The 115576-nt window shown below is 45.5% G+C and overlaps 2 protein-coding genes and 1 non-coding gene across 7 annotated transcripts; 1 reads left to right on the top strand and 2 right to left on the bottom strand.

The window, feature by feature from the left end:
- Positions 1 to 12223: 12223 nt before the first annotated feature.
- Positions 12224 to 69187, top strand: HLTF (helicase like transcription factor). Of its 4 annotated transcripts, none has more exons than XM_040974761.1 (25): positions 12224 to 12418; positions 14437 to 14644; positions 25237 to 25403; positions 27088 to 27221; positions 27855 to 27952; positions 30403 to 30477; positions 30620 to 30811; positions 31255 to 31350; positions 36436 to 36508; positions 37183 to 37273; positions 39840 to 39919; positions 39999 to 40040; positions 41196 to 41285; positions 44114 to 44211; positions 48003 to 48146; positions 48964 to 49102; positions 50405 to 50540; positions 52841 to 53020; positions 57979 to 58103; positions 59103 to 59293; positions 60491 to 60616; positions 60951 to 61063; positions 61911 to 62091; positions 64282 to 64362; positions 67080 to 69187. In XM_040974761.1, exons 1-25 carry the CDS (start codon positions 12399 to 12401, stop codon positions 67227 to 67229), a joined length of 3030 nt encoding a protein of 1009 aa, XP_040830695.1. In that variant the 5' UTR covers positions 12224 to 12398; the 3' UTR covers positions 67230 to 69187. The 4 variants fall into 4 exon arrangements, with proteins under 4 accessions (XP_040830695.1, XP_040830698.1, XP_040830696.1 ...); XM_040974764.1 differs by having other exon boundaries at positions 12241 to 12418; positions 41199 to 41285; positions 59115 to 59293; XM_040974762.1 differs by having other exon boundaries at positions 12241 to 12418; positions 41199 to 41285.
- Positions 18031 to 18137, bottom strand: LOC121152773. Its single transcript, XR_005883307.1, has one exon. It is a non-coding gene; the product is annotated as a U6 spliceosomal RNA (small nuclear RNA).
- Positions 69188 to 72078: 2891 nt separating the features above from the next.
- Positions 72079 to 104330, bottom strand: GYG1 (glycogenin 1). 2 transcript variants are annotated; one of them, XM_040974766.1, is made up of 8 exons: positions 104230 to 104330; positions 101722 to 101857; positions 99893 to 100067; positions 99491 to 99653; positions 87139 to 87265; positions 76021 to 76240; positions 74155 to 74205; positions 72079 to 73873 (listed from the first exon to the last, which is right to left on the bottom strand). In XM_040974766.1, exons 1-8 carry the CDS (start codon positions 104234 to 104236, stop codon positions 73700 to 73702), a joined length of 1053 nt encoding a protein of 350 aa, XP_040830700.1. In that variant the 5' UTR covers positions 104237 to 104330; the 3' UTR covers positions 72079 to 73699. The 2 variants fall into 2 exon arrangements, with proteins under 2 accessions (XP_040830700.1, XP_040830701.1); XM_040974767.1 differs by lacking the exon at positions 74155 to 74205 and having other exon boundaries at positions 104230 to 104320.
- Between the last annotated feature and the right edge of the window lie 11246 nt (positions 104331 to 115576).

Here is a 115576-nt window from a genome sequence, read left to right as displayed (position 1 = left end):
GCGGGCAGGCTGGGCAGGGCTAGGCTGCAGTACCCAATGGTGAGAAGCTGGGGTGGGTGGGCCAGACCAGGCTGTAACATCCGTACATTGAAGATCTGGGTCTAGCAGCGGGTCTGGTAGGGGAGCTAAGGGGATGCACTGGCTGAGTTGAGCTCCCACTGGCGAGCACAAGAGCCTTGGATGGGTATGACAAACTGGGCTGAACATGGCTGTAGCATCCCTCAGCATATGTGTGGGCTGGGTTTGGGGGTGTGCCAAACTGGGCTGGGCTCCAAATCCACTGGCACTCACAAGAACCAGAGTGGGTATGGGACAGGCTGAGCTACATCACAGCACACACTGATCCACATGAGAGCCAGGTCTGGGGGTGAATCAGGCAAGACTGGGCTGTAGCACCCACCTGTGAGAGCTGGAAATGGCATGGGCTGGTCTGGCAAGGCCATAGTCCTTGCTGGTCAATGTCAGGACTGGAGGTGGACCACGTTAGGCTGAGCCAAACTCCCACCTGTGTGGTGTGTGTGTGACTGGGAGCTGATCTAATAGAGGAGCTCGGGAACTCCCCTGTTAAGACACAGCCCAGACTGGTAAGCACAAAAAATGAGGCTGGGCACAGTCCAGGCCAGGCTGGACTACAGTACCCATTGACATGCATGTGATTCAAGTTTGGGGGCGAGGTAGGCTGGATTAGTCTGCAACACCTGCTGGCAGGTGCTAGAGTCAGGACAGGGTGTAGGCGTGGTTAGGTTGAAATGAAACATCTACCAAGTTCATCATTAGGGCTGGGACTGGGAGCTGGCTGGGCTGGGAAGGGCTGAATCACCTCCCAGCATGAGCTGGGTCTGGGGGCAAACCAGGCTGGGCAGGCCTGCATGTGAGCTAGGTTTTGCATTTACTAGCATATGCCAGACCCAGGATAAGTGCTACCTGGCAAGTGCTGGCTCCAGGGTACAAGTTGCGTCAGATTGGACCATGATACTCCCTGGGAAGTGAAAGATCTGGGAATGGACTTGGTGGGAAAACTATAGGCACTCATCCGCTGGGCTGCAACTCCCACTGGTGTGCATGAGAGCTAGGGCTGGGGGCGGGCCAGGCTGGACGAGCGGCAGCATCCCTGAATGTACACGCGGCTGGTGGAGTGGGCTGAGCTAAGCTGTGGGGCGGAGTGGGCTGAGCTAAACTGTGGGGCGGAGTGGGCTGAGCTAAGCTGTGGGGCGGAGTGGGCTGAGCTAAGTTGTGGAGTGGGCTGAGCCAAGCTGTGGGGCGGAGTGGGCTGAGCTAAGCTGTGGGGTGGAGTGGGCTGAGCTAAGCTGTGGAGTGGGCTGAGCTAAGCTGTGGAGTGGAGTGGGCTGAGCTAAGCTGTGGGGCGGAGTGGGCTGAGCTAAGCTGTGGAGTGGAGTGGGCTGAGCTAAGCTGTGGAGTGGAGTGGGCTGAGCTAAACTGTGGGGTGGAGTGGGCTGAGCTAAGCTGTGGGGCGGAGTGGGCTGAGCTAAGCTGTGGGGTGGAGTGGGCTGAGCTAAGCTGTGGAGTGGGCTGAGCTAAGCTGTGGGGTGGAGTGGGCTGAGCCAAGCTGTGGGGTGGAGTGGGCTGAGCTAAGCTGTGGGGCGGAGTGGGCTGAGCTAAGCTGTGGGGTGGAGTGGGCTGAGCTAAGCTGTGGAGTGGGCTGAGCCAAGCTGTGGGGTGGAGTGGGCTGAGCTAAGCTGTGGGGCGGAGTGGGCTGAGCTAAGCTGTGGGGCGGAGTGGGCTGAGCTAAGCTGTGGAGTGGGCTGAGCTAAGCTGTGGGGTGGAGTGGGCTGAGCCAAGCTGTGGGGTGGAGTGGGCTGAGCTAAGCTGTGGGGTGGAGTGGGCTGAGCCAAGCTGTGGGGTGGAGTGGGCTGAGCTAAGCTGTGGGGTGGAGTGGGCTGAGCCAAGCTGTGGGGTGGAGTGGGCTGAGCTAAGCTGTGGGGTGGAGTGGGCTGAGCTAAGCTGTGGGGCGGAGTGGGCTGAGCTAAGCTGTGGAGTGGGCTGAGCTAAGCTGTGGGGCGGAGTGGGCTGAGCTAAGCTGTGGGGCGGAGTGGGCTGAGCTAAGCTGTGGAGTGGGCTGAGCTAAGCTGTGGAGTGGGCTGAGCTAAGCTGTGGGGCGGAGTGGGCTGAGCTAAGCTGTGGGGTGGAGTGGGCTGAGCTAAGCTGTGGGGCGGAGTGGGCTGAGCTAAGCTGCAGCACTCATAAGTGTATATGAGAACCCGACTGGGATGTGGCACAGATCAGATCTGTCTGCTGCTCATGGTGGCACATGCAGGAACTGGGGCTGGGAACGGGCCTGGTGGGGGTTATTGCAAGTGGCTCCCAACTATGCAGTCCCTGCTGGTGTGTGTGACAGCCCAGTCTGTGGTAGGATGGGTTGGGCTGAGCCACAGCACTGGTCGGTTTGCATAGGACATGGGGCTGGGAACAGAATTGACTAGGCAACTATGATTATTGCGGTGTGTGCATAGACTGATGTGAGTGATGGACTAAACGGGACCCTGTACTGGCTGGCACAGGCAACAGTCAGATCTGGGGCTCCCCAACTGGACCACTGGACTCAAAACTCCAGCCACAGGGAAAATCATAGGATTTGTGGCCAAGTGGACATCTTCCTCCCCCAGATACTGATGCGGTTTGGCAGCTGGGAGCAGGATGGCACCTCATTCTCTCCACCTACCCCAACCCCTAGAAACATAAAAAAGGGGGGAAAAAAAGGAAAATTAGAATCATTTGTCTCATCCACCTTCCCCTATACCTTGACCCTTCCCACCCTAATCAGTGGTCCTCATGTGTGTGTGTCCTTGTCAGCTATGTAAACAACATCAAAAATAAAATTATTTAAAATAAAGAAAAAAAATGACTAATTTTGCTACACATTAGAGTCACTGGGAAATTTTTTTCTTTAAGTTTATTTTACAGAGAGAAAGAGAGACAGAGAGAAAGGTTTTTCATCCACTGGTTCACTACCCAAGCAGCCACAACAGCTGGAGCTGAGCTGATCTAAAGCCAGGAGCCTCTTCCGGGTCTCCCACGTGGGTGCAGGGTCCCAAAGCCTTGGGCCGTCCTCGACTGCTTTCCCAGGCCACAGGCAGGGAGCTGGATGGGAAGTGGAGCAGCTGGGACACAAACTGGCAGCTACATGGGATCCTGGCATGTGCAAGGCGAGGTTTTAGACACTGAGCCTTCATAACAGGCCCAGAATTACTGCAGAGTTTGAAAATATCAACACCGTGATTAGGGTACTTACTAAATCTAGCCCTTATACTGAGGTATTTTTATTTTTCTAAGTAATGTGTACAGTATTCTGAAAGTGTATTGGCCAAGTTAACAAAATTGGTCTTCATAGGCAATAGTGAGCTCTAGTGACCTCTAGTGGTGCGATGAGAACTTTAAAAAGAGGCCACGGATTCTTCTGGCTGACTGCTACACTCCCTGAGGTACACCGCTGATGAGAGCTCTTCGCGCCAATCAGTCACTGACAGCTGTGAAACTGGGACGCGGCTGGTCCACCCACATCTTTCTCTCAGGGGGACTTAGCCTTGAGTGGCCTCACGATCACAGGTTGCCAGTATGCTCAACTCCCAGATCACATTTAAGAGTCTCCATGACCTTTTTCCCAGGTACCAAGTTGCTTTCTGCAACTGTGAAAAACCACCACAGAATGAATGGGGGCCAGAAGTCTCAGCGCGTGGTGATCCCACCCCTCGCCCCTCCTCTCGGTAAGGCAGAAAGTAAATGTTGTACTACGAATGAGGGAAGTCTGATGGACTGAGCGCCGCCCCCAACATCTATGGGGCCACTCTCCCGGTTAACGGTTACTGACCCCACGGTTAACAAATGTGTTTCCATAGATTGTCCACAGATGACAAATAATTCTAGAATCAAATGCTCTGTTTATCTGCTCCTCTGTTAAAGCAACAAGGTTTTTGAGATGCATTTGTTAGTAAACATTTGAAAATATTCCTGCTTTTTATTTTGCAATCTGTTTACGAAACCGTAGCCTCTCCTTTGGAACAGTTTTTGTCTAAAATTGTTCAACTACAGGGTGATTTCTCAGTACCGTTATCTTAAGGCATTTTTTTTCTGTTGAGATAATTGTGGTCTCTGTCTCAATACGTTCTCATTGTTTAAAGAGAGCTGAATTACAAAAGCTGTTGCTTGTTTATGTAGGTATCTGAAAAGTATTTGCTCACTTTACGTCAGTGACTGAATCTGAGCCGTATTGTGTCCTGTAAAGGAGTTCAATGTCAGATATTTTGAGTCTTCCCTTGACAGGCAGTGAACATTCAAGGGTTCCACATTTTTGGACTCTAGTGTCTCCAGGAGGCCCCCCCGATGATAGAGCTTGCACCATCCCTCGTGATGCGCTCCTTCTGTCTAGAATCCAACAGATCTCACATCAAGTGGCACAGGTCAGGGCCGAGCACAGAGCTCTTCCTGCTGTAATGGAACCCTGGAAGCGTGGCATTCTGCACGCGAGGTCACAAAGCATGAGGCCCAAATCTAGAGAAAGGGCAAGGATTCTGGGGTCCGGAAGGAAGGAGGGGGCCGAATCCATGAACCTACATAGTCGGAGCTGAGTCCCTGAGACAGCGATTGAGTGGAATTTGAGAAGTGAATCTTAGGAGCTAGAGATCAGGGAAGCCTGAGGACGTCGGGGTGGTTTCCCTGGAGCCCGGCAGTCAGACAGCCCCTAACTCAACTTGTACTGAAAACACCTCACGTCCCTCGGCACGGCGCCCAAGCACTGGGGACCCTAGTGACCAAGAGACTTTCCAATGTGAGTAGGAGAAACCTGGGGCTGTGGACCAGCCCATCGAAGGAAGGGGAGGCGCTAAAGTGGCTACCCTGGCTATTCCCTCGTTTCACTCCTTGCACAGTCCTCACCTCGTAATTATGAATGACATCATGAACTGGCAAATTATGACACGCCTGAAAGTGAGCAATACCGGGATTGCCTGTGTCCCCACCGCCAAAGGAAAGGATACCAGTTAACCCTGCCCTCTATTCTGAACAAACGCCATGGTCGCTCTGCGGAGCTTTCTGGGAAGTGTAGTTCTGGATGAGGCGGGAGCATCCTGGGAATAGTAGTTCTGGTCCTTGGAGGCGCACGCGGAGCTCTGGGCGCTCCGCTGGAACCTGGAGCTTCATCTTCCAACGGATCGGCTCGTGCCCTGTCCCCGGAGGCCAGGTCTGGCGCCACCGGGGAGCTTGGCGAGGCGGTTGCTCCTCCCTTTGCTTCTTGGTGAGATTTTGTGGGGCCTCATTGTTCCGGCTTCCTACACGTGGAAAGTGATAATCCCACTTGTGTTACACTAGTGGGCTTGAATGGAAAATACTGAGTGGGAAGGTTTCCCCGGAGGGCCTGAGGCTTGGGCGGAAATCTGCTAGACCAACAGGCCGGAAGCTGATGAGAAGTTCAGCCAGGGAAGAGCCGAGTAGTGAAAGAACAAGATTGACTCCGTGAGGGTGCAGTGAGGGAGACGGGAGCCATGTAAGAAGTAAGTGACAAAATGGTCTAGAGGAGAAAGGGTAGGATGGCAATGGGAGATGTTTCAGGAGATAATCTGGAAGCAATGGCCACCCTGGGGTGTGGTGATGCCCGTCGCTGGTCAGGAAAGCCAGTACATGCCGGTCCAATATTTTTTTTCATTTTTTCACCTTTTCTTTATCTTCTTCCTGGTGGCAAGGTGGGGGGAGGATACAATGGTTGAGACCATGCCCAGCCATCCCAGTACTCAATGCCATCCCAGGGTCCGTTGTGGAGCATGTTCTGAGGGTCCCATTCAAGTGATTTTGCTAGTTCTGAGATGCTCTTCATATCACCACCCCAAGGATGAGGAAATCCTTCCAAAGTCTATTGGTTGACATAGTCCACCTCAGAGTCTCCATTCACTCAGAAGTTTGCTGTCAAGTTTCACCGGGGGTAGTTGATCAATTTGTTCTGCCCTCCTTCCTTTGCAAACTAATGGGTGCTGTGACCCAGCCCAGCACTGCCCACCATATGCTCACGTATGGCAGAGAGAGTTGCAGCCCGGAGCGACCCCTAGTAACCTTCACTCGACTGGCCCCCCCGGCTCTGGTGCCCATGTCTGCCAGCATGTGCAGTACATTGGTCTGGCCTGTCCAACATCCCATTCAGCTCTCATACACATCATTGGATGTTGAAGCCTAACTCAACCGACTCCACCCTCTAGCCCACATTTGTGCCAGTGGCTACTGTTGTGCTTTATTTTGATATCCCCAGAAAATAAGTCTGTAATCAGTGCTGAGGCATAAAGGTGGTTATTCAGGTTAGCCTAGGACTCCCAGCCACCTCCCCCAGCCCAGCAGGGCTTGGCAGGGGAGGGGCAGCCGCAGCCGAGGCTGCTGCAGGATCCGCAGTGAGGGCAAAAGAGGAGAGAGAGGCAGAGAGCCAGTCCGAGCCAGCCCCACCCCCGGTTGAACAGCCCAGCTATTAATTATACAGTCATGATTTAGCAGGCTTCTATTGGTGGGTTTGAAGCAAGCAACTTTCAAAATGTATAAATCGATAAGCTATAGGGGGGTGGATCTTATCAAACACCAGGTACTTCCTTCCTGAGGAGTCCTCTGCCTACGTGACCTGCCAGGTGTCCTGCCGGGTTTCACGTAGACTATCAGGCCTGGAGTTCACACAGCCCCCAGCCAAGCCATAAAGGCAGGAATTACAAAAGGCAGAAAACATCTAGGTTCTTCAGTACCACTGCCTGTTCATCCAGGCCCATCCCAGTCCTAGTGGGAGCTATAGCTTGTTAGATTCGCTGCTGACCAAAAGGGAAGGAATAACTTGGCCAAATATATGAAAAGAATTTAGATGGCCTTTATTTCAGGGAACCACGGTCGCGGGCTTCCCTTCCCTGTGCAGCAGAAAGACACACCTGAAGGAGTGGGCTGCAGAGGAAGAAGAGCATGGAAGAGATGGGAAGGGGCTTTTTAAACTCTCAACACGGAAGCCCAGATGGGGTCACCTCGGCCCTTATTGGTGGGGGTATATGGGTCTGTGCCCCTTATTGGTGCAATGGTGGTTTCGCAGCCTGAGGGGCCCACCAGAATTTTGCCATCTGTTCCAGGTCTGGTTGGAAGCAAACTCTGCCCTTCTCCGGTTACCATGGTAGCCATCGTAGCTCGCTAGTAGGGGCTGTAGTCCATCAGAGAGGTGCCCACAGCCTCCTCAGTGGACCCACTCCCTGCCCCGGATGTTGCACTCTCTAGGTAGTTCTGCAGTCTAGCTGAATAGGACTTGCTCTTAGTTCTAGCACTTGCCTGCTGATGCTATAGCAGAGCCCAACCCGCCTGCCCTTACTAGCTTCCCACTAACCCATTTCACGTTTGGGCCAACAGGTGTTGTAACCCTTCCCAGCCTGATCTGCCTTCAGTCCCGGCTCTCACGCTCACCAGCAATAGCAGTGGCTCAGCCGGGGACTCCCCATTACTCCCCTACCAGGATCACACACCTCCCTCCATCTTGCATCAACTTGTGGGTGCTGCAGCCCAGTCTGGCATGGCCTGTCTCACCTCGGCATTGGCCAGCAGGTACTGTCACCTGGCCTGGCCTGGCCTGGTCTGTCCCCAGTTCCAGCTCACATTGACCTGGAACAGTCAGCCCCAGTCCCACTTCTAATGTGAATTGACTGGTGATGTGGCCAGATCCAGCCTCTTCTGCACCCCATCCTGGTTCTCAGATCTGCCAGGGAGTGTTATGAATTGGTGCAGCCTGGCCTGCTCCCAGACCTGAGCCACGTGTACCCCTGGAAAGTACTGTAACCTGGTTTACTCTGGGATGCTCCTTGTCTTGGATCTTGCTCTCACCTGCAGGGGTTGCACACTGACAAAAGAGTTCCCCAAGCTCCTTATTGGGTCTCCTCCCAGTGGCTGATCTCTCACACACTGCTGGGTGCTTGGGCCCGGACTGACTTAGTCCACCTCCTGTCCTGGCAGGGACAGTAGGCTTGCACAACTGGCTCTTACCCAATCCAGTTCTTACTGTTGGTGTTATAGTTCACCCACACCTAATCCATACTCTGACATAGCTCTCACACGGCCCAGTGGGAGCCAAAACCTAGCCTAGCCCATTCTATACCCACTCTGGCTCTCATGAGCACCAATGGGTGCTGGAGTCTAGCTCAGCCTTGCACATCCCAGTCCCAGTCCACACCCATGCCAAAGGACACTGCAGTCATGTCCAGTTCAGACCAACACCCACATTCTGGCCCTTGCATTCACCAGTGGGAACCATAACCCAGCCAGGGCATCTTCCTAACTCCTCAACCAGGCCCATTCCCAGCCAAGGTCTCACGTGTGCCAATGGTTACTCTGACCTATCCCGGCATAGCTCATCCCCTGTCTTGACCTTTGCCCTTGGATGCTGCAGCCTGGACTGATCCAACCCACCCTCAGTCCCAACGCCTGCTGGCGAGTGCTGGAACCTGGCCCTGCCCAATCTGCTCCCATCCCTGGCTCATGCAAACTGGTAGGTGTGATAGCCTAGCCGGGCATGCCCCGCATTCCAGCCTGGCTCCTGCATTTGCCATTGAGCTTAGGTTCAGCCCAATCATTCTTAAGCTGGCTGCCATTATTACTGTCTTGTTGAACCCATCCTGACAGGGCAAGGAGAAGCGGAAGGAAGGGTTGGAATAAGCACATCTTCTGGGCTTGGTTTACCTCCTGTGTGGGGGTTCCATGTACTCTTGGAATGATGATTTAGTCAGATGTAGATTATGGCAGAGTAATTAACTAGTCCTCATAATCTTGTTGAAATGCAGACACTCTTACTAAGTATTGTCTATTGCTGTTTCCGTGTAGCTGGTTCACTACCCAAGTGTTATATTGTAGCCACTGAAGCCAGGAGCCAGGAGTTCCTTCTGGGTCTCCCACGCAGGTACAGGGTCCCAAGGCTTTGGGCTGTCCTCCACTGCTTTCCCAGGCTACAAGCAGGGAGCTGGACAGGAAGTGGAACAGCAGGGACACAAACCAGTGCCCATTTGGGATTTGGTGCATGCAAGGTCCTCACTTTAGGCACTAGACTACCATGCTGGTCTCGGTGTTTCAGTATTTTTGCTTTTAAATATTTATTATTTTGAAAGAGTTACAGAGAGGGAGAGTGAGAGTAAGAGCGTTCGTTCTCCAGACAGTTGCAATGGCCAGCGCTAGGCCATGCTGAAGGCAGGAGCTGACACTTACACTGGATCTCCCACAAAGGAGGCAGGAGCCTGACCCCATGGGTCCTCCACTGCCCTTCCAGATCATCAACAGGGAACTGGATCAGAAGTGGAGCAGTGGGAGCATGAACTGGCCCTCATACGGGATGCCAGTGTTGCAGCCAACAGCTTTACCCACTATGCCACAATGCTCGTCCCCGTGTTTTGGTTTTCTATGTATAAAGGAGGCAGAGAAGTTTCACCAAACTTTGTAGAGTCCACTAAAACAGCTACCATAAAAACTTTAAATCATGCCTTAGTTCTCACTAGGAGAGTGGTGCTTTCCTAAAGCTAGGGCAACGTCCCCGGACAGGAAGCTGTCGGCAGGGCAGATCCCAGGCAAGTCGGTGCCTCTGCGACCCTGTATTTGGGCCACAGAAGTCTCTGATGAGCCAAGGTCTCAAGGAGGACACAGTTATCTCCTGGGAAAGGGCCGCGTGCTGCAATAGCACACATTTCTCTGGGTGGGAGATGACACTGCTGTATCTTCTGGTCCTCATGAAACAATTTAGTCTGGTTCAAGGACATGGACCTGTGAAAATGACAAGCTTCTAGAAACAAGTGCTGTTTTGTGTTCAAGACAATCTCCATGAGGAAGTAGGCTTCCTTCAACCATTTTTCTCATTAGACAACTCTTCTTATAGTAGTAATGGGGATGATAATAGCATTTAGGATGTGCTTATGTCAGGGTAAGAACTCGATATTTGTTATATTCATTAAAAAGAATTTAATTGGCACTATTTTTTACATTACTTGTGCCCTGTCAGCTGTGATTTTGCCTAGATCGCCCCAGAATCAATAAGTGTAATTTAGTGTAAGAGCATTCAGTCGTAAGAAAGATTTCTTATTTCTTTTTAAAGTTTATTTTTTAAATTCTTTAATTTCATGATGCGGTTCCTTAGGCTCAGGGATTGCTTTTATTAGCCATTATTTTCTCAACATCAGGCTTCTTTGCTAGTTGAAAAAAAACCAAACCCACAGTTCAGCAATAGTGATGCTCAGCAGTGCCAACATTCATCTTCAGGTGTTGATCACTGTGGGGAGGGGTCTGCCTATGTGATATTAAAACAAATGAGGTAAGGACTGGAAGGAACCATTTATGCCACTTTTGCAAGTGTAAGTTCAAAATTAGTTTCATAAGTTGAAATGGATCCTGTGATTTTTAAAAAATACTTACTTTTATTCGTCATGCAGACTTACAGACAGGAAAGACAGATCTTCCTTGCATAGGTACACTCCCCAACAGGCCACAGTAGCCAGTGCTGGGCCAAGCCAGGGCCAAGAGCCAGAAGCTTCTTCTAAGTCTCCCATGTGGGTACAAGGGTCCAAAAATTTGAGCCATCCCCCACTGCCTTCCCAGGCCACAAGCAGGAAGCTGGATGGGAAGTGAAGCAGCCAGGACAGTAACCAGTGCCCATATGGGATGCTAGTGCTTGCAGGTGAAGGGTTAGCCTGTTGAGCCTCCATGGCAGCTCCAGGAACCTGCAATTTCTTTTCTATAATTTGTGTCTTGCTTTCTTACGGCCAAAAAAAAAAAAAAAAAAGACACATGTTAAATATGAACAGGCTTTCCATACAGATATACAGAAAAGGAAATGGGAAATCCCTAATTTAATGAGAGGGCCTGCTTTAATTATCACTAGGTTCCTGACAAAAAAAGAGCCACGGGTGCCATTCGTGACTCATGCTCACAACGCTAACGGGATAGTGACGAGGCCGAGGTCCATGAAGGGTAGGGGACAGATGAGTGTGACCGCGATGGGCAGCTAGGAACCGCAGGATTTCTGGATTCCTTCCCTTTTTGTCACTAGCCACGCTTAAGCTAGCAATTCCTTTGAGCTTTCTCAGCTACTCGTCCCAAGCCACCACTGTATCTTCCCTGGACACGATAGTTCTCCATCAGTGGCTACTGTTCTAACCTCCCACCTATAATCTCTTCTCCACAGACCTGCCATACTCCATTTTTAAAATCTAAATTGTCATTGTCTTAAAAAAAAGAAAATCCCGTGGCTTTCCATCAGAAGACTTCACTGAGATTTTATTGGATTTTAAAACCTGGCCCTTATTATTCCGGATGACCCTCACTTCCTGTTGTCCTCCTCCTCAGCTCAACCACCACACAAGCGACCTACAGTTCTGGTTCTGATTGCACTTTTTTTTTTTTTTTAAATTCCAGGAAACCTTTATCTACTTTGCTAGTCCAGGATTTGTAATTGTTTCATCTCCAAATCAGTACAAACTGCACTGGGTTCTTAAAAGAAATACAATGGGTTGAGTTCCCAGCTCTGCTAATAATGGCCTTTTGAAGAGCCTCCTGTCTCGCAAATAAGTACAAACCAAAGCAAAAAGGCGTCCTTCGTGGGCAGCCGGAGGGGGACCACAGGCGCACTGGCCCGTGGCCGCTTCTCCTCCCAGGGGAGCCGGTGCTGCCCTGTGCGCAAGTCGCCAAGTCCTTGTACCGTCGTATCCTCTGGCCTCCCAACGTTAGGAAACGACCATAGATTATGTCGGTGAGGCTTAAAATGGGGGGAGGAAGAAACGCTCACATCTCCAGGGTTGAAACATCGTCATTTCACACAGACGCTGAGCTCTTTCAGGACCAACTTGTTAGAAGAAAAAGACAAAATGAGAGGCCGGGTGTCACAGGGAAAGGGGCTGACTGTTAGAACGTGCCGGGGAGGGACGGGGAAACGGAAAGCAGAGGCGTCTCCCTCCGGAGCCGGAGATCAACCGAAGAAAAACGCAGCGAGGCGTCCACGGCGTTCGCAGCCTCCGGCCGCGTGGCTTTCCCGCGCGCCGTCCTGGGGGGCGGGGAAGGACCCGGATGCAGCAGCCCTCGGCAGCCGGGACCCCCCCACCGCCTTTGAATCGCAGCGCGGGGCGGAGTTGCCCTCCCTTCCGTGTCCTGATTGGCTCTTCTCTTCAGGCTGCTTCTCGCCATTGGATGGTCCTCGCGTCAGTCGGAGCGTCACGCGTCTCTTGCATTGTTGCTGCAGGGAGACGGCGTCGACGTCGGGCTCGGCTCGCGGCGTTCTCCCCTGGAGTTGTGCGCCCGCGGTCCGGAGCTCGGAACCTGCCCGCGGCTTTCCCGGCTGCGGGGCGAGGAAGGGGGCGACTCCGGCGGCTGGAGGACGACCCGGGGCGCGCGGCGTTTCCCTCGTCATCCCACACAGCGCCATGTCCTGGATGTTTAAGAGGTGCCGGGGGTGCGCAGGGGGTGGGGCAGCGGGGCTGGCGGCCTGGCGGCGTCCCGCAATGAACCTGACCTTCCCCGGCATGTGTTCGTCCTCCTCGTGGCTTGCGGGGCAGGGGAGGCCTGCCTGTTCGGTTGTCTTCTTGGCTGGAGCGGACGGGCTCTAGGCAGAGCCCTGGAAATGCGTGTCACCGACTGTGGCAGGCCCGGGGCTGCCTCCAGGCTTGCTAAAGCCCTTGCTGCATGCAAGGCAACATCCATTGGACCTGGGTGCTCGGAATGGAGGGTCCTGCATGCAGCCCTGTCCGCGAGAGGCCGTGTGTGTGTGTGTGTGTGTGTGTGTGTGTTTGCACAGACGCGCGAGCGCTTGCAGAGAAGCTAAAGGAGGTGTGCGTGGTGCGGAAGGAAGGCGAAGGGCGAACAGCGACTGCCTCTTCCTGACAGAAGGGATGCTTTTCTGGAAGCCTCCACCAGACCCCTCTTCTGTGCCTAAGTTGGTTTTCATGTCTGTGCCCCAAACCGTTATTTATTTATAAAGGGCTTTCCCTTTGATAGGAACAGTCTGACTGACTATAAGTACTTCACATTTACATTGCTCCAGCAAAACATGACCATAAATAAAAATGGAGCTTTGGGAAATATGGGTTGGAGTACTATTAATAATCTTAATTGTATCCTCAATATTGTTATAGTTTTATCAGAAATTGATGATCCAGAAATAGCTGTAATAATAGACCTCCTTTGCAAGTTATGCTGTGACTTAGTAATGGATATAGTGTGTATGTTAGAGTCTTTTAACAAAGGTGACTCCATCCTCCTAAACTACTGGTGAAATGGGGCCTCCTCTCCTACCGCTCCTGTCAAGAGACTCCTAGGCGCACAAGCCCTCCCCTTATCACCTTTGTCAAGAAGCCACAATGTACGTAAGCATGTCATGGTAGGAATGATAAAGAAGAAATAATTGTATATTAATGAATATGTATGTTTTGAGAATGAATATGCATGTTTTCTTATAACTGAGAGAAAGCAAGTGTTACTGATAGATAACATGTAATAACCAATCAAAACATTGTAAACACCTGCCTGCCTTGCCCCTGGATTTGTATATAAACCCATGCATTTGTCCCAGTCACTGAAGCCAGCAGGCTCCCACTAAACCGGAGCCAAAAGCCCCTGGGCTTCCACTCGAACTTGCAGGCTCCCACGAGGCCGGAGCCAGAGAAGCCAGCAGGCTCCCACGAGACCGGAGCCAAGGTTTTGGGCTTCCACTCGAACTTGCAGGCTCCCACGAGGCCGGCGCCAAAGGCCCAGCAGACTTCCACGAGACTGAAGTCAAGAGGCACTCTCGGTGGCTTCCCCCGTCCTGTTTGGTGTGTGCTTGCCTGAATAAATGCTTGAATGCTTGATTGCAAAGCACCCACTCTCGACTCTGGTGACCGGGCTCGGTGTTCGCGACACCCTTAAACCAGCGAAGGAGGGAGGGGAGGGGTGCGGGGGGATGGCATGGTTTGAGAATACCTATATTAAAATGTGTTGTATCTCTAGGGAATTTAAGTAGTGGGTGCTGGATATATCATCCGAAAAGATGCAGACAACTTCATGCGTGCATGTATAAAAAGTAGTTCCGCGTTTACAAGTCTCTAGGTGAAGTCTTCATGGAAATTTCGACATAAAACTGAAACGGCATCGCACGTGTTTTAATTTAAAGAAATGATTTTTTTTTTTTTACTGGGGAAGAGATTTCGTGATAGTTCATTGTGTGTGTGTGTGTGCGTGCGCGTTGAATGGGGGGGTTGAAGCCCCCTAGAGGATCAGAGTTTGAGAACCTGGCGTGGGGGGCTTCCGGCTCTAACGGGGCGACTTCATTTGCCTACGGTGATTTTCATTTCAGCTTTTTCTTTCTTCCTTTTTTTCTTTTTTGACTAACGTCTGAGAAAACTGTTGTCATATACATGCTGATAAGTCTTTGAGAAGTACTTGTGTAAGTATTTTTTGTGCCCTCCCCCTTTTTGTCTTCATTAGGGATCCAGTTTGGAAGTATTTGCAGACTGTTCAGTATGGAGTCCATGGAAATTTTGCACGCCTCTCCTATCCAACGTTTTTCCCACGTTTTGAATTCCAAGATATTATCCCTCCAGACGACTTCCTAACTAGTGATGAAGAGCTGGATTCGGTTTTATTTGGAACGTTGAGAGGTCACGTGGTCGGACTACGCTACTATACTGGAGTCGTGAGTATATCAATTAATACGGGGTTAAATAGTGATTCATATTTTTGGAGTTCACCTAGAAAGTAAGAAATTGGGAAGATGACATAGGCAGCTGTTATAAATTATTGTGATATACTTAGGCAAGAGACACAAAACACCCAAACCGCTTTAATATTTTACTCTTATGTTACAATATGTGCCAGAGGTGGGACTTTATTGCCCCATCCCTGTAGCCCTGGAAGATCAGCAGGGGCCGAGAGTGAGAAATGCCCTGTGTGCTTGGGGAAGTGTGTGGAAGAAGTGATCACGAGCCAGCGAGGGCTGCGCGCTTCTCAGAGCCGGACGACTGTTCTGGTTGTGGTTTCGGTCCTGCTGATGTGCTGGGAGGCGGCAGGTGGCCCTGTGGGAGACCCGGAGGGAGAACCTGTGAGTGGAAGAGCTCTGTCTCTTTCCAGTAGTTAAACATTTAACACATTTTTATGTGGAAAAGTGGAATTTAAAATTATTTTGTTACAGAAAATCTTGGAATTGCATTTTCATAATATTTGTTTCTCTTTTTTTTTTTTAAAGATTTATTTTTATTAGTTTTTTATTGGAAAGGCGGATATACAGAGAGGAGAGACAGAGAGGAAGATCTTCCGTCCGATGATTCACTCCCCAAGTGAGCGCAACGGGCCGATACTATGCCGATCCAAAGCCAGGAGCCTCTTCTGGGTCTCCCACGTGGGTGCAGGGTCCCAAAGCTTTGGTTCGTCCTCGACTGCCTTCCCAGGCCACAGGCAGGGAGCTGGAAGGGAAGCGGGGCTGCTGGGATAGAACCGGCACCCATATGGGATCTCGGGCGTGCAAGGCAAGGACCTTTAACCACTTGTGCCACCGCACCGGGCCCAATATTTGTTTCTCGTAAACATTTTTTTGAAGATTTATTCTTTTTATTGCAAAGTCAGATATATACGGAGAGGAGGAGAGATAGAGAGGAAGATCTTCCGTCCCCAGTCACCGCTGATCCAAAGCTGAGAGCCCAGATCCTCTTCCGTCCTCGACTGCTTTCCCAGGCCACAAGCAGGGAGCTGGATGGGAAGTGGAGCTGCTGGGATTAGAACTGGTGCCCATATGGGATCTGGTTGCGTTCAAGGCGAGGACTTTAGCCACTAGAGCACGGCATGGGGCCCTTTCATAAACTTTTTAAAAGATCCTTTTTATGCATAGATTTCAGAATTTTTACATAGAAAGGAACTTCTTATTCTGTTTTTTTGTGAACTTTTTCAAGTACTGCTATGGTAAATTTCCAGTCCATTATTGTCTTTGGCCTCTTAGCACATTTCTGTACTTTAATGCTTTTAATTCAGCAAGATCTTCTCTTCACTTGATCTTAGCCAAAAGGCCGAGAAGCGATAGGAAGATTTCTTACTAGAAAAGGAAATTGTTTAATTTTATGCACTTGTTTTATAATGAGGTTTCGAAAAATATATGTTTATTTATTTTGGAGGATTACAGAGAGAGAGAGGGAGGAGAGGGGAGAGACGGAACTACCATATGCCAGTGCACTCCCCAGGTAGCTACAATGGCTGGAACTAGGCTGGGGCAAAGCCAGGAGCCAGGGGCTTCCTCTGCGTCTCCAGTGTGGGTGTCAGGGATCCGGCTGAGGCAAAGCCAGGAGCCAGGGGCTTCCTCTGGGTCTCCAGCGTGGGTGTCAGGGATCCGGCTGGGGCATAGCCAGGAGCCAGGGGCTTCCTCTGCATCTCCAATGTGGGTTCAGGGATCCCAACCCTTGGGCCCTCCTGCCTTTTCTGGGGAGCTGGGTTGACAGTGGAGCAGCTGGGATATGAAACCTGGACCCATATCAGATGCTGGTGTCATAGTTGTGCCTTTAGTTACTGTGCCGCAACACTGGCCCTTGGAGTGACATTTTCTTCCTGTGTCTGTCGTTCTAAATTGTGTGTGTATGTGTGTGTCTAGAAAAAAAAGGGACAGATTAAATATGACTTTATAAGCGTCGTCTTCGCTGTAGGCATCTGGTATGCCTGTGTGATATTTGGATAGTAAACTTGTAGTTTTACTAAAAGTGTTTTAATATTAAACTTTCAAAAACGAATACTTATTTTAATTAATAAAATCGATAAAATTTTCAAACATGTAGAAAAATATGAAACAGTACAGTAAACTTGGTATACCCGGAGTCCAGATTCAACAGGTTTTTCCACATTTGCTTCGTGTCTTTTTTTTGTCCTTTTGTGCAGAAGTACATCCCAAATGTGCCATTTTGTGTTAATATCACATATTTCTAAAACATTTTTTCTTGCATGTAATTTTCATAATCGGCAAAATCAAGGTCAGTGTTGTGGCCCGGGGATTAGGCTGCCGCCTGCAGTAGCATCCCGTGTTGGAGTTGTGATTGTGCTTGTGGCTGGCATCCTGCCTACGTGCCTGGGAGAGCAGCAGATGACCCAGCCAGCTCCTGACCCCCCGGGGATGGAGCCCTCAACTCCTGGCTGTGGCCTGGACCGTCCCTTGGAGTTGCAGCCACTTGGGGAGTGAACAGGAGGTTGGAAGACCTCTTTTTCTTTCAGTGAGGGATTGACTGAGTGTATGAATGAATGAGTAAGTAAGTAAAATTTAAAAGAGTTCTTTCCAATTTGTGCATGGTTGTTTCGGAGTATGCATTTTTCCATAAACTTTAACAATTCCTATTAAACATGTATTTAAATATTTTTGGGGCCCAGTGTGTTGACTCAGTTGGCTGATCTGCCTTCTTCAAGTGCCAGGATCCCATGTGGCGCTGGTTCGTGTCCCGGATGCTGCACTTGTTTGTGGCCTGGAAGATCAGTGGAGGACGGCCCAAAGCCTTGGGAGCCTGCACCCACGTGGGACACCTGCAGGAGGCTCCTTGGTTCGGATCAGCTCAGCTCCGGCCGCTGTGGCCATTTGGGGCGTGGACCAGCGGATGGAAGATTTTTCTGTCTCTCCTCCCTGTAGCTCTGCCTTTCCATTGAAAACAAATCTTTAAAAATTATGCAAATATTTCTGTGGAACCTGTGCTTACCTTTTCGTAACGCTATCCATGAACTTTTTGAAGTGTGGCTCTATGTGTTGATGAATTTTCTTTCACCATTTTTGGGAGCTTTTGGTCACTATTTTGTCAGTTATTATTTTTTTCCCTTTCCTGGTACTTTCTGTTGAGCTGGGCTGTCTTCTGTAAGCCCACAGATCTCTGAGATACTGAGGTTTTTAAATATTTGTTTTCTTTCTGTTACTTAGATTGTGGAAGGCTGCTTTTTAAATTTTTCTTATTCTTCTGTATACTCACACCTGTTGGATTTTTAGTGAATTTTTCACTTTAATTATTCTTTTTTTTTAATCTGCAGAATTCGTGTTTGGTCAGGCTTTGTTCTTTTTTTTTTTTTTTTTTAAATATGGAACGCTTCACGAATTTGCGTGTCATCCTTGCGCAGGGGCCATGCTAATCTTCTCTGTATTGTTCCAATTTTAGTATATGTGCTGCTGAAGCGAGCACCAGGCTTTGTTCTTATGCTTTTGGACATACTCATGTCTAAAGGAATTAATTGCTTTAGGTTTTTGAACATTTTAATTTATTTTTAAAGATTTATTATTTATTTATTTATGTATTTAAAGATTTACTTATTTTTATTGGAAAGCCAGATATACGGAGTAGGAGTCAGAGAGGAAGATCCTCTGTCTGCTGATTCACTCCCCAAGTGGGCACAATGGCCAGAGCTGAACTGATCTGAAGCCAGGAGCCAGGAGCCTCTTCCAGGTTTCCCACATGTGGTCACAGGGTCCCAAGGCATTGGACTGTCCTTGACTGCTTTCCAAGGCCACGAGCAGGGAGCCAAATGGGAAGCAGGACCACTGGGACATGAACCAATGCCCATATGGGATCCTGGTGTGTGCAAGGTGAGGACTTTAGCCACTAGGCTGCTGCACTGGGCCCAGATTTTAAACGTTTTAAAGAGGCTAACTCTTTTCCTAGTTTGCCAGTTATCCGTGTTTCTGTAGGACCAGTTGATACTTATTGTTTCCATGAAAGTAGATACATTTTTTTGTTTTATTTTGTGTTTTGTGCTTGTGCCTTTGACATTTCAGTGATTTATTCCATTTTGGTCGTACATGGGTGACAAGAACCCAAGACCTTGGGCTGTTTATCCACTGACTTCCCAGGCACATTAACAGGAAGCTGACTCGGAAGTGAAGTGCTGGGACTGCAGCCAGCACTCCGGTGTGGGACTTAACCTGCTGCCGCACAACGCCTGTCCCCATTTTATTTTTTCACATTGTGTATAGTTATGAGGATGTTTTATTGCATAGATGTATTGTGCACTATCCAATCAGGGCCGATGTATTTATCCTCTCAGACATTTAGCGTTTCTCTTGAAGTACATGGGAATCCCATGTTTTCCATTGTCTGCAGTCACCCTTCCTTGTCCCGTCTAGCTGTGACTTGGTACCCTGCGGCAGGCGTCCCCTCATCTTGTCCCCCCTGTTTTTGTCAGCAGCCTCTGCTAGTCATTCTGACCTTACGTAAGATGAGCTGTTCTTTAGACTCCGCATGGGAGGGAGGTCATGCGCTGGTCAGCTACCACATTTCTTTATCCACTCCTGCGTGGACGGACACTTGGGTTGTTGCTGGTTTTTGTGAGTTGGTGCTGTGCTGAGTGGGAGTGCACACGTCCCACTGACAGGCGGAGCACGTGCCTCTGGGATGTATTCCCTGGAGGGAGATTGCCGCGTCATGAGGTGGTGCTGTCTGGTTGTTTGAGGAGTCTCCATGCTGTTTGCCACCATGGTTGTGACCATTTACGTTCCTTCACTTCCCCGCCAACAGGCTTTTGTTCTGTTTTCTTTAGGTTTGTGTATTTGATTGACATTGAGGCGGGCAGGGAGAGCAAGCAAGCCTAGATCCTCCACGTGCTTTTTCACTCTGCAGACAGCTGCAGAAGCCCAAGGCCAGGAACCTCTGAAGGCCTCCCACGCGGGTGGCAGGGTCTGGATACTCCGGCATCCACCATTGCCTGTCCCGGGCCATCAGCAGGAAGTTGAACCGGGGCATGACCTGTGCCCACATGGGCTGCCTGCGTCGCAGCGGCAGCTTTGGCGTGTGTGCCACAGTGTTGGCTGTGCTCTTATGTTCTTGCTCTAGAGTTACCATGAGGTTTATAATATTATTTTGGCTATAAAAATGTTTCTTAAACTAATATCAGCTTAACATTGATTATTAAGATAGAGAAAAAGAAAAGAAATTCTTTTTTTTATAAGATTTATATATTTTTATTGCAAAGTCAGATATACAGAGAGGAGGAGAGACAGAGGAAGATCTTCCATCTGATGATTCACTCCCCAAGTCACCGCAACACCCGATGCTGAGCCAATCTGAAGATAAGAGCCTGGAGGCTCTTCCAGGTCTCCTGCGCGGGTGCAGGGTCCCAAGGCTTTGGGCCATTCTCGACTGCTTTCCCATGCCACAAGCAGGGAGCTGGATGGGAAGCGGGGCTGCTGGGATTAGAACCAGCATTCATATGGGATCCCGGTGCGTACAAGGCATGGACTTTAGCTACTAGGCCACCATGCTTGGTCCTATTAGGGTATTCTCAATTTGGCCAGTGAGTTTTCTTCATTCTGTTATTTTTCCAAAAGATTTATTCATTTATTTTGCAGAATTACAGAGGGAAGAGGAGAGGGATCTTCTATCTGCTGGTCACTCCCCAAACTGGCCGCAGTGGCTGGGCAGGAGCCAGGAGCTGCTTCTGGGTCTTTTATGGGGTGCAGGCACTCACAGCCTTGGGGCACCTTTTGCTGTTCTCCCAGGCGGTGGCACAGAGTTGGAACCAAATTAGAATAGCCAAGACTCCAACAGGTGTCCGTTTGGGAAGTTGGTGGTTCAGTTACAAGATTAGCCTGCTGTGCCAATGTGCCGTCCCCCTCTTGATTCTTTTTACTTCTCCAGCCACGTATGTATGCTCATGGGATTTTTCTGCTTGATCTATTTTTTGGAAATATTTATCTATTTATTTATTTATTTGAAAGGCAGAGTTATAGTGTGAGGGGCGAGACAGAGAGGTTTTCCTGTCTCATTATTTACTACCCAAGTGGTTGCAGTAGCCTGGCAGGGCAGAGCCGGGAGTCTGGAATTCCATCTGGGTCTCCCACCTGTGTGCAGGTGCCTGAGTACTTGAGTCATCTGCTGCCGTGTTTCCAGGTACCTTAGCAGGGGGCTGGTTTGAAAACGGAGTGACAGAGACCTGAGCTGGCACTCTGTCTGGTCTATTCTATTGATGCTTGATACCTTATCTTATTTTCAATTTTACCAGTAGTTTTTAGTTGATGGATTTTTTTCCTTGATTTTAATTGCTTCCATCATTTCTCTGGTAGAATATTGAATTGTTTGCATTCTCCCTTTAAATTCCGTTGAGTTTACTTAGGATAGCTTTTTTTAAAGATTATTTATTTGAATGGCATATGTATGTGTGTATATAATATGTTTATATATGTGTGTATATATATATGCACATACACACACAGAGAGCAAGCCTGAGAGATAGAGCGCTTCCATCGGCTGGTTTACTCTCCAAATGTCTGCAAGAGCCATGGCTGAGACACGATGAAACTAGGGGCCTGGAACTCCATCCGGGCTTCCCAGGTGGGCACAAGGGCCCAAGTGCCCGGGCCGTCTTGCAGTGCTTGCTTGGACACGGTTGCAGGAACTGGACTGGAAGCAGAACAGCTGTAGTTCAAGCTGCTGCCTTATGGGTGGCTGGTGTTGCTAGCAGTGGCTTGACCTGCCGTGTCAGCTGCAGGACAGTTCTTTTGAAATCTTGATGTTAGCATCTGGGAACTTCCCAGCTGGTTGTTGCTTAGACTTTATCCTGCTCTTTGAGGTCGTCATTCCCCGGATGTTCTTGAAGGATTAGTTACAGTGCTCTGACTTGCTGTATGGCTTACCGAAATTCTAAGTAGTTTACAATCTCTGAGCCTGTGGATACGTGTGCTGCTTCAGAATTACAGAGCGCCCTGAGTCACTGGTTGCCCGAGTCTGCTGTTGATGTTTTTACTGATGGTCTTAAAACACTCCCCAAATGCACATTTGTAATGAGTCTGCAGTTGTGGCATTGAGCATGTGCTGAAAAGGGATAGTCCGCGTCCACCAGCCTCTTCTGGTGCCTGTGGTGAGCTCAGACTTCTTGTCTGTGTAGCACTTAATCCTCAAACAGCGCTGTAATTCCTGTCTGCCCATCGTTGTGGGAGGCATGCCAGCTGCAGCCCCTCAGCTATTGAGGTAGGTCTTCAGAGGGCCCCGCCATGGTCTCATGGCCACCAGATGTTGGGGTTGCACACCTGGTCTGCAAGAAGCTGGCGATAATAACCAAACAAGTCTGTTAAACCACTGAGCATATCTCCCCCGCACAGCAACTGTCCACAGACATTTGCCTTGGATGGAAATCAGTGTTAGGTGTTATCAGTGCCCACTGGGGCCCAGTGTCCCTGGCTCTGTGCCCAGGGTTGGAGGTGATTGGGAGAGGCAGCCTTCTGGCTTACCGGACTAGCCCCACTTGCTATAGCTGGTTCCCGCAGTTACAGGTTCCCAAAGTCCCTGAAGGTCTGCAAGGTCCACCTGAGGGCGTTGGTGACACCTCCAAAAGGAGTGTACCCCCATCAACTGACCCTGGACGATGGAGAGGCTCAGTCTGTAAGCACGGGACTGGGACTAGAGGCCTGTGGGTTTGGGTGTGGTAGGCTTCACTCTGGGCCAGGGTGCAGTCCTAAGCAGTTGAGAGAGGGCTGGCAGAAGCCTCTTGGCTGTCGAAGCTGCAGATATTCACTCTACAAGTTAAGGCCTAGGTTCTGGCAAGGAAGCTTAGTCAGCTCTTTAAAAAATTTTTTTTTGTAGTGGGTTTTCTATTGGAATTCACTTTGCTGTCTCTCTCCCCAGTGGGAGATGTTTGGAGCTGAGGGAGGATGAGGTGGGTAACTCTGGCCTCTTGCTTGCTCCAGTAAGCCTTGTAGCAGGGTGAGACGCTGCTGTGTCACGTGGCGTCGGCTCCTGTGACGGTGAATGGGTCTGTGTGAGGCTGTTTACCTCGATGTCTCTGCGGGGAGGAGACTGCAGGAACCTCGAGTTCATCAGCCATCTGCTTCCAGCCCTTGGACTTTTTAAACAGGGTGGTTTTTCTGCAAACTCTCCCTCCCCAGAGTTTGTTTTCTTTTTTCTGTAAGACAGAGCGACAGAACTCCCATGTGCCAGTTTGTTCCCTAAATCCTTTTAAGGACCCTGGTTGTGCTGGGACGAGAGCCAGGAGCTGAGAACTCAAACCAGGCTCATGTGAGGTCTGTAGGAATGGCACCTTGAGCCAGCACTGCTCCCTGCACGGGTGTGTGCTGGCGGGGAGCTGGGGCCGTGAGCTGGAGCTGCACCGGGACTGGGATCAGGCACTCAGGGTGGGGCATGGGCAGCTTCAGTGCTGGGCTGACTGCTCTCCGCTGGTGTCTGTCCGTGACTTTGCTGAGTTGTGCATTTATTGTGTCAGTATAGCAATCAGCTAATGACTATGCCAAAACCAGTAAGTCTTCCAGATTTTGCTGAGAGACTCCACATATTGGGACAGTCTGTTAGGATTCTGAGGCAGTAAACAATGGTCTCGGCCTTTACTTAGTAAGTACCCCAGCTTCAGTCAGAGGTGAGAGCTTAGTGCTTTCCCGTGAATGTGTGCGGCCTGATCATACGGCCTTCTGCACTTCCAGAACTACGTGGGAACTTGGCAAAGTTTACAGTGACACCTCCTTCAACTGTTCCTTTAAGCTTTTCAGTTATTTTTCTTCCCAGGTGTTTTCCACTGCCTAAGCAGTAATGAACTTAAAATACTTGCTTGTAACATTGTTTTTGACAGGCATCTGCCCATGGGAGAGGTTTCTTTTATTTATTTATTTTTTACTGGCTAAGCAGTAAAAGCCAATACAACCTGACTTGCAAGTAAGATTTTTCTAGAGACTGACCAGATCAAATACTGATAGTTCTTTGGGAGTGAGTGTCTTTGTATCAGCCAGGTTGTGCTCTTGTCTGGCAACTGGCATGCTACACCAGAGTCCCAGCAGGCTGGCACATTTGGAGGGAACCGTGAGCTGATGCGAGAGCTGGGTGTAGGAATGGGGTATTGATACTCAGACCTGTTTCCTTGAGTAAATGCTCCCTGAATTTCCTTTGATTGTTTTCTAGACTTTTGAAACATTGAAAATAACGGGGGTTATTTTCCCCATAAAACTGCATATTTCATCTACTTGAAAGAGAGAGAGAGACAGAGAGAGAGAGAGAGACAGAGTGTGTGTGTGTGTGTGTGTGTGCGCACGTGCGTGCGTGTGGAGTAGAGGTAGATAGATGTGGATGGAAAGGAGATGGAGATAAATACCTTTCCTGCACTGATTCAGTCCTCCCTTGGCTCAGCATGCAGGGGTGTTCCAAGGTCTGCAGCCTGGGCGCCCCACCTAGAATTCTCAAGTGGAGAACAGGGTTTGGAGTCCTGGAGCTGTCACCGGCTGCCTCCCAGGGTGCATGATCAGCAGGAAACTGGGTTGAAAGTAGAGTAGTGAGGACTCAAACCGGTAGTCTTGACCTGGGATGTGGCCGCCACAAGCGGCAGGCCCACCTGTGCTGCAGTGCCTGCCCTTGATTGTGACAGGTTTTGTTGGGCTTTCTAATGTTTCCGATGACAGTTTCTGGAAGTCCTTATTCTGCCATTTCTGATAATAGACATCACCCTGACTTATCAGTCAGGAAGAATCAGAGAAGTGTATGAGTTGAAGTCTTGTATTTTTCTTTTTTAAACAAATTTATTTTTATTGGAAAGGCAGGTTTACAGGGAGAAGAATCTTTCATCTGCTGGTTCACTCCCCAAATGACTGCAGCTGGAGCTGAGCTGATCTGAAAGCAGGAGCCAGAAGCTACTTCCAGGTCTCCCATGTGTGTGCAGGGAGCCAAGGACTTGAGTCATCCTTCATTGCTTCCCCAGGCCGTAGGCATGGCTGGACGGAAGTGGGGCAGCTGGGACGGGAACTAGCAGCCGCATGATGCTACTGCTTCCAGGCAGAGAATTAGCCAGCTGAGCCATTGCACTTGCCCTGTTTGTATTTTTCCTGTTTCAGTTCCATTTTGACAAATGCCTTTTTCTTCCTTTTAGACTCTAGAGAATTCAGGCTCAGAGCTAACCTGCCTACTTCTTAATTTATAACTTTTTGGCTTGAGCAAATCAACCTGACTCTTTGGAGCTTCAGTTTCTTCAGTGATGAAATGGGAAGAGTGGTGGTACCTGTCAGTGGGTTGGTTAGGTTGTACTCAGTCAGTCTGTACAGCCTAATCTGCTGTTTTAGATTTGACCATTGTCTGATAAATATCAGGGATCTGCTAAGTCCTGAAATGAGTATAAATTATAAGATAAAAAATAGTTAACAAAAAATGCATTCTTTAATATTGCTTGTTTAAGAAAATGTTTTTGTTTGCTGTGTTTAGAAATTTTATTAATTGAAATGGAAATTCAGATAAAGGATGGTAATGTGAAATTGTTTTTGCCTTCATTATTTACAGTTTATCTGTTCACTATTTTTATTAGGTTAATAATAATGAGATGGTTGCGTTACAACGAGAGCCTAATAACGCCTATGACAAGAATGCGATTAAAGTAAATAATGTGAATGGAAATCAGGTTGGCTATTTAAAGAAGGAGCTTGCCGCTGCTTTGGCCCATATCATGGACAACAAATTGGCACAAATAGAAGGGTAATGTACTGGCAGCATTTAGTTTGAATAGTTGTGAGCTGTGGTGATCTTTGAACTTGTTAGGTCTTCTAACTAGAGCGTGTAAGTGCGTGTTGGCAACCTGTATCATATGTGTTCCCTGAATGTGTCGGTTCTCTTCTTGCATGCTTCCACTACACTCACCATTCAACAACTGTCTGCCCATTTTCCTACTGAATTATTACCACTTGCGTTCAAATTTCAGGAAGTACACTCTGTCTCCAAGTGTGTCGGTGCTGGGTTTAAGAGTTTAGAAGTGTTAGAGCAGAGGTTGTAAGTTGGTCGGCTGTAGGTGAATTTCGTTTTGCATACCCAGTGTTTTAGAAGTTTTTTTTTGTTTATTTCCAATAACCAACTATCTAGATACTGTATATTTTCTATGTTTTTTTTTTTCTTAAGTGTGAAGCTTAGTAAGATACCTCACAGTTTTGGGCTCTTATTTCCACATGGTATCAGCTGACCGGAAGTGAGTAGTACTTTTTTAAGAAAAATTGGTTTATTTGACAGGCAGAGGTGGAAAGACACAGAAAGATTCTATCTGCAGGTTCACTCCCCAAATGGCCTCATCAGCCAGGGCTGAGCCAGGCTAAACCCAGGAGGCAGGAGCGTCTTCTGGGTCTCCCCTGTGCACCATCTTCCGCTGTTTTCCCAGGGTTGGAAGTGGAGCAGGTTGGACTTGGCAGTTTAATCTGCAGGACAGGGCTGGCCAGTAGCTATACCTTTAGGTAGGGCACAGTCTCTCCCAGTTGTGCCGTATCTTTTTTCTTTCCTTTTTGTTTTTGTTTTTAAGATTTATTTATGATTGTTGGGAAGGTAGATCTACAGAGAGAAAGATCTTCCATCTGCTGGTTCACTCCCCAAATGGCTGCAAAGGCCGAAGCTGGGCTGATCCAGAGCCAGGAGCCAGGAGCTTCTTCTGGGTCTGTCACAAGGGTGCAGGGTCCCAAGACTTTGGGCCGTCCTCGACTGCTTTCCCAGGCCACAAGCAGGGAGCTGGATGGGAACTGGAGCTGCTGGGATTAGAACCAGTGCTCCTATGGGATCCTGGCTGCTTATAAGGGGAGGATTAATTAATTGAGCCATCGCACAGGGCCCCCTTTTATTTTTTTGAACCCTCAATCTCTTCTCAATTGCCTCTTCTTTTTTAGGCATTTGTGTTTGTGATCTCAGTTTAAGTGTTTGGAATGTTTAGGAGATTCATATCCTAATCTTAGGTGAGTTTGGAAGATAAAAGAAATGTCCAGCAGTATCTCACTGTGTTTTGTCCCTTTTCAATTTCTCAAGTTTTTCCAGACACTTGTAGTGAATCCTATATTTGAAATAATTCTTGGAAATTGTTCTCAGTTCTATCAGAAAAATAAGTTACTATTTCTAGTGGTCCTGTTAAGCAAAGTTCTAACCCTCTGAATGGAACCATTTCATGTATCTTGTTTACAAGCTATCTTTGTGTTTTAAAGCTGCAATATCCTTTGGTGTTTGTTTCTAAAAATAACTCTTTTCTATTGATTGTTCTTGATTCTATTCCCTTTTTCCAACTAGTAGTTCCTTATTTTATTCCCATGCAAAGAATTTGAAATGCATGCTTAGAATAGAATATCACATATCTAATGGTGGTAAAAACAACACTTCTAATTTGTTATTTCTCCCTCTCTCTTAAATGTAATAGGGTCGTCCCCTTTGGTGCAAACAATGCTTTTACCATGCCTCTGCAAATGACTTTTTGGGGAAAAGAAGAAAACAGAAAAACGGTTTTAGATCAGTTGAAGAAGCATGGCTTTAAATTGGGTCCTGCACCAAAAAGTAAGTTTAGGGTTTAACTACTCTGTTGATACTGCAAAGACACAGGTATTCTAAGACAATGAATTTCTGGGAGTTTGGGTGACTAACGTGTACAGGCAACTTCCAGTTGCAGCTTTTTTTTTCTGGAATCTGTTTTTAGCTCTGTATTGTGAAGCACAGTGGCTGTCACTTGGTAAAATAGGTGTGTTTTAAAAAATTTATCCTTGGGTAGTTTGTTTTTGAGCATCATTGGGCATAATTGTACAGATTAAGGTGGCTGTGAGGTACCACGTGCTTCAGTCTCCTGGGACCACTGCTGTATTTGTTACTCATTGTTATTCTAAACGTTGACGTATGACGCAGGACTGGAACTCTAGATTGACACTCATATCCCCCTGTGCTCTGCATTCCCTCATGGTAACCTCTGGAAATCCCTGATTTTAGGACTTATTTTTGGTAAATTTTAGGAAAAAGATCCTCCTAATAGGAAATGCTATGTGATTTTTTTTTTAACTAGAAGTTTATTCAAGTATTGTGGATATAAATAAAGTCACTTAAGAATGACTTAGGATTTAGCTTTCAAAATTCAAGAACTACTACTTATTAACAGATAAATGCTTGCTTTGTTTATTTAAGAATTTTTGTGTGTTATAGCATTAGGATTCAGTTTGGAAGGTGGCTGGGGCTCTGGGAGAGCTGGACCAAGCTATAGTATGCCGGTTCATGCTGCTGTACAGATGACAACTGAACAGGTATGCTTCTCGATTTCCTTTTTATTCATTATTTGAGAAGCAGAGAGAGCGAGCATATGATTGAGAGCAGACACGAAAGCAGGCTTCCATCTACTGGTTTACTCCCCAAATGCTTGCAAACCAAGCCTCAGCATCAAGCCTCTCCCTTGAGGTGCCAAGTGCCCAAGCGCTGAGCCTTCACCGCTGGGGCCTCCGTGGTGTGCACGCAGGAGGCTGGACTTGGAAGTGGACCCAGGATGTTAACTAAGGCGATAGCTTCATCAATGGGCAGCTCAGCTGTTAAGCCAACATCCTGCCCTTGCTTCTCTTTTTCTTCCCATGTGATCTGAAAGTGAATTTTAAATGTTGAGGTTACTGTTTGAAATAGGATAAATGTATTGGTGTATTGATGATGTTCAGGTGCGTTGGTAAGTTACATTGAAATTTATATTGTGGAATAAATGGAGTATGCATTTGTTTGCAAGCATTTAACAATGGTGAGAAGTACGGTCCTTTCATATCTGCAGTTGATGGGGTCCAGGGTCTCTTCCGTTTCTTATTCGTATAAAGTGCTGTGGTATTTGCATATAACCTGTGCGGATCCTCCTGTTTGCTGTAAATCATCTAGATTACTCATGCTACCTGATACGCTGTTTACGGAATATTTACAAGGAAAAAGTCTATGGTGTTCAGTAGAGACTAAACCATTTAGGCTGCTGTTGGTTTCATCTGAAGTATGGAAGGCCGGCTGCGTAGCCATACATAAACACATAAAACATGTGCATGATTGTATTTGCTCAGGTTATTCTTTTATTTGAATTTTTTAAATTGTCCAAATAGTAATTTTAAAAAATATAACCTTGGGGGCCGGCATGATAGCGTAGTGGTTAAAGTCCTCACCTTGAACGCGCCGGGATCCCATATGGGTACCAGTTCTAATCCTGGTGACTCTGCTTCCCATCCTGCTCCCTGCCTGTGGCCTGGGAAAGCAGTCAAGAACGGGCCAAAGCCTTGGAACCCTGTACCCATGTAGGAGACCTGGAGAAAGCTCATGGCTCCTGGCTTCGGATTGGCTCAGCTCCAGCCGTTGTGGCCTCTTGGGAAGTGAACCTTCAGACGGAAGATCTTTGTCTCTCCTCCTCTCTGTACATCCACCTTTCCAATAAAAATAAATAAAATCTTTAAAAAAAATACACCCTTGAGATTCCGTTGAGGGAGATTGCAACTGTAGTGCTAATTAGCATTACTCTGTTTTCTGTGTAATTTGTAATATAGGATAATGTTAGGCTCAGTTAGTTTAAATAATTTTTTTTTTTAAAAAAAGCCTTACTTTGTTTTCAATGGAAAGTCAGACTTACAGAGAGGAGATACAGAGAGAAAGATCTTCCATCCGCTGGTTCACTCTCCAAGTGGCCACAGTGGCTAGAGCTGAGCTGATCTGTAGCCAGGAGCCAGCAGCTTCTTCTGGGCCTCCCACGTGGGTGCAGGTTCCACGGCTTTGGGCCGTCCTTGACTGCTTTCCCAGGCCACCGGCAGGGAGCTGAGTGGGAAGTGGAGCAGCTGGGACATAAAGCAGCATCCATATGGGATCCTGGCACTTGCATTGGGAGGATTAGCCAATGTAAGCCATCATTCCAGGCCCAGTTTGAAAAAGTTTTATAAAATTAAAAAATGAAAATCAATTTAAAAATAACAAACTTGTTTTAATGTCTCTAGCAATTTGGTTGTACCTTTTAGCTTCCAATTGTGAGATACCAAGCTTTCCCTGACTGTTGTTTGAGGGCTTAGACCTGCTGCCTGGTGAGCAGCCCTCGGGTTACCTCACCTAGTTATCGAGATTTGAGCTGATGTTTTTCTGGACTACAGTAACTATGTATTCATTTATCAATTTGCAAAAATAATTGTAGCATATATATGTTTTTGTTAAATCGGAGTAGGTTTAAATAGCCAATTAGATTATCATAATAGTAAAACCATTGTAATATTGTGTAAAGTACACCAGGTTCCTTATTGCTGCCATAATAAATGTCATTGATTTGAAAAAGGCAAATACACGGGGTAGGTCGGCCAGAATTTTCTGAATAAAGATGATAAAATCATAGAATTCCAGTGGCAGAGAGGACTTGAGAGATAATGTAAATTTAGTTTATTCCTTTTGGTTCGTAGAAATAAGATTACAGAATTGAAATGCCTTGAATTAAAAAATTGAAACGCCTTGCCTAAACTTACGTGTAGTTTTTTTCCCCCAGTGGGAGAACCACGTCCAGAGCCAAGACTTAATAATGTGTTTTTACCGCTTAACTCCGAGGACATCTTTCCAGTCTACTTTCATGGAGCAGTACAGTATTCCAGGGAATTCTAATGAGCCTTCTGGCATTTGATTCTTTTAATTATATGATTTAAATTTTTGGATTAAGAACAGTTAGCATTTTGGTTGTTTTGCTTCATGGAGTTTCTTGTTGCTGTTACAGCTTAAAACAGAATTTGACAAGTTGTTTGAAGATTTGAAAGAAGATGACAAAACTCATGAAATGGAGCCAGCTGAGGCAAGGAGCCAGTATTTTCTATGAAAAACTACTCAGGATGTGACAATTTGTTTCTCAGTTTTTTAATCACAAGATTAACTTTAGATTCTGAGTGTGGAAAACGGGGCTTACCGTGTTTCTCTCTGTGACCCTTCATCGATAGGCTGTGGAAACGCCGTTGCTTCCACATCAGAAGCAAGCTCTCGCCTGGATGGTGGCACGGGAAAACAGCACGGAACTTCCGCCGTTCTGGGAACAGCGCAACGACTTATACTACAACACGATAACCAACTTTTCCGAGAAAGATCGACCAGAAAATGTCCACGGAGGAATTCTGGCTGATGATATGGGTTTGGTAGTTACAGTTTTTTTTTTTTCTCTTGTGGTTAATAAGATCTTATAATTATGGTTTTGAAGTATAAAGATAGGAATATGTTGCTATCTGAGAACAGATTTTATTTTTAATGTGGAAACAGAGCTTTTTATATGTTCACTTATAATGTTAAAATTTTTGTTTGGCTGATGTGGAAGCAGCTTCTGAGGTTATAACATAATAGCATTCAGGGCAGTATAGACGTAGACAGTCATTTAGTAATTTGCAGTGCAGTGGCAAAACACCTTTCCTGTCTAAATGAAACTTTGATTTTTAACGTGTTGAATCATTTATTTAACACTATACTTGTGTGGCCTTGAATGGGAATTTTTATTTGATTACTTGATTTTGAAATCAGTTTTTGAATGTTTCCTAGTCAGCTTGATTTCAGAATCTGATCTTTTTTTTTCTTTGACATTTTAAAGGGTAAAACTCTTACAGCGATTGCAGTGATTCTTACCAATTTCTATGATGGTAAACCTCTTCCTGTGGAAAGAATGAAAAAGAATCAGCCTAAGAAGGTAGGGGATTAGCAGGAGTGCTCTCTGACAAGTCGGAGAAGCATCCTTGCTGGGGACGGTGTTTAGCACGTTGGTTCAAGACTGCCCAGGCGCCTGTCCTCAATCTGGCTGTGCTCAGATTCCAACTTTCTCCTGAAACACACTGTGGAGGTGGCTCAGGCTGGCACCACCATGCGGGGTACCTGAGTCCTGCCTTGGCCTGGCCCGGTCCAGCCCTGCTCAAGTGAACCAGCAGATTTAAAAAAAAAAAAAAAATCTCTGTCTCTGCGCCTCCATGTTGCAAATGAAAGTAACTAAGTGAGTGTAAAATTTAAAAGTAATTGCCAAAAATTGATTAACAGGGTCCTTGAAATGTGATTCATCAACTCTCTTTGCTGAAACATTGAGAAATCACAATCTTTTTATTTATTTATTTATTTTAACTTAAAAGAGGTAGAAACAGATCTTCTATCTCAAATCCCCACACAGCTGAACCTGAGCCAGGCTGAAGCTGGGAGCCTAGAATTCAAGTGGATCTCCCACATGTGTGTCAGCAGCCTGAGCATTTGAGCCATTGGCTGCTGTCTGCTGTCACTTACGGCATGCAGCAGCTGGATTGTAAGCAGAGTCCGAAGTGGGATGTAGGTGTCTCAAGTGGCCTTATAACTGCTGTGCCCCTGGTATCACATTCTTTCTTATTTGTTTAACTTATTCATATAAGATTGATTTATTTGGAGCCCAGCACAGTAGCCCAGCAGCTCAAGTTCTTACCTTGCATGTGCTGGGATCCCATATGGGTGATTGTTTGTATCCTGGTGGCCCCGCTTCCCATCCAGCTCCCTGCTTGTGGCCTGGGAAAGCATGAGGATGGCCCAAAGCCTTGGGACCCGGTGCCCACGTGGGAGACCTGGAAGAGGCTCCAGGCTCCTGGCTCTGGATCAGCTGAGCTCTGGCCATTGTGGCTGCTTGGGGAGTGAATCGTTGAACAGAAAATATTCCTCTCTTTCTTTAAAAAAACAAAAAAAGATTGACCCTTTGGAAGGCGGAGTTGCAGCAGGAGTGGGAGATGAGGTGGGAGAGGGGGAGGGGTGAGCTCTCTGCCTTCTGGCGGTTAATTCCCTGTATGGCCACATCACCCTGGGAGCCTGGCTGAAGCCGGTGGCCTCAGCTCCGCCCAGCTGTACCTGGGAAGCAGGGGTCCAAGGACTTGGGCCATCTTGTGCTGCCTTCCCATGTGCAGTAGTAGAGACCTGGTGTAGAAGACGGCGGATGCTGGCGTTGCCGAGGGGCGCTTACCCCCTTGCATCACAGGTTAACCCCAGCATCCCATTCTTGAGATAGTCAGTGGCACATAGTAAGAGTCTCTGAGTTAGTCATTTATCTAAGGAAGTTAACAGAAATCTGCTTTTCTCAAAGACAGTTTTTGTTTCGTTATTTTTTTTTTAAGATTATGTATTTGAAAATCAACACTATTGAGAGGGAAAGAGACAAAAACTTCTCCCGCTGATTCATTTCTGTTAGCTGCAACAGCCTGGGCTTGACTGATCTGGAATCAGGAGCCAGAAGTTTCAGCTGAATTTCATACTTGGCACATGGACCCAAATGTTTGGGCTGCCTTCTCCTTTACCAGGCTGTTAACAAGGGGCTGGACTGGAAATGGCACACTGGGGAGTCGAACCAGCACCCCATGAGGTGCTGCTGCTGTAAGGTGATGGCTTTGCCTGTTAAGTCACAATGTGGTCCCCTTAAGTAAGAAAAATTGAAATATCTTTCAGTAAGGGAATAATTGAATTATGAAATGGCCATAAGACTTGCGTAGTGCAGCCACAAGAACCTTACTGAAGAATACCAATTTTCATGATGCTTCTTAGTGAAAAAATTGGGTTTGAATCCTTGTTTAGTAAATGCACTGTGTGTGTGTTCTAAGTGTATTCACGCACCAGAGTGGTATGAGAACATTAATGACAATTTGTATCCTAATGATATAGAAATATCACTTTTTAAATCTATATGTTTATGTATATTCTGGATAATTACATTCAGTTTCTAATAAAGGTCACTTGAGTAGTGGGGCAGGCATTGGGTGGCTCAGGTCCTGTCTCAGGCCTGCAGCCCTCGGCAGAGTCCTGGCTTCAAGTCCCTGCTTGGCTCTGCTTGCGGGAGAGGTGGGTGCGGTTTCTGGCTACAGGCTGTGGGGACCCCAGCCCTGATCATTGAGGCTTTTGGGGTGTGAATTGTTGAGTAGGATCTCTCTCTCTCCCTCATTCTGTGTTTTTCCAATAAATAAATAAAAGTTTCACAGTTTAATGACAAATTATTGGAAAGGAATACCTGAAGTAGAAATAGCAGGATATGTGCAAAGTATCCTCTGTAGGGTTTTCTGAACTGCTGTTCCTGGTGGCTTCCAGAGGGGCTACCCATCAGCTTCCTGTCACCTGCTTATTGAAGCTGTATTTTGCTAATGTCTGCAGTTAGTTTCATTTCCTTGTTGTCTACCTTGATTGAAAGTTTGGCCTTTTGCAGTCTCAGACTCCATTTTCAGCCTGGAATAGTCTTTAAAGTTCTCTGTCTTGTTCTTTCTGTATTTGTATATGAAAGCCAATGTTCTAGGCTTACCAAAATTGGATAGAAGTTTGTTTGACTGCTTGCCGCTTTCAACTGGATAATTAGTTATCAGTAATATTTATTTAAGATGTGTATAGTCGAAAGGTTGTAGGCTGTTTAGTTTACTAAGTTAGTTGAAATGGAAGCCTAAGACGTGGTTTGCAGCCAAGAATTCATTTTTTATTTGGTTTTCAAGCTGAAAAAAAATCTCTTTTTTGATCAATATCAAACATGGCTGACTCAATTTGTCCATCTCCTCAAAAGGCATTACATTTGGGGTAGGACATTCACTGGACTTTTTCTCTCCTCCAGTTGCTGACTTGATACCTTTCCGTAAGCAGCACCAGAGTGGAGGAAACCTGGTGTAGAAGATTCCAGACTCCAGAGGGAAAAGGGGAAGGAGGAGTGGTTCCTTTAGGACGGGCAGTGGAGAAGGAAGTGCAGCCAAAGCCCAGTTTGGCTTCATCGGACCCACGCTGCTGTTAGTGTCTCCCCAACCCTGAGTGCCAAATGCCTGTGACCGAGGCAGAGGGTCCTGGCTGCTGCCACCACCTCTGAGAAAGGAGGGGTTGGCCACGTTGGGATAGAATGATGTACTTCAGCTAGGTGAGCAGAGGCCCGTTTCTCCCTTACGGGCTTAGAGCCAGGGCTACTGAGGGCTTCTGTCCCTCCTTGAGGGCAGGGTAGGATGAACATGCTATTGAAGGGTTGGGGAAAGAAGGTTCCAGAGGAAAATGGACACACCCCAATCCTAGTCAGTGCCTGCCCAACTAGGACAGAAATCCAAAACAACAGCAAAAACACTGATAACCAAGGCTGCTTGCATCCTTCAGCACTCACTAAGCAATGAACCCTCTCCCCACGCATGCCAGCTCATGGAGGACTGTTAGTGCTCTCAGGAGAGGTGTGAGGTCTCGTGGGATGGAGACATTGTGTGCAGTAGGAGGACAGGCTGGAGTTCTGGAGAATCAAGAGAGCTAGGGGACTGTGGGATAGCTGTGGCCGCCAGTGCTCCCCTCCTTATGGCATGCTTCTCCAACTCTGGTTACTCTGGGCGGAAAGGAGAGTTCACAAAAAAAGTGTCTCCTTGATTTGAAGCTCTGAACTGTTGAACATGGACTACATAGCTCCCCACTCCCTCACCCCTGTCCGGGCCCCAGGTTGCCCATTTTATGGGATTGGGGAGGGAATAGTCAAGAATGTATTGTAAGAAAAACTTTATTATTTCAGATAGACTTAGATAATTCCGTAGTTAAACTAAGATGTTTTAAATTCCTTCAGAGGGGCTGGTTTTGTGGTGTGGCAGGTAAAGCCACCAGGTAGTATTTCATGTTAGAAAGTTTCAGCATCTTTGTTGGTGAGCTTCAGGATTTTTTTTTTGTATGTTGTTTAGTATTAATAGTCGTATTAATTGAAGACTTTTGGTAGGTTTGATGAAATATCCTATGCATTATTTCCTGGAGCTTGAAAGTACATGAAATAGCTGCGTTAACTTTCTCTAAAATTGATGTGACATTTTAAAAATTATCTGGACTGGTGCTATTTGAAGGGAATGAATCTCTTTTTTAAAAAATATTTTTAAAAGATACATTTATTTGAAAGTCAGGATTAGAGAGGGGGAGACAGAGAGATACCTCCCATCTCCTGTTCACCTCCCATGTGGCTGCAGTGGCTAGAGCTGGGTCAGTCTGAAGCCCAGAGCCAGGAGTTTGTTCTGGCTCTCCCGTGTGGGTGCTGGGCCATCTTGGGCTATCTTTTGCTGATTTCAGCTGCATTAGCAAGGAGCTGGATGGGAAGTAGAGCAGCTGGCATCCAAACTGGCACCCAAATGGGATGTTAGCATAATGGGCAGTAACTTTTATGCACTGTCACACAGAGCTGGTCCCAGAATGGATCTTCTGAAGCATAGTTTTAGTAGAGCTTTAATGGTATTTTATAGAGTGCTTTGGATTTTTTGACTCATGTGTGGATTGATGCATTTTGGAACAAAGAGATACACATGAAGAGACAAAGGAGAAGTCCTCGGTAGGTTCAGAGAGGGCCTGCCTTCATCTGGACTGCTGGGTCCCATCCGCCTTGGGAACCTGAGAGAAACAGAAAGAGAATAGAGGAATGACAGTCTTATTAAATATATTATCACATACTGAATAGATAATCATGGTTTAGAAAGTTTGTATGCTAATTGGAATGCTTTCTAAAGTAGATTCCTTATTACGAATTTGTCTCAGAGTAAATAATATGCTGCTTATAATACAGGGTTGACTTTACAAAAATTCTGTTTAAAGGTAAAGGTTATTTTTTTTTTGAGAAACTTTGAACACATTTTTAATCAGTTTATGTGTTGGTCTCTTTGCTTTTAGCATACCCCCCTGACATTCCCTCCTCAGTGCATTGCGCCAGAATTGGGCTGCAGTCCAAGTATTTATGATAGAAGATTTATTTTAAATTTGTGTAAGGTTGATGGTAGTACTGTTTAAGAACTGTTTTTTTTTTTTCACCCAGGAATGCAATAGCAGTGAATCTGTGAAATCTAGAAAAATTGATACCAGCAAAAAAAGAGATGAATTAAACGAAGGTAACATTAATTTTAACTATGAATCTATGTTTGGTTGATATTTTTCTCAACTTAATCATCTAAATGCAGTTTTGGTTTCATGCTTTACAAAAATTTTAAATCTCATTATCTAAGAATTTCATGGAGATTGTTAGGACTGTTCAGGAGATGGTTATAGTATACCTGTCAGAAAAAAACTGAGGGCACGCATTTGGTTGATAAAAAAAATCATCTGTGAAAGGATAGTTAAGAAACAGTGCATGTTTTATTATGGTAGCTTTGTATGTTTTATATTACTTATTATGCAATGCACATGGAAAACAGAGATAAAATAGGGAGGGTAAGTTAGAGCCAAATTCTAAAGTTAAAAGATAAATGGAAAGAGATGTATGATATAACCCTAACAAAATTGATTGCTGAAGGTAAGTTAGAGTGGCAAGCCTGGAAATATTTTAAAATCAGATTAAAGATTTGGACATAATTTGTGTGTGCTATTTATTCATTCTGTGAAGTTTGGTGTCGGAGTGGGAATAGAAAAATAGTTGGAGAGGGAGGCAGTGTTGAGGGTGGCTGGAAGGAGTGTGTGTGTTCAGAAAGCTGAAGGGCGATAACTGGAAAACCACGGATCGAAGAGGGGTAGTGCTGGTCAGATCATTTACTAATACTGTGAATATCTGATTTTTAATTTGAAATAGAAGCATCTAGGTGTAATGACGAACCCAGTATTTCAGATGTTAAGAAGAGTGAGTGTCCCACGTCAGAATTGTCAGGCTCTTGCCCCAAGAGGTAAGCTCTGGTTTGGTTTGATTCCATGTAATCTGTTTAAACTTTTTATCTAAGAGGACTGTTACATGGTTTTTTCTCTAAGATGACTCATTTATGTGGTTCTTTCTAAATACATTGTTTTCTTTCAAATTATGAAAGTCACTATGATTTATGCAAGTATTATGTTTTTAATTTTTTTTAAGATTTATTGGAAAGGCAGATTTACAGAGAGAAGGATAGACAGGTCTTCTGTCCACTGGTTCAGTCCACAAAGTGGCCACAGTGGCCAGAGCTGAGCTGATCGAAGACAGAAACCAGGAGCATCTTCCAGGTCACCCACGTGGGTGCAGGGTCCCAAGGCTTTTTGGCCGTGCTCTGCTGCTTTCCCAGGCCACAGGCAGGGAGCTGGATGGGAAGTGGAATAGCTGGGATATGAACTAGTGCCCATATGGAATCCTGCTGTGTGTAAGGTGAGGACTTCAGCTACTAGGCTACCGTGCTGGGTCCTAGAATGCTCTCATTTTATGGATGAAGTAATACTTACAAAAATTAGAATGATAATTTTAAAAATATATGTTATTTATTTGAAAGACACATGACAGACTGAGAAGAAGAGACCGAAAAGGAGAAAGAACAGAGTGGATGTCTCTGTCCACTGGTTTACTACCCAAATGAGCAAGTGGCTACAGCAGCCAGGACGGGTCAGGCTGAGGCCAGGAGCAAGGAACTCTCTCCTGGCTTCCCATTGGGGTGGCAAGGTCCAGGGCCTGGGCAATGCCCTGGAAGCCAGGATACGGATGCCAGTGTGTCAGGTGACTGCCTAAAGCAGTGCATCAGTGCTGGCCCCGTAAACTGGTGATATGAAATTAACACTGTTTTCAACCTTTTTGTAATTTGAGAGAGAACTAGTGAGAGAGCTCCCGTGCTCTGTTTTTGTCCGCACCACCCCAGGCACGGAGCAAAGAGCCATAAATGAAGGCCGCGTCTCCCTCACAGGCGCAGGAGTCTGACCACTGAGCCATCACCATGGTTTCCGGGTCAGCACGAGCAGGAAGCTGGTGGAGTTGAGCCAGTGTCACATCCAGGCCTCGCTGGGATTCAGATACGTGGACCAGAGCATCTCAACAACTGGGCCAAATGCCAGCCCCTGTTCCTGTTGTATTCACCTAAAAACTGAGTCCTGTCCCCTGGTTTGGGGATTCTTTTTCATTTCATCTGTGGTAGAAATGAGACATATTTTTCCTAAACAAGTATTAAGTATATAGAAAATGTTAATTATATTAATGAACTAGAGGGAAAAATTGAGTAAAACTGGTTTCCCTGTGATCTCTGAGTTTTTTTACTTGCAAACTTTGTTTACTCTTTGGAGTAGTTCTGAGTTCTGAGTTTTGATTACTTTGTATCGTCTACCATCATGTGGACAGATAGAACTTCTTATCAGGATATGAGCCAGCCACCCACCCATAGAGACATCAAGCTTTTGGCTTTGTGAGTTGTTGTGTCATTTATGCTTGTCTGAACATACAACTGACCATCATTCATCAGTTTTCTTCTTACCTAAATCTCAAGTCTTAGAGTTCTAAAGTGACATAAACCTGGGTCACAGTGCACTTAGGCAATAGCACGGGAAAAACCAACAGGAGCAGCCACCACCCGGCGATGCCGTAGCTAACCCGGATGGTGTGGCTTTGCCTAAGGTAGTATTTTAAAGGGTTTTGCATATAGCAGTATCGTATTCTATGAAGTATATTGCATTTTTACTTAGACTTTCCAAATGAAGGAGTGAGTGGGTGACTTGCCTGAAGTCGCATAGCAAATTAATGGCGGAATGATGATTCGAATCTAGGCGGTCCGACCCCAGTGTCTAGTATTAGCCACTTAACTATGTGTTACACTGCTTATACACAAGATGTTAAGTTTTCATTGTGAAAGGAACATTTCATTTTTTTGCTTTTGTCTGCTTAATTCATTTACTTTATGTTTTTTCTTTGATAAAAGCTACTAATTTTATGTAAATGTTTATTTAAATCACTCTTAGAATGACTTAATTTTTGACATTTAACAGTAGTGGTACTATATTTTGGTACATGGAACTTGTTCTGAAACAGAAAACCTACAACAAATATGACTTAAAATATCAACTAAAAATGTTTGCCTCAAAAATGTTCAAAAGATAGAGCCTGTCACAGTAGCCTAGCGGCTAAGGTCTTCACCTTACATGTGCCAGGATCCCATAGGGACACCGGTTCTAATCCCGGCAGTCCTGCTTCCCATCCTGCTTGTGGCCTGGGCGGCAGTCAAGGATGGTCCAAAGCCTTGGGAGATCCTGAGGAGGCTCTGAACTCCTGCCTTTGGATGGGTTCAGCTCTGGCCATTGCAGTTGCCTGGGGAGTGAATCCACGGATAGATCTTTCTTTCTATCTCTCCTCCTCTTTGTATATCTGAGTTTCCAATAAAAAAATAAAATTAAAAAAAATCTTCAAAAGATACACAAGGGAGAACAAAAAAAATTTGTATTGTGTTTGTTAACCATGATTTGACCACTTTGTTTTGGATTGATAAAAAATTTCTTTATGTTTAATTGTAGACGGAAAATTTCTGTCCAGTACATTGAAAGCAGTGAGTCAGAGGAAGTTGAGATAAACGAATTGCCCCAGAAAGTGAAAGGTAATGCACCGTAGAGTTGATGGTGTTTTGATTTCTCATTGTTGCACCCATTTTATGTTTGTTTTGTGTTTGTTTTTAGGAAAACTGAAAAATACACAATCAGAAACTAAAAGGGTAAGAGGTAGGTCTGTATTTTTATCTTCTCAACACCCATATTGCCACGTAAGGTTATTAAAGCTGCGTGGGTTTGTGCCTCTGGTTGGAGCTCTGTAGTAATAGTTCTTAAACTTTGCTGCTGTTTGTATCTGAGTGCCTCATAGAATTTACCATGGGTGTTAATTAACAACCTGAATAAATACTTTGAGGTAAAATTTAAGGTATAATATTTAAAGCAATTTTAAACAAGACATTACTCTACTACTTGTTAAATGACTGATAAAACCTTTTGCTGTTTTGCAACTAGTCATTCCAGGCTTAGTTTGGATGGCCTTTTTAGCATTACATGGTTAATTCACATGATTATACTGATAAAATCAGTAAGTATATATTTTTTTTCCTTAAAATATGCTTTTTGGGCATGGCATGGTGGTGCAGTGGTTAAGGTCCTTGCCTTGCATGCCCCAGGATTCCATATGGTTGCCAGTTCTAATCCCGGCGGCCCTGCTTCCCATCCAGCTCCCTGCTTGTGGACTGGGAAAGCAGTTAAAGACGGCCCTCATGTTTGGAACCCTGCACCTGTGTGGGAGACCTGGAAGAGCTCCTGGCTCCTGGCTTTGGATTGGCTCAGCTCCAGCCGTTGCGCTCACTTGGGGAGTGAACCATCCATCAGAAGGAAGATCTTCCTCTCTGTTTCTCCTCCTCTCTGTATATCCGCCTTTCCAATAAAAATAAGTAAATTTAAAAAAAAATATGCTTGCATTTTCTTTCCAATTCAGATCACATTGTATTGTAAATTAGTTGGGGAATCATGTTAAATTTGAATTGGAACTTGTCATCATCTGACAGTTTTGAAAATTTAGCAAACTTACCATTAGGTATGTAACAGTTATTGCCTTGGGTAAAAAACTGCTTATGCCAGAGGGTTGAACCATCTTGCCTGTGACTGGTCGTACTCTGGCTTCTCGGCATCCTGCTGTTAATGATCACGTCTCTTAGCTAGACAATGGGTGCTTAGTGTCAGAGGAGACATTTGTGATCAACTGCTGCTTTTTAAATAACAGGCTCTTAAGGCAGTATGAAGGTGTTGTTACATTTTCTGTCTTCAGGTAGTACCTGTATATAGGAATGTGGAAGAATTAATTTGAAAGTATTTTAATTATGTTTTTTTTTTTTCCAGCAGGGACTTCTAAGGTTAAAGAAGATGCAGCATTCGCAAGTGCCCTTGGTGTATCTACTCCTACACTGAAGAGAAAAATGTTGAAGAAAGGTTAGCACAGCTACTGGTTTCCTTTTTTCCTTCCTCAAGATTCATTTATTTACTTAGAAAGTCATTATTCCAAAGAGGTGGGAGACAGAGACAGACAGACCTTCCACCTGTTAGATCTGTCCCCAAATGGCTACAACACCATGCTGGACTAGGCCAAAGCCAGGAGCTTCATCTGGACCTCCCCACGTGGGTGGCAGATACCCAAGCAGGAGACTCACCTTGTGCTGCTTTTTCTGGTCATTCGCAGGGAGCATAGTTGGAAGTAGAACCAGCAATAAAAGATGGTTGCGGGCCCAGCCACAGTAGCCTAGCGGCTAAAGGCCTCACCTTTCACACACTGGGATCCTGAATGGGTGCCAGTTCTAATCCCAGCAGCCCCGCTTCCCATCCAGCTCTCCGCTTGTGACCTGGGAAAGCAGTCACGAACGGCCTAAAGCCTTGGGACCCTGCACCCCTGCATAGGAGACCTGGAAGAAGCTCTAGGCTCCAGGCTTCGGATTGGATCAGCTCCAGCTATTGTGGCCACTTGGGGAGTGAATCATCGGACTGAAGATCTTTCTCTCTCTCTCTCCTCTCTGTTTATCTGCTTTTTCGATAAAAATAAATAAATCTTAAAAAAAAAAAAAAGATGGTGGCTTACCAGGCTTTATACACTATACCACAACACCAGCCCCAATCTGCTACTTTTTGTTTTAATTTTTGTTTTAGTAAAAAAATAATTGAATTAAATATTATAAAATTACACTGCAAGAGATTTAGAAAGTAAGGAGTGCTATATCTTGTCTTCCTTCTGCTGTGTTGTTCTGTTGTATTTGTTATATTAAGCCAGAATATGGCAGGAAGATGATGTGTCCTTACTCTAAAAAAAGTAAGAGGTACACAGAACACAGCATTTTGGCTTTTTTAAAGCTTAATTTGATTTAGATTAATTGTAACAAAGATTAGTATAATAATTTGTAATTAAGATTTCATAGGTTTTGGGATAGTTTTTTAGTTAAGAATGTTAGTGATCTTTATTACAGTTTTATCTTTTGTAATTCGTAGGATCACAACCCTGCATAAAAATTAAATGTTTTTGCTGGAAGATTTCACTAAAGTTAAGGGGGTCTAGGATAAGTTGTATCTCTGCATATTGGTTTCCTGCTTCAGATGTTGGACATACAGCCCAAGAATCCACTTTGTGGAACTTGCAATTTAATGATGTGGGAAATGCAGAATAAGTTATTGCATGCTTTTAAGTGATGATGTTATGAAGAGAAAAAACAATAATGAACTAACGCAGGGTCGTGGGGGAGTGTCAGCTGTTTCTGTAGAGGTCAGTTAGGAGTGGCACAGAGCTGGGTCCCCGGCAGAGCAGCTGAGACTGACAGCCACACTGCAGTGTGGAACAGGTGCTGAGAGCCGTGGCCTAGCCTGTGTCGCCACAGTGCCCTGCTTGCATCTGTTTGTTGGGAGCCTGCTATGTCTGACTTCCTCTCGATGTATATTTGATTAATTCCATCTTTAACTCTATTTACACTTTTGATTAGTTATCACAAAAGAGAGGTAGTATGTTTGATATTAATTTCATTTATTTTTTAAAAAGTCTGGCCCAGAGGTCAATAGTTCCCTGATTTTAACAAGAACGCAGTTAGGGTATTTTGGGGGACCAGCATTTTGGTGCAGCCTGTTAAGCTGTGTTCCTGGAAAGGCAGTAGAAGATAACAAAGATTTGTTTTATTTAAAAGGCAGATTTAAGAGAGAAGGAGAGAGGGGAACATTGTTCATCCACTGGTTCACTCCCCGAGTGGGCCCAGTGGCTGAAGCTGAGCTGATCCGAAGCCAGGGCCAGGAGCTTCTTTCGGGTCTCCCACACAGGTGCAGGGTCCCAGGGCTTTGGGCCATCCTCCACTGCTTTCCCAGGCCACAGAGAGCTGGATGGAAAGTGAAGCAGCCAGGACACAAGCCGGTGCCCATGTGGGATCCTGGTGCTTTGAAAGTGGAGGATTAGGCAATTGAGCCATCTGCCAGGCCCAAATAAACCTTAAAAAATTAATCAGATTATTACTTGAATACTGTATTCTACCGAAAGTCTTTTCCAAAAATACCGAAAAAACAAAATATATTATTAACATGTGGCTTTACTGGCTTAGTAGTCTAAGAGGTTTCTGCCAAGCTGTCCTTCAGGACTACAGTCATGGGGGAAATCCTGTTCCAAGTTGCTCTCATGGTTTTCATCGGACCGGATTCCTGTTTGTTACTTAGTCCTCAGTTCTTACCGTGTTGTTCCCCTTGAGCTGCCCAAGTGTCCTCATAGGGTAGCATCTGACCCCCCTGAGATCCAGGGAACAGACATGTGCGAGTTTCATTTTTGTAACCGAATTTCAGAAAATGTTTCCCATCAGCTTTACTGCATACTGTTGCTCGTACACACCACTGCTGGCAGAGTGGACACAGGACTGCACAAGCTTGAATCAGGAGATAGATTCATTGTGAATGATGATTGTACGTGCCACAGTATGTATAATAGAGGTTCAGAAAACAATTTTTGAAAAGGTTTACCTTAATGAGTGACTGAATATCAGGAGATATTTTAGACTTCTTTGTGCCTCTCCCCAGTCAGTCCTTTGCCTTGCCCCATAAATAATTACTATCTGGATTTTTCACTTTTTTAAAGTGACAAGGTAAAAATCTGTCTTCCTTTACTTCATCATGCCTGGGTGTATTAATTCATCTGCTTCCCACCGTGTCTTCTCACGGAGGCACATTTTGGTTGTCTGCTTGATGATATGTACATTCAGAAAGAAAAACAAACAGCTGAAAGCTGTGCCAATGATTTGTTCTTTTAGCATCATCGGTGGTGGAGGGTTCAAAGAAATCTGATGTTGAGGAGAGAGCAAGAACCACGCTGATCATCTGTCCACTTTCGGTGCTGAGCAACTGGATTGTAAGTCTTTAATGCCCTTTGAGAATGTTATAAGACGTATATTTGTTTAGTAAGATTAAAAATGTTTTGCTTGGTCATTATGCTTAAGTTAAATTAATTGTTATTACGAATTGAGATCTATTTACTGAATTTCTTAATTTAATGGTTTATAGTGGAAAAGCAATAATAATTTGAAGTTATGTGAACTTTAAAAAGAAGTCTTGATACATTCTTGCCTTTTGGGGCCTCTGCAGAACTGTAAAGGAGTGATGGACAGCTGGGTACCTAGTGTTTTATATTTAAGGACTACAATTTAAAAGTATCTTAACACGATAGTTACTCTTTCTTCCAGATAAATGACCTCACATTCTAAAAGTTGGGCTGGAACTAGTTAATCTTCCCTTTTTGGTCTTCAAGGAAGGGAAAGAATCCGGTTAAAGGGGTGAGGGCAAAATACCAATCCAAGTCCACCATTTGCTGGTTTTGAATATTTTAGACAAGTTATTTATGCTCTCATGAAATCACGCCATTTCCATTTGAGAGAAAATACATTCGAGTTTACAGAAAATAGAGTTTAGAAGATAATCTTATTTTGGTGCAAAACAAATTGAAGGCACGTGAAGTATCTTCAAAAAGCTCATAGATAGAGTCTTATGGAAAAACTGCATGGAGTTCAAGTTTTTAAAAATCAGAATATGCTTAATTTTTAATTCCATTTTTCTGTGAGCGTTTTGAAGTGTCCTTGTGTATAGTGTAGAATAATATCTAGAAATTTAGTCCCTAGGTGGTTTTCCTCTTTCTTCAGAAAAGTTGATTTTCTTCGCAGTGTAATCCTTACTCCTTCCACAGATCCACAAATAGGCTTTTTCTTTCAAGACTGCTCACCTATTTAGATTTGTCATTGTATCTCTTTTAGTTTTATTTAAAAGGCACACTTATAAAGGAAGAAGAAAAGACAGTTCCTCGGCTAGTTCAGTCCCCAGATAGCTGTGACAGTGAACTCTGGGCCAGGCCAAAGAGCCGGGCCGAGGAGCTCTGTGTGGTCCCCAGGTGGGTGGCTGGAGCTCCAGAGGCGTGGGCTGTCTAGAGCTGCTCTTGCAGGTAACTGACAGGAAGCTGGATCGGAAGCAGAGCAGCCAGGACTTGAGCCATCCTCTGAGATCTGACGCTGCAGGTGGCACATGAGCCAGCTGTGCCACAGACGCCTGCTCTGAATCCTTTGTCCTACTGGATTCTGTCATCTTTCGTGCAAAATAACTTTCACTATTGCATTTAAAGGATCTTCCCTTCTCTGTAGCTTTGCTGGTACTATTTCGTGTTGAATTCTCTTTGCAATTCACAGAAAATCCGTTTTTCTTCCACTCATTTCAGAAATCTCTGTGTGGGACCTCCAGCGATTTTATTATTGCTGAGGGTAATTTGTTCTGCCCTCCCTTGTTTTGTAAGCCATCTCCAAACCTTTTATTTCTTTTTGTGAAGAGGAATGAGCATAGATGGTAAATTAAAACCAGACTCTTTCTTCATGAAAATGTGATATTCTTTGCTTTCCTACCAGCGTGGGCCGCTATTTCTCTGCCTTTGTTCTGGTTCATTTTAAATTTACCTTTTCTTTTTGTTTTTCCTTAACTTATGACGTTAAAAAATTTACACAGGTGGGAGTTTGGGGGAATCCCAGCCTATATGAAATTGTACCACATAATTCAAAATTCAAAATAAAAATATATTTAAAAAATGACACAAACGCTGGTAAGATGTTCATTTCCTCCTGTAGATTCAAGATTTACCAAAATCTTTCAAATTTACTTTACTTTGTCACTAAAATATTGTAAATTACATGCCAGACATAATATAATTTTTCCTAATTAAAGTTCCTTAAATGTTGGTTTACTAAAGCAGACTCTCTTACCGCGTTTTTTCCTCATTCTAACTAGTGCACGCACTTGTTTAGGAAGGCACATTCATTCCTGTGGCTTCACCTTCTGCTGTCTGCTCAGTCTTTACTTTCACCTCTCACTTGTACCTCCAAGTTAGTATGTACATTTTCTTCATATAATTCTCCAGACGGAGGCATTCTGTAAGGACTAAAAAATGATAAATGTCTAAAATACTCATTATCTCTTCCTCATCTTTGCTTTCTTCTTCCTTTTTTAAACTTTCTATTTTTTTTTAAAGATTTGTTTACTTTCTTGTGCAAAGGCAGATATATAGAGAGGAAGAGAGACAGGAAGATCTTCCATCCAATTGTTCACTCCCCAAGTGACCACAACTACTGGATCCATTCTGAAGCCAGGAGCCTGGCGCCTCTTCCAGGTCTCCCACACGTGTGCAGGGTCCCAAGACTTTGGGCTGTCCTCTGTCTGCTTTCCCAGGCCACAAGCAGGGAGCTGGATGGGAAGTGGGGCCTCTGGGATTAGAACCTGTGACCATATGGGATCCCAGCACATTCAAGGCAAGGACTTTATCCTCTAAGCCACGGTGCCAGGCCCTAAATTTTCTATTTCTTTAACGCAGAGCACTAGGCAATCATTTGAAGTATGAGTACATCCTTTCTTTTCCTGTTTCTATATATTTCGTGTTTAATTAGTGTTAGCTTCGCTGACCACCAGGGAAGGAATACATCAGCGAGTATAGAAAAGAATTTAGATGGCCTTTGTTCCAGGGGACCTTGGTCACGGGCTTCCCTTTCCCGTGCAGCAGACAGACGGGGAGGAGAGAGAGGGCTGCAGAGGAAGCGCCTGGAAGAGACGGGGAAGGGAGCTTTAAACCCCCCTTGACATGCAAGTTGAAGCAGGGGTTGCTTTGGCCCTTCTTTGGTGGGGAATATTGGCTGGTGGCCATCATTGCCTGGGGTTGTGGGGGCGGGGCGCCAGAATTCCACTGTCTCTTCAAGGGGATCCCAGCAGGCTCCGCTGTCCTCTGTTAACCCTGGCAACCATCAGTTAGTGTCCTGTCAGTCTGTCTTAATGTCTCTTTTTCACACTTACTGTTTCTGTATTTTTTTCTACTTGTGCCATTCAGGTTTAGAATGTATTTCCTTAGTATCCTTGTTCTCCAAGCAATTCAGGCATGGTTTTATTTCTACTCAGAATCTTCCAGAACTAGAGCTTTATGCTCAATGAACTGCTCATGCCCTCGAGTCTGATGCCTGGCACCTATAGTGAGTGAATGAAAGAGTGCTGCACTTCAGTCTCTCGCTGCATCCTTAGAAGTACTGGCCGCTGCCCTTTTCTCTTTTAGTCTTGAGATATATATATTTTGCAATTTAACTGTTTGAAAGGAAAGAGAGAAAGAGAGAACTCCAGTCCACTGCTCCGTTCCCCAGATGCCGTGCTCACAGTGGCCATTGCGGTCTCCTGCCTGGTGGCCAGGACACAGCTGCCTGACCGTCCTCGAGTGGAGCTGGGCTGAAAGTTAATGGGTCACATGCCCAGGCTTGATTGTGAGATTATTAAATCTGTTAATTGGGAGTATTGTATTATAGAGCCCTTTGTTAAAATACCAAGGTTTTAAAAATAGTATTATTTTAGAAAAACTTGAGTTTTCTTTTGATTTTTGATTTTTTTTCTTCCTAAAGAAATGAAGTAACTGGTTAGGTTAAGCACAATTTATATGATGTTTTATGATTTTGTGTATGTAACGCTTTTCCTGACAATACAATAATAATGTTGTTATTTGATTTAGTTGTCAGAAGCTTGGTTTCATATAGTTGTAGTATTTGATGTGCGATACTATTACTATGACAGTTACTTTGATAGACACATAAAACTTGGTGTTAATCTGCTTATTATTAAAAGTGTCTAATTTTCTTTTAGGACCAGTTTGGACAACATATAAAATCAGATGTGCACTTGAATTTCTATGTTTATTATGGCCCTGATCGTATCAGAGATCCAGCCTTGCTTTCAAAACAGGATATTGTTTTGACTACATACAATATCTTAACTCATGACTATGGCGTGAGTATGTTGAAACTTAACAAAGGTTGAAGCTAACTATGCTTGGCGTTCCTGATGTGTTCTAAAAGTTTCATCTACTTTTTTTTTTTATTTCCAGATACTAAAAATACGTAGAAAATAAATAAGATTTTAAAAACCAATTTATTTGAAAGAATTGCAGAGAGAGAGTCATAGATTTCCTTTCACTGGTTTAACTCCCCAAATTGCCGCAGTGGTAGGCGGGGCCACAGTCTCCCTTGTGGGTGGCAGGGGCCTGTCTGTACCTGCCTTCACAGGTGTATTTGCAGGGAGCTGAACAGCCAGCACTCAAACCTGTGGCTATCTGGCATGCTACTGTTGCAGGCAGTAACTTAACCTGCTGAACCACAATTCTCCAAAAACAGGAAATATTCCTGAAATTGTCTCATTGAAATTTTAATTTTCTATAAATGTTAGATTTCATGTAAAAGAAAGCAATGTTGACATGTTTAAGTGACATTTTGTGTCACCAGTATGTTTTAACCTGTGGCGGAATAGTCCTTGGTGTTGATCAGTCATTCATCAGAGTGTTAGAGCAGGGTGTGAGTGCTGACGCCGTTTTGTGGAGCTGGTACTGTGGAGTGCATACTTGAAACCTTGAGCTGTGATTCTCGCACATGTTCGTTACCAGTGATGCTTGGGAAGTTTTATCCTGTAACTTAATGGATGCAGAACTTGAAGCAGTGCTTGGCACGTACTGTTGATATTAAAGAATAGTAACACCTATTATGTAGCAAGTTATACCCGGTACTATTTTGTTTACCAGTGTCTTTTAATTCTTATGAAACATTTATTTCAGACTAAAGGTGATAGTCCATTACATAGCATAAGGTGGCTGAGAGTGATCTTGGACGAAGGACATGCCATTCGAAATCCAAATGCCCAGCAAACCAAAGCTGTGCTTGATTTAGAAGCAGAAAGAAAATGGGTGTTGACAGGTAATCATAGTACTCAACTTTATTTTGTAAATTTTTTTTAGAGATTGGTTTATTTTTATTGGAAAGGCAAATTTAGAGAGAGAGAGACAGAGAAAAAGATCTTCCGTCCACTGGTTCACTCCCCAGGTGGTCACAACTGCCAGAGCTGAGCTGGTCTCAAGCCAGGAGCTTCTTTCGAAATCCCCCATGCAGGTACAGGGTCCCAAGGCTTTGGACCATGCTATACTTCTTTCCCAAGCCACAAGCAGGGAGCTGGATGGGACGTGAAGCATCTGGGAAAGGTACTTGTGCCTACATGGGATCCCAGCCTGTGCAAAGTGAGGATTCAGCTATTGAGCCATCACGCCAGCCCAATATTAAACATTTTAAAAAGCGAATTCTTCAGGGCCCTGCGCAATAGCCTGGTGGCTAAAGTCCTTGCCTTGAATGCACTGGGATCCCATATGGGCGCCGGTTCTAATCCCAGCAGCCCCACTTGCCATCCAGCTCCCTGCTTGTGGCCTAGGAAAACAGATGAGGATGGTCCAAAGCCTTGGGACCCTGCCCCCATGTGGGAGACCTGGAAGAAGCTCCAGGTTCTTGGCTTAGGATTGGCTCAGCTCCATCTGTTGCGCTCACTTGGGGTTTGAATCAGTGGACGGAGGATCTTCTTCTCTGTCTCTCCTTCTCTCTGTGTATCTGACTTTCCAGTAAAAATAAATCTTTAAAAAAAGTTATTTCTTCGGTGTATTTTTAAATGAATTAATGAGTTTATAAACTTTGTGGATATTACTCCCACAGAAATATAGTTATTACTTAATGCAATGTTTTGACTTATTTTTCATAATGCTCACTGTGTTATAGTGAATTATCGTTGACTTATGGAATAGTCGCTGGATTTACTCGAATTCCAGGGATAGAGTAGATCCTCCGATCCCACAGTCAGAACCGTGATTGTTTTCACTGCCCGTTTCGAGCTCGTGTGCTGCATGTGCTGCGTTCAGTGGAGAAGGGAGTATAAGCCCCAGTCCGCTGCCTTTTCCTTCTCGGTGATGCTGCTGATTTAGAAACTAATCAAGCAAATGTCAAATGTACATAAGGAGAATGTTGAATTGGTTGGGTCTGGTTGTTTTACTAGTGCTGCCTGTGAGAGCCAAGAGTGACACTGTGTTGTGAGTGGTGTATCTGTCGTAAGAGTTAGTCACACCTGGCAGGGGAATGGCTGGTGTAAGAATGCCCCTTTTCAGCTGTTCCCTTCTATGATGGGACAGACGGATATTCCTGCTGGATGGGATTAAAGCCTTTTTCTGGCTATTTTTTTAGGTACTCCGATCCAGAATTCTTTAAAGGACTTGTGGTCTCTTCTTTCTTTTTTAAAACTGAAACCATTTGTGGATAGAGAATGGTGGCACAGAACAATCCAGCGTCCTGTCACGATGGGAGACGAAGGAGGACTCAGGTAATTCTGTGACAGCTGATGGCTGCTGCTAGCGACAGACCGCTTAAGGACTCGGACCCATTGCCACTTGCATTGTCATTTTGGCTTGCCTGTTAATTTTTGTCTCCATGAAGTGTTTATAGCTCTGTGCCACTGACTCTCAGGACCGAGTGATTCTTGTTGAGGGAGAGGGAGATTTCCACTAACTACCTTTCTCCCAGTGTTAACCGGTCTGAAAGAAAAGGCACAGCTTCATGGTCTTCAAAGCCGTCATGAACAGTTTCAGTAGTAACAGGGAAAATGTTAACCAGTGGTGATTGATGTGGTATATAGTGGAGATTTTACATGATTGCATCTGGTGGATACATAAAAATTGAGAATATAAATTGAAACTTAAGTTGGTAATAGCTATTTTCTACGATCTATGCTAATGTGCAAGTTTTTCTATCTAGAGCAGGTTTCCCCGCCTCCCATTAAGAAGTTCTGGTTATTGAGAAGTAGACAGAGAGGTTGCATCTCTGACCCCTTCCCCACATGGCTCCAGGGACTAGAACCTTCACCAGACTCCAGGGACTCAAGCCAGCTCTCCTGTGTAGCTGACTGTAACCCGCTAACTGTGCCATTATCGCTGCTTCTCAGTGTCTGCATGAACAGGAAGTGCCAGAGCAGCAGGGTGTTGAAACTGGGTACTCCAGAGGGAGGCGAGGGCGTGTGACCTGGTGTCTTAACCCATGGGCCAGAAACCCAGTCCAGCAGTGGCTTTGAAACTGCATATACTGGGTCCTTTGGTGGGTTGTGAAATGATTGAAACGACAGTAGTTACACTAAAGAGAAGATGAAATAGAATAAATGAAATAAAATATCAGAGTGTTGAGTAGTAAGTATTGTTTTATAAAATGTTTATTTCTGTTTATGTGTCTGTGATTACATATGTTAGCTCGATGGAATCTCTTACTATGATTTTAGTGGACACATTTCAAAGCTGCTGCCTGGCTGTTAGTGTTGTCTGATTGATTTCCTCAAAACCAGTTACTGTTAAGTTGTTAAGTTGTATTTTGATTTCACTATTAGTAAAAGCATTTTCTTTTCTTTTTTAAAGATTTATTTCTTTTCACAGGAAAGGCAAATTTACAGAGAGAAGGAGAGAGAGAGAAGGATCTTCTATCCATTTGTTCACTCTCCAAGTGGCCACAGTGGCCAAAGTTTTGCTGATAGAAAGCCAGGAGCCTGGAGTTTCCTCCGGGTCTTCTACACAGGTGCAGGTCCCAAGGCCCTGGCCGTCCTTGGCCGCCTTCTCAGGCCGCAGGCAGGGAGCTGGATGGGAAGTGGAGCATCTACGACATGAACCAGCGCCCATATGGGATTCTGGTGCATGCAAGATGAGAACTTCAGCCACTGGGCTACCATACCAAGCCCAGTAAAGCATTTTCTTAAAAATCTCATATGCGCCCCTCTGCTCTGGTACGGAGACGGAGTTGTAAAGATGTTGGAGCTAGGAAGGCATTTCTCCTTCTTCTGAATTTATTAGCATATTTCCAAGTTTTTGGCACCTGTTCCTTTAAAATAACTTACTCCTGTACCCTTGATTTTCAAATTACAGAAAGAAAGATTGTACTTATACATTATCTTTATAACATTTAGTGCCGCCTGAAACCCAGTAGGTGCTTAGTAAGAATTTTAATGTTAACTTTAAGCAATGTAGTTGACAAGGTGATTGAAGAACAAATGACTTAATGATTAGAGCAAAGTGGAGAGAAGAGCTTAAGGACAGGATATGAGAAGGATGTGTCACACTGAGTTAGAAGGCAATGTCAGTCCATTTATTGCTGTCATTTTCTGTGTGTACAATAATTATATGGTTATCATAATGGGTAACGTCAAATCAGGAATTTTTAAAGAACTTTAGTGGCCAGCACTGTGGTGTGGTGAGTAAAGCTGTGGCCTGTAATGCTGATAGCCCATAAGGGTGCCAGTTGAGACCCAGCTGCTTCACTTGTGACCAAGCGCCATGCTGTCACCTGGGAAAGCAGTGGGAGATGGCCCAAGGGGTTGGGTCATTTGGAGAACTGGAAGAAGCTCCTGAATTCAGCCTGGCTCTGCCCTGGCCATTGGAGACATTTGAGGAGAGAACCAGCAGTTGGAAACTCACTGTCTCTCTGCCTCTCTTTCTAGCTGCAATTCTACCTCTCAGAAAAATAAACCAGCAGTTCTTTACTAAATGTGTGTGTGTGTATAAAGTTTACTCAACAGCAGTAATGTATACTTATTTTTTTTCTATTGTGCCAGTGTTTATAGACATAAAGTGTTATTTTTTCCCCCAGGCGTTTACAGTCCTTAATTAAAAATATTACACTTAGAAGAACAAAGACAAGCAAAATTAAAGGAAAACCTGTTTTGGAGTTACCAGAACGTAAAGTATTTATTCAGCATATTACACTTTCAGATGAAGAAAGAAAGATTTATCAGTCTGTGAAAAATGAAGGCAAAGCTACTATTGGAAGGTATGGAATAAAAAAGCTTTATTAGAAAATTTCTGTGTTCCCATTAACATAATTGCAGTTTTCAGACCTGTTGACAATAAATTCTGAAGAGTATGGAAGATATTTTGATGATTTAAATTTTTTTAACAGATGAATAGTTGATGTGAATGAAATAATAGTGCAATTCACCAGATAAATATTTCCATAAATTACAAAAATGTTTAAAAGGTGTTGATTGTTAGATGCAAGACTTTATTTTTGTTTTTGACCTGTACCATGTAAGTAGATGCAAAATATTGAAAATAGATATTTTTTTATGTAACTGTAGGAGATGGAGGTATCTTACTCAGGATCCAAAACATGAGAATAGGGCCTGGTTGCGGTAGCCTAGTGGTTCAAGTCCTTCCCTTGCGTGCACTGGGATCCCATATGGGCAATGGTTCTAATCCTGGCAGCTCGCTTCCCATCCAGCTTCCTGCCTGTGGCCTGGGAAGGCAGTCGAGGACAGCCCAAAGATGGGGACCCTGAAGCCTTGGAACCCTGCACCCATGTGGCTCCTGGCTCCTGGCTTTGAATCGGCTCAACTCTGGCCGTCATGTCTGCTTGGGGAGTGACTTAGGGGACAGAAACTCTTCCTCTCTGTCTCTCCTCTTGGTATACCTGACTTTTTTTCTGCACGTATCTCACAGTAAGACTCAAGAGTTGGCTCAACACTGCTAAAAATATTGCACTCATCAGAAAAGTTGGCATAACAGAAATCAAGATTTGATTTTTAAAAGCAATCTATTTTTTCCTTATACAACCAGTGAATAGAAAATAAAAATAAGTAGTATTTTTAAGAAAATATATCATGTATAGAGTGAGTGATAATTGCTATGGAGAGAAATAGTCGAGGGAGAAGTGATCATGAGCCCTGTGCTGAAGGGTGGGAGCAGGAATCCATCTGAATGTAGAATGGTATCAGGAAAGACTTCACTGACATGGTGATCTTGAGCAAAGATTTCAAGTTTTAAGAGTGAGCTATAGGGCCCTGCGCTATAGCCTCGTGCCTAAAACCTTCACCTTGTAAATATTGGTGTCCCTTGAGGGCACTAGTTTGTGTCCTGGCTGCTCCACTTCCAGCTCCCTGCTTGTGGTCTGGGAAAGCAATCGAAGACTGCCCAAGACATTGGGACCCTGCACCCATGTGGGAGACCTAGAAGAAGCTCTTGGCTTCTGGCTTTGGATCAGCTCAGCTTTGGCTGTTGTGGCCACTTAGGGAGTAATTCAGTGGATGGAGGATCTTTTTCTCTGTCTCTCCTCCTCTCTGTATATCTGCCTTTCCAATAAGAATATATCTTAAAAAAATACATGAGAATACCTTTTAAGAAATAATGTAAAAACAAGCTACTGTAAGAGGTTCTGTCAAAATAAGTATGAGGAAAGTAGAGAAAATGGATACAGCATCCCAGAACAGACAGCATAGTCAGGAAGGAATGGCCAGTAGTGTTGCATAGGGCAGACTTAGAAAGCGCTGTTCGCGTTGGTCATTCAGCAGTTACAGGTGTAAATTCCACAAGTTTGTCCTGTGAAGTGTGTGTGTAAGTCACTGAACTAAGAAAATGATAGGGTCAATATTTGATTGTTAGACCAGTTTTTTTTCATAGATTTAGTTGAGGAACTGCGTTTAAATCGAAGAGAATATAGATAGAAGAGAAATTGTAGCAAATTGCTGGAGGCAAATAGAGCCTAACAGGAGAAAGTAACGCCCAGAGTCTAGTGCTTGAGCGTGAGGGAAGTCTGCAGAGTAAGGGGTGGCAGGCTGCAGGTGATGGAGTGGGGTTTGTGACTGTCTTTGAAAAGATTTCAGGGATGGCAAAGGTGCCGTTGGTAGTATTTGATGCATATTGTGAAATTTGTAATTATGAGGTTGAAACAGCATTTTAACTTCTGGGCATAGGAGTTAATGAAGTATATTAAGAAGGCTAGCGTGTGTGATGTGAATTACTGTGGGGTAAGCAGGCTGACAAAATAGGGCATCTTCACCCAAACCCAATGACCTGGAGAGAAAGCAGAGTTCTGTAGGAATTACTTTTGGAAAGATGTTTCCAAGCAGATACAGAGTAGAAACCTTACAGTGCTAATTGGAATTTCTTTTCATATTTGAAATTTGTTAAGTGTCTTTGGTGTGCTTAGGTATTTTGCACATTGAGGTACAGCACCATAAAGTAGGTGAAAAGCCCTGCCTTTAAGGAGTTTTTTTTTTTAAGATTAGTTTATTTTTATTACACAGTCAGATATACAGAGAGGAGGAGAGACAGAGAGGAAGATCTTCCGTCCGATGATTCACTCCCCAAGTGACCTCAACGGCCGGTGCTGCGCCGATCTGAAGCCAGGAGCCAGGAACTTTTTTCCAGATCTCCCACGCGGGTGCAGGGTCCCAAAGCTTTGGGCCGTCCTCGACTGCTTTCCCGGACCACAGGCAGGGAGCTGGAAGGGAAGCAGGGCTGCCGGGATTAGAACCAGCGCCCATATGGGATCCCGGTGTGTTCAAGGTGAGGACTTTAGCCATTAGACCACGACGCCGGGCCCCTTAAGGAGTTATTTTAATGGGAAGAAAAAGTTAAATAAACATGCTTACATTTATGGGGGGTGGGGTAGAAAAAGGGAAAGCGAATAGTAAATGCTGGCTTTTGTATTTGGGAAAAATCTGAGAAAATATTGCTTTGAACAAAGCTCTAAGGAGGTTAGAGTTTGAACCAGTCAGAACAGCAATTGTAAAAACCCCGAGTTGGAATCATGCCTTATGAGTTTGAGACAGAACAGAGCCACAGGTGTTGGCAAGACAATGGGACAGCAGGAAAGTAGTCAGAATCTCACGGAGGCATTGGCCTGGGGGTGGTGGTGATTATGTGAGGCCGTATAACCTATTTCAAGGATTTTGGCTTTCTGTGAGAGGTTTGAGCCAGAAGAGTGGCATAATACAATTTTTTTTAAAGATTTACTTATTTATTTGAAAGGCAGAGGTAGGGATCAGAGAGAGAAATTGATAGTCTGTGCACTGGTTCACTTTCGAATAGCCTGAACAACTGGGACTGGACCAGGGCAACACCAGGAAGCAGGAGCTTCATCCAGGTCTCCCTGTGTGCCACAGGGACCCAAGCACTTGGACCACTTTCCCAGGCACGTTAACGGGGAGCTGGGTCGGAAGTGGAGCAATTGGGACTTGATGCTGGTGTGGTTAAGTGGCAGCTTCACCTGATGTACAATTCCCGTCCCACATCTTCCTTGTGACAGTAACCCTCTGGCTCGTTGTTCAGATTAAATTGTGGGAATAAAGTCATCAGTACAGAGAACACTGGCGATAAAGTAAGAGGTGATGGTGCTGTTTCTTCATAGTAGTGATGAAGGTAATGAATATTTCAAGGCCCCAGCGTGGTATCCCAGTGACTAGAGTTCTCCCCTTGCACACACTGTGATCCCATTTGGCCACCGGTTCATGTCCAGGAGGCCCTGCTTCCCATCCAGCTCCCTGCTCATGGCCTGGGAAAGCAGTCGAGGACAGCCCAAAGCTTTGGGATCCTATACCTGTGTGGGAGAACCGAAAGAAGCTCCTGGCTCCTGGCTTTGGATTGGCTCAGCTCTAGCCGTTGCATCCACTTGGGGAGTGAATCAGCAGATGAAAAATCTGCCTGTCTCCTCCTTCTCCCTGTGTATCTGACTTTACAATAAAAATAAATAAGTCTTTAAAATAAATAAGATAAATATTTGAATTGTTCATTTATTTATATATTTGAAAGGCAGAGTTGGAGAGAAAGTGAGGTGGGAGGGACAGAGAGAAAGAATATGAGAGAGACTCCTGTTTGCTGGTTCACTTCCTAAACAGCTGCAACAGCCAGGCCAAAGCCAGGAAACAGGAGCTTCTGCATGAATGCAGAGTTCAAGAACTTAGGCTAGGGCTCAGCATGGTGGCCTAGCACTAAAGTCCTTGCTTTGGATGCACCAGGATCCCATATTGGCACTGGTTCTAATCCTGGCAGCTCCACTTCCCATCTAGCTCCATGCGTGTGGCCTAGGAAAGCAGTCAAGGATGGCCCAAAACTTTGGGACCCTGCACCCACATGGAAACCTGGAGGAAGCTCCTGGCTTCGGATCGGCGCAGCACCGGCCATTGCAGTCATTTGGGGAGTGAATCATTGGACAGAAGATCTTCCTCTCTGTTTCTCCTCCTCTCTGTATATCTGACTTTGCAATAAAAATAAATCTTTAAAAAAATTGGGGGTACTTATGCTGCTTTCCCAAGCAGTTTACTGGGAGCTGGATCAGAAGTGGAGCATCCAGGACTTGAACTGGTACCCACATAGGATACCATCATTAAACGTGATGATGGCTTTACCCACCAAGTCATACCATCGGTGCACTGGACCGTTTAAAGCCAACAGAATATGCCGATTGATGGGGTGTGGTGTGTGGGAGGGCGGAATTGTCATACCTGCCCGGGTTTTCATCTGAATGGAAGGATGGACATGTCATCTGGGGGATTGGTGTCTGGAAGGCGTAGGATTTTTGAGGTCAGATTGACGGCTCCTGCCCACGATAGTCTCGTTTCTGAGAACCCAGAGCATGCTGTGCTAACTCGGTTTGCCTTCCCTGCTTCTTGGTATAAACTTACCCAGAGAATTCCATGTCGTCGGGCTTGTGCCCTGTTTGTTTTGGCACATCAAGGACAGCTTTCTCTTCAGAAGGCGTCGGCATTTCTGTTCCCAACTTGCAGTTCTGACTCTTGTTTTCTTGTACCTCTTTTACTGTAATTGACAGCAATTTCTCAATCTCTTGTTTGTTAGGCATTTTTTCTATCTATCTATCTATCCACACACATACATATATATACACACACTTAATTAAAGATAGTGTGCTTTTCTGTGTTTCATCCTTACTTTGCATTGATTTTAGAGCAGGCATTTAAAGGGTCTCATGATATTTCACATTTTTATCTTCAGATACTTTAATGAAGGGACTGTCCTCGCGCATTATGCAGATGTCCTGGGTCTTCTGCTTAGACTGCGGCAGATTTGTTGCCATACTCACCTTCTCACAAGCACGACGTCTCCCAGCGGGCCCTCGGGTAAGCAGATGTGGCAAGTTCATGCCGTCCTGGTGCCGGAGGTTCTTGTCGTGGCCTGTGTGTAGTGGGGTGTTTCGTGCTTTCAGAGGGACATTGCTTCGTGTACAGGACCAAACCTGGGAAGACTCTCCCTACTCCCATTTTTAATTTGTAGGTTTATTTTGACTTTTGCGGGATATTTTAAGGGCATAAGAAGAAGCAGATCTGTACACTGTTCAAACATTTGTGTTGTATGTTAATGAACTGTGGTGTGCTTTGAAGAGGCAAACCCAAAAGTGTCACAGTGCCATGCAAAAGTAAATCCAGTGTCACCACCTTTGCTAACTTTTTCTCGTTCTGTGAAAAACTATTTCTGTCCGTATTTTCATTTTAGATCAGTGAGCTGAAAGGAGTGAGGGACATCTTAGCAGATGGCTTGCAGGAAGGACATAGATGACAACATGCAGTGTTGTGATGAAGGATGAAGGAACAGATACATGCAGCTAACCGAATGTCTGATGTGTATTTTTCCACCAGAAGAAATTCATTCTTGCAGATTAATGCTTAATTTTTATGAATATTTTCATGAATTACCAAGCTACTGCACCAAGTAATGGCTATTCCTGTAAGAACCAGAGGAGAGTTCAGCTTAGGACCACATAGATGGCTCTCGGAGTGAGGGAGCTTCCTGAGAAGGTTTGAGCAGTGAAATCGGGGTGCAGTCTTGCAGGATTTGCAGTGACAGATGGCTCCCCAGAGCGCACGGGCTCACCCCGAAATTGCCTTGGAGTCTGCTGCGTGTGCAGAGCATAGTATACCGGCAGTTCTCCATGAGGTAAATCATGGCTCGGCTTCTGCTTTTATTTCTGATTTTTTTTTTCTCCAAATTACAAATGTATTTCACACCTTTGGCCTGTGATAGAAAAATGTGAGAGACTACCCAAAGTGGCGGAGTTTCCCTTCAGCACAGATGAATTTGTGAAGTCATATTCAAGTTTTGCTTTGGAATTACATTTTCAGCCTTTCCTGCAGGAAATGATACCCCTGAGGAGCTGCGGACGAAGTTAATCAGGAAGATGAAGTTGATTCTGAGCTCAGGTTCAGATGAAGAATGTGCTATTTGCTTGGATTCTTTAACCGTTCCTGTGATAACACACTGTGCACATGTGTTTTGTAAACCTTGTATCTGCCAAGTCATTCAGAATGAGCAGGTGAGTGTCGCTCTGTCACGGGTGCGGTGTCCGGTGTGGAGTGTATCTCTCATGTGTAATAAAACCCAACTCCTGAGACAGCGCAGGTGTCACCTGTGGGCTTAATGATTGTAGCCTCTGCCAGGTGAGGTATTTCTCAGTTGTACATCCCTTTGGCACAAAAGATGTTATCATTTTGAAGGTGTTGTTTTAGTCAGTATCTGAGTTCTGCTGTCAGGTTTTGTTGGTGTGACAGTAATGCTGCTGATTGTATGAGACACAAAGATAATTTAAAATTTCCAAGTAGTCATGTTTTAAGAATTAAAACAAATGTAAAGTTAATATTATTAATGAGTTTTAATGTATCTAAAATATGAAGAGTGTTATGTGATATGCCACATGCTTTTTTTTTTCCCTTGGCCAAATCTTCAAACTTTGGTGGTATTGCGTATTTACATGATGTTAACTTGGCTTATCCACATTTCTGGTTTAATTACTAGTTGTGATTACTTGCTCTTTGGGGTAAAATAGGTCTAGATTCATTTGTGTAGCAGATTTTTTTTTAATTTAATAGTCCTTTAAGAAATTCTGAAATACTTGAGACTGGGGTCGATTGTTTTTAAAAAGATTTTAAAATTGATGTGTGACACGCATGTCCAGAAGTGCGTGCTCCTGGCTGTGTGCTGAGGCTCTTCCTTGTATTGACATCTAGCATCATTTTAGTTGTGAAATCATTTTTTTATTGTAATGATTTTTAGTGTCTAGGTTTTAGGGCGTAATATTTTGAAGAGTCTTTGTTCAGTTGGATATAACAAGTTGTAATCTGATAGCTGCATAAGCTGTGTAAAAGTTTTTTTTTTTTTTTTAAACTAACTGCAAATAGCTTGCTGTGTTTAGTCAGGTTCAAGACACTGCACTGCTGAGCTCTTGCCCTGCTGCGGTTGGTGTCGTTAGTGTTTCGAGCTCTTGCTGCTAGTTCAGGGAAAAGTCCTGCTGCCTCCTTTATCCGTTTCACTGGGGCACAGCTTAGAATACCATAGCTGAATCTCAGTAAACTTCTCTCGGCTTGCACTGCCGTATAAGCTAACCGATTGTGCAACTGGAGCGCCAGTGAATTTCTCTCAAATGGATGAGTGTGACAGAAGTTTTAAAATGCTATGACATTAGGATTTACATTGTTGCTCTGATAAGCGTTGCTGATGCTCCGTTCCTGTGTAGCCCCATGCAAAATGCCCTTTGTGCAGAAATGATCTACACGGAGACAATTTGTTAGAATGTCCGCCGGAAGAGTTGGCATGTGACACCGAGAAAAAGTCTAACGTGGAGTGGACGTCCAGTTCAAAGGTAAAATGACCCATGCAAATATCTGAGGGTTTTAATATTTATATAAGGAAACACACATCATGTATCAAAGTAATAATTCTGCCTTTATTTCTGTCGTTTGACTATTATATTTTGGTAACTGCAGGCTTTTTAAAGGTAAATTTTTTACTGGTAGTTTTGAGAGGAAAGAATAGATTTAGAATATTATGGTATGATATTTCAATCCTTATATTTTATAAAATTAATAATCTTTTATACTTTAGGGAAATAACTTGACAACATTTTTCTGCATAATGAAGAATTTTATTTTGCCGACTGAAGCGTGGAATCTAATGGGTGTCAACTTTTTTTTCAGATTAACGCTCTAATGCACGCATTAATTGACTTAAGAACAAAGAATCCCAACATTAAAAGTTTAGTTGTTTCTCAGTTTACAACATTCCTGTCTTTAATAGAAACTGCACTGAAGTAAGTTCAACAGTATTTTTTACATTGAATAAAAGGATTTCTAGAAATGTATGAATTTGTATAGCAAAAACATTTACTGTTTTACCAGTTTCTGCTTTTGTAAAGATTAATTTACTTGAAAGTCAGAATTAGAGAGAGCAAGAAAGATAGACAAAAGGAGAAATCTTCCGTCCCATGGTTCACTCCTCGAGTTGCCGCAACAGCCACAGCTGAGCTGGCTCAGAGCTGGAGTCTAGAGCTTTCTGGATCTACCACATGGTGCAGGAGCACGAGGACTCTGCTGCTGCTTTCCCGGGCACATTGGCAGGATCGGAGTTGGAAGTGGAGCTGCTGGGACTTGAACTGGTGCCTGTGTGGGATGCCAGCACTGCAGGTGGCAGCTTTACCCACTGTACCCCAGTGCTGGTCCCCTGTTTTATGTTTTAATTTTTCATCTATCCAAAGTTAGTACTTAGTATCACAATATAGACTCTTCTCTGGCAGTGTTGGGTTTAAACTTTAAGTTGCTAATTTTTGCAGAAAAATTAACTGCTTTGTCTAGCATTTAGTTAGTGTTTACCAATGTGTTAAAATAAATGAATGCAGGTGTCTGTGTGTTTAGTAGTTCAGATGCCAAGGTGCCCTGTTAGAGTGTCTGGGTTTAATTTCAGCTTTTGCTCCGACTCCAGCTTCCTGTTGGTGCAGACCTTGGAGTGAACCCAGGGATAAGAGCTCTTCTCCGTGTCTGCCTTTCTCTCTAATAAAAATTTTATTTTAAATGGATGAATTGATTGTATGTGGAAATCTGTAGTGAAATGTTTTTCGGGGTATGCTGAATGTTGCTTGTCTCTCTTTTCCACTCCACTAGAGCCTCTGGATTTGTGTTTACGCGTTTGGATGGTTCCATGGCCCAAAAGAAAAGAGTTGAATCAATTCAATGTTTTCAAAACACTGAAGCCGGATCGCCAACCATAATGCTCCTATCTTTAAAAGCAGGTGGAGTTGGTCTGAATCTTTGTGCAGCATCTCGAGTGTTTTTAATGGATCCAGTAAGTACTGTAGATTTTGTCTGTTACCTCTTACATACTTCAAAAAAAAAAAAAAAAGAAAGATAAACAGGTCAATGATTTCATAGTTAAGAAGTGATTATGAAAATTCTTAAACTTTAGAAATGGCTAGCAGTACTTAATAGTGCTTTTTCTCAAGTGCTTTGTGTCAGCTGAGATCTTTATACTACCCTCATGAGGTAGAGAAAATCATTATCCCTATTTTACAGGTAAGGGAACTGAAACACAGAAAAGTAATTTTTTCCCAATACTGCACAACTAAAAAATATGCCACAGCAGAATCTGTGTTCTTCAGTCCTGTTGAGCCGTGCTTTTCTTCTGTGTGCAGAAGTCTCCACTCCTAATGCGTTAGAGTGGTGATTCGGCACACCAGTGCTGAGATCCTGCTGTCTGACTTGGTGTTTCACTAGCACTGGAGAGCTTACTGTAAGCTGAAAAGGCCTCCTGTCCTACGAGTAGCTGTCTCAGGATACGGCATGCCAGACCAGGAAAATGTTGTTCTCACCTGGATCTCTAGAGATTTGAGTTACTGGGAAAGACTCAGGAAGCCACATAATACAGATGCAAGCCATTATCTCCACAATTTGAAGCACACTTAGCATCAGTGAAAGTTCGGGGTAAATTGTCGTGCCCATTATACATTCATTTGTGTTTGTACAGTGCACAGACGTGCAGGTGGAACAGGAGCTAAAATTCACTCTGAACTTTATTCACCAAGCCATGTGACAAAAAGCTGCATCTTTGTAGAGGCCTGTTTTTTCCTAATAAGGGGCTCCTTGGCAGGAAAAACCCTGCACTGACTCAGTTTCTCATATGGCCTGGGTACTTGGAGGACTATAGGCAACCCTGTGCTATCTGTGTGCAGGCACATATTCAAGATTTGTGGTCTTATGTCTGAAAGTTAGGAGAGAGAGAGAGAATCTTGTTTCTGCAGATTGACTCCCCAGGTATCTGCAACAGCCAGAGCTCAGCAGGCCAAAGGCAGGAGTTTGATCCGGGTCTCCTACTTAGGTAGCAGGGACCCAGACACTTGTACACCTTCATGCTTTTCCCAGGATAGTAACAGCTGGATAGGAATGGAGCAGCCGGAACACAGAGTTGTTGCCACAATGCTGGTCCTGGTCCTGACTTGTTACCTGAGCCTAGAGAGATTCAGCAAATGCAGTAGCAATTCTAGTTTTTCTGGTGAGGCTGTCGGCTTGACGGGCTCTGCATACACCCAAACACACCTGTAGCTGTCCAACTGGTCTTTGCACAGCGACGTTGCCAGCAGGGGGTTATTTAGGCACTCGCGGGGCTGTGTCGTGGGTGGCTGTCTATTTTATTTACTAGGGGTGAATTTTTAAATCATTGATTTAGTTTCAGTATTTTATAGTTATTATAAAAATACTTAGCAACAATAGGTTGTTTTAACTCAGTAACAATCCCCACAGCTGATTTTGAACAAATTCCCAGATTTTCACTTTTTTACTTTTGTAATCTTGGTAGTACTAGATAAGGAAGAGGTTATTAGTATTAAAATAATTAATTTGATAAAAATGGGCAGAGACGGAACTCTCTAGCAATTACAGATGAAATAGACTTGGGGAACATTCTAGCAATTTTCTAATAAACTTGTTTTTTTCTCTTGACTCTGTCAAGCTCCCCAATGTTATTTGTAACTCTGAAACAAAAACAGATTTCGCACCTGCCCTAAGTTAGGACACTGGTTAGGACGTCTGTTCCCTGGCTCTGCTCGTAACCGCACTTTCCTGTGAATGAGGACACTAGAAGGCAGCATCAATGACTAAAAACCAAACTGGGGTATTGCTCTGGTGTGAAATTAAAGTCTTATCTAGGAGAATGTGCAGTTTTCCCTGTTAGCACACATTCCAATTTAAAATGGAGCAGGGGGAGGGAAAGAAGCTGATGAGTCGGCAGTGCCCGTGTGGGTGCCGTCTGGACGCCCCGAGCGTCGTGACTGGAGGAGCTGTTTGCCTGGGGTCATACTGACAGAGCAAGAGAATGCTTTCCTTCAGTACACTGGCAGTGTTGGCATCCGGAACCAGCCAGAAGCAGGTGGGGTAATCCAGAAGGGAGAGGACTAGTCAGAACGGAGTGATGCTAAGGTAACCGGCCGACTGGTGGTGACGTAACCGCTGACGCTGTTGCTGTGGCCCGTGTTGTTGTTAGGCCTGGAACCCTGCCGCTGAAGATCAGTGCTTTGACAGATGTCACAGACTTGGCCAGAAGCAAGAAGTTATCATCACAAAAGTAAGCTTTTTAATTATTCTGAGACGAAGTTTATAGAGTTTTAATTAAGACTTAATAATTGAAGAATTATGGGAAGCAGATCTGTCCACAGTAGTTTAACTTTGTGCTGTTAAAGCTACATCTCTCCACCAAAAAATTTTGAAGATAAATGGGGTTGTACTTCCTTTATTTTATTCTGAAGCATTCTTCTTCCTTAAAAGCATGTGTTGAAGGCTACTGTATTATTACTTTTAAATTAATACATTTATTTTTATGGCAAATTAGATATAACAGACTCTTGCAGTTCAGTTGGATTAAACACATATTATGCAGTGATTACCACCATCCGTGTGTGGGATTTTTCTCGCAAGCTGGCAGTCTGTACCTGTAGCTCTCCCTAGGTCCCTCTGCCTGCCCCTTGCATCCACCTCTCTGCTTTTGGTGTCTCCCTATTTGATTACTATACTATTTCTGTAACAGTTGTATGAATATAATGTGTACATCAAGACTTAACCAACATAGTTTGCTAGTAAGAACTGCCTGGTGAGCATTATTGATGCACACCTTTGTGTAATATATATTTAGTGTTTTTTTTTTTCAGGATAATTACACAGCAATAACTGGTTCTCAAACTTTTTATTAGGTTGTCAAATTGCTTTCAAAGTAGGCTTTATAATGTACTAGGATGACATAAACTTAAGTTTATGATCAGGAAAGGCTTTTTCTGGGGGTTTTGTGGTGTAGTAGTTAAACTGCCGCTGCAGACACCCACATCCTGTACTGAGTGCTGCTTCGGGCTCTGGCTCGTCCACGTCCCACCCAGCTTCCCGCCGACATGTCCCCTGTTCTGGACTCGTGTCTCAGTCGGCTGCAGCCCGGGCTGTGGGATGCATCTTGAGAGTGAACAACAGGTGGAACATTCTTTGCTTTCACTCTTTCAAGCGGAAAAAACAAATTGAACTTTTGTCTTCTGATTTGCATTTACCCAAGACTTTGAGCATATTTCACATCTGCTGTTCCCTAATATTTTCCCGTGAAGTGTGCATTTATCTTATTGTCCAGTTTTCAGGGTCAAAGTACAGATGTAGTTTTGCAGTAGAAAAGACTCCTTTGCAGTCTGACGGCAAATGTTTTATTATGAGTGATAGAAACGGTTTATTGCAGACCCTTGTTTGTCTTTAAACTTTGAGCTTTTTGTCATGAGAAAGCTGTACAGGTTTTGATTTAAAACGTAATCAGCACAATTTTTAAAAATTTCTGGATTATAAGGTCTTGCTTAGCACAGAAGACTTTATCTTCACATTTTTAAAGATTTGTGATACAAGTCTAAGCTCAATTTTTTCAAATGATGAACTTTTTTTTTTTTACTTTTTTACTAATACAGAATATCACTGTGAAACAGTAATTTACAATATATTAAACTGATCTCTCTCTAAATTTATTCTGTTCCACTGATTTGTTTTCTTATTTTCAGGTCAGTGTTACCCTTAGAGTAACTGGCTTTTTAAATAAAGAATTTAATAAAACATTTTTAAATAAAGGGTTTACGTACTAGTTTGAAAGTAGGAAGGGAGAGAGAATCTTCCATCTGCTGGTTCATTTCCCAGATGGCCGCAGTGGTAGACCCTGCCGAAGCCAGGAGGCTGCAGTTGTATCCGTTTCCCATGTGGGGACAGGGGCTCAAGCACTTGGATCCGTTTCTGCTGTGCTCCTGGGCACGTTAGCAGGAACCTGCATTGGAAGTGGAGTAGCTGGGACACGCACTGGTACTGAAACGGGATGCTGCCAACACAGATGGCAGCCTGTTAACACCATAGTGTCTGGCCCTTCAAAGTATGTTTCTGAACAGGTACCTGCTGGGGTACAGTATTTTCATTACCTTTTATTTGGAAAAGCGGTTATTGTCTTATTTATCTCGATATCATGCTTTGGATTTACTGCATGTTTACCTTGCGAACTGTCTTTTAAGATAATGTTGCCACACAGGAGCATCGGCAGTTCATCTTGCATGTATTTCAGTAAAATTACTGTTAATCCTAGTCACTGGGCTTCTTACTGGATGTTGGGTATTAATAGTAATCATTTCTGATTGTATTTTTCTACGAGCCTATTAGATATGCTTAGTAAGGTTGAAGACATTTATTGAATGATTTGTTTCATCAAAATTTTTATCAAGAATACTGAATTTTGTCAGCTATTTAAGCATCTATCAAAGTGATCACAATATTTTCCCTCTTTAGTGAATGATAAGGAATTACGTGGAATCAAAAATAATTCTTACATTTCTGGTAGTTTCTCATTTCTCTTTTAAAACCATAATACCATAATCATTTATTGCCAATTTCCTAGTTTGTATACTTTGCTTTCTTGTGTGGTATTGTTTACATTTGTGTACCCTCTGACCTGATATTTAAAGAAATCCACCCCCCCAAAAATCCACACTCAGCTCTAGTTATGTCATAATATATTTTTCACTATAAATCAATGAAAAAAAGCTAAAGTTTTTAGTTAATTTCTGTACATTCTTGAAAGCGGTATATGCATGAGAAGATAAATTCCTTTATAGACCAGCCTACTGATCGCATCTCAAAACTTTTTCTGTGTAGTGGGCAGTGTTAGCATGCTTTATATCTTACACACTTTCAATTATAGCTAATTTAGGTTTCTTAGAGCTTTAAAAACGTATTGTGGCCTAAAAAGTACTCAATCTAACTTCATTTTTTTTTTTCCTTTTTAAGTTCATTGTGAAGGATTCTGTTGAAGAAAACATGCTGAAAATACAAAATACAAAGAGGGAACTTGCAGCTGGAGCCTTCGGAACTAAAAAAAATGCTAATGAAATGAAACAAGCAAAAATTAATGAAATCAGAACTTTAATAGACTTATAATGTGAGATTTTAGTAAGTCAGTAGCATCAGCTACACCAGTTTTGGAAAGGAAAAAAATCAGAGGGTTAGAAATGAGATGTAGAGAGTGTGTTCTGCAAGAGGTGTATTATTTTGTATTAGTGAAGAGATATTACTGGTATGTTATCTCTTTAAATGTATATATGAGCTATTTTTAATGATACTTTAAATAGCAATAAGTTCCATTATATACTGTGGCCTACAATAATTTTTGAGAAGAAAAGTTACTTTGTTATTCAGCTTTTCATAGTATCTCTGCTGAGTATTTTCATACATCTTCTAGGTACTCAGCTTTTTCATATTTCAAGCAAGGTCAGTCCTTTTCTACTATGACCAGTAAGGAGTTATTTTCTATGTTAGACACATTTGGTAATTCACCAGAGCTTGCGATTGGTTAAGCAGCGAGTTCACAGTTCTTGTACACAAAACATACACAGACTACATGAGAGACTGATCTTGTTGGCTTTTCAAAAACCTTATTTGCATTCATTCCAAAACCAAACCTTGAATGAGAGACCAAAGTCCCAGGTACTTGAACTTTGTTCTATGTATATATTTTTTTTACGGCTTCATCGGCTGATTCACACGATGTGACGTGTTCCTGAAGGAAGTAGGGACTGTAGTGTAGCACTGTTTTTTACATTGTCGTCAAGTGGTTCTACACTCACCGCTAGTTAACTTGATGTGAACAGCTTGCAGATACAACCTATGGTGATGAGGGAACCAGTTCTACCCAGTTCAATTTGAATATTAAAATTATGGAATTGCTAAATAGATATTTCTATAGATAGATACTTTTTATTTATGTAGCTTTTCTTGGAAATAACTTTATAAATTTTTATAATTCAGAAGACTACTATATATGAGAGGCAGGTTGGGCTAGGTGACCCTCAAAGTTGTTAAAACTCCTAAAGATACCTTAATCTTGAATGTACAGATTTGTTATGTGTGCATAGAATCAGAATTTTATCTTGGAACATTAGCAGCTCACCCGTACATTTATCTGTTGAACTAAGCCATCTTTTTGGCTAATTAAGCAAACTCAAAGTAGTAGTCACAGAAGTGTAGATAATGAGTCCTGTTTAAAACAAAGAAGCTAGAAATCAGGAAGTCAGTGGTTTGATTTCCTTAAGGGAAACTTTATAATCCAAAGAATGAAGATACTGATTACCCGAGCAAGAGAAGCTCGAGGCTTGATGTCGACTTGAGCACACCTGACACTTAGCATTAGAAGTGACGTGACTGAAGGGAAGATGGCACGCAGTGTGGTGTTAGGATGCATGCATCTGAAGGGCACGGCAGCGCCCAAGGCCTCCCTCCCCCTGTGCCTTCTGCTGCTGCGAGGGAAGAGTGCATTGGGCAGCAGGAACCCCACCTTGTCTCGGTGGGAGCAGACGTTCCAGTGTTTCTGTGGGGACGTGAGGGATACAGCTGAGGTAGTCTGCTCGTGCTAGGAGCAGTGGGGAAATTCTTGATCATCTAGCATTACAAAAAAGAAAAAATCAGGTTGATCAAAATCTGATGCAGCAGGGTTTGAGTCCGGTAGATACCAGGATTCCAGTGAGATTAAGCAAAAGTCTATTCTTGCTCACAGAAGCAAAGCCTTATCAACTCACTCACTGCAAAGGGAAAAACAACTTCTTTCTTTACCTGTAAAATTTCAGTTATGTTTATAAACTCCTGGTAATTTAGGCAAGTCATATCTTTTTGTATAGTTCTATTAAAATGCTATTAAGTGCAAAAATTTAATTCATCCTAAGAAAATACATAAACCACTGGAATGAAAACTTTACATTATGTTATGCTGGTAATTATGTAGAATAATAGCCTTAGGAATGTACTTACAGCCTTATAATCCTACCTGTGGTTCAAACTGCATTTTGTGGTTCATTGGTTCAACTGGATTTTATTTAAAAGTCAATAAAAACTTCAAAAACCTACCAGCTTCTTCGGTGCTATAATTTTACTATTTTTGTTTAAAGAAAATCCTTTTTTTCTTAGAAAAATAATTTTTTAAAAAGATTTATTTTTATTGGAAAGGCAGATACAGAGAGGAGGAGAGACAGAGAGGAAGATCTGTCTGATAAACTCCCCAAGCAGCTGCAGTAGAACAAATCTGAAGCCGGCAGCCTGGAGCCTCTTCCGGGTCTCCCACACGAGTGCAGCGTCCCAATGCTCTGGGCTGTCCTTGACTGCTTTCCCAGGCCACAGGCAGGGAGCTGGATGGGAAGCGGAGCTGCCGGGACCAGAACCTGCGTCCATATGGGATCCCATCGTGTGCAAGATAAGGACCTTAGCCGCTAGACTATTGCACTGTCCCAAAGTCTCACATTTTAATTAAGGTGTTTATACATAACTTTTACAGTACCATGTTCCTATCTTTATTTTGCTCAATTTAACTGGCTAAATTTTTTGTTCAAAAAAAAAAAAAAAAAAAGCAGGCTGGGAGTGGGTATTTTATAAGCAGTTAAGATGCTGGTTGGGATTGCTGCATTGCAGCCTGGGGTGGCTAGATTTGAGTCTTGCTCTGTTCCTAAGCCCAGCTTCTTGCCAGTGTTCATCCTCTGGTGAGCTCAGGTAGTTGGCCCTTGCCACTCCCAAGGAATACCTGGGCTTGAGCTTCATGTGCTCAGCTGCAGCCTCAACCGGACTCAGCTACTGAGGTCATTTGGGGAGTGAACAAGTGGGAGATTTATTTGCGTCTCCCAAGCAACAAAGATAGAAATATATACACATATATGTATGTATATATGCACAGATGCATTTAAAAAATGCCTTGATGCAGAGCATTTGCTTATCTGCAAGAAAATCCGGTATTACGCCTCTAGGTACAGCTAGCATATGTATTGTTGATCTCGCCCTTACAAATTGCAGCTCTGAGACTCATGTTGCGTAAAGCCACCACCTGTGGATGCTGACGCTCCAGGCAGGTGCCAGTTTGAAACATGACTGCTTCATTTCCCAGCCAGCTGCCTGCTAACAGCCAGGGTAAAGCATCAGAAGATGGACCCCTCCTCTGGGTGCTGGGTCCTTGAGTCCCCGGGGCAGGGCCTGTCTGTGCAATGGGTGCTGGGCGTCGGGTCCATGAGCCCGGGTCTTTGGGTTCAGCTGTGAGAACTGGTCCTCCTCAATGGAAAAGACTGAGCAGTGGGTGGGTGACCCTGATGCAGGTGGAGGATATCAGCGCATTGGGGCCTGCGGAAGACATCTGGTACCATAACAGAGGAGGGAGAACAGGACAAATTGTACAGCTGCCCCAGCCCAATAACAACAAAAATCTGGATGAATGGACCTCTAAGGTCAACTGTGTCAGCCAATGAACACTGGAAGGGTTTTCTCATGCTTGGACAGCTGAGATTGACAGCATTTCAGAAGTATCAAAACCACATGGGCAGAGCCCTGGGAGCATGTGCCACATTGGGACTCTGGGTATTGGTATTGGGGTGGCTGTTCCCCAGGTGCTGGAACAGTTGGGAGGCTGGGCATGGCTCATCCCCTATTTTACCTTCCCCCAGAAACAGGAAGAAGAAATTGAAAATTTGGAAACTGATCACACCCACTTTCTGCTAACCTTTGATCATTCTTACCCTGATCAACTTACATCATGAAAAAAATGGGCCCCTGCCTGCCACCCATGCAGGAGACCCAGAGCACCTGGCTTGGTCCCTGGCTGTTGGAGCCAGCTGAGGAGTGAGCCAGTGGACAGAGGTCTTGTCTATCATTCTTTAAAATAAATCTTTAAAAACACCAGTTCTGGGCCCGGCGCGGTGGCGCAAGTGGTTAAAGGTCCTCACCTTGCCGCCCGGGATCCCATATGGGCGCCGGTTCTAATCCCGGCAGCCCCGCTTCCCTTCCAGCTCCCTGCCTGTGGCCTGGGAAAGCAGCAGAGGACGGCCCAAAGCTTTGGGACCCTGCACCCGCGTGGGAGACCCGGAAGAGGCTCCTGGCTTCGGATCGGCATAGTATCGGCCCGTTGTGCTCACTTGGGGAGTGAATCATCGGACGGAAGATCTTCCTCTCTGTCTCTCCTCTCTGTATATCTGCCTTTCCAATGAAAAAATAATAAAAAATAAATCTTTAAAAAACACCAGTTCTAAGAATGGACATTCTCAGTTATCCTGTGATACTAGCAGTTTCATTAAAATTTGTGCTTCAGCCACGTGTAGTGAACATTGGTGTATTTTTCCCTCATTTGTGGTTTTTACTAAAGTTCTTTATAATTTTAATTAGATTCATAAACATGAGAACATATGTGATGTTTAGCTCATTCCAAGAACTCAACTGTTTAACACTTCAAGGATATTTACAGAAGGTGTAACCCAACCGGAAATACAGGTGCACCTACAGCATAATCCTAGATTTTGTTCAAGATAAAACTATTCCCTAAAGACAGATGCGACCTCTGCATGGGCAAATTTGTCTCAGATCAAAGGCTATTTTTTAAGCTCCCCATTGCTAAGGGATTAAATAACAACGGCACAGACAGCTCTCCACAAATTCATGTCGTGCAGTTGGGAGTTTCTGCCTCTCATCCAATTTTGACTTGCTGTAAAAGAATTTGTAATTGTGCACTTTTCCTGGAAAACTTAATTGCCTTATGAACTAAAACGTTCTAAAGGGATGTAAGTGTTAACCCAGTTCAGTGAGTTCCAAGCCATGCAACTTGCTGTCTTTAGGCTCATTGTATGCCATTTTCAATGGAAAAATTAGAATTTTCTAAAAGTAACATTCTCACCATAAGCTCTTTATGGAATTTAAAACCTGGAACACTGAGTTCAGTTTCCCCTCCCACGATTTTACATATTCTCAATCAAAGAAAAAAAACGTTGGATCTCTTCTAATATATTTTATTTGGATTGCATATTCCACAGCCATACCAGTAAGGTCACGTTCTTCAGCTGGAGATTAGAATTCTGTGCCTCTCAGGGAGTGAGTGACACGGCGGCCAGAAGGCTTGGGCCGGGAGCTTAGTGTCCTGGGAAAGTCTCCACGCCACGGGAGCCGACACGCGCAGGCACTTGAATCCTCCGTGAATGCGTCACGTCCCTGGGGATCTTAGCAGCTCGTTCTCTACCAGTCCAAGGAGTTTATCTTCAGATATCATTTAGTATGTCACACTATTAAGAAAGTTCAGTTCCTGTCTCTCTGTATTGATTCACATCCACTTTGAACAGGGATGACCCATAACCAATAGAATATTACTGTAGAAATGAAAAATATGGTTTGAAGGCTGGTTCAAAAAGAGCCACTGCAACTTCTGCCCGATCACATTTCTCTAGTCTCCTGATTTTATCAACAGAATGAAATCTGGTTGCTGTCTGAGCAAGTAGTGTGGATTCTGCCTTTCCCCAGCTGACCATCTTTTGCCATCTAGAATTATTTGTATGTTTAACAAATACTTTATCATATTATTCTTTCAATCATGGATAAATGCTGCATAAGGTTAGCGCCGATTGTCACATCCTGAGAACTGTTGTTGACCGTGTTCAGACACTGACAGTGAACCGTTGAAGACTTCTAGCTTGTAATATACTAAATATCTGAATGCCTACTTCATATGGAAGGCACTGCGAGTTAATAGAAAAATTTGATTTCCCTTTCCCCTGTCAAATTCATTGCTATGGCCAGTGAACATTAGCTTTAAATCTTTCAGATAATTTTTTAAAGCATATTTACCGGTACCCAACTTTAGACTTCTTAGAAATTGACAAACTTCATACATTCTGACGTTTCATGAGATTTTTTTTCCAAGAGTGTGTGTTCATCTAATTAAACAATCAAGATATGGCAGTTAAGTCTTTATTGTTTCATATGGAGTACTGCTGCAGGAAACCATCAGAGAACACACTGCTGCTTTCAAATATACAGAACTGAACAAAAGCATTCCAGCATGCTGCCACCTTACTGTACACAGGAGAGAGGTGACCATCCTCAGACACAGGCTGGGAAATGAATGGGTTAGTGCCAGTGGCTGAAGCCACGGTTGCTATGAGTCACTCAGCAGGGTTACTACCGGCTGCCCTGACGCTGGCAGCCTCTGGGCAATTCTACAGTGCAGGTCTAGTGAGAGGTGAAGGCAAGCAAGCAGGGGACGGATGCCAGGTGCTGTTTGGGAGGGAGACTGCTGTGGAACTGGGATGTGTACCTTTTTCCCACAGAGTCGATGTAGCCATTTTCGTAGCTTAGTATTGAGTTTCGTTTACCATGTACGCTGGCGATCTGAGAATTTCTGAAACAGCTAAAGAAGTCTAGTGTTAAAAAGCAGACCACTGTCCGTAACAGAGCTGCCGCCTCTTAACTTTTGCCCAGTTCTTGCTCTACAAAAACTCTGACTGATGAGTTTTAGTCAAAGCCTCTAGAAGCGGTAACAGACTTTCCTCAACCCAGCTCTAGACGCTAAGTATCAAACGGGTGCCTGTGCAGTGGGTGTGTCCACAGGGAACATGGCAGTGTTACTGGAGGTAAGTGTCAAGTTTCTTCTTGATGTTGTCAAAGGCATCTGCTCCCATGTAATCGGCCTGGCCCTGTTCCCACCGCTCCTTCCGTTCTTCCGAGGACACAAAGGGCTGCGTGGTAGCCGGCACCTCCGCGAGGGACAAGTGTGATACGGCTCCCGACACATCCTCCTACAGAGTGGAACATAAGCAGAGGCTCCTGAGAGCTGAGACATCGGAAGCGCTCCACAGAATGCAGTCAGTTCAAGATGAGCAAAGCCAGGATGAATTATCATGCAAAATAGCAAAAACTAAAAGCATTACAGGGAACTAACGAACCAAAAAAAAAAAAAAAGACACAAAATACAAGAACCATATGATTTTTTTTTTCCTAACAAAATGAAGACTTCTGGACTCAAGTGAAAACATTGGGAGAACAAAGTAACTCGGGTTAATGTTTAAGCTCTGCATACCTTCCTGCAGAAGCCACAAGAGAAAGCCAGTGTATAGGCCAAGTCTGAGAGCTGCAAACAGTTCATTAGAAAGTGTAAGGTGAAGAATGGACAAAGGAAGACAAGTCTCATGGTAAATTCTCAAATCTGGGTGGGCTCAGAAAGGTTGAAAACTTGAACAAAAATGACACCTCAGCCGCTACATTTCAGAGAGCCTAACCGGACAGCCACAACCCATACACACACGTGGTCACATTCGAGGGGGAAAGCTAGAGACTTTAAACATTTCTGATGACACAACGGTTCTGCCTGTTTAAGCTTTCCTTTAGGTTACCACACAGCATTCTAAGAGCTTCTGCTAATCTGCTTAGTTTCAAACAATTGTCATTGCTGGAACCCTTCCTGGGGTGCCTACTGCTCAGCAGGGGGAAGAGGAGCAGTGTGCAGGCAGCAGAGCAAATCTATGCCGAATTAATTCTGATGCTCACTGCATGAAGAGGGAGTCGGTTTCAAATGCACCATAAACAAATAGCAGTGCTGCTCTTCAGAAGTTCGAAATGAGGAGCTGCTGGGGCCTTAGAGCCCAGGTGAACTAATACAAAGAGGTACTGTGCTCATACCAGGTGAACACACTTCGGGTACGCTGTTTTTGTTGTCATCGAATTCAGCACGGATGGGTGTGGGTGTGCCTGAGTCTGCTGGAACCGCAAGGGGCTCGCACAGGGTTTCATTACAGCCAGGGACGCATGGAAGCCTCCCACCGGCTTAGTCCTGCTTTACCTTCTGCTTAGAAAGGACCCTGAGAGGCTCTTCCAGAGTTCCACGACTTCCAACAGAGGCCTGTGAGTTGAACACAAACTTTCTTCTCCTAAAGCTTAAGCCAGGTTTAGCGGCTCTAACTCAAAACAGTTGAGCATTTGAGGTGTAACTTCCATTCCTCTGCCAAGAATGCTAAACTCGATTCTAGGCTGTCGAGGACCGCCTTAAGCAAGGCCCGTCTCAACGTCTTCTTACGCATAACGGTCTTTCAGACTTGAATTTGGGTCTCAGTTCGGCAACTTACTCATCTGTTGCATAACTAGGACAAGTTATGTAGCTTTTAAGCCTCGACTCACCTAAAAGAGATGATTAAGGGCTAGAGCTAGGTTTTATTAAGCACTTCCTGGGTGCCAGGCACTGTTTCAGATACTGTACAGGTATTACTTCATGGTCCGTACAAAGCATGTAGAATAAGAGAAATGAAGTGTTTGTCATTTCTTCCTTTTTCCTTTCTATATTTTGGTACAAATGTTAATAAATAAAATGGCTAATTCCTTATCACCTTCCAATTCTTCCAAAAAAGAACGAACTTTGGGAAAATGTTTAAAGTCAGAAAAGATGCAAAACGGGTTTTCTGTAAATTATAACACCATACCTCCCCTGCTTCAAAATTTCTCTCAATGTGCAACAGTCATAGCAATCACACAATCCAAATCACCCTAGAAAAGCACTAATGTTGTGACTCACTGAAAACACTGTTCTAAGAGGATGGTAAGTATAAAAGTGTAGGTTTTTAGGGGTTTAAAGGACCAGCCTGTGCTTTCCCAGGCTTGTACTTTAGGTGTGGCCTTCCGAGGCCCGTGGACTAAGGACCTTTTAGTTACAACATATGGGAGCAGAGCACACAGGGAACGCAAAGCTTGTCCAAGGCTCCCACATCCATCGAATTGTGATGCATCTCTGGCGATAATATTCCTTCCTTCCAAAATGGCCTTTGCTTTCTTTCCACTAAAGCTTATTTATCTTTTTGTTTAAAATATCACTGAAAATTTCCTGTTTTCGACATATTGGGAGTTTTCGAAATGCAGCATTAAATTACCTGAAAGAGTAAGAAAACTCAGGACCTACCACATTCTGGTACGTGCAGGTGTCTTTGACAAGGCCAAACTGCTGCAGCAGAGGTACAACGTTGGTGGTGAAGGTGTCCCACCACAGGTTGAGAAACTCGGGGTGAGCCATGGTGGGATCGTAGGCCTCGCTTTGGACACTTTTTGTTTTGCTATTATAAGTATAATTCCATGGCTTGGTTTGCCCCAGAAAATGTACAACTTTGGCATTTGCCCCAAACCTGCCAAATGAACACAAAAATGGAAACAATTAGTAGATTTGAAGCACTGATGAAAAAAAAGATAAGCAACGCTTTGTTCTATAGCATGCATCCCGATCTTGCTGTAAAAGACAGCTGCTTTTAACATGACTCACTTGTGCATTCAATACATAGAAAAGTAACAAAGTAGTCGCGATTCAGAGCAACCACCGGAAACCCTTGGCATTGCCAAGTAAGTTGGAATGTTCCGCGGTGCACAAGCCAGCGGAGCTGAGCTGCTGAATGTACACGCTGAGAGCATGCGCAGCACAGGAGTCAATGTTCGCGGCAGCAGCACTGTGTATAAACTGTCAGAAACGGGAAGCAGCCCAAAAGCCTCGAGGCTGGATGACCGCTCGCAAGTGGACGGACGCCGGTTCCGCCGAGCAAACACTCCATCCCACAGGCCTGCTTTGGCCAAAGGGAGGAGGGCAGAAGCGACAGCGTGCCTTATGGTGGCCTTGTGTCTACGTTTCCCTTTTCTAAGAAGTTACAGTTCCTCCCAGCAGAAGAGCCTGCCCCGGGGGGCCTGCTGGCTCTGGGAGAAAGAGACTCATGGGGGACAGAGCTGGATCAAGCCTGTCCCAGCAGAGAGGTCAGAGCTGTCCCAGGCAGCCCACCTACCACACACGACATCCCTGCTGACTGTCAGCATGGAAGGAACGTCACAAGAATCTATGGGAACGCAAAATCAAGATTTTTTAGTACAGAAATATTTTGAAATCTATACATATCTTTTTCAAAATATGCATTTTTGATAAGCTTTTTGAAGACCTCCACTATGCCCATACTAGTTTTTTTTTTTTTAAAGGTCTAAAGTTGAGCTCTTACCATCCATCATGGCTGCCACTCCACAAACAGGCAAGAAAACAGACCCTAACTTGTAAAGTTCCTCATTTTGAAGAGTGATGGTTATGCGGGGGTGTTTTTTTCTGACACCAAAGGAATACCCGTCATCCCAAGCGACCTCTTTCATTTATACTCACGGTACATTACATAGACACAGACATACGCAATCATAATTTTAATCCTTAAAAGGACAGAAATCATAATGCCCAAGTGTGTGTGCAGACAGGATAATCAATTAAATCCACAGCTGCAGAGCATGAGGCACAGTGCCCAGCGTGGGGCCTAAAACACCATCTCATCTACCAGTGAGTAGCACCAAAAGCAGCCGGGCCGCAAGGCAGGTGAGCAGGGCAGTGCTGTTCTGGAGGACCACGAAGTCCCGACCAGAACCGTGGTGGGAGTCAGAGGCAGCTCCGCAGGCAGTGAGGCCTGAACAACGTGTGCGAAAGATGGTGGGCCCGGCACGATACTCTAGCAGCTGAAGTCCTCACCTTACATGTGCCGGGATCCTATTTGGGCACCGGTTCTATTCCCAACAGCCCCGCTTCCCATCCAGCTCCCTGCTTGTGGCCTGGGAAAGCAGTCAAGGATGGTCACCCAAAGCCTTGAGACCCTGTATTTGCCTGGGAGACCCAGAAGAAGCTCCTGGCTCCTGGCTTCAGATCAGCTCAGCTGCAGCCATTGTGGCTACTTGGAGAGTGACCCAGCAGCTGGAAGATCTTTCTCTCTGTCTCTCCTGCAATGGACAAGGGTCAGGGTCCTGCCTTCAACTAATGTTCTAACAGTGGTGGAGAGACCTGTGGCAGAGGTCTGACACGCGTGAGCGTTCTGGGGGTTGGAATGCTCAGGCGCAGCCTCATCCTAGCAGTATAAACTCACACACCTCCAACAAGCATAAAGCACCTCATACAAACACGGGCCCCTCCGCCTTCTTAAGCTGTCACCCCTTAGCTCTCGCCCTGTTTGGGGACAGCACGCGCTCGTGCCTCGCGAGGTCACCGCTCCCCAAGCCTCAAAGCACAGTCAGCGCAGGCCTCACATGAACACACACAACACCAGGAACTCCACAGCAAACGTGACGTGAGACGTTCAGAACACTCATGGGACACGTGCATGCGGAAACAACTGTGCCAGGAGGTTGTTTTTCTCTTTTTACCGAATAATCTTAGCTTTTGGTTCTATTTTCCCAAATGCTTTGGAGGTATCTATCACACTGTAAGTTAATTCCATTCTGCTCTGCTCTCCTGGCAGTTTATAAATGAATAAGCAGTAGTAACAGCTCACGTGCAAGGCACTGGCTGGTCTGCATGGCTTTAATCTCCAAAAGGCCCATGTGGGGGAGGCGCAGTAACCTGTCAAGCGTCACGTGCCGGTGAGTGACAAGGCTGGGCATGTAGACCCAGGCAGTCTGGGTCCAGAGCCAAGGCTCTTAGCTACAACAAGGCTACACTGTAAGGCTGCGTGGAAGGCTCTCCTGGAATGAGGTCATTGTCTAAGCGAGGCATTTGTTGTGAACAAACTCTGCCTATGGACGGCCAGTCTGACCGTGGGAAAGCATGGCCGAAAACGCCGGCATCGCCCAAGCACAGAGCGGCGGGAAAGAGCACCCAGCAGGCAGCTGTGGCGGATGTGGTCTGAACGCAGACGGGACATCTTGGCACCGGCAGGTGACCCATACGAGGCACCGTGCTTGCTGGACAGTGTCCAAGAGTTCCCAGTTCCTCTCTGGGGCCTCCCTCTGTACACTAAGCAGGAGGAGCTCAGGGCTTCATCCACCGCACATGGAGACGCCCAGTCCTCTGCGTGGGTAGGAACACGTCCCAGAGAACACAGGCTCTCTCACAGCTGGCCTGGGGCCTCTGCAGGCGGCCACGAGACTGGTTTCAGACTGGTGGGTCCCTGTGTGGCCATGAACTTCGTCTTGAATGTCAACAGTAACTCTGTTCTGTATTTCACTCTTGCTCAGGTCCATGGCTCCACTTTTCACGAGCCCATGTGGTCCGTGTGTCTGAGAGTCCCTCTAATGCTGAATTGCTTTTCTATCTGTGGCCATCAGGCAGACCCTTCTTCATTCTTTCCCTCGTCACTGGAGCAAGGTGGAAAACCTTAGTCATGAGACATCCTGGACAGGCCAATTTGTAGGAGACACCAAGATCTTACAGAACAGAACCGTTCTTTTGAACTCCCTGAGTGCTAGTGAGAGAGAAGGAAGGGTGAAGGACAAGACACAGGGCCGACTTGGGGAAGACAACACGGCACAACAATCATATCCCACAACAGCTGCCCAAATGCCTGCAACAAAGCACAGTAAATTCTAAGATGTAAGAGTGGGTCTCTTAAAAGATGAACCAAGGCAAGCCATCGAGGGGGCAGAGCACAGCTCAGGGGGATTTGGACTGTGTGGGCAGAGAACACCAGCCCAGGTCGCAAAGATGCTGGAGGCGTACAGCAATCTCGCAGCACTTCACACCACAGAGATGCAGGCCCTGGCCAGAGGCAAAGGGGAACTCTCCGACCGATGTTACGGGGACCCATCTAACTGCCACCCGCCCGACTTCTAAGAAAATGGATAGTGGTAGAGAGAGGTAGGGATAGTTTTAGAGCAATGGGTCTTTCGAGAACCGGCCTGGGTGAGTCTGAACATAGAAGGTGTGGGCCAGTTGTAGGGCTGCTGAGTTGGGAGACTGCTGAGTGGGAAAAAATGGGGCTCAGCTAGAAAGGTGGGAGCGGGGCAGAGAGAGAACTCTGCCATTGCATACAAGGTGCTTATCAAAACATGTTCCTGGAACTCATCCACGGCTACCCTTGGCTACAAGGGACGCTCTCTGGACCCAATACCACATAAAGCCATCTTATGTAAAGGTTTAGGAGTTCCTTTATAGAACAATGCTTTAACTAAAACAAAATGCTGTGATGTACACGGCAAAGGAGCTGGGAAGGCTTGCTCTATCAGCTTTCCTGACGACACACAGGACACAGAAGAGCAGATGTTCTCAAGCACCCATCTGGCATGTGTCTCCAAGTGTCACCTCCTCTAAGTATGAACTTCAAATGATTATTTCTGTCTCAATCGTGGTCCCCGAAAAATATTTCTAAAAAATTTTTCTGTCTTTATTTATCCATGTCACTTGTGAAAATCCAAAATAGCCATATCACAACAAAAGGTCTTCACTAAAAAGGGAAAATGGCCGCTTGCAAGTCCCTTGCAGCCTACATATCAATTTAGGGGGCACATCTTCTGCAAGGGTCATCTGGGATGACCGCCCCCTCCACCCACACACACCCTTGCTTTAATCTCCTTTCCACTTACGACAGCCACCAAGTGCCAGTCAGAATGTAGTTGCCTGGTAGAGAGCAAAATAGCTAGCTGGTAAATAAGAAAGGAAGTGCTGAGGTCAGAAGCTGACCTCGCCCCAGAACAAGGCTAAGAGAAGATTCCCTGACTCACTACCGGATTTATCCACCAAGGTGCCAGCCAGGAAAAAAAAAAAAAAGGTTGGGTACACATCACAATTGTCTCCAAACTACTGAGAGCCATTCATTCTGCCCCAGTAAGGGGGATTGGTCTCAGCTTGCACACATCTCTTAAAATAAGCGTTCTAATTTTAACTTGATAGAATCTCCCAAGAGTCGTCCAGATCACAAGACCCAGTTTGAATCCGAGCCAGCAATAATACTGCTTATGTGAGCCGTTAAAGTAATCCCTGTGACCTGATGTTACCAAAAGACCAGATAGAATTTTCGTGACTAGTTTAGTAGTTGGGAAACACAGCCGGTAACATGTGGGTGAGACCAGAGGACTGGTCAGAACAGAACAGGCACCAGCCTGCACGAGGACTCCCAACAGCTTTCATTCTCATCCTACGCCTTGTTTTTTTCCTGCAGTAACAATTCAATTAGACACCGGGGAGGATACAGCTCTGCTTTGTCACATTTGTCTGAGCAATGTGGCAGCGAGACCTTGCCATGCACCTGCACACAGGCCCTTTTCCAACCACTGAGCCACCTCTCCTCTCACCAAGCTCCTTCTCTAAGCCACTCGTCGCCTAAACCAAGTCACTCACCCAGGCGTGCCCCTGATGTGGACAGAGCTGACCATGCAGATGAGGAGTGCTTAGTTAGCAACACAAGAGTGTGTGTGTAATGGCTGGAAGAGAGCTGCTACCCTACAGCAAATGCCCACGCCCCTGAGGACCCGTCGGAGCAGCAACTCCCAGGGGTGGCCAGGACTCCAGAACCCTGTGGGTTCGCTGACCAAAACTAGGGTCTAGCTGATCACACTGTCTACTGCTACCGGCTTCACAAACTAGGTCAGGGAAGACTTGCCCTGTCAGGCCACCAGGGAGTCTCTCCTGGGGTGGCAAGTCATTCTTCGTTTGCTGGCTGAGTGCTCACTCATTTATTCATTCAGCTAAAACACGCCTTCCAGCAGCAGCAGCAGCATCCTCCACATCCTGCCTTAGTCACTGCTTCTGAGGATGGACTGCACAGGCTCCCATCTGAAGCCGATCCCTCCACCGTGTGCTGTGCCCCGCGCCCTTTCAATCCCTCCACTGATGCCACTCCACCATCTTCTCCCATGGCCCCTTGTTAATGTGCTTTCCCTGCTAAAATCAGTCTCGTACAAAATACGCTGGGAGGCATGATGAAAAAACAAAGAAATACGTAACATTTCCTTTCATTATGAATTGCCATCGCTCTCTCTGGGCCCTACATTCCCATTCAGCACCATCGCTTTTCTCAGCTACCCTGCAAAGCAGGTGTCCCTCAAGAACTGTCTGCACCGCCTGCCTCCAACCCTCCCCCAGGCTCACGGACAGGCTCCAACCAGGCCTTCTCTTCCACCGTTCCAGCAGGTGCACTGGTCAGAGTCGGCAGCGTCTTCCACCTTCCGCTGCTGGTGCCAGCTGCTGCTGCCCTGTTATCTGGCCTATCGCTCCTTCCTCCTTTGAAGTTTCTGGAACACTGCACTTCTCTGGATTTCCTCTTACCTGGCGGCCTCACTCTCTTTTCCTTCTTCCTGGTTTTTCGGCCTCGGGGTTCAAACCCCAGGATCACTCCCTTGGTGACATCACCTCGTCTCTGGGTTATAAATACCACACCTCTGTGCTGACACCCACTCCTGATTCTATCTCACCCTGACCTCCCTCCTGACCTCCTTATCTCTACTTGCCTATCTACATTATTGCTCGACTGGTGATAAGCACCCTGAATCCTCACATCCACTCAGTGCCTCTCTAACCAACACCCACTTCCACAAGCCAGCTTCAAGCACGCCTGGTCTTTCCCATTTCAGGGAATGACAACTCTATCATTCTGGTTGTACAGGCCACAAGCCGGCAATAGTCGTGACTTTTTTTTGAAGAATTTCAAAACTTGGGTTTTAAAATTTTTAAACAGTAAAAAGAAAAAAATTAAGGGTAGCAGAAATAAAACATGCCTAAGAGACAAATTCAAGGGGTACTTCAAAATGCTCACTGGAAAATGTAAATTTCTCTTTTAAGAGAAATTATCTCGTTGCAAAATTTTTTCAGATCCTTGTGTAGTTTTTTTTTTTTTTTTTTTTTCGTAACAGGCATGAACTTTAAGACCCTAACATTCGGTATGCGGCCACGGGTTTGAGGGCAGTAAAGAAGGTGTCCATGATTTCCCCTCTGTAGGCACGGGATTTCTTGGCTGGAAGTCTGCCCACAGGCACTCACTCCTGGTGCTTGCATTGTCTAGCTGGAGTGGCCCCTAAAGGCTGGGGAGGATTTGAGATGGAAGTTTTTTCTTGGTGCTGAAGACAGGTGGGACAGCTGAAAAAGATCTGCTAAAGAAACCCTTAGAGGACCAGATGGCCACACTGCCTGGGCGGACAGGCATCACTCCTGCCCCCAGAGAGGAGTAAGATACCTATGCAGACACGCACTTGGTTCTTCTTGAAGATTCGATCCCTAGTGGACCAAAACAAAAACTCTGCACGCCTTAGCAGCTGCTGGATGGCTCAGACCATCGGGCTCCTGGTTCATCATCCACAGACCCTTGGTGCACTGGCTGTGTGGCGCTCAGGGCATGCCTCCGCACTGTCAACCACACGCAAGGGCGAGCAGGTCAACAAATGGCTGGGAGAGAAATGCTGATCCCAGTGCAACAGCCTCAGGGATTCAGGTGAAGATACAGAATGGGAACAAACGAAAACGGAAACAGAACAGCTTTAGGTAGCTGTCTCGAGGAGAGCTGGGGCCCAAGGAACCTTGAATACTCCAAACCAGGATTCCAGAGAACAAGAGGAATTTAGACACTGAAGAGTCTACTTCTTTTGGGGAAATACTGACTTTAAATGTTTGATAGTGACTTAGTGAGTTGCATTCTTGAAGTTCATATGACTGTTCTCAGAGAAGTGTAATACAGTGAAATAAATAGGGCTTCTCATGTCAAATCTAAACTCAAATAAAAGGGAGAAGTAAAACATGAATACGAAGATTATCTGGCAAATTATCAAGCTTGTAGTCAATCAGCTGAACAGCTGGTTTGTATGGCAACTGAAAGCAATACCAGAGAATTCTGTATCTTTGGTTTGGGTGGATTTTATATAACATGGTATGACGTAACAAACTTTTAGTAAGTGGGTCCAACAGAAAACTAAAATGGAACTAAGTGACTAACACAAAGAATACTAAGTTTTTCTTCTGCCCAATACATAAACCAAATTCTATGTGCTTTATAGATGAAATGGGTCCAACAGCTGGAAAAAAAAAAAAGCAAAACAAAAACCCAAAAAAGTCTAATAGTCACTAAAGGCCTATTACACCCTAACTTATGCCATGCAACTTTCAAAAATACTATGTCATTAAAATGTACTAATAATTTGTTTCTTGATGCGTATATTTCAGGTTAACTGCAAAATCACTATCCCAAACACTTAGGTTCTTCAATTATGCTGTGTTAACAGAGGATCTTCTTTTGTAATAAAATAGTTTGGAAGCCACATTTGAGCATTCAAAGTGGTAAAGCCATTGAAGCGTTCCACCTTTTTTCTTGTTCTGTCCAAATGACACACAGAAAAAGGACTCACTGTGCTACCGCAGGGCTCAGTTCACGCTAAGCGTGATTCCTATTGCAGGAGCATCACAGAACAGCCACCATCACATTGTTCAAAGACAGAACCCCTGAGCTTAGTACCTCGGCTAAGTACTGCCTTGGTGACCCAGGGGACACGGTCATTTGCAGCTGAAGAGGCGTTCTTGTTTCCTTCTTCTATAAACCCCAAGTAGCTCTAGGCCACTCCACACTATCCTAGCCTACCTGCCACCCAGGGAAGACCACCATGCTACAGAGTTACTCGGTCCTGGAGGCTACCATGGATGATCCGAACACACAGCTGAGGCTTCACATTAGTGGGGATGCCCTGAGGAGGAGCTGTGGTGGCCCAAGGTTCACAACAGGCTAGTTCGGCTAGAAAAGGGCCTGCGACATTTCCTATTACTCCAAACAAAAATGAAACGCAACTACCTGCAACTTTTCATGCCTTCCCACGCATGAGGAAAGGTGAGGAAATACATATTTGAAGATGGGTTTCTGCAAGACAATTAAAAAGATGAGTTCTTTGATCAGGTTCCAACATTTCCAAACAGGCAACAGGCGGCTGAGACAGGGCACAGCTTTGACAGTCTTATCACAGAGCTGATACCCTCAAGGGCAAGCTGCTAAGCAACAGCAGTAACTCCTGCCATCCCGCAGGCAGGCCGACATCTGGCTAATGGATGGAGTCACTCCCAAATTCCCTGATGCATTACATACTGTGCGTAAAGAGCAGTAAGCCAAGGCGATATCCAAAATTAGCACTTCTTCACTGAGCCCAGAAGAGAAAACCATCTTAACCATTGTAATTTAGATCTTGAATCTTCCTCACCCCTGGGAAATTCATCTAAAGGGTCTAAATGCAACTGAGTTTTTAAGAGTAGGGGTCCATAGGTCCAGCAAAGAATTCCATGCCCTGGCCCTCCAGCTTTTTGTTCTGCGTTACAATAAACGCAGTGTATACGTAAACCAGGCTTTCCTTGAGAGACCATGTGTTCCACAAAGGACAGTAAAGGAGAGAACGGGTGAGGGTCAAGCTGAACCACCAGGTACTGAAGGCTACTTTGCACTGTCTGTTAACGGTGAGCAAGTTGGGAACATCAGATTCCAACCTCTGCAAGCTGCTCACCCGACACATTGGTTCACTAGGCAGAAATGTTATCCGAGTGGTCACAGTACTAAACATTTTTCCTCTTTCATACACTCACCTTCTTGCCCCTAGGCTCAATTTACTCAAAAGCAACTGCTCTGAATTTGTGCACAAATTCAGTTTTAGGGGATTAAGCCACCATGAGAAGCAGGACACCATTCAAAACGGAAGGGTGTCCACAGCTCTGCATGAGACAAGAGTCGCGCCCGACAAGGCCAAGAGCAGAGAGTTGAAAACGGCGTGTCTCAGACTCCACCCTCAGCAATGGATCTGGTTCTGTGTGCTTGGCTCAAAGCTTGGGCAGTGAGCTTCAGCTTGCTGTTTCGCCGGAGCAGGGCAAGACAACAGTGAGGCTGTCAGACACATTTGCCAGGACGACAGCTGGGGAGGAAAGGGCCAGGATGCTTGTCTTTCTTATCTGGGGATGCTGAGGGAACTGCTGGAAAAGACCAGAGAAGGAAACATTTCTGCCACAGAGAACCCGACACGCCTACCACTGCCGGCTGAGAGTGTGCGGGAACTCCAGATAATAAAACGCAAAAGTGAAGGGTTCTTTGTTTCACTTTCCCAGGAATGCCAGGACAGGGCAGAGGTGGCCAGGACAAGGGCTGCCCAGCTCACCGCTGTGCCCAAGGCTCAGCCAGCCAGCTAGGTCCTGGGGCCAGAATGCCCAAGTGAGTTTAACATAGTCTCAAGAGTTGAAGACTGGGACCCCGGGCTGGGGCTGCACCAGTGCACACGCCCAACAAACAGCACCCCAAAGTCAGAGCAACCTCGACAGCTGCGCTCTATTCACTCACTGCATCCCCTTGTCACCCCGAAACACAGGCATTCTTCCTTCTCATTGTACACACAGGGGAACTGAGGCACGGGATCTTAACTCACGTTACAGAAAAATGACACAGTGAGGGTACTCCGGTCTTAACATGGCACTTCTCTCCAACAAAGCTGACTCATCCCCTATCCTTCTCTGAGCATGAAGTGTAGACCAGGCTACTTACTGTGCATGCTCCCCTCAAGGCAGGCTCACAAGAACCCTATAGAGACACTGAGGACGAGAAAAGGTCAGGACCTACCAAGGTCCCCTCCAAGTAAGGGGCTATGCTAGGCTGTGAGCTGAGCCCGACTCCTAGCCAGGACGTCACACTGTAGCCTGCACCCATCCCAACAATCAGGGCGGGAATGCGATGGGTCACACCTCCCTCTGTACGGGGGAGAGGGAAGCTCAGTGCCAGCAGGGGGCAGAGGCTAGGCTTGTGTGCTGTACATGGACCTCACAGTGTGAGTACATCCCAATGTTTACTTACTTATTCATTTGCAAGACAGATAGGAGGAGCTTTTATCCACTGGCTCACCCTCACCCCTCCAGATTGGTGCAACAGCTGCGCTCTTGGGCCAAAGCAGGGAGCTGGGAACTCAATTCAGGCCCCCCAGGTGGGTGGCAGTGCCCCTTCGGCCTGTGCCGCACACATGCCTCCCGCAGTCTGCACGTCAGCAAGTTGGAGTGAGCAGCAGAGCCAAGGATTAAGCCTAGGCATCTAGACTACCCGGCCAAATGCCTGCCCCTCGCTGTATTCTTGATCGTGAGCAGGATACTTACCAGAGGACCAGGTGCCAGGAACTGAGCAGGCAGCTAACTGCTCTCCAGGTGACTCCAAACAGAAAGCAACCAAAGCTTCAAAACCTCTCCCAACTCAGCCAATCCCTCAAGGTCCCCACCCTTACTGCCTCAAAATGACAAGGAAGCACCCCGGAAAGCCTTAACCTCTTCCCTCCCTTTCTCTCACAGTCCCCAGTAAGTTAAACCATTGGCACTTACGCTTTGAATGCTGGGAGATAGGAGTATATAGAAATGCTGCTTAAGTTATAAATAAATGGCAGGTGTTTTCTGATATCTGTTGTTGCCCAGCTGCTAAAAAATGTGTTCAGTAATCCCTGGTCCCCACCTGGAAGGAAAAAAAATGAATCAGAGTTAACAAACTGCTAGGACTGTCGACTGTTTCCATAGGAATATCTACAATTTAAAAATAGGTACACAATCCACTTAAAAACAATACGTTCCTTAAAAACACTGTGGTGGGTAGTGATTGCTCTAATTTAATTCATTAATTTGACAAATATTTACTAAGAAGGTATTATGTGGCAGACAGCATACCAGGCACCATAGAGTCAAGAATGAACGAGACATGGGGTCATCTTCACCAGCAGAGCCTGGGGTTGGGGCGGGAGAGGTTGATACTGCAGACTGAGAACAAACGAACATCCCAAACAGCGATGAGGGCAGTGAAGAGGCATGGGGGGCTACAAATGCCTGCAGAAGGGGCTCAGAAAATCTTCCAAGAGGAAGCTGTGTCTAAGCCAACACCTGAGGGATGCCTGGGAGTCTGTGGCAAACACAGGCGGTGGAAAGGAGAGCAGAACAAAACCAACACACAGCCCAGTCCTGGGCTGGGAAGGAACACGAAGCTTTTAAGTAAGATGACCGGGACGTAGAGGGAATACTGGGTGAGTTTCAGAGCAGTCAGGAGGATCAGACCACACTAGCATTGGAAGTTACATACAGACTGTTCCCCCAAAAAGCCATAAAACAGAAAAAAGGTAAAAAGCAAAGGAAAACGAACTGGAACCGTGGAACTGTTTTCTAGGACCTCCTCCTGCTGGCTCATGGACAGAGGCCCCGAAGGCCACACTGCCTTTAGTTTGCTCTCCTGTGCAGGTGTCAGGCCACCATTACCGTAGCCCTGGTCAGCCACAAATACACAGTTAAGTGCTTGCTCAACACCTGGAGTTCCTGGACTACATGCCTCCTTCAGAGAAGCATGGCCATTCATTCAGAAGAAATAAAAACAATGAACATCTACATTTGATCTTGGCCAAAAGGCCGCGAAGAAATGAACAATAAACCTCTAAACAGCCAAGGGTCTGATCTAAGTCATGTACATAACCAAGCCACCTCATATCCATTCCATAGGAGTCCTTGTGCGTTCGACTGTGGCACTCTTAGAACCACAGTCCCTCGTGCAGAAGGGATAGCAGGCAGGGGAATCCTGCTGGCCCTTCAAGGGGCCGCACAGTGCCTGCCCACTTTGGTCAGCCTTGTCCTATGATCCAGATTCCTTTCTTAATGTATAGCATGTCCAGTTGGCTGTCACTGACACTTTTCTTTTTTTGGTTTCGATATAGGTTTTCTTATATCTGAAAGTTCATTTAACACAAGAAATACTGGGATTAGTGGTTTATGTTCAAAGCCCAAATGCACCTCGCTCATCCTCTGGTATCCTATTAATTTCTTACACCATTTTACCGATTCTTAAGGATCAACCATTCACTGGACAATGAATTGGGGCAATATCTTCTCTCTGACAGATCCCCAATCACTCAGAAGAAAATAATTTTCACCCTCTTATAAAGGACAATGAGCATGGCAACAGGATATGTTTCACTCTTATGAGGAAGTCAGGGACTGAGCAGTTTATATTCCACAAAATCTACACATTGAAATCCTAATCCCCCCAGCAGGATTAAGTGTGGCTGCTAAACTGCTGCCTGGGTTCACAGCATACCCCATGTCCCAAGGCCTGGCTCCCCTGCATCTGATCCAGCTCTCGGCTCATGCAACTCTAAAAGGCAACAGACAATGAAGTGCCCCTGACCCTGCTGCCCATGTGCAAGACCCGGATTGAGTTCTGGGTCCCTGGCTTTGGCTTGGTCCAACCTTGGCAGCTATTCGCATCTGAACACTAAGACACCGACAGCAGTTGAAACAGTCCTGTCTTCCTCACTTTTAAAGAAAATAAAAATTTGGAAATAAAATGATAAATCCTAACCATTAGGGCAATGGTAGGATGAGATAGTGCCTTTGGAGAGTGACTGACCCATGAGGGCACAGAGCTCGCGGGCAGCATTAGCGCTGTCATCCAAGGGGACCAAGAGAGGCATCCTGCCACTCCCATCAGGTGAGGTTATAACAAGGACAGGCGGGCATCTATGACGAGCACGCGAGTGTTCTCCGGGCACCGTGTATGCGGGCGCCTTTTTCCTGAATTTCCCAGACAGAGATACATTTGTTTAAGTGCTACCCAGTTTATGCTACAGTGGCAAACAGCCCAAAAGGATGGCGGAAAAAAAGATGACTTCAGCAACACTAAATAGTAAAGCCCAAACACTGTGCCACTCCCAAACCTTACTTGGGATTGTACAAAGCTGTACTAATGTGGGACAGAAGGTACCAAGGTGTGAAGTCTTAATTTCCTTTTATATGTAATCAGAGTAAGGGCTGAAGACATGTGCAAAGCCACCGCTTTATAATGGGACAAACCTGGAAACAGGTATGTGACCATGGCACATTCTCAGAACTGTGTGACAGAAAGGACAAACTATGCAGCCACACAGAAGCTGGGCTCAAGTTAAGGAACTATGCTTAGTGGGAAACTCCAACCCCATAAGGTCACACAGCGTGTGATTTCACTGATCGTACATCCTCCTTCAAGGGATTGAAGTGGAGGCAGAAGAGACGTGTGGCTGCCAGGGACTGGGCAGGGGGGAGAGAGGTAGCTGTGTGGTTGAAGGGCCCCCCAGGAGGCGCTCGGGGGGTCCCCTGTCACCCACAGGTCATAGAGGTGCAGCGAAAGACCGCAGTGACACCCGACTAAGCTGGGTGGTGTCCATCAGTGTCTACTTCCTAGCTGATACTCCTGCTATGCCACATGTCACCATGGTGGATGCTGAGGGAAGGGGACGTGGGTCTCCTCTGCTTATTAGATTAGCAGGTGAATTTGCAGTTCTTTCAAAAAAGTTTTTATGTCGAAGCATTAAGGTGGTTACAGTGCAAAATACACAGGAGGAGGTACTGTTGAAGATTCTAGATTGCACAAGAGCTAGGATTATAGCTCTTCTGCTCACCAGACAATTTTTAGCATGCAGAATTCCTTACACAGAGGTAACTTATGTATGGAATGAATGCAAGAACCTTGAAAGTATTGTGCAACAGCAGGAAAAGCTGATACAACCTAGATGTCCCAGCAGAGAGGAAGGGATGGTTCCCTGGTGTGCCAACCACTCAAGGCTGTGTCACCAGGCCACCAACACTAACATTTATGAAGACAACCATCCACGGGGTAACAGGGCAGGGGACAGCTGCCCATGCTATACCAATGAAGAAGACAAACAGGAAGGAACATGCACTTCAGAAGGAAATACATGACAGAAACTGAGTCGGGGGACTGGTATCAGACGTTCCTTCCCTACTTTTCCTTAGTATTATTATAATGTAGCAATATAATACAGTTAGGGCGAAAATCAGCATCATGCTGTTAGCTCTCTCAACATCACTATTTTCATTCTTTTCCGTCAAAAGAAAGGTATGTGCAAACTTTAAAGCATCTTAGTAATAACACTCATCTACCCAGCATCTGAACTGAGCCTGAACAGGACTAGCACTCATTCTCCGTGAGGGTCAACTGTCCCTTCCCGCCACAATGGACTGTCCTTGCTTTCCTTTATTTATCCACACGTAATTCCCATCTCCAAACAGATGATTCCTCTTGCATCACACTGTTTTTCTTGTTTTCCTACAGCACATTATAAGACATTTTAAATGAAGCAACTCTACTCAGAACAAGGGTTGGCTCATGCAACGCTGTGAAGAAATCAAATTCCATGGCATCCAAATACTAGTCACAAAACAGGGCATCCAAATCCGTGCCATGTAAGCCTAGGAAATGGGCAGCAGAGCTGCTGAGCCCAGAGAGCCCATGGCTGGCTGCCTCTGGCCACATAAGACTGTTTCCGTTCACCCTCAGGGACTCTGCAAGCCTTGCTGCCCATCAGCTGAGTGCCATGGGAGGGCAGGGAAGCACGAATAAAGCAAGAAACTAGCAAGAGGTGGCATCAAGGCACACTTGGTGACCCAACAGTACTTGCTATGCTGGCAAATTGTTAAACCTTGCCTGCAGATGGGACAACCCAAATCCCAATTCCTCAGTGACCACTGACTTCATTATGAGGTTCCAAAAGATCACCTTTGAGCTTCAAAGCTTGGGTTAAAGACTGAATTAAGTATCACTCAGGAGCCTATAGTTTAATTAATTTTAAAATGAAGCAGTCTCAAGATCCTAGTCATCTTTTCTGAAATGCAAAATTTTAAGGTCAGGTCAATGTTTTAATTTCTACAGCAAAATCCATGGGTGCTGTTCTGGGTGTCCCTTGTTGAGAGGTCTCTGGGGGTTGAAGTCAAGGCAGCATGCAAGCGAAGCACGCTGGAGTTAGAAGATACAGAAAGACGCCCTCGAAAGTGCCAAGTTCCCACCACAGAAACCCTAAGCCTTTCCTGCAGTATTTTCCTAGTCCCATTTCCAGGGGCAGCTTAATTTAATTTGCCAGGTTAAGACACTTTCAATCTCAGTCATCTCAGGACCAACAAACAGGATTATCGGGCAGCACAGGTGACACACACAGGCAGGAAACGGGACCGGGGCACAGGACACCTGCTTTGCAGACAAAAGCCAAGAGCTGATGGCGTATCCTGCCTGCACTGGGCTGCTCAGGTGCTAGGAAGAGCCTGCAGCTGTATGGCGTGTCCCGGTTCTTTGGAGCAGTATTGGAAGCTTGTTACCCATATCACAGCACTCACCACAAACTGGGACCGCTAGCTTCAGAACTAATTAGTTTTATGGCAATGGATTTTTGAGTGCTGTGTTTTAAAGCTGTGCGTTTGCTCAATGCCCGTGTGGTTTATGGACTCTCCTGCTTTGTGGGCAGCAGGCTGGTCTCAGGCAGAGGGCAGGGTGGGTCTGTCAGTTTCAAATTTAAAGATGTACCCCACCATCTCAGCCACAGCCGTGCTCCCCTACTGCTGTGCCGCTCCATGTGTGGCCCAGGTCCTGGCAGCCCAGAACCACCCGGGCGCTGGATGGAAACAGACTGTGGAGACCCACCCCTAGACCTAATCCGACCCAAACTGCAATTCCTGGATGATTCGTTTACTGTGACCCAGAGTCTGGGAGAGAGAAAAAAAAATTTTTTTAATTATATCAGAGGATGCAAGTCTTAAAAATGCTGTTTCTATTAGAAATGCTGAAAACTATAAGCTTGGTACAGAAATAATAACTATGAAAGTAAGTAAGATAAGGTCCAGCTCTCAAATGACTCTCCACACACAACGGAGCAAAATACCAAAAGACATCAAGCAAGAAATTCAGAGTAAGACAGGTGTATCATTGAGCTATAAACAGTGCTGAAATAAATGCACACTCACTCCTTAAGGCAGACTTTCCATAATTAAACCCCCTCAGATTCTCTCAGTACTGCCTACAATGAGAATGCCAAGGATTATTAAATCATGTTTTGGAATGGACCTCAGACAGATCTTTCTATGGTTTACTGAGGCTCAGCGGATTAACTCCAGGTGGCTTAAAGAAATCCAGGCACTTGGTCCTGGCATCCTGCAGCTCACTGGCCTCAATCCATTTAAAGCAAGAACAGTTGATATGTTTTACCACTTCATGTTACAGCTTTTTTTTTTTTTACTGATTTTTTCTTTTTAAGATTATCCGTTTTCATTGTAAAGTCAGATCTACAGAGAGGAGGACAGAGAAAAAGATCCTCTATCCGTTGGTTCACTCCCCAAGTGGCAATGTTGGCTGGCCAGATCCAAAGCAAGGAACCAGGAAGCCTCCTCCAGGTTTCCCATGCAGGTGCAGAGTCCCAAGGCTTTGGGTCGTCCTCTACTGCTTTCCCAGGCCACAAGCAGGGAGCTGGAAGGGAAGCTGAGCAACTGGGACATGAACCAGTTCCCATATGGGATCCTGGCACATGCAAGGCAAGGACTTTAGCCACCAGGCTACAGCGCTGGGCCTCCCCACACCCAATGATTCTGTTAAAAAGAGGTTCTTAATCAAACTATGAAACTATTACACAAATTCAAAATACACCTGTTCCTGCCGTAAATTCCACTCTCAAGGTAGATTCCCTTAGTACTTTGAGCTGCTCAGACTCATATTTACATCAGATGATTGGTTGTTAAATGCCTATAAGGTCTCATAGAATATAGGCTTTATAAAAGCAGAGATAAAATTTATTCTTTAGGGGCCCAGTTTTAAACATGCATGATGGCTCAACTGACTAATCCTCTGTCTTCAGGTATCAGCATCCCAATATGGGCTTTGGTTTATGTCCCAGCTGCTCCACTTCCCATCCAGCTCCCTATCTGTGGCCTGCGAAAGCAGTAGAGGATGGTCCAAAGCCTTGGCACCCTGCACCTGCATGGGAGACCTGTGTGGAAGACCTGGACAGGGCTCCGGGGTCCTGGCCTTGAATGGATGTACCTGCGGCTGTTGCAGCCATTTGGGGAGTGAACCAGAAGATCAAAGACCTTTCTGTTTCTCCTTTCTATAAATCTTTTTGATTAAAAAATCTTATTTACCAGCTTATTCTTGATACTCTTAAAGTTAACATGTTGCCCGAACTGGAAGCTAAAATCATTTCTGAAATAACTAATGAATGGACCCACCACGGAGATGCAGATGAATTAAGACTCCCAATAATTCCAGATCCTAAATAATGTGAAACTGTTATGCTTTTGATTTAAAATGACAACGAATAATCAGCACCTGTGGATTCGAGGGAGCCGGGGAGCTGCAGAGACGAAGATGGGAGCCCCATGTCATCCTGGGTAAAAACAAGCACTACAACAGTGGCTGTGCGCATGGAGAGCCAAGAGTTTCAGGAATTCATTGGCGAGAAAGCCAGGGTGATAGGGCTCCTCCATCACTCTCATGACACATCCTACACAATGCTGTAGTGTGGGAGGGTTGCCAGAGAGAAAAACGCACGCTTGTAACCCACCCACGGTGTTGAGAAAAACTCTAGTCCAGACCTGGCTTAGCTACCAGCGACACCAGGGCCATCGCTGGCATGAGATGGCACCGTGGCAGGTTCGCAGCACATGCCTGACAGCACGCCCTCCATGCATCTGTTAGATGAATGCATACATGATCAACACCTCACACTCACAGGAATGCCCAGACATGGGCGAGATGCTGAGCAACGAGAGAGGTCCCACAAACCCTCAGCCCCTTGCTCCCTGCTTCTCACAGGGTCTGGGGTGTCTGCTGCTTCCACAGCTGGAGACAAACAGATGGCTACCTTTACAAAAAATACTCCTGGGTAAAATGAGATAAAAATAGCTCAAGGGCCCAAACCTTCCCATGGGCTCATTATTTCACCACCGCATGGCACGGTATTTGCTTTTCCTCTGTGCTATTTAAAATGGGAAGCTATGAATTAAATCGCATACAGAAAGGGAACCATTCCTTTCAAAGCACCTGCTCAGCTACTCTCAGGGCAACAAGCAGCCAGTGGCGGGGCAGCCAGGGAAGGCCATTGTGGAAGACAACTTTGAAAGCAGGCCCGCTTTCCGAGAGAGCCAAGGAGGCATACCCGAACTGCAGCTCATCCAGTTGGGACAAGTACTATCTTGAAACACCTCAGTCCTTTATTCCCCCTGCTTTGGGCAGCTCCAGCATGAAGACTAATTATAACGCTGACAGAAGACAGCTCCAGGGGCAACCTTACGCTTCAACATAACTCAGCACGAAGGCACTTCCGGTGAACATTTAAAAACCCTCCTACACTTACGGGTCTCAATAACCACAGAGAATCTGAAACCCGCGCACATGTTGGATTCTGCTAAAGGTAAAACCACATCTGATCATCAATTTACCCTCAATTTGTTCCTTCTGAAAGATTCAACTACAGTCCAAAATTCCAGTACACCCAATACAACATTTAGGTATTTAAGTAGCAATGGAAACAAACAGTAAAAAAAAAGTTTGCTTCTTAAAAAACCGGCCACTCCAAAGTGGAAAATACAAATTCCTCTCACTTGGGGTTTTGAGACACATACAGCTGACATTTTAAAAGACAGTCATTTTTAAGCACTAAACCTTGCCTTCAACTGTCCACGCACTGGTAGTTTAGGACACTGGAGAGTCACAGGGGGAAAGCTCAGTATGCATCAAGACTGACTTCTGCAAATGAAGAGCCAGACACCATCAGTTCATTTCACACGAGCGTGTGAGCAGAACTGCTCATGAGTACTTAAAATAACACGGCCTCTTTCTTTCCCTTCTTACTGATAACAAGTCCCAAAGTTAGCCTCATCTTGTCACATTTATTACACACAGCAACTATTGTTCAACTTTTCAGGAAGCGTCACTTCTGCGATGAACTGACCATTTGAAAATGCAAACAACCGTTTAAAGAACTCAAACTCTTGATGATGGAGAGTTAGACGGCGGTGTGTCTCATTCTCCAGGTATTCGGAAGGGAAAGACATGGCAGCGAGTCTAAAATGGTTTGCCATATTAGGGGTACTTTCTTGGCCAGAGGCCCCGGGGCAGGGTTGGGGGAGGCGATGAGAGGGCTGTGAGAGCTCAGCCATCAGTGGCCTGTGCGACTTGTCAGCGAACACCAGGCCTCGCTGGTGTCTAAGGACAGGCTGCAGATTAAGCAGGACTTTCAAGATACTCAGATGGAGACAGTCACCTGCAAAAGTGCTCTTGTGTAAAACTAACCTAGGAATGCAGGCACGTAGGCCACTGCTGCCGGGCTCTCAGGACGTGTCTGTGTCGGTCAAAGAAAGGCCAGAAAGCGGGCATCCCAGTGCCTGCGCGTGGCACCCAAGCACAAGTTTTATAGAATTCTGAATATAGTTACCCCTTTAACAAACTGTATGGCTTTGACAGAATAAAAACACACTGCAAATGAGGCACAGCAATTGCCCTCGGGCAGGATAATGTGCGGTACCCAATCCGTGATATGAAGCGCAAATCCACCACATCGTCCCAACACACAGGCACCACTCACGCGGGGGGGTGCACACCCCACCCTCCAGAGCTTTCCCCGCTGAGTAAAACTTAGCAATACCCACTTCGAGGCAAAAGACCCTCTCAGAGGTACTAGCATGCTCTACTGAATTTTGGCATATTTGATTCTTGAGCTCTTTCTATCAGTTCTACTGACAGAAAATTCAACCCCTCTCCACCAGCCGGCCAAGCAGCCAGGCAGCGGAGTCGGCCACACCGGAAAGCCTGCTGCTGAATAATGAAAAGTGCCAGCAGGCCCAGGGACAATCTCACCGGGGTTTCACATTCAGACTGAAGAGAGAGTGTCTGCCACACTCAGGCTTCCTGGCCACAGTGGCACCCACTCCCTCTTTGTCTCCAGATGCTGAAGCACAGGAGATGGTCCCGACCGATGTAAGCTTCATTCTCTAGAACTGTAATTTGGACCATTCACTGTGCCACAACACTGTTCGCTATCCATACTCTCACAACAGCTAACACCGAATGCAGTCAGGAACTGGATTCCTGTCGCGTGATCAAAATCCCACAGATCCCGGGCACTTGGCAGGCCCTGAGAGCTGAATGAAGCTGACAGCAGTACCCGGAATAGCTGGCAGGACTATCTTCACTTCCCTCAAACTAGAGAAGAAGCAGTAAAACGGTGACCTCACTGCAATGGAAAGACAAAGACAAATTGGAGTTCTGCCAAATGCCCTCATCTTCCTGTCACAGAAGGCGACAGTGTCAGTGAACAAAGCCCTAGAACTTAAATGCCATTATAGCTTTTACCCCTTACATGAAGCACTGGGATGCAAAAACATGCCTGTGCAGCTTTGACCACAGTGAGCATTCAACAACGTGATTTTTTTCACTCAAAGTTGCTTGAGTTGATGAGACGGCCATTCAAGGCCGTCCGTCCTGCTGTCTGCAGTGTGTCCCACCCTACCATGAGGCAGCACCTTGCCCTCGGTGACTGACAGCTGGGGTTGGATCAACCTCGGTCGTGGGTGTCTGTCCTGTGTGCTGCAGGGCTCAGCAGCCGCCCCAGCCACTCCTCTGATGCCCAGAGTGCACCAGCCCCCTCATCTCTGGCAAATACCTCCAGACGATGCTAAATGTCCTTTGCAGCGACAAACATCTCCCCTGGCGACTTCAGCTTATTCCAGTGCAAACTAGCTAAACAGCAAAAGCAGACAGATTTATGTACCCTTATTATTTCCACGGACATTTTTCCTCAAAGGAATAAATTGAATTTCTATGAATAGCAATAGCAAAAGCCCAATTTGTTTTATATATCAAGTGAACTGTTAAATTTCAATATATAATTTAGAATCAAGTTTTTAAATTTGAGAAGTTTAATATTCTGATTTTTTTTTTTTTTTGAAATTTGTATCTGAAAGGCAGAGTGACAGAATGATGGAGAGATAAGATCTTCCATTTTCTCCTTCACTCCCCACATGGCTATGATGGCTGGAGGTGGACCACGCTGAAGCTGGAAGATTCTTCTGCATCTTCCACGTGGGTACAGTGTCCTAAGGACTCGGGCCCTCCTCTGCTGCTTTCCGCATTAGCAGGGAGTGGATCATAGCGGAGCAGCTGGGACTAACTGGTGCCCACACAGGATGCTGGAGCCAGGGCGGGAGCTTCACCTGCTACACCACAGCACCTGTCCCTAATGTCATGATTTTTAACTTCCTAATTAGGTGAGAAAAATAATCCCTGTCTGCAGCCAGGGCTGAATCTGAGAAAGGCATTTCTATTTACTTCAAAAGATCTACCCCCTGCAGATGTCAGAGGTGGTGAGGAAGGAGGAGATGTAAAAGCCCAGGTGTGGGTATCTGCTGCCTCTGGGCTGCTGGACTCCACGAGGACCTGACACTGAGTCACCTCGGAAGCCCTTCTGGCCTCATCTTCTTCCTGTCTGCTAGGGTCTCAGTCAACAGACCCAGCAACAATTTTCACACAGAACTGTCTTTGGGCCTGGCAGAATTGCTCAATGGCAAAATTCTCATCTTGCAACCTGTAAGATGCCATATGGGCACTGGTTTGTGTCCTGACTGCCCCACTTCCCATCCAGCTCCCTGCCTGTGCCTGGGAAAGCAATAGAGGACAGCCCAAAGCCTTGGGACGCTGGACCCGTATGGGAGACCCGGAAGAAGCTTTGGATCAACTCAGCTCTGGCCATTGCGGCCATCTGGGGAATGAACCAGTGGATGAAAGATCCCTCTCTGTAGATCTGCCTTTCCAATAGAAGTGAATACATTTTTTGTTTGTTTTTAAAAGAACTCCCTTTGTTTTTACTGTTTTTTTTTCTTGTGGTTTTCATGCTATTTTTTTTTAAATGATTGCTTATTTTGGAGATGGGCCTGAAAGAGAAACATAGCTATGATTTAATTTTACCAAATTCTCCAAAGAGTATTACACATTTGGCACAGCAATTAAGATGCTCAAATCTCATGGCACTGAGTTCCAGTTGCATCCAGCTAACGTGCACCCTGGGAGGCAGCAGCTGATGGCTCAAGAACTTGGGTTCCTGCCAGCCATGTGGGAGATGCACTGAGTTCCTGGCTCCTGGCTCCACTCTGGCCTGGCCCTGTGTCAGATGTGTGGAAACTACACTACCGAATGACACTGCTTCTTTGTATCCCTCTGCCTTTCAAGTAAAAGAAAGTAAAAACTTTTCCATGTTTTCCAAGGCTGTAAAGGGGGCACATATCAATCTTTAAATACATAAAGCTACAAATCCACTCAGACTTGATAGAAAACAGATAATGGCTGTTATTGTTATATTTGGACTTGTAGATAACAGATACACAGCCTTAGAGAAAATGAGACTTTGGAAACAAGCATTACTTACATAAACTTTCCATATTCTTTTCTTAATTCCTCCTTAAGAACAAATAGAAGCCAAAACCATTGGGTTCATTTTTCAAGTTCCCCTAGAGACAAACTTGCAGTCCCCCTAGGGGCAACAACTATCAAGCTTTCTGGAACTCAAGTCCACTAAGGCTTATAGGTAGATCTGAACATTATCTACATGTTATATTGTCTTTTCTCACTTCCTGAATAACTGTTAATGCATTTACCACACTCTACATAAAGACAGTCCAATTAAAAGCAAGCTGATCAAACTGCTTCTCCTCCTGCATCTATGGGGCAAAAGGTGTGTGTGTAGGTGGACACACACACACACCAATAGCAGCCAGACTTCCAGCAGCAGCTGCGTCTCATGGATCTTCTAGGCGCAAGACAGTGCAACGGTGGGTGGGAAGAGGAGCCCCTGCAAGGGAGGACAACCCAGCAGACATGAGGACTGCAGACACATACCGTCAAAACTGCCCTGCTCGGCAGCACAGCGTAACAGCTGATTGTAGGTTTCCACCGAAGGCTGATACACAAAGACTCCCGAGTTGAAGCAGTCAGGCCACCCTGGGTCTGGGGCCGCCGACAGTTCTTCTCTTTCAAAAAGATCATCAATATTTTTGAGGACCTGATTCAAAGGGGGAGGAAAAACAATTACAGAAAGGTTTTGAGGGAGGCCTTCCCTTCTGAAGTGCTTGCCGTGACAGCTAAGGCAGCCCAGGCCTCCCTGTCTGCCATCAGCGGTCACCTTTCAGAGTGGAGGTCTTATCTGACCCCTCCTCTCAAGCTGTGACGGCATTGCCGAGATGCCAGGAGGCCTCTGTAGCTGTATGCAGGAATCCGTGCACCCCCTCGAGCCCCACTCACCAGTGTATCTGCATCCATGAACACGCATTTGGAATACTGGGTGAGGGACCAGCAGTGCAGTTTGGTCAGCGTGATGCCCAACTCAGGCCTCTTCATCAAGGTGAGATGAGCGGAGTCGCCGCTGTCCAGGATGTCTACGGTGATGACTTCATCAAAGACTACCTCCAAAGCCTTTCTGTCGAGACAAAACCCAGACGGCGGCACTGAGTTGGCGCCTTCTCGGAACCCGGGAGCCTCCCCCCGTCACTCAGAACAAGCTGCTTCCTTGGCAGGACACACCCCTTGAAATCAGACTGCATTCACTCGAGGGCAAGCTGTGTTCAACTGCATGTGCAGTTACTGTTCCCTGTTTAATGCCTGATCATGGCAGGGCTGAAATGCTTTGCATTCAAAACCATTATTGTGGATATTTTCTGAACTCTTCCAAAAAAATCCTAGCCCTGAACTCTAGGTGGATTGTGGAAACAGCTTAAAAATGTGACCAACATCTGGTCAGAGCTTATCTTTGCAGCAGCCTCTGCGTTTCATGATGACACAGTATTGATTCTTGTAGCTGGCTGTGTATCTTTATAAAAGATGCTGAGTGGTATGCGCAGGCTACGTGCCATGAAGCCTTTAGCCAATCACAGCTGCTCAAGCAAGTGACAGGGAATCACCCCGCCCTCCGTGCCAGCCTGCAAAGAAGTCACGGGGCTCGGTTACTAGGTCATCAGTTTTTGGACTCCAATCTAGCCTGCGTTTACGATGTGCCTAGCATTCTGCTGGGACACAGGATTCTCGTTTGGTTTGTGAGATGCAATTCTCCATGTCCCTAGTTGGAGCAGCTTTACTTTGAAAAGCTCTTCAGGTGGTTAGCGGGGCAGGCAGAGGTTAAGAAACTAAACTGAGTACAAGAAAAACATAGGATAAAATCACCATCCTCGCTGGGGTTTATAATTCTGTTAGAGATGCAGAACAAACTCCATAGCTATTCCAGAGCATTCTCTGGTCCACACTGCAAACTCAGTCTGAAAAGAAATGTTCTGGGGCAAATCATACATGGCCGGTGGAGGAGCGGAATCCAAGACCAGATCTCATCTCTGCCCGCATCCTCACTACAAGCCTACACGTCAGGACACACACATTTGGCATCTTCCTAAACTGCCACCTAGGGACAAGGTTGCTCCTGAGAGATCCACATACGTATGTGTATGTATATATGCACACACATAGATAGATACATAATGCCAACTTTTCAGAAACCCTCGGCTTGTGCTTAAATAAAAAGCCAAAGAGGGCGTTTTCAATTTCTAAGAGGGTTAGAAGCCCAGGTAAACAAACCCCACAAAGCTGCCAGTGTGCCTGGGTTGTTGTTGTTGTTTTTTTTTTAGTGTTAGGAAGTAGATATGGTTCATTCTGATATTTCAAAATCAAATTCCAACAAATGAAAATGTACTACACAACAAGTCGCTTGTGCCCCTCAGGGTTTCCCTAGCAAAACCCCTTATTCAGAAAGCCCTGGAAAGATTTTAGTGTGTTATGTTGAACTACAGATCCTTAGGTTACAACGTCAACTGGCAACAAAGGGCAACTTTTCCAAAGCTACCAGAGGGTTTCCGAAGATTCCGGCAGGCGCAGGCACCCCTGCTGCATGTGGGGAGATAACTCCAAGCAGACTGACAGTCACTCCTGTCACCCACACAGCACTGGGAGAAGGGCGGGGTCGGGAAGGAGCTCGGTTGGAATACCTCCTTCCCTCTGCAACTCCTCCTGTAGATGGTGTGACCCCATGCCCACCCAGGCCAGGGACGGGGCAGAAGGACAGACACATAGGCCTAAGGCATGCTCACCTCATGCTGTCTGAGACCTGTGGGGTGGTGAGCACGGCCAGCCTCCGGGAGGTCCTGTGCTGTTTCAGAGATGAGCCCAGAACCAGGGCACCCTTGGCGTAGGCATCGTTTGTGGTCAGTGTCACAAAGGCCTGATCTTAATACAAAGAAAAAGATAAACCACACTCATTACAGTTATCTTACCTTCCCCCGGGGATTTGTTCAAACAATAATTCGGCAAAGGACTCTGAGATCACTTGCTCCACTGATAAAGCAACTCTCCCCTTTTGGTGTGTGTGAGGAAACCCCAGGAGCCATTGCCAAGAAGGGCTGAAGACCCTGGTCTTCCAGGAAGGTCCAGCAACCTCCAAGGGGCTCACAGAGCCAAGGACACTGTCAGCCTCTCACACTAAACCACAACACCCAGAGACACACTTCAGCGACCACTGGTGGTGGAACAAGAGAACATAGAACATAGACAGTCATGTCAGGCAAGCACAGTCCCAACTGGCCACCTGGGCTGGGAGTCAGAGGAACAGCCACACGCTTCAGAGGCCACAGCACAGGCTTTCTTCCACTTCTTCTAAAGATTCCTTTAATTATCTGATAGGGTGGCACGGATTGGGGGAAAACAGACCTTCCATCCACAACCTCCCCAGATGGCCACAACAGCCAGGGCTGGACCACGGGCAAGCCAGGATCCTGGCTCTCCATCCTGGTCTCCCTCACTCACGGGGCCCAAGCACTCAGATCATCACCTGCCAGGCACCTCAGCAGGGACTCAGACTAGCACTCAGATATGGGATGTTGTCCAAGGCAGGCAGCTTAACGTGCTGGGCCTCCATACCCACCCCATGGCTTCTCACATGGCTTTCTTCTTCAACTTGGAGCAAAAATGCCCCCGCCCATGACCTCCAAGGGGTCCAAGGTTTGTGTCCCATTAGACAGCTGGAAGCAGCTATGTAAATTTATGACCAATCACTGTCATGTGGATTTCCATGCCATGTCACATGTACTAACACATCTTAAGAGAGGGAGTACCTGCTCCCATCTGCAATAGACACTCTGTTGCCAGAACCCTGGATTATGCCGCCCACCCAACAACCCCACCACCATCCAGTCTGATGCTTCTCTGGTCTTGCCCTGAGGTCCACACCGGACACTCTCCAACTCTGAGATCTTTAACAACCTGCTGGTGGCCATCCAGATGTGCAGGATCACTTGGGACCAGGCTCTGCCAGGGATCACTGTTGCCCAACCTGGGAGCTGGGACACGCTGCCACAATGTCTTCCTGTCTCCCTTACCCATTTATCAACGCAGACGCTGCAGGCAGGGCCAATTTCAGCGGGAAGTGAGAGGATGTAGTGTGCTACTGGAGCTGGGTCAGTGTATCCCACACACGTGGGACCCGACAGTCATCTTCACACACTTGGGGTGCAGCACAGAGCTCCTCCCACTCCCTGCAGCGCCCAAGGCAACACATTCAGGGAGCCTCAGAGGTACACACTCCCACCCACCCATCCTAAGGCAGTGACTTGGTCAGCATGCACCCAAAATACTTAATCTGGACGTAATGCATTTTCTGCTGTTAACTTAAGGGTGGTCCAGCACCCCGGAGATCCTGGAGAAAAAAAGTCTTGAGGAAGCGAGGATATGGATAAATTCCAGGATTCAATAAGGGGGCGGGACAAACGCTCAAACGTTGAGGAACCTAGGCAACAACACCCAACCCCCTTCCCCACCCTCCCCCAAACACTGCGGAGAAACGAAAAGCCAGACCCCGCAACAGCTAGGTAGGGAGTTCAAGGTCCTCAAAGGCAGCTGAACTCGGTTACACCTGCCATCTTCTGGGAGCCCAACTGTTGTAACAGGCCGGCAATTAGCCGCCACCACACGGAAGGGCCAGTTTCTTCGGAGTTCCCCGATCCTCAGGGGGGGTGGTGGCAGATTCGCCAGCGAGCCGGCCGCTCTGCAACAAGTGGGGCTCAGGCCGGCGCCCTCCCACCCGCGGAGCCCGCCCCCGGGGACGCTCGCCCGGCTGCCGGCTCCCCGCAGCCCGGCCCCAAAGGCCTAAAAATAGGCTCGGCGTGGCGGCCAGGGCCGGGGCGGGCGGCCGAACAGGCCAGCCGAGAGGCCGCTGGGGGGCTCCCCGGCGTCGGCGCCCCCTTTCCCCAGGGCGAGGGAGCGCGCGTACCCCGCGTCCGTTCTGCGCCCCTGGGCTCCAGCCTGGCGCGCCCCCGGGGGAGCCCGGCTCCCCACCCCCCACTCAGCCCCGCCGCAGCCGCTCGGCCGGCCGCCCTTCACGGCGAGAGCAGGAGGAAGGGCGAGCAGGAGACGGAAGCAGGAGCAGGGCTCCGGCGGAGGGCCGCGGCTCCGGTGCGCCACCCTCGGTCCCGCGCGCGCAGGGGCGCAGGGGCGCAGGGGCGCTGCGGCTAGCGGCAACTTTGCAGCGCTCGGGAACTCGCCCGGGGCGGCGGCGGCGGTGGCGCCGAGCCCGCAGCGAGAGGGCAGGGCGGCGCGGCGCGTACCTGTCATGGTGCTGCCGGGGCGCCGGCGGCCGCTGCAGCCGCAGGTTGGTGTCTCGGAGAAGCCGGGTGCCGGGAGGGGAGCGCGGCCCGGGAGGAGGCGCGGCGGGAGCCCAGCGTCCGCCCCGAGCGCTCTTATAGCGGCCGTCACGTGGCTGCGCACGCTCCCGGCTGCTGCGGGCATCCTCCGGGCTGCGCGGCCCGTGGGGGCGGAGGCCCGCGGCTGTGCGGGGCCGCTGCCCTGGCGCCTCGCGCCTCGGCTCGCACGTCCCTCCCTCAGGGCCAGGCTGAGGGTCCAGTGTACCCCTGCTTCTGGTGCTGCTAGCTCAAGGCACCTGCCTGGAACTGAGGGTCTCCCAGTTCCCACTGAGCCGGAGACCTGAGGGAGACCAGGGGCGGAGTACAGCCTGGGACTCCCAAATGAGCTTAAGGGTTAGGGAACCCTGAGGAACAGGCGAGCAGTGATGTCAGTTCTCACAATTTGTCCCAACGTGAGTTCTGATTCCGTTGCTTTTTTACCTCGAATTGCAAATCATTCCTAAAAAACACAGTTTTGTGGCCACGATGGAAAGATAGGAAGAATATTTGGTGGGCGTTATGGGGGAGGGGGTAGATTTCGGAACTGTGCCTGAAGATACGAAGTGCTTCGTTTATCCTTGTAACAACTGGGTAAGTATTCTGTATTCCTTTACAGAGGAAAGCACGGAGGCACCGAAAAGTTACATTGCTTTTCTACGGCTAAATGTGAGTGGACAAAGTGGGACTTGACTCTTGGCCGTTGGGCTACAGCCTTCCCATGCGCCAGAGAGGTGGTAAGTCATGGCAGCTGTGGTTAGGTAATGCAGTCCTTTTGGTTAAACTGTTTCACAAACCTTGAAATGGCCCGTTTGTCATGCATCTAGGAAGTTGAGAAACCGTTCTCCTAAGGTGATCACACCCTGCCCTGTTCCGCGGCCCAAACACAGCAGAAACACTGCGCAGTGTAGTCCTCTGCGGGCAGCAGACACGCAGTAAATGGGGGAGCATCCTGGCGGGTCCCAGAAACCACCAGGAAGTTGACAACACCAATTCAGAAAAACCAGACAGACGTTCAAGAACAGGTGCTCTGGCTTTCGATCGTTTTTACTTGCAATGGTCTGTCTGACAATGTATTTAGACCTTACGATGGTGTGAAAGCAGTGTCCATTTCGTGGAGATCATGCTTTGTTGAACTTTGGTCTTTTTGCTGTGCTGTTGGAACGTGGTACGGTAACTGCTTTAGGATGAAGGGCAGCAGTGTCCCATACAGCTCCGGGTCGGGCATGCAATCGTGAGGGTGTACAACAAATACTTGACCGTGTGAGCTAGATATTAGTAGGCAGGGCGTATGTTAAATGCTCATTTGACTTACAACATTTTCAATTTATGATGGATTTCTCAAGACATGAGATTCCACAGTAGGTGGATGTATGTCACCATTTCCTCCTGTGGGGGCCTGGGATTCCTACATGACAGTCATTTGGGGGGACGTCGATTAAAATGTTGATTTCCAGGCCTAAGCCCATGCCTCCTGAGTTAGAACCAATAATTGGCATTGTAGGAAGCCTCTCTGGAATCCTTCCTTGAGCCAGCACGGTCTGCAGACCACTGACCTCCCAGTTCCTAATAGGTAGACCTGGAAAAGTGAGGTTTCTATCCTTCACCCACAAACCTTCCTGCCGATTTTATCTTGGCAGTGTGGCAGGCTGGATTCCACCCAGCAACAAAAGAGCAAAATGAGGAGGAAGAACCAGGGAAAACTGGAAATTAAAAGAAAAAAAAATCCTGCCTTTCAGAACATTTCTCTACCACCCCTAATGCTTAAAGGGCTTGCTGCCGCCGCGTTCTGTCGGGATGCGTAGAGAATTTAATAGGAGCAGGTTTGTGCTGCAATAGTTAGCACATTGCTTGTGATACATACAGCGCATGGCAGAATGCCTGGGTTGAGCTCCTGCTTCCGCTTGCGGTTCCAGCTTCTGGCGGATGCACCTCTGTGTGGGCAGCAGGTGATGCTCCAAGTACTGGGATTCCCTACATGCCCTTACAGAGTTCCCAGACTGAGCCCCTGACTCCCAGGCTAGCCCTGGCTGTTTGTTGCACACATTTAGGGGGAGCGAACCAATGAATGGAAAATGTATTTCTCTCTATACTTCAAAAAATTACATTTAAAAGTTTTACAAAAAGGTTGACAGCTTTTATCCCTCTGAAGCAAATAGGAACATGTTGAGGCTACCAGCTACTCTTTAATGTTCTTTACCGAGGTTGCTCAAAGCACCCACTGGCTGATTCTCCTAGGACTGCTCTGCATGGAGCTTCAGTTAGACGTGAGAACGACGTCTCTTTAAGTTTAATGTGCACAAGGTTGCCAGAGGATATTATTAAAATGCATATTTTAACTCAGTTGTTTGGGGTTGGGTCTCCCAGGTAAGAACCAGACTGAATGGTGAGTTGTTCAAGCTTTTTTGACTAGAAGACATTTAAAGCAACAGACTTTGCTTGCTAAGTATTTTCTTGTGAAACTTGAGCTTGAAGAATTATTTAATTCTAAAAGGAAAAAAGTTGAAGATAGATAGAAAAATTGTGTCCCACTTAAGCAGTGTGTGCCATAGTATGCGTGATGATCGACTTTTATTTATTTATTTTTTTTTTGATGGTCGACTTTTAAAAGGTGTGTTGCATGCGTATAACTCGGCTTGGTTGCTGCAAAATTCATTTTGAATTGCCTTTGGAATGCGTTATGTAATCTTTTGGCTGGATGCTTACCTTCCTAATTATGTTTTTGTTTAAGATAATGTTGAGGTCAGTTTACCTCCCCTTGAGCACACACACTAATTGATGGTGGGGCAACTGAGCTGGAAGTGTATTCCAGAGCAGAGGGCACCCTGCTGACCTCAGATCCCAGTAGTTCCCACCGAGCGGCCTACAAATAGATGTACTACCTCTGGCTGGACACGGCACAGGACTGCTTCACCAAGTGCTCACGATTTTTGTCCTTACTGAATGGCGTGTAGAATCTATATTTGGAATCACCGATAGTGGTCACAACTGGGCTTAGTTCCAATCAAAACTGAATTTCCAGAAGTAATGTCCTGGAAGACCCAGAGTGTCCTTTTGTCGCTCAAGAACTGGAACCCATATTTCACAAATTACAACAGTCTGGTGGCTAGTTATATTGCCTTAAACAAACTTTGTTGAAATGATCCACGTAATGTAAAATTCGGCCATTTACGTTGCATTAAAGTATGCAGCCAGATGGTTTTTAGCATATTCACAAAGTTGTACAACGCTTATGGCCAGTCTCATTTGATAGCATTTTCACCATCCCCTAAAGGAACTTACAGGCCTCAGTAGTCAGTTCTCAGTCCCAGGCAACTGTTGCTTTCATGTGTTTGTCTCCATGTCTTTGCTGAGATTTGCCTAAATACGATCTTTCACGACTGGCTTCTTTTACTTAGCACGGTGTTTTCAAGGTTATGCTGTGTTCTGCATGTGTTGGTACTGCATTGTCAGATAATCCTTCGCTATGGACATATCCCGTTTTATTTATCCATTCATCACAGATAAGCATGTGGGTGGACATTTGGGTAGTTGCTGATTTTTGGCTGTGGTAAGTGATGCTGCTATGAACACTTTGTCCATGTGCCTATGTGCACATATGCTTTTATTTCTCCTAGACATAAACTAAGAGTAGAATTGCTGTATTGTATGATGACTCTGCAACATTTCAGTAAGTGCCAGGCTGCCGTCCATGTGTCTGCATCATCTTTCACTCCCACTAGCAATGTATGAGAGTTCCAATTTCTTCCCATTTCTTAGCCAGTCTTTTTTATGATGTGTTAGACTGTGACAATCCTAAGAAGTTTGAAGAGATACTGTAAATTTTGACTTGCATTTCCTCAATAATATTATCTTTGAACATATTTTCATAAATATGTATCTTCTTTGGAGAGAGGTCTATTCCAACCCTGCTCATTTTCTAAAAATTGAGTTGCCTTTTTCATTACGGAGTTGGAAGAGTACTTTATATAATCTAGATGTCAGTGCTTTACCAGATATATGATTTCTGAAATATTTTCCCATTCTGGGTGTTGACGTTTAACCTTCATGTTCATATAGCTTGTAGCACGCACATTTTAAACTTTTATATAGTCCAGTTCATCTGTAAGAGTATCTCAAAAGCTTATCAAAAACTAGAATTAAAAATAAGTTTATTTTGATACAAAGGATCTTGAAATCTCAACATTGTTTTTTCCTTATTTTTTATTATAGTTTTGTCATAATATACATCTCCTATTATATAACTCTATTTTTCAAAATAACTCTATTTTTCATTTGCTATTTCTGTATTTGAGGCTATATCTAAGAAACCGTTGCCTAGCTGAAAGTCATACTTTTACTCTTTTATTTTCTTACGAGAGAGATAATCCTCCAGTTTATCACTGATTTTGAGTTAAGTTTTGTGAAATTTTTGTATGGTATGAAAGTGGCCAACTTGCTTCTTTTGCCTATGAGTGTCGATTGAGTTGTCCCAGCACCGTTTGTGAAAATGACTGCTCCTTCCCCACTGCAACACTTTGGCGTCCTTGTAAAAACCTCAGTGTCCCATAAATGTGACTCAATTTTTAATAGCTGGTTCTACCCTGATTTCTGTACTCCAAGTTGAGTATCTCTGACCTGCAATACTTGAGACCAATGATTTTGGATTTTTTTTCCCCCCAGTTCATGAGATATCTTGGGAATGAAATCCAAATGCAAACCTCAAATTCATTTCTTTCATATGCAGCTTGAATAGATAGCCTGGAGGGTCTATATACTGGTTTTGTCAACTTTGTACATCAAGATACATTGAAGCATTTGAAAGTAAAGGCAGGGCCCTCTCAGTCATGTGGACCGTCCGTGGTTGTCTGGTGTCAGTGCCCTCCCTGACACTGACGTTATATGCCAATCATTGTCTTATACTTCTTCATACATAAGTACTTCATGGGAAAACTATGTCATATCACTCATATGATGAAAAAAATCATGTGTCAGCATAACTCAGCAGCTGAATGGCGTCACTGAGTCCCAGAGTCAGCTGTAGAACAGGACAAGTAACAACAGGTTTTCACTATTCACCTATGATGGTGGCAGTTTTTTTTTTTTTATTACTAATTTTGTTTGAAATGCAGAGAGAATAAGAAATAGATTTCCAACCCACTATTTCACTCCTCAAATGGCCACAACAGTGAGGACAGTGCCACACTGAGCCAGGAGCTGAGAATTCAACTCTCCTATCTGAGCGACAGGGACCCCGCCACTTGGGCCACCAGCTAGCCTGTTGCATCTTATAGTTCCTGCAATTTCCGGCTGACAGTGATAGATCTTCGCCTTATTTCCTGTCAGGATAGCAAAGTTGTGCCATGTTCACTGCAAAGCTGACAGATCAGCTTGCTGAACACACAATTGAGACCTTTGCTTTGGGGACCACCCATTGTTTTTGTTTGTTTGTTTTGCTTTTCAATAGTTCCTTTCTTTTCAATAGTTCAATAGTTTTCAAGAACTACAACAGTTCATCTTTCAGGGTCTGAAAATCATAGGTGGTGGTCATTTCAAAATTATGCTCTTCTGTAGAAAGAAGAACCATACCGCTGTTGAGACTTGAAACATTTACTGCATATCACCATAGATGCTTGCTCCTTTTTTTTGGAAAGTTTATTGTTTATTTAAGAGGCAGACACAGAGGGAAAGTCCATCTGTTGTCTTACTCTCCTAAAGCTTCAGATGGCTGGGCTGGGCCGAAGCCAGGACTCAGGAACTCAGTTCAGACCTCCCCCAAGAGTGGAAGTAACCCAAGTCCTTGACCGCCTCTGCTGCCTCCCACAGTCTGATGAAATGAGAAGGTACAGTCAGCCAGAGCCCAGTGTCACTCTAAGAGGGGGCTTGGGAGCATCTTACCGTTTAGCTAAAAACTGCTTCCTCCCTTTTTCTTAACTCTGTTACCACAGGCTATCTGCAGACATTTTTGGGGTTCATTTTCAGTAATATGTTTGGGAACAGGCATTTAGGCTAGCCATGAAAATGCCCACACCCCATAGTAGGGTACTTGGGCTTATGGATAGGCTTGTGTGAGGGGAATCTGGGCATATTCAGAAAAGATAGAATAAGTGAGGTGGATGGAAACGTCTTTTTTTCCTATTTAAAAATGCTATTATTTAAAATGCCAACACTATGGCTTGCAGGTTAAACCACAGCCTGCAGCATGGACAAGCCATACAAGTGATGTTTCGAGTCTCAGCCGCCCCAGTTTCAATCCATCTCCCTGTTGTGTGCCTAGGAAAGCAGCAGAGTGTGACTCCAGTCCCTGCCACCTGCCACCTGCCACCTGCCACCTGCGTGGGAGACCTGAAGGAAGCCCTTGGCTCCTGGCTTCAGCCCGGCCCAGCCATGCTCATTGCACCCAATCAAGGAGTGAAACAGTGAATGGAAAATCTCTCCTCTCTCCTCTCTCTTTCTCTGTATCGCTGCTTTTCATATCAATAATTCTTTTAAAAATAAGAAATGTTTAACAGACCATGTTGTACTTGCTGCCTCCCCCATGATGTCAGGTGTGTTTTCCACTTGTGGCGTCAGGTTGAGTGAGTTAGGGAGGCACAGCCTGTGCTAAATCTGAAACTTGGCAGGTGGATTCTTTCAGTTGTAGGCGCTTTTTCAACATTATTTTGGCTATTCTGGACCCCTTTCATTTCCACCTGAATTTACAGTTAGTTTAGTTTCTGCCATAAAGCAAGCTTGGTTCTTGACAAAAATTGTATTGAAATTGTACATTGGTTTGGGGAGCAGTGTCAATATAGCAACTTCTGCTCTGTGAACAAGGGATGTCTTTTCATTTACTGGGGTACTCTTTAATTTCTTTCAACAATGCTTTGCTATGCATTTCCTTTTAAAACACATAGCAAAACGCAAGCCCTTTGGATCTGTTAGCCACATGCTTAAACTCCACAGGCACAGCAGCTGTTTTCTTTTTCAATTTGTAGAGATATTCTGAATTTAGATTCTTGACTAAAATCTGATTATCATTGAACTTCATACATGAAACAACGTTCTTTTAGACCAACCCAAGGCAACTTTTACATTGTCGTTCAGTAACAGCCAACACTTAATGATGCCAAGCTTCTTATATGTGCTAACTTATTTAATTTCCTAAAAACCTAATGGGGTAGACATTCTCTGATCCCCACTTCAGGAGTCGGGCATAGAGCTTGCTCAACATTCTACCACTAGTCATTTTTCAGGTTGAGATTTGAGCCCAATCTGTCCATTTAACCGTTGTTTGGTAAGGTGTAGGTTACACACTGAACAAATGCTGCAGAAGAGTATGTGCAAAGTAAAGAGAACTTTCTGCTTCTACTTTAATCTCCTGGTCACGTGTTCCCCTCCCCAGAGTGGCAATTATCTTCATACTTTTCTCTTGGCTCTAAGGATGACCTTGCCAGGCAGTTTTCCTTTTTGAAGGAATCATTGGGAAATTTTCCACAGTGGTTTTAGTAACAGAGAGAATGTTGTAGTTTTTCATTTTTCAATAGATATTTTGAGTCTTGTAGCAGTACGCGTTCCTCTCTTTTTGGATCACTTTAGAGGCAGAGTGAAATTTGCAGTCACTTCTAACAGTTATTATGGGGGGTTTTCCACCTTGCATTTATCTGCTGTAACGTTTCCCCAGGGTTGCCTTGCCGGACTAACCTGTGTGGTGCTTGAGATCCTTTGGAAATGGAAGAGGAATGAGGAATTGATTAGTAAATAATTAACTAATAGCGGGTGTCAAATGAGCATAAAACGGAAGATGAAATTTCAGCTCGATTTGGGTGGCTCTGGAGGTTTCTGTAGTGATTTCTCAGTATGATAAAGATTTCATAAATTAGACTGGCCTGATTATTTACTCAGGTATGGGAATACCCCTTCTATAATTTAAATCTTTAAGGACAAAGTAATTGCTTTATCTTTCCATCTTTACTATGTATTCTACTAGGACAGAATAAAAATGTGGTCAAAAATAGGGTAAAAATGATCAGGGCTCTCTAACTCTCAACATTTAACTGCCTCTCACCTTGCGAACTTTACTTCCAGATTTGTGATTTTTGCTTTTGATGAATTCCTTTTAAACATTTACTTATTTATTTAAATGTCAGGGTAAGAGAGAGAGATTTCACTCCACAAGTGCCCTCAACAGCTGGGACTAGGCTAGATCGTCCAGCAGCCAGCAGCTGCATGTGGGTCTCCAGGGCGGATGACAGGGACCAAAGAACTTGAACCATTACCTGCTGCCGCACAAGGTACACAAGAGCAGGGAGCTGAATTCAAAACACAGATGGTACTTGAGCCCAAGCGCTGGAATATGGGATGCAGGCATCCAAAGGAGTGCCTTAACCCAGTGCACCATTGCACCTTGCCAGATGCACTTTACAAAAGCGTACATTTCAATAGGTCAGTACAATCATATTACATCACCACAGTTACCCTCCCAGCTTCCCTCTGTGCCTTTGTGGCAAATCCTGTCTCCCTGGCCTGGGCTCTGGCCTGATAGAGTCTGATTGCTTTCCATTACAGATTTGCCATTCCTAGAATTTTATACAAATGCAATAATAGAATATGTAGTCTTTTGTAGTCTGGCTTGTTTTACTTAGCATAATGTTTCTGAGATTTATTCAGGTTACTGAGTGAATCAATGGCTCATTCCTTTTTAGTGCAGAGTAAAAAATTTTTTGCATGCATATATGAATATCATAGTGCATTTGCCAGTAGATGGTTGCCTCAGTTACTTCTGCTTTTGAGTTTCATGTATAAAACTGCCATGAATGTTCAAGTACAAAGCATGGAGTTGCTGGGTCACATAGTATGGTACATTTAACTTTGTAGGAATGGCAATTAATTTCCAAGATGTATTACCAAATTTGGATGAGATCATTAGGAGTGGAAGTTACTGCTTTTATATAAAATTGGTTCTGGTGTGGGGCTGGCACTGCATGCAAGTTAAGCCATTGCCTTACAGCGTAGGCATTCCATATGAATGCTATTTCACATCCCAGCTGCTCTGCTTCTGATCTAGCTCCCTGGTTCTGGGAAAGCAGCACAGGATAGCTCAGATGCTGTGCCCCTGCACCTGTGTGGATTATGTGAAAGAAGCTCCTAGCTCCTGGCTTTCACCTGGCCCAGCCTCAGCCATTACGGCCATTTGGGGGAGTGAACCAGTGGATGGAAGATCTCTCTCTTCCTCTTTTCAGTGTAACTCTGTCTTTCCAGTAAGTTTTTTTTTTTTTTTTTATTTAATTTTGACAATCCTTACAAATTTAATTGGGGTAAAAAAGGGTCAAGGTCTAAAGGGGGATATAGAGGAAGAAGCCCCACCCAATCTCCCGCCCACCCCAAGTCCCGGGAGTGGGGTGCGCTCCGAGATACTCGATCAAGTGGTTCCAATAGTTCACTATCCATGGGTCGTTGCCAGTCTCGCCACCCCAATCATGATGTGGTCATTGAAGAGTTCGTTGATTGACACAGTCCCGTCTAGGGTTTTTTTAAAAGATCTTTAAAAAATCATGTAAGATTTGGTTTTGGCCTATGATAAGCGGATATCTATTCATAGTACACAGGAAGAAGGGGTGTAAGCCAAGTGTGTGGTGATGAGATAACTCCTTTCCATTAGTGTACTGCTGCCAGCTGATTCTGCTTGTGTGTGGCCCAGGGGCTCCTGGGGCCTCGTTCAAGAGAGATTAGGGACGGTGGCCCAAGGTCTGTTCCAGTTCGGAGTCTTAGTAATTCTTTCAGTTGCAGGAGTTTAGCCTGAAGAACAAAAAACATGGACTCTGAGAATATCATCTCCATGCGTGGTAAAGATTCTGGGGTTGTATCATTTGCTCCTCAAAATAACTGAACAAGTGATTCCCCTGTGTACGTGGCATTTCCACAGAGCCATCGGGATTCTAAGTACGACTTTATTCTGCTTTAAGCTAAACTGTCTGAGTTTTTAAAAAATCGATTCACAGAAGGCTGTCCTCCCACTCTAACCTGCACGCTCTTCGTGTCAGCTGAGCTCCCTCTGCCCTGTCCCTCGTGCTCAGCTGATCTTGGTTCAGTTCCAGCCATGAGCCTCCAGGAGAGAGGAAGGGAAGACATCTACCTTAGAAAGCTGTTTAGAAACAAAAGGAACTGTGTTGCCTTCCTGTTGCCTCTGGGTGGATTCATCTTTCTTCAGACAAGAATTCTTGCACTTAGGTTATAGATGATAAAACTGAGACTCAAGGAAGTTACAAATTGGCTCAAGGCCATTTTACTGCAACCAGTGTTGTATGTAGGTTTTCCTAAACTCCACTGCTTCACTGAAATTTGAGTTGGATGAAGAAAAATCCAGAAAATGCAGGAGCCTAGAATTATTGCTAGTGTGAAACAGTCAGTCTTAAGTAAGCTTTGTCGTCTTCTGCCTCTTTGGAGATAGAGGAAATACAGGAGCAGACGGGCACAGGAAATGTGAGGCAGGACCCCAAGCACAAAGGGCAAAATAGGTAAGTAAGAAATAGAAGATGGCCTGGCATGGGAGCCTAGTGGCTTAAGTCCTCGCCCTGCATGTGCCAGGATTCCATATGGGAGCTGGTTCATGTCCCGGGCAGCCCGGGTTGTGGCCTGCGAGAGCAGTGGAGTATAAGATTCGCTGACCACCAGGGAGAGAAAACTTTAGCCTTTATTCCAGCTAACCACTCATGGGCCTCACTTCCCTGTGCACTGGAAAGGCAGACATGGAAGAGGGGGATGCAAAAGAAAGGCCAGGAGGAGCCATGCAAGAGGGTTTTAAGCTCCCCTTGACCGGGAAGTTGGAGCTGGGAGGGGAGGGGTGGCCCTAGGACATTCACTGGTAAGGCAGTGATTTCACTGCCTCAGGGGCCCACAAGAATTCTGCTGTCCATTTTGGGTTGCAGCCTGGGACCAAGTTTGAAGCAAGCTCTGGAGGATGGCCCAAAGCCTTGGGACCCTGCATCTGCATGGGAGACCCACGGAGAGAGCTCCTGGTGTTGTACCCAGGTTTTGAGAGTCCCAGAAATCATCAGGAGTATGAAGCCGATGCAAAGGCATAAGGGCAGCTGATTCAGGCTGTCCTAGGCTACCAGCCACCACCCAGCCCAGCGGGACTGCCGAGAGGGCAGCAGCAGTAGTGGCAGTAGTAGCAGAAGCAGGAGCAGAAGAAGGGTCAAGGTTGAAGGGCCCATGGTTTTTATAAACTTCAGACCAGTCCCACACAATTATACAGTCATGATTGGTCAGTTTAACGGTTAACAAAGCAAGTTGGCAGGCTTCTATTGATGGGTTT

Source organism: Ochotona curzoniae, unplaced genomic scaffold, assembly GCF_017591425.1.
Source record: "Ochotona curzoniae isolate NIBS_2020 unplaced genomic scaffold, NIBS_Ocur_1.0 contig_2599, whole genome shotgun sequence".
In the NCBI taxonomy this organism is placed as follows: Eukaryota; Metazoa; Chordata; class Mammalia; order Lagomorpha; family Ochotonidae; genus Ochotona; species Ochotona curzoniae.
Note: the sequence above shows the minus strand (reverse complement) of the source record. Positions and strands in the feature narration are given on the sequence as shown.

What these genes read in the sequence shown, in the direction of transcription:
- HLTF (XM_040974761.1), top strand. Translation starts at nt 12,399, where the DNA reads ATGTCCTGGATGTTTAAGAG. An exon ending in GGAGACGAAGGAGGACTCAG is followed by an intron (nt 50,541 to 52,840) that starts GTAATTCTGTGA and finishes TTTTTCCCCCAG; the next exon opens with GCGTTTACAGTCCTTAATTA. An exon ending in GAGTGTTTTTAATGGATCCA is followed by an intron (nt 62,092 to 64,281) that starts GTAAGTACTGTA and finishes TGTTGTTGTTAG; the next exon opens with GCCTGGAACCCTGCCGCTGA.
- GYG1 (XM_040974766.1), bottom strand. An exon ending in CAGGTCTCAGACAGCATGAG is followed by an intron (nt 100,068 to 101,721) that starts GTGAGCATGCCT and finishes TTGTCTCGACAG; the next exon opens with AAAGGCTTTGGAGGTAGTCT. An exon ending in CTTGTGGCTTCTGCAGGAAG is followed by an intron (nt 73,874 to 74,154) that starts GTATGCAGAGCT and finishes TCCACTCTGTAG; the next exon opens with GAGGATGTGTCGGGAGCCGT.